Here is a 144,179-nt window from a genome sequence, read left to right on the forward strand (position 1 = left end):
TTACGCATTGACCGATGATCGTCTGAGTGCTTCATAAATGTCAACAAAGTGACCTCACGCTACCAAAAATAATAATGACTTTCGTACTGAAATCTTGACACAATGCAATATTAAATAATAAACGTAATTTAACTGGACTGAGAATGAATGAAACCAAAATTGAAGTGATTGATTTAACGGTGAAGGAAAGCATCGCGAGGGATCTACACGTCTTTCGTACTTAAAGTTCTCAAAGGTGTGTGATCTACCCATAGATTAGTAAAGACACTTCGCCGCCTTGAAATTGAATGAAGCCACAAACGGCTTATTAGTAAGTTCTTTTTTTGAATTCTTGACAAATAAAAACATTTTTAGAGAAAATTTACGAATATATAACTAATATTGCGTAATTCACATAATAAAAAAATAATTATTTCAAATATTTTAGGGACATTTTAGCACGGAGACGTGGCAAAACTTTTTTACGCAACTATTTCAATTCTCAAAACTAGGTACATTTTCTTGTTAGGAGTGAGTAATCTTTACTAATCTATGGATCTACCAATCAACCTTTCATCAGCGTGGTAAACTATGGCTTAAGCCCCAGTCATGGCAAGGAGACAGGACCACGGACATTTGAAGATGATAACAACTTGTGAAGTTGTAACATGTTCCATACCTAATCTAATCTGAGATATGGCATACTGCTGTGGGGAAATTCGGTAGATCATAACAAAGCTTTTATAGCTCAGAAACGCTGTATTCGTGCCTTATGTGGTGTCTCTCCAGAAACAAGCTGTAAGCCTCTTTTTAAAGACCTTAAAATCCTGACCTTAGCAAGTATGTACATTTATGAAGTCTGTATATTTGTAAAAACCCACATGCAACTATTTGATAAAAAGAAGGATAATTGTAATTTTTTAACGCGACATCCCGAAAAACTTTATCTGCCAATTAGTAGAACCGCTATGCGATCAAGGAACGCATACCACATGTGTGTAAAGATTTACAATAGACTCCCTGACGACTTAAAGAGATTACAATTGTTAAAATTCAAAAAACATGTTCATCACTGGCTATCAGGAAAATGTTTTTACTCAATAAAAGAATTTTTGGGATGAGATATCATTATTATTGTTATTAACTGACATAAATAGAATAAGATGATATTATATTTATATTTATTGACTCGTGTACCTAATGTAATCTGAAGCAAATTGACGTAAATATGTAACTTATATTAATACTTGTCGGAATAATGATATTAAATTATTGTAAATCTTAATGTAATTAATTATAACTAATAATAATTTGCACACCGAAAATGGTAAATGTGAGATTCGATATCTATAAAATCATTTCATCTTTTGTAACCACATTTAAGCAAATAAACGATTTGTATTTGTATTTGTATTTGTACCTCTCGAGTTTCTTAAGCCAATATGAAACAAAAAATGTAAGTAGCGTGTAATGACTAATGCTTACTTAATATTTTAAAGCGACCTTTTCTGTCGCATTATAATTCGTGTACATAACAGTTTGACACAAAAGTGTTGATTAATTAAAAAGTTCTTATTCATGTAGAAATGTTTTGCCCATCAACTGCCGTGTTATAACAATAAGACTTACCGTTAGAAAAAAATTATAAATTATTTTTTTCTATAAGTATGCGTAAATCTTGTAAACCGACAATTTTTCATCTCTACATCTTTCAACCATAGTAAGATAAAATTACTATCTAATTAATTCGTTCCAATGGTCGAGATGATAGTTTTAAACAGCTCTCCTAATATAGATTTCTAGGAACAAATGTATCATCGTTTTAAACAATCATACTTAGCTGTTTTATTAAATTAAATGTGGGTTGCGCTTCGTGTCAAAACTTAGTCATGCCTTTGACCTTCGTAAATGTGTAGATAGGGACATATTATATGATATCCCAATGTTAAATGAGAGGTGAGAGCTCAGTGTCACGAATTTTATCATCCCACGCGATAGATTCGGGTTCGATTCGCCTGCTGTCTACCTGATATTCAAGCGGTCTAACTGAAACCCGGTAAGTAGCTGCTGCCGCCCAAGGATATTTGTAATCAATCCCAGATAAGATTAGATTCCTGACGCCAACATATATGCGCCGCTACCCGTGAGGACTAAGCTGGAACGCCTGAAAAACTATGTCTGCCTTACCCTTCAAACCAGAACACAGCAGAGCTTGATATTGCTGTTATTAGGCAGAAATAAATGTGGTGGAATGATATAATGAATAAAATCTTTTATATCCACTGTGTAATGACTACTTACTAACAAGTAGCTATAATAGGTTACCTACTCGTTAAAGATCATAGAATAATTAACGCATTGCATATTAAAAAAAACACGGCCACGAGGTACTTTTTCTTAATTATGTAGCAATTTACGAAATATTGCAGGTTATTGCCCTGCAATCAGAATAGATTAAAATATCTCGCCTTTAATTATACTAATGTTGCAGTAAAAAAACCTAGTTTGAGGTAATTAAAATGCTTTTTGCACCTAAATAAAAGAACATTACTAGTGACTTCTTGTTAAGATTTTAATCTAAGTACGTTAATACTGATTTCTTACTATTTCATTTTAATTTTTATGATATATGGGCACAGTATTCCACGTGATCTTAATTCTACTTGATTATCACTTGAATAACTGGTAATTTTAGTGATCGTTGTAGTTAACAGTTACTATTTAGTAGCTTATGCATTCATCATCAACCCATTAATACTGTCCCACTGCTGGGCACGCGTCTCCTCTCATAATGAGAAGGATTAGGCCATAGTCCACCGCGCTGGCCAACTGCGTATTGGTAGACTTCACATACCTTTGAGATTTATAAAAACAATCACGATCCCTCACGATGTTTTCCTTCACCGTTTAAGCAAGTGATAATTAATTTCTAATATGCACATATATTTGAAAATCAGAGGTGCGTGCCTGGGATTTGAACCTCGGACCCCTCGATCGAGAGGCCGCGTTTCTTAACCACTAGGCTATCACTGCTACTTATGCATTAATGTATGTATAATGTCTGTTTTCAACTGTCCATGACGTGATAGTACCTAACCAATATGTGTTTAGTCTTACACATTAGAATGAAACCTCAAATAGACGAGAAGGAATGATTGACGAATTTCTCATATTACGGTATTGATTGAAAAAGTGAAGGAGAAAGCACGGTGATTTTAGCTTTTGGAAAAGACTAGGGCAGGCAAAGAGAGTCGGTAACTTTTACTATTTCAGAAACTGAAACCTTTACGACTTTCAAGGGGTTCAGTACTTACATACATAAGTATCTAACAGTTTTAATATCATCTTACAATGATTATCACATAATTATTGTATTTTAATATCATAATAATCAGTGATATAATAAGCAGCGATAGCCTAGTGGTTAAGAAACGCGGCCTCTCGATCGAGGGGTCTGAGGTTCAAATCCTAGGCACGCACCTCTGATTTTCAAAAATTATGTGCGTATTACAAATTAATTATCACTTGCTTAAACGGTGAAGGAAAACATCGTGAGGAAACCTGCATACCTGAGAGATTTATAAAAAAAAATCTCAAAGGTATGTGAAGTCTACCCATACGCACTTGGCCAGCGCGGTGGACTATGGCCTAATCCTTCTCATTGTGAGAGGAGACCCGTGCCCAGCAGTGGGACAGTAATGGGTTGATGATGAATATCATAATAATCTACAATTAACGCACGTTAAACGAAAACACGAGTCTTACCTAAAGTCAATTATAAATATAGATAATACTTTTTAAGTAGGTACATACCAAACAATATAAACTCTACAAGTCGTTAATGGTATTTTGATAGAATCTCAAACCGATACGACTAACGAAGCCTTGACAACAATAACTTACATTAACTTGTACTTCTGACTATGTGATATATTAAACCCATGACGCCATGCGAGTATAAATATGTCTATCAAACAGTAAACCATAACAAAACCTTCGAACTAGGTTTTCAATCATTAATAGGGCTAAGTTGTGCCTACCTTACATCTCCCGTGCATGTGAATGATGCTGAATTACCTTTTAAAGGAACAAACCAACCTACATAGTACCAAGTTATCTTTGCGCTTATAAACTTTTCTGTAGCCGATATACAACTTTAACTTATTGTTCTAAGGTTTATAATTAAAATACGGGTTGTGTATCTCAAGTTTGTGCCGAGACTAGACCCCGTCTTAGCTAAGATACTGTTTACATTAAAATTAACGACTGAATTAAATCGTTCTTACGACTTTTAACGTTGACAACAGGTGATAGGGGTCGGAATTGATCGATGGTTGCTACCAAAGTGTTTGTTTGTTGACGTGTACTTAATAAAGAATCGAGTAAAAATGCATAGTTTGTTAGAAGGTGAAGCCTAGTTAGTGCGTATTTTAACGATTGATGATTTAAGATAAGATAAAATTCGCGTGATAAGTATCTTGGAAGCTGATTTGCTGGATTCTTTCCAATCGAATAAGGCACTTAACACCTCATTGATCGTAAACGTTCATAATCTGTTTAGGGTTGAGCCACTTTTATACGAAATTTGTAAAATTGTTTTTTAATTTCTTTTTTTCATATTTATTTAATTAATTAATTCTTATACTCATTTGTTTGTTTTTTAGATTACTTGACGATATTTGCAAACACAATAGAAGCTCTCGCCAAAGACCCGTATAGCGGAGCGGTCACCATACCGATCTGTCGCGCAGAGGTTCTCGGATTCGATCCTCGGTCAGAAACATATTTAAATCATGAATTTAGATTTCTAATTCTTCTGTTAAGTATTTATTCATTTATCACTGTACGTGTCCGTGGAACCCACGTATGGTATCCTAGTTACAAATGTGTCAAAAAAACAGTTCTCATTAATCCTTTGAAATTTTAGTAATATGGTAATTATCACGATTCATTGCAATTTCATTCTTTGCTTTTTCAAAAAAATCAATATTTGAGATTATGTGTAAAACATTTCAATGCGGGTAACACTGCGAGGAGTAGCTTGTCTTGTATAAATTATTTTGTATAAAACATTGTCCAGGAAACGCAACAAAATCTTCTTTATTCGAAGAAAATACAGACCACACTAATTGGGTATTAGCAGACTCATGGGAAGTGATCGACTTAGACTTGGTAAACGAATCTTCTATTGAATTTCCACCGGGATACGATACAAATTGCCTTGGACAAAGCTAAATGTATCATTGTTAAAAATTGCCTTCAGGGGTATATGAGTAATTCAGAAAATCCTTGCAAAAACTGGACCCAATGGCGCTTAGAAGAGCACTATAGGCAATATATCATATTTTCTTGAGTTCTAATGATGTGATTAACTCAGAATACAGTTTATAATGCATTCTTGTACTGGATTCGCGCAGACATTGGGTTTTTGTACCACTACTGTTAATTAAGGTGGCACTGATTGATTCGAAACAGTCGGTCAACAAGTGTTTGTACCCGTGCCTTTGACTTAAATAAATGATGTGTTAAGTAATTGTATTAATTGAAAATACAGGACCGATGATAGTTTGGTTAAGGTAAAAATATCCTATTAAACTAAAGCATCGTAAATCCATCTTGATAGTATCTAAAAACGATATTGTACCCAATGTCTTGTATTAGTACCAAACATACTAATCTATGACCAAAAATTCTACTTTTTCAACTTCGCTAGACTTGTTGACAAAAAAAAATACATACAGCCAAACCATAGATTAGTAAAGATTACTCACTCCTAACAAGAAAATGTAACCAGTTTTGAAAATTGAAATTGTCCCTGTCATCTATTTTCGTGTTTGAAAAAAATTAAAAAAATGTAGTTTTTGGATCATTTACGAATGAAACGATATCCTTCGCCGATCTTCGCCCTTTTTCTTCGATTTCGTGTTTTTGCACCACCTAACTGCACATGTCGGCATTGTTCCGCGTAATTTACACCATGACAGCCATTAAATGGCTGACGCATTTGTCAGCCGTTTAAGCCATTTAATGGCTTCCTTCAATTACAAGGCGGTGAGATATCTATACTTATCTATGAGCCAAACACACTTCTCTTTACGAAATCAGTAGAAATCGTGGTAGAAATATTGTAATCCGTGGGAGATCAAGTGATACCTATACAAAAAAAAAATGCTGTAAAATTAAAGTGCACGCAAGACGGCGCCTGTAAGAATTATTAGGCATGTGTCTATGCGTGAAATAAATACTGCCAAAAATATGTTGTCTATTGGTTTTGTTTATATTATTAAGAAGTAGTATGCGATCATAGCAAAGTTTGATTTGAATTGGTCTTAACGTTCTTCTACAATGTACTTCTAGATTTCTGATAAAATCTTAATTATAAAAAAAATACTAAGGCTACTTTCCGGTGAACTTTGATAACGATTTCTTAAAAAGGACCTTGATAGTCAGAGATGGATATTGAGTATTTATTTTATCATCCAGACTCAAATGCCGTTCAATTCCCACGCTTATCTTGGCATCTCCCATTAGTTGATCTCAATTAAATAATTATAGTCGTATTACCGAACAGCCCGAGCTTTCCAATTTAGTCGTTAAAACTAATAGTTGAACTCTGTAAAACTAATTAACCCCATTCTTCAGCTTCCTTAGACCTCACTTTGGTGTGGCCTTATTTATCCTTCAATTTATGATTTAACATTTATTAATAATACGTGTGTGGCGACCTCCCGCTACTCGTCAAGAGATGGCGCCACGAGTATTCTGAATCACGCTATCGTAGTTTTCTAAATATCTGGTATATGTACAAGTTCCGAACTGAGACTGTCGGAGAACGGCCGCTCCCCGGGCATGATCACCTAGCCCGGCGGGAGATCTCCCTTTGCCAAACGTGTAAAACCCTCGAAGGTCAGTTTTTAAGTATACCTCCGCCGGTGTTGTGCCTCCGCCACACCCATTTCTAAGGTAAAGCAGTTTTCGCATTTCGGTGAAAAGATGTGGATGCCGACTAACTGACATACCTATTTTGTCGCAAACATCTTGTTTCTCAATGGTGGCGGCTTATCTATGATCGACTTCGAGAAAAACTCCGGTTGGATACCTATGGAGTTGATTACAATTGGCCATGGCCGGCGGTGACCATTTACTATCATAAGGATCGCATAGTCGTTTGCTGTTTCTATTGTTAAAAGACAAACATTTGTATTCCAGTCTTGCCATTGCCGAATCATCAAGCCATCAAGAATTCTAAATAGAAAATGTTAAAGACTTCATTAACTAGTTTTGTAGAAGTTTAATAATAGAGTAGATACTACTTATATACTAGGAACACCAACGTTGATAGGTAAGTACGCAACCATTGCGAAATCAATCAATTAAGTTAAGATTACAAGGCTTAATAAGAGGCCGATTTATTTTCTTAAATTTCTGAACGTTTCAACGAGAATAAAATTTATCGGAATTTCTAAACAAGTGACATGGCGCCAAAGCGTCGTGATGGCGTCATTTACCGCATAATTATCTGTGCAACACGACGAGGTACGCAATAATAACCCTTATTACAACGCAGAAAACGCGTCAATCACTTTGATAAATTATAATTTTAAGTGACTTGTCTCTGGGTGATTTAACGCGCCCGACAACATTAAAAAGCGAACTTTATGATAATATAGAGTAAAAATCAACCATATTTTAGAGGCTAATAAAAGAAAACAACACTTTTATGTTATCCTTAGTTTTAAAAATTACCTGTATCTATTTCAAAGTCTTGTAATCTAGCGGATCAAAGTTTTATGTAGGCAGTGATAGGCTAGTCGGCCTCTCGATCGAGGGGTCCGTGGTTCAAATCCCAGGCACGCCTATGATTTTTCAAAGTAGCATATTAGAAATTAATTATCACTTGCTAAACTGTGTAGGAAAACATCGTGAGGAAACCTGCATACCTGAGAGATTTATAAAAAAAATCTCAAAGGTATGTGAAGTCTACCAATACGCACTTAGCCAGCGCGGTGGACTATGGCCTAATCCTTCTCATTATGAGAGGAGACCCGTGCCCAGCAGTGGCACAGTAATGGGTTGATGATGATGATGAATCTCGCGGAAAGCTTTAAATAACAAAAATATAGACTCTTCCTTTCTGCTTTAACAACTTTTCTATAAATATGCTTCCCTAGTTACGCTCGTTATTAATATGCAATCTATCCAAATTTGGCCTACCCCAGATCAAAAATGGACATTTCCATGAAGTAATCAAATGTCGATAATTGGTAGGCAAAACATTGAATAGATTGAATATTAATAACGGGCATGACATAACTGTACGAGCTTCAATGAGAAGCTTCATCAAACATACTGGTTAATCATTAGAGCGAGCCTTACTTACAAACCGACGATGTTTTTTATAACCTTTCAGCCTCTATTTTACTCTTTAAGGGTTGGAGTTTCCAAAATTCCTTTCTCAACGCTCAATTGCAATATATAAAAGACTTATCATGGACCTATGTGTAAAATTTCAGGATTCTATGTTCAGCCATAGGCGGATATTTCGTCGATCTCTGCGCCACTCAATTACTCTATTCAGTTAGAAATCTATTAAAACTATTTCATTTTTATATTTATAATAATACCTAAGTTCTCATTTATATAGTCACTGGCTGGTACGATTGTAAGAGTTAGCATAAAAAAGAAGAAGAATTATCTTGACGTTTGAGTTGTATTTTGCGCGGGAATTAAAAAGTTGTAAGTTGGATCAAGAAATACTTTTATGTCTTTAATTCAGACACATATTTTGCATTCTCATCTTTTCGCAAATCCATCCTTGATATATGCGGGATAAATAACACGTAGCCTATCTACCTCGTCGCGTAAATGTTACGAAATTTTCGTACGGTTAGCCGTATTTTAAAAACACGTTTAATCATCAGTATCATATAATATTATTAAACTACTACAATTTAATGCGACATATAAAATTGTACAGCTGGAAATAAATAACAAAGTGGATTTACAAAGAATTCCCCAATATATTTAAGATTGATAACATTTTGAGAGAAAACCCTTTAAATAAGTATTAAGGGCACAGTGATAATGCCGAGAGGTGATGTTTCATGCGCGCAATCGATGGTAGCGCGCCGTCACTCATTCATTTCCCCGGATTACATCCCGACCACATCAAGTAGATGCCTACAGATGGTCATTATCATACTTTTCGGTGAAAGTTCTTAGTGTGATGGGCTAATGTAAGGTTGGACTTGAGGGGATCCAATGGTATACTCCCCTGCGCTATGGAGCCCTTACGAAAGCTATAGCTACGCTCATGTGTGGCCTATGTGTTACTATTAACTCCAGGTCTCTAAACACAGGGAGGCTTGAAGCATACGTTCACGTAGCTCCTGTGCGGATTAGTGGAGAAAGATGTAGCGCAGTGGCCAAACCTCATATAATGTTCTCATGTAATATTTTCAGCGTACCTACCTATTGTCAATCGCTGAATGTCACTCCAAAATGAAATGTATGTGAATAATATTGGTTCGGTTTGAACGAAGGTATGATCAGAAGAGAAGTAGGAAAGCGAAGCGCGTAACGAACGCTAAGGGCCAGCAAGTCTATCTCCAATGATAATAGCAATTGCTAAACAAAGTAGACAAGAGTTTCGAGGATTGTCGAATAAAATTAATGTAAGTAAAATCACAGCCTTATTATAAAACTGTATTCTATTTAGGCTAATAAGGCTGCAGCCTAGGGCGCGAAGATCGGGGGGCGCGCCAAAAAAGTTTATCTTCGGCACTATTAATTTCACGCTAGTAAAGAAAGTCAAATAGTACATTACGATACGCGTGGCCAAAGTAGCCTATTTTTGCACGGCGTGAAGTTAGTGCTAGTGCTAGTGCTAAACGCCGTGCACATAATCGAGATTCTACTGGAGTAGTATTATGGCTAATTTTGATAAATATTCCTAATTTAAATATCTCCTACTATGGTGTGTAGCGAAAATACACAGTCAAAACAAACAATAAAACTCGATAAAGCCCAACAGTTAGTCTTATAGTGATGCTATTGCTTAGTATATACACAATGGCAAAAACATTTATAAATACGTCCAAAATAAAATATTAGCATAATTATAGCTTTAAACAAAATACTCATTACTCACTTTTAATTTTTAAATGGCATTTAAAAGTATGAAACGTTCATAGCGATGTTAATTTTTACAACTGTGAGGGTAGTGCATTAATATTCGTACGGTGTAAAAATCGGCTACTTTGGACACAGAAATACGTGGCTAAAATGCGGGTTTAGGTCACAGAGTGCTATAAAGAAATATATTGACTTTTGAGGTCTATCGTTACGGTGGGGGCGCATCTTCGTAATTAGCCTAGGGCGGTCAGAACTCTTGATCCGTCGCTGTCTATTTGTGTAACATTGAAGCAATACAGGTACAGGCACGACATCTCCTATATTTATTTGATAGCAGTAATTGCAGCAGTGTGGTTTGGTTCAAGAGTAATAAGTATAGTAAGTATAGTTAGGAAAATAACTTATACTGATGTACCAACTTATACTCGATAGTAAGTAATAATAAATAAATAATCAATCGTATACATTTTAGTGTACCACAGTACGAAATTTTATTTCAAAATACTTTAATTGCTGTTATAGTAAGTTGTCGCTCTGTATTCCATACTTAATCATTTGTCCTGACCCCAGAGTGAATCATGCGACCTGGTGCAACAGAGCTCTGTATACTAAGAACTTGTCCCTTCATTCTACTTTTATTGTAAGTACAATAATTATTATCATTTCAGATACATACTTACCTTATTAGTACTTACAAATATCTGCGGAGGGGACTCTACCTGATACTTACCTACATATTTATATTCCTTTTAAACATTATTTTTTAAGCATTGAGTTTAGGAATTCGGCATCTCGTCTGGAGGTGTGAGATTAGAATCCCGAGCACATATCTCTGTCTTTTCAACGTCATATTATATGTCGCTGGAACTCTACATGTTTAAAAGTTATTTAAACAATCTCTAACTTGTTTAAGTTGTGTGATTTCTGTGAAATATATCAATCCAAACTAGGCCAATCTGGTATTCTATTTCATAAACCCCTTCACACTGAGAGGAGACCCGTTCCCAGTAGAAGGCCAATGATGATTTGTCACTCAGCGTGTTAAGTCCACAGTTTACCGAGGCCCGCCGACCAGATCCTCCGGCGCCAGCCAGTTACACACACAGATTTCATCTGCGCCGTCCGCCGGTTATTTTGGCGGCAACAATACGTGACTACCATATTTGGAAGCACTTTATGTTTTTTAACTTGCTTTTCACTTTAAAAATTCTTTATCTTATAATACAGTAACATTAATTGTCTTTTGTTTGACCAAATACGAACTGCCACAAAAAAGGCATTGTTATTAAGTTATGGAAGGTTGCTACCGTTTTCGGTAACAATTTTATCAGCATGCACTACTTAAATATGTATACCAAATGTATATTTATTTATTAACGGTAATAAACCTATATTGCAACTTACCCAAAATATGAAGTGTTAATAAAACCATTTATACTACTTAATAAATATTGTAACGCAATTTTATATTGCTTTTTTATTTAATTTGATCGAGTGTGAAAAGCCAATGTTTTTTGCCACGGTGTGTAATGTGGATGCGACCTACATATGAATACCTTATTCTTCGATACGTCCTGCAGCCCAAATGGCTTGACGGATTTTAACTCCGGTATTGTTGGATTCATCTAAATTCGTCTAAGCAGTTATTTAAAGTAATAGAGAAACTTTTAAATAACTACTTTTACTGTATATTCTTAGTAAAAACTGGTGGAATGAATTGTTCTGTACGAAAATAATTTTAATCAATTTTCTGATAACGTCAACGTTTTAGCCAATTATAAAAGTGTCTGCATGCTGCATCACACGACCTGGTAAAAATAGATGGATTAATATAGAAGATGCCTACATATAGGAGGACAACTCCTACTATCTATTATTACTTTCACCGTGTGTGGAAATGGTTCTGAAAATAAATCGTCGTGTGTATAGTCGTGGCTAAGAACGTGTCACACACATCAATGCAGTTTACAGGATATAAATATAGATTTACTTTAAGCACCTATATTTATGTAATCTATAAGTTTTGTTTATTAGTTGATTAACTCCATTTTAGTCGGAATTTACTACATATAAGAAATAACTAGTGAATGCAATCCCGACTCGAGATCGTCAAGTCGAGATCCCGCGGGATTAGAAATATCAATCCCGCGGGATCCCGAGATTTTCGGGATCTCGTCTAGTTAAAAAAAATACATCACTGTAAACTGCTTGTTGGTTATAGTGAAGTTAAATAAAACAAAATATTATTGAAAACAAAAGCCTTTATCCTTTAATTTAACTAAAGTAACGAAATAATTAACAGTTTGAATACTCTTTGAAAAATAATGTATATTTTTATATCGAACTCATGTACAAAGTGTAAGGACGCGTATAAATCAGGCGAAGTTGATTTGCCAGTCATTAAGTGTTAGCGGTTTATAAAGAAAGTAATCTCCAAAAGTACTGAACCAATTCATGAAAAGTTTGGACGTCAAAAAATTAATTACCCAGTCGCATTATTTTAAAATAATATTAGTGTACCTACTTTTTCTCAAACGAGGAAATATTTCAAAACCTGACAAAGCCCGCCAGCACAGCCAAATTAGAAGCACAACTTTTTCGTATAAATAATAAATATAATCGCAGTGTTGGTAATTGCAGGTGTAAATAATATTTTAAATTATCCCCTTGACTTGTTTTATCGACTATTGAAAGGAAAGTTGATTATTTACACAGTGTAATTATAATTTTACTCGGTGACAAAGATAAGTGATTATTACTTTAGAAATTATCATTGACAGGTGTAATAAAAAAAGTAAGTTGTGACGTTGGAAATCAAGTAGCTGGGTTAAAGGGTCATCGAGACGTTAATTATAACACCTTATTACCCGCCGACTAATTAACACTACGCATGTGCATACATCTACCACTTTACTACCTGCTAGGTACTTACATTTAAATTGAAATTTTACCCAGATTTATCCGTGAGATTGTGTACTTTATTCTGAGACTAGTTGTGTCTTATGGTTTCACTTACGTTACAAACAATATCATGCAAGCATAACATACAGTTATGTAATATCCAAACTTCTGAAACTTCCCACAGAATATTAAAAAAAAGTTGCAAAAAAAGTTAAGCTGTATCACCGCTTTTAAATTGCCGATTCATATAAACTATAGCCTAAAAGCTTCCTTAATAACTGTCCTAACAATCAAAAGACTTATTATATCCGACTGGGACTTTTTAAAATTAGCGATTTAACAAACAAACACTCTCTTCTACTATATTTGTTTAAAAGATGAAGATAAACGCAACATAGTTTATATTCTTATTAAATACGAATACTGTTAATCCGTACTAATTAACGGAATGTCGGTTAAAAAACAACACCTAAAGTTAAAATAACGGCGAACCATGTTACTTTAAATTAATTACAACATACTCGTAGACACGGCATACCTACATGACCAATTTACGCCTGAAGCTCAGCATCTCTCGTCCTTCCATATTGGGCTTCGGATGACCGGTCGTACCTTTTCGAGAAAGATTTTGGCTTTCGAAATCATTTGCAAGCAACGAGTACATCGCACGGTACTTATTATCGTGCTATACATATTATTGTACATACACACAATGCCTCTTGTGTAGCAACCCTTTGGAAGGTTTCTTCATTTTTGCGAATACATATTGAAAAATATTGGAGTTCAATACCTATAAAAATTAAATACCTATAAAATACTGTAATATATCTATTATATTAACACATTGAATGATTTAGCAAAATAAAATCAATTACAAACTTTATGTACTTACTAAGAAGACATGTATCAATGTATCTGTACAGACGGACATACAAATATAATAAATCTGATTTTTAAGTTTTAAACCTTGGTGATCCATCCTATTTGTAAATAGCAAAATTACCACTCGAGGTTCTAGTTTAAATCCTGAACTCTTGGTGAGTTATGCGTTTATTAGATTTTTATGTGAATTATTTGTTTATTAAATTAATTATTGGGGTCTAAATCATGAAGATATCGAGAGGTAAGTATATATTTTTATGCCTGCGTATTCTTCTTAATGTGTAGACACGTAGGTACGACTCGTTTCTATGAAGTTTGTAATCCAAAATGATTTTGCATGATTCCCATGCATACGTGTATTATATTATTTTATTATTATATGAAGGACTCCGAGATCTCCAAGCGGGAGAAGCAAATTGCGCTCCTCCCTCACCCTCTGATGTTTGTGACGGTATGCGGCCATACCATACATACTGGCATCCTTCCTGTTGACGATTTCGATGGCCGATGGCCGATACCTTGAGCGGCCACTGTTATACATAGTCTCAAAAATGTCGAATGTCTATCTATTTCGGTTCCAGAGATAGAGCCCCGTGATAAACGAAACGACAGTAGAGGCTTAGTAATGGAGTTCCGTTTTTACACTTTGGGTATAGAACCCTAATAGTGACTGATTAAAAAAAAACGCCACTTTTACCTGTAGAGAAAATTATCGGACTATAAATAAGTTATGCTGGCAACATGTACCTTTACTGTCAAAAGCAAACATCTAAACCTAGATGACAAATGTCAATGTCAATTAAATGAACATTTTCAAGTTGATATCAATTTTATAACATTGTAGGTTATTTATTGCTATAAAACGTGATATTAGCCAATTAATTGTCCGTTCAGTGAGACGAGCAGTTCAAAGCGTATCGTACCTTACTAGCGTTGAGTAATACTATATCTAAAAACCAAAATGAACCTACAATTTAGCTATGGGGAGTTGGAGGAGAATACCGACTTTGTAAACATATGCGACAATCTCAAGGAGGGTATTAATGAAATCCAGGAGATCTTGGACAAATTGCTGCCACTTAAAGCGCAATACAACAAGATGAGTCTTCCGGCGCAGATCGAGTTGGATCTCTTTCTCGCGTTTACTTTAAATTCTCTGCAGTGGGTCAATCTGCGAGTACAGGGTATGGATCCGACGACACACCCTGTGAAAGACGAGTTGCTGAGAATAAGAGCGGTAATGTCGAAGTGGCAGGAGTATAAAGATCGGGATAATCGCCCGACAGTGAACATCGATGCCGCGAAGAGGTTCATTCGTAGCGGTTTATACGACCGGTACCGCAGTGATGACGGTGAACCGCCCAACAAGAAAAAGATGTTGAGCAAAAGGGATTCGGCTGAAAGTTAGGCGTAGCGCATTGCTGGAGGGGCAAGATTTACAACCAGTTCCAACTACAACACAAATCTTCACAAAACTCCTTATTTAATCTACATATGTAGGTAAGATTTTAAGTATAATGAAACAATATTACAATCTTGATCATCAACCCATTACTGTCCCACTGCTGGACACGGGTCTCCTCTCAGAATGATCACAATCTAAAATCTAATAAATTCTGTACGCACAGAAATTACAATCTTAGATCGTGAATAGTATATTGTTTCTCTGTCAGATATTGTCATATTTGTGTTCATAACCATGTGTGCCTGTTTAAATTAGTGTTGAAAATACTTTACATGGACAAATATCTATAATATAAACACCAATTTTCATACAATCTTTTCCATGACATAGAAGTCCAAGAACCATATACATCAAAAACAAAATGAGTAGCATAAATATTTACTAGAAAACCACAGTGCCAACTTTCATAATGATCAGCTATTCTATCTGTACCCTAAGAGCACACAGGGTCCATGCCTAGGGCCTGAACTATTTGTTTACACAACATGCTAAAATTTACATTCATCATTTCTAAATTGAAATGTTGTTTATTTACCAACTTACTACTCCCTTCCCCTCTTAGGCTCAAATCTTTGTGTGCCCAGGCACCCCGGTATTCATTAAGACAGCTCTCAGTATCATTGAAATGGTGTATGAGTTTAAGCCTGGGCTTTAATATATTTTCTTAATATATTGGTCCAAATTAATTCTTACTTATAACTGAAATTAAATTTTGCCACAACAATATCAGGTGTAGGATCCAAAACCCTACCCTACTAGTACCTTATCTTTCAAGCTAAAACTAACATCAAACACCCAACTATTCTAGGATGAATCCAATTTGTCTATGCTCCCTCCCTCTTGCTATGTAATCAGGGGTAATTCTAAGTTTCATAAGACTGAGCTTCTTGATACAGCCATGTTCTTGGTAATTGTTATCCACAAGTGGAATCTACATATATGTAGTGTTTGTTATAATCTTATTGTGTTTAAGACCATAAATTTAGTGTTATAATGAAATATTTGTAAGGTACAAATTTCTGATCTGTATGTTATAATCGGTAACTTATTTCTGCATCTCTGCTGGGTACAAGTATCCTCTTGAAGTGAAAAGTTTAATTAAGCCTGTAAATTTCTGCTACTTTATAGTAAAAGTATATGTGGACCCAGTGGCTAGAAATATTGAATTGCAGTCAGTATTGTCACAGTAATATATCATTTATAAAAGTAAATTATGACATTATAAGAGACATCATGTTATCTTTGCTTTTATGAGTTAAACATTGTTTGTGATTTTTTTAAGATAGCAATGCATACATTTGCTAATCTTGTGCAAAACAATGATATTGACATTTTTATTTAATTTATACTTATTCAAATTATTTACTATATTTTTGTTCTGAATTTTGGCAGCAAACATTTTAAATTTCTGTTGTTGCATTAGATTTGTGGTATGTTTAGAGTAGATTGTAATATACTTCAAACCTCATGAAATAAGTAATAATAAAGTAATTATGTTATACAAGTAAAGTAATTATATAGCAGTCATTGAAAATGTAGAGATCCTTGACCCAACTAATTAAAAAAAATACACAGGAAATCTCACTGTAGTTTTTTTACCATACAAGAGCATGTATAAAATAATTGTATGTCACATTGTCTGAATAAATTAAATTTGTGTGAGATCAGTAATAAATAAAATCTGATTATAGATAAACAATAATCTATATTTATAATAAGATCTATATAGCTACTATATTTAGACCTAAGACTATAATAAAGGTAACTAGACAAGAAGTAATGAGTGATTATTGAATATTTTTACCCATAAATTAATCCATATTCATCCTGTCATGGGATGTAGATGTTTTGTTTTTAGACAGTCTTTTTGCCTGTTTTTAAGTGTCAACAATCAAAAAAACAGTAAAAAGTACAGGCTTTTGTTGGAGCTAAAAATTTCAGACCATGTCAATTACCTAAATAATATACTGCCAAAATATAATATAAATGTATGATATCATTTATATGTAAGGTTTCCTTTGGTTTAAGTGTTGTAATTTTAGGAGAATTTATTTTCTTGGTGCCACATTGTAGACCACCCTATTTTATTATATAGCACTTTTTTAGTCTTATTTAATTATTAGGAGCTTTTTCTTATAACCAAATCCCAGTTAATTTTGTAAGTTATAGAAATTAATTTACCTATGTTTTTTATGTTTAAATAATCATACACATTACAGATGTGAAATAATGTAAGACAATTTAATATATGTTGCATATTGAATAGTGTATAATTTATTTTTAGTTTAAACAAAACAAATGTAACTTTATGTTAACCTTGCATGTTTGATTATAAAAGTGTATCTTTGCATGTTATCTCTATAGAGTTATGTACAATGTATTATTATGTAAGAGATATCAAAGTCTCTTATTGTAGCCTTCTCATTCATAAATGTTTTATTCGATAATAATAATAATTATGCTTCCTCAAGTGAACTTTAACTTTTGACTATGTTAGAAATGGGCAAAGAATTAAATTGTAAATATTGTTATTAGGTAATTATGATTAAGGAGGAAGGTATAGTCCGCGCCAAACTTCTAGTCCGCGGTAAAGCTGTTGCGAGCAGTCATACAATTTGCTATGGCGACGCGATTCATTTCTATATTCAGAGTGGACTAGCAGTTTTACGCGAACTATATCTTACTAATAGTGTTCATGGTGCTACAAAGATAAATGTACTAGAACTCTATAAACTCTTAAGTTATTCGATAAACACTAATTGCTTGATAATACATTGTAATTGTGTAATGTGTTTGGTAAACAGAAAACTATTCTTTTCTCTGATTTAAATTGTTCTGTATGAAATGTATAAAGACACAAAAAGATACTGTATGATGTGTGATACTATTGGCCAATGTATGAATCATGTATTCAGATCTAAAATTTAAGAATAAAACATTTTAAGATGTACTTTTTTAGTTTCTACTGCACAGCGTGTCTGTTCACCTTGTTTATTTAGTACCTAATACTAACAAAATTATGTATAAACTATACAAATTCTGTAAATATAGGAGTATGACTAATATATATTTATCAATAAAACATGTTATAATACTATAAGACATTTTATTCAGACAAAAGTAAACAATAAACATTCGGTCAAATTTAAAACATTAATATTTCACAGATACAGGAATGTTCAGTTAAAAATAGATAGAGATTATATATTTTTATTAATACCTTAATATATATTTAATTTTTTAACAACAAAGATAATTTGAACAATTCATATAATATTTCACATAATATTGAACTTTTTTGAAATATGTGATGTAACATGCTATAGAAAATATACAACAATATCAATATTCTTGAGATTTATATTCAAAAAGTCACAGTAATTTGTTCATATATATTACAATTCTGGTAGATTCGTACAAATATTGCTTTTCAAGTGTTATGAACACTTTGATAGTGCATTTTATTAAAATACTTGATGTTGATATAGGCTTAAGATATTATTGCTTCACAATGGCACTATACACTTAAATAAATAGGCGTAATCAGTAGTCACCTTCAAAAAATGAAATATTTTATAAGTACATCATATATTTTATTTATAAGATTTGAGTAGCAAATAAGCTTGCAGTCCACCTAATGGTATGTGGATACTGTTACATGAAATTGATCAACAGTGTGTTGCCATTCCTGAGGACTATGATAGCAGCCTCATATGTAAGGTATCCGGCACCCAAATCCTTTCACCTAAACGCAAAAACTGTTTCACTCTAGAAATAAGTATAGTGAGACTACCTTCCCGATCATTCCATAATACTTCTATCACCTTTCAAAATATTCTATATTCTGTTTGTAATAATCAGAATATATTTAATACAACAGTCTCCATTTTAAACATTAACAGTAGCCTCATGGACATATGTAAAAGTAGAAAACTGACAAGGCAAGAATATCATTAAAAATACTAATCCAAAATATAAATAATAAATAATTATTAAGTGCATGTATATAATATCGTACATTATACATGCACATTCATTGTTCAAATGCAATATTTGACTTAGATTCATAGTTCAACTTGTAAAACTAATCCTGCCGCGGAAATATTGTCGCCCGCACCGGCTGTTAGTTGCGCTTCTGTGCAGATCAGCACTGGCGCGACGCAAAACTCTACATCCTCACCTTCTAACACCTCGTTCCAGCACGCCACTGGCTTAGTTGGCTCAAAGAATACTCTACTATTATTATCATTATCTGTGGTTGTTGAGAAACTATCATCGAGCAATAATTTAGCACGCTCCAGTTCGATGTTCTTACTGTCGCATACATATCTATATGCTGTTAATGAAGCTTTCGCAGCTGCAGCTTCAGTTCTTTTCCAATCGGAATTTTTGACTGTTAAAATAGCTTGATAAGCTAAAGTATGTACATGAATACGAGTGAGTTGTCTCTTACTTCCATGCTGTTTGTTCTTGTGCCTTATAAGCCGAAATACACTACGCATTTGATCCAATGCTGTAGCTATCCTTGGATTGGAATCTGCTACAACTACAACCTTGCCTTGTTCTAGAACACTGTTTAGGTTGGAGAGCTCCTGTTCGTTCATACCTACTGAGTCTACATAGGGTAAGACTTTAGTAGTAAGGTGCAGAAGTAGTTCTAAATCCACATAGCTTGCCATTTCGAAATGTGCTAAAGTGTGTTCGGGCAGTGATAAAATTTGTTCCTTCACCAAATCTAATCTTTCAGCTCTCAAATCTGAAATGAAACAATAATAATTTTACTTTAACAATTGTGATGAACAAAGTGCATTTATAATTTTTATCTTGAGTTTAATATGATGTAACTTTATAACATGCATGACAAATAGCTGATAACATAGAGTACACTTCACACTTCTAAAATGTTAATCCATAAACATACATTTATTGCTTAACATATTTTTTTGTAATATTACAAGACTTTGCTACAATACCTAAATAATTGTCGGTATAATGCTAGAATTCATGAATACTGGGAAATATTATGTAAAATTTAAATTTTTACTTTAGCCTGTCCATGAGTAAAATCCAGGATATCATCATAAAGCAATATTGTTATAATATTAATAACACATTGTTCTGATAAGACATATGTATCTAAGCTGTTCCAATAAGGCCTTGCTAGTCTCAGGGCTAGCAAGGCATTATTGGCCAACCTCATTTAGGTCTCTTAATCTTTCTAGGGTTAATTACAGATGTCCATAGCTGGTAGTGGCTACTTAACCACATGGGAGGGCTGTATGTTTGTTTATTATTTATAAATAACATAAAAATTGCTACAATATTAAACCTGTATTTACCTTTTCCATTCTGTTTAAATGGGAAATTATCCATCATCTGCAACCCACTAATGACTAGCAAGTGAGGGTTAAAGTTGTGCAGGTTTTCTCCGAGTTTCTCCAGTGAACTGAGCAAGGGGTTGTTCTCATCATTGTGCATTATATACCTGTTGGCTCTCGGTGCTTTGTACACCCCAAACTGTGCATCAGCCTTATACTCCAATATCATGTGGACGTCATCCCTTACATGTTCATTCATATCAACACCTACAATGTTTATCCCTTGAGGAAGTTCGCCTTTAAGTTTGTCACTCATCTTAGCTGCTAGGAGCACCTTCCAGCCCTCAGTGAAGAACCGTCTGGCCATCAGAGGGGCATTGCCTCCGATAGCCCATTTCGTGTCATCCAGATCTATGGCCTTTGCTACCAATTGATCATACAGTTCACTGTTGGACATGAATCGCCTGAAAATGAGAAATGTATATTGTTAGCAGTATACAAAATAAATTATTCCCTGGTATTAGAAAATCAGGACATTGTTCAATTATATTTTAAAATAGTATATAGTTTTTTAGTATTTGTTAGCATAGTAGCTATAGAAGAACATACATTTTAAAAGTTCAAAGAGTTTACCTATTACAATTCAATAAATTAAAACTGTTTGTTGTTATAACAGCTATAGTAATATGTACACTACTAAGTGTACCTAGTACAAGAGATATGAGAGCCATGTACTAGACACATTAAAAGAAATTGGAGACTAAATAAAATAATGGGATCCTTTGGGCACAGAACCCTAAAAAAAATAGTAAAAAAAGGAATTTAATATTGTGGTGACTTCAGCAACTAATTTAAATTAAAAGAAATATGCTAAAAATAGCAATGACTTGCATAATCAAAAGTTACTGTTTATTACAATGTCACCTATAATAAAATGTTGTCATTAGCATACGAATTTATGTGGTAGACGTTTAATAATTGAATATTTAAATTTATTGTAATTAATACTCACTCTGCCGCCGCCCCATGTTTGAAGAAATAAGCGAAACTTTTCAAAAACTCCTCCATACTGGTTATCTCGTTGAAATGTTCCGGGTTGCCTTTCAAATCCCGGTAGTCGAGGAGAGAGGTTGCATTCACGAATAAGTCCTGACAAGCGCCGTAGCCGAGCGCCACTCTAGGCTGCAGACTTCCCATACCCACTCTATTATCATTCTCCAGAAACAGCAGGTGGTCCTTCACTGATGAAAGTCTCACATCCCCTAACTCATTTTTACGATAATACATCGCGTAAAAAACTACGCAGAACGACAATATCGTACCTAACTTGACTGAACCGCTTGCCATTTTAATATTTTTAAATTATTATTAATTATGAATGAAAATAAATTGGAATGCATAGATGAATTTACGTCCTAAGAGATCCACGTCACCTCATTTTTATGTGTAAATAATAAGTTGGATTAACGTTGCCGAATAGCAAGCAGCCATTGACCGATAAAATGTCAAATTGTTATTGTCGGTGTCAAAGTCAAACTGACGTCGGTGACCCGTATTGACCTAACGTTCGGAAATGTATATAAAAATGAAATATTTCAATGTAAGATGGTTGGATTTGTAACATTTATTTATTACTATTAACTGTATACATGGGCTGTACCTATTTTTGTTTTATAAAAGTATTTAAATTGAATACTGTTTTATATTCGGAAAGAAAAACTACGAGGCATCCCATCTTTGTTTTCTAATATAGCAAAGCATCGATGCCGCTTTAAGTAAAAATAATCGTCTTCGAAATTGATAAAAATGTTCATAGACGGCATACGGGGCAACGGCCATCAGTTGGACTGCATGCTAGTCTATAGTTTAATAAGAAAATACATACCTACAGTAGAGACCTATTGCAAACAATTTATGTTAAAGAAGATATAGAAGTAAAACATCAATTTTATTATTGTAATTATTTATTACATAAAGAAACATTATAATTTCAAGTTAGTAATGTGTACTTCAACATTTAATTCTAGTTTCTTGATCAATACAATTAGTGATTCATAATGGTCCTAATGGCTACTGGGACATTTATGCAAATGTACATCAATCATCCAAGTATTCAAATGGTTCTGGGGGCTCCGGTTCCTTCTCCTCCTCAGTCTTCGGCCCAAAAGCAGCAACAGGCTCAACAAGAACCTGTTCATCTTCTCCAGAATGATTGAGCATCACTATGCCTCCAATAGTGATGTCTTTCAGAGGTGTAAAGCCAGCACAATCTGCAATGATGATGTTCTTCAGTTGTTGCCTCATTACCCTAGCAGGATTGCTGAGGGTTTCGAAGTTAGGTTCTGGTTCCTTCTTTTCCTTGATTTCTTTTTCACCTTCGCCTTCCTTGTCTTCCTTCTTACCGTCCTTAGATGATCCGGCATCTTTATCGGACTTTCCATGAACTGTAATGTTTGGATTAGGGGATTTCGATGGTTTCTTCTCGTCTTCATCGACATCCATTTTAGAAGTCAGTGCCGACAGTACGCTGCTCGCAGATCCATCGGTACCGTGCGCGCGCCTACGCGCTCTAGCCGCTGCGATACTCAATACGGCAGTAGTAACTCGCTCCCTCTCCTCGCGTTTTTTCTCTTCCAGCGGCGCCGGGTAAGCATACAGGGATGGCTTTGAATTAGACTTTATGTCTAGCTGTGGCATTTTCAAGTCAGAGTTCAGAGCTATGATGCAAGTTGGCGTGAAGGCAAGCGACAGACAGTGCGCGAGCGGGAACCAGTACCAGTATTGCGTAAATACCAACATGCCAACAACTGCAAGCATATTCATGTGCCCAGTTCTGTTTTGGAGGGAAACAGTCACATTCCGTCCACCAGCATCTATGATACCCTGCGCTAATATGGCTCCGAATTTCGCCATAACATCTTCATGCTTGTTCGAAATTACTTGGGCATATAGTTGACGGAAATATGTAACTTTAGGGCAAAGTGCTTCAGTTTGCTGAATCAAAATCATGGCAGAGGCGATAAGAGCTCCTTGTCTCACAAAGTTAACAGGGTCAAACTTGACCATTGGCTCCAAAAGGCCGATCGCTTCGCGGTTTCCTGTGCCAGCACAAGCGATACCGAGTGCCATAGCGGCACCGTAACGTACATGAGGATTGTACGATTCAGCCAATAGAGAAACCACACTCGGGCACTGTTCCGGTGTTCGGAACAACAAAAATCCGAGAGCGGTAACAGCCGCGCGACGCACGTCATCGTTCACGTCAGAAACGGCGACGTGAAGCAAAGTGCGAATAGAGTCATTGTTACCCGTACCGCAGTACGCTGTAGCAATAGTATAACAACCGGCGCGCCGCAACAAAGGATCCTTGTCTCTCAATAATTGCTGAACAAGCACATCGGCTTCTTCGAGTCTTCCGTACATCGTGAAAGCAATGCCGACGGCTAAACCTCGCAAGATTTTCTCGTGTTGAGTCTCTTGAGCGTACGCGACCATGTCTTCGATAGCGGCCGCGTGTCTTGATCCCAACATAACCATACCCATTGCAATGCCGGCCGCTTCGCCTGTAACAGCATCGTCTTGATACAAGTTGAATTTAAGCTGGTCGTATACATCTTGTCTGTGGCTACCCATAGCAGCCAAACCCAAGCCTAGACATCCGCCATGACGCACCATCTCATTTTGAGCATCTTTTAACTGTGTTAGAAGATAGTCAATGATGTTGGCGCCATGGTTCGCGTGGATTAGACCTAGGGCGTACAGGCCACCTCCTTCAGAGTAGCCCGACGATGGTCCCGCTTCCTTAGGCAAGTAAGATTGCATGAGAGCCAAGGATTCATTTTCGTGGCCCCTGTGTATGACGCCGAGTGAAGCTGTCACTGTTAATTTCGCCCAATTAGTCGCTCTCGCTAGCCATTCTAAATTGTCTCTTAAAAACTGATCACTAGTGGTTCCTGCATGCATAAACGCATTTGCAATTACTGTGGCAGTGTGGCATATGGAAACTCTAATAGCGTCCTTAGTATTTTTCAAAATAAGCATGTCTGCGTGGTTTGATCTAATTAAAAACTGTAGTTGTAAGCCTATTGAAACATCACCACCTAGGATTGATATTAACTTTTCCACCCTCTTTTGGTGTTCTTTCTCCTCATCATTAAGACTTTCAATATCTCTTTCAGGTTTCTTAGTTTCTTCTGGGCTACTTTGATCTACTTCCATGGAAGATTCAGGGAATGGTCCACCTTGAGGTTGTGGTTTACCGCCCAATGCACTTGGTATTGGTGCAGTTATCCTGAGGGCCTGTAAGATTCTACCTAAGAACTGTTGAGTAGCTGAATCATACAAGTCAAAGGCGATCTGATAAGCCATGAGTACAGATTCTTGTGGGCCATTTGTTAATTTATCAAGGATTTCTGCAACTGACAGTGGGTCTTCCAGGAATATCAGGCACTGACACATGTTTACATAATCTGGGATATTGAGTCCTCTGTAAAGACCCACCAAGGACCTCAGGACGGTGCTACGGAAACCGCGGTTTTGAAGAAGGCTCATTGCCACAGTGAAGGCATACTGAAGCATCCCTGAAATGGAGAAAATATTTATGTAAATACAAACGAGATTTCAAATTTGATTATGAAATAAAAGTAATACACATATTTATATACAAAGGCAGCATCTACACTTCTATTCCTGTGTAGGAACAGCGGCATTGTGGTGTTATAGTTTTAAGGGTGTGGTACAACCAGACAATAATATGACCTAAGTTTAATGACTAAAAATAGCTGAAACTAATTTTAAACTTTTTACATTTGTTTAAAATCTAGGGGCAGGACTATATATTAAAAATAAGTTCAGCCATAACACATGTAGCATATCTAGTCATCAATTCTTATTTGTTTTTATATCATTTACTAGAAAGGTGATTGAACCATTAAGGTATGCCCAGGTAAATACCAATGCCACACCTATTTATAGAACGAGCAACTAATATGCCAACTTACAAATAAAGTGACCATTATAATCTTAAGAGTGACGATGCATCTGTATTCATCTAAGTCTATATCAACACCTTCATCTACATCCATTGTTCAAAATTAAAATAGATGATTTTAGAAATTAATGATTTTAGAATTAATTAATTAGATTTTAGAGAGGAGACCCGTGCCCAGCAGTGGGACGTTAAAGGGTTGATGATGATGATGAAGATGATCAATTTAGAAATCTATGCAATAAAATGAATGGCATTTCATTAATATAACTTTATAATATTTATGACTTAATTCTGTTAATGAAAAATGACCCATCACATCAGTATTATAAACCTATTGAACTGTTGTAATGATAAAATCTTTTAAAGTAGATGTCAATTTACCTGTGTTGTTGATTTAGTATTGAATGTATAAAGGATGGCATATACAGACAATTTAAGTGTAGATTTACATAGAACCTAATGGACTGATATAATATCAATCAATTGTTTTGAATTAGAGGCAAATTTTATTAGTCATCAAATTAGTATACCTGGTATATCGTCGGATTTCATGATGGACTCCTCGAAGATGTCCATGCGGCGGGTCTCGAGCGCCAACCCCAGCGCCTGTCGGTACTGCCCGTCCTCCAGACATCGCTGGAACATCCGGTTCACGATAGCCTCCAAACGAGGGTCGATGGTTTCCGATGAATGGTCAATGAAGAGAGCCTTCCGCTTCTCAGTGTAAAAGTCGATAGCTTTCGCAATCGTCGTGTCGACATACTCGTTCCTGGCGTTCACGTCGAACAGGTCACCAGCTCCTAATGCGTACGTCAACGAGTCCTCAAACGCACCCAAGTGGTAGTACACCTTACTCGCAACCAAAGCGGCCAACTGGTGCTGCGAGAACACCTTATCTTCGTGCAAAATCTCAATCTTCTCGATGGATTCAGATATTTCTGGCCAGAACTGGTCTACGATGTTGTCTAGCCGCTTCAAAGCGAACTCCTTCACTTCGTGCATCGGCTCGTCCAGCAGGGATATTATCCCCGCGGCTGATGTGATATTCATTTTGCTGGTGTTAATGTTATTCTCAACGCAAATTAAGTATTCACCGTCGATTTAAAATCAGAAATCTTCTTTGTGGAACGAGTACAAAACGTACAATTCGGAGTTCACGATGATTTGACAATTTTGTTTTGTCCAATGCCAAGGAAAATGTCTGTGTGCTTCCTATACCTTATACACAACCTTGTTTAAAAGTCTTATCCAATAAGAACTAAGATGTGTACTGTGTACTCCTCAATGATTGGTTAAAATTTTAAAGTTGGAAACCATAGTTAACATCCGAAAACAAACTCAAGTCTTTAAACCATAAATACCGAGGTGTGCCTAGAAAACCAAAACTAATAAATTTCTTGTGCTTTAAATCATTTTTTGATTTATTTTAAAGGAATATTTATTACGTGATAATACTATAAGTATTTAAATACATATTAATTTATTATAAATAAAGTTTAACTTATAAATATATCATTTTATTATTTACTTTACAGAAACATTCGAAATATAACAAAAATGATGCAAGGATTTGAACGTCACGTGAACAGAGTTGAGAGTTGTGATGTGAAACTTCAAAAACTTATGAGTTGTCATTTTTGTGTCAAATAATAAGACAAGTTGGTAGCTACGTAGTAGGAAACTGCTGATTATTACCGTAGTTGATCGTTTTATTAAAATTTATCAAAATGTTGGATCTTTTTAGCATCTTCAGCAAAGGAGGGATTGTGTTGTGGTGCTTTCAAAGCACGAGCGAGATTTTTTCGCCGTCCGTGAACGCTTTGATACGAAGTGTTATTCTACAAGTAAGTTCATTGTCAGATTGGTGGCCTTTATAATTGGATTAAGGATAGCTAAACGTGGTAGGGTCATCCACGAGACCTCAACCTTGGGTTACTGCAGACAAACTTTTCTTAAAACCTCGAAACAATTCGAAAATCAAACTTAGGTATAGCCATATGTTATGCTGTTTTTTTTATTCCAGGAGCGTTCCGGGAACAATTCCTTCAACCACAACTCGCTGACGTTGCAGTACAAGCTAGACAATGAGTTCGAGCTGGTGTTTGTGGTCGCGTACCAGCGCATCCTGCAGCTATCTTACGTGGACAAGTTCCTCAACGACGTCCACTTGGAATTCCGGGATAAGTACAAGAACGAGCTGCAAAGCGGCCGGCATATCATGGACTTCGACTTCAAAACGTCATATGATAACATCCTGAGATTATGTGAACAATGGGGTGAGTGTTAGTTTGAAAACAATAATGATTAGTAGCTCAATTGTGTTTATTACAGTTACAACACAATTTAAATAGACTGTTTATTCACAATATTAATAAAAATAACATCTTTTTAGTATAATGATTATTAAAATAGTGTGTGTTATATTTAGAAAATGTTTCATATGTATTAATGATGAAGTTCCATAAGATAGCAGTTGACAATCGTTATAAAGAAATGTGTATAAGAATTTACTTGTAAATTATAGAAGTCATAACTAGTACTACTATTTTACATATAACATTGAGTGGAATAGATAAATGTTGTCCCTTTCATTTCTATTGAAATTCTTGTATTACTTTATCTGTCATACATTTACTATTCATTGTCAAGTGATATTCATTTTATGATCCTATTGCAGCACAAATGCATATTAAAACTATATACTACTGCACAAAGAAAAGGCATATTATATTATTAAATATAAGTCAAATATGTATTTGTCAAGAACATATTGGCTCTCTTGTAACAGAATAATGGAAAATTTCAATACACTTTAGTTTAGCAATATTAGTCATTGGTATTACAACAGGGATATACATTCATGCTTTGAATGTATGTTCATTAAAATTATTAGTAAATTATTAAAACATTATCATTACATTACATTTTATCCCTAAGGATTTATTTAAAGGATGTACACATATTTATATCTCCCTTACTATTATATTCAGACTAGAACCATAACTGAGTGCTATTGATATATTGCACTGCTCATAAACTGCTTATGTATACATGGTGATAATTGTTTTACCGATTTTCACCAAATTTTATATGCATATTCAGTAGGTCTGAGAATCGGCTACTATCTATTTTTCATACCCCTAAGTGATAAGGGTTGTTACCCTTAATTTTTTTTATTTATATGGCAACACAACGTTTGCCGGGCCATCTAGTAGTTATTATATAATTCAATATTTTATGAATAATTTTCAGCGAAGTCACAAGCAAAAATTCCAAAACAAATGAGGACATTTGAGGACTCCCTCAAGTCCAAAAAAACAGTAGCTTCTATGATTGAAAGGAAAGGAGAGGAAAAGAGTAAAAAGTCAGGTAAGCACTTTTACGAAATTTATAGAAGTACATCATTTTCTTTTTACATTGTAAAAGTATTACATAACACCTAAGTTAAGAATATTTCTGACAACCTATGTTGCAAATTGGTCACAATACCGGTCTGATGCACGAAGGGTTCCAGGTTCAGTCCCAGACAGACATATGAATGATGAATTTGGTTATCTGTTTTGGTTCTTTGTGTCAATGTCTTTATCTTCTGTATCACCTGCAACATAGGAAATCCTAGTGTGGGGCGTTGAGTGTAGAAAGTATCATATATTATTTTTTATCTTAATTTAAGTTAAATTTATTCAATCATATTCTCAATCTTAATCACCTATATCTCATTGTAGTGAAAATAGTGGAAACCAAGAATGTGCCTAATGGTGTGGAGGAGTATCCAGAGCCAGAGGATGACATGTACGCTGCAAACAGAGCCAAGCTTGCACAGAAAATAGCTTCCAAAGGCAAGAAAGAACCTAAGTATGTATTTATGTATTGCATGCTATTCTATAGTAATGGAAATTTTCCCATTTCAATTATCACTGATAGGACAAAAATTACCTAAAGTTTAAGTAATTTCCATAGTTTGTAAGTGAAGCAAAACTTGTAATTTGAATATGATTATTCAAGTCACTCACTTACTGTCATGTATCAACATGGAGGGACATTTATGTTTTTATAATATTTTTTTATATATTATGTAGTCAGTTCAAAAAGATGAACCTGTTAAGGTGTTAAAAATACATACACACCCAAGTATTTATAAGTACCTAAACAGCCTTAGCATCATAATTAAATGAAAATTGTAAAGCGTCAATATTAGAAGATCACTAGTGCATCGAAAGTAGCTCAACACCATATGTACAAAATGGCTAAGGTCACTAATATGATATGTCATTGTTCATCTACTTTGGACACTGTAGTGCTCATCTACTTTATAAACTTTACAAGACTCATGGTGCTAGTTGTGTTTAGCTACTTATGAATGCTTTAGTGTATAGGTATTTTTGAAACCTTAGTCGGTTCATCTACTATTGAAGACAACTGTACATATGATTATTGCAGTTGGGTTACTTGTTTTTCTAATGTTGACATCACTATATTAAAAACCTGACCTGTTTTGAGTATAGGAAGTCACCAAAGAGCCCGAAGGTGGTGGACCGCACCAAGAAGCCGCGCGTGTGGGAGCTGGGCGGTGGAACCCGGGACCTTCCGTCCTTAGACTTCGGAACTGATAAGGAGGGGGATGTGGAAGTTGCTCCGGACACTCAGGTATGTAATGCTCACTAAAATTGTCTTTGTTTTTACTGATTTTGTAGAGTACAAAAGATTGATCATAAAGTTTACAAGAATCATGCAATGAAATCATATTTCTTTATGATGGATTTATTTATATATTCTTAATACGATTTATTTAATTATTTCTCTCATAACAACAGCGTTAAGCGCTGCGGTGTTTTGCCTTGAAGGGTGTGGTAAGGGAGACATGCTTTTCCGGGGTGTTCCAGCTTAGTCCGCAGGGGTACCGGCGCATCTGTGGCCGACCTCAGGTAGGAATATCTAATCCTATGTGGGGTTGATTACAGAAGTCCATGGGCGGCAGTAGCCACTAACCATCAGGTGGATTGCATGCTCGTCTGTTACTCCTATACTAAAAAAATTCTCAATATAAGTGTTTCCTTAAAACTGTTAAAACACTTAGAAACACCTAAGGATTCTTATTGTGCCTTGAATTCAATCCCTGGTCCCAAATATAAAAGAACAAAACTACCTTGGCATAACACATTATTTTGTGGTAAACATATCTGATTATCTAATGTAGAATTATTAGTAACAAAGTTATTATTATAATTTACAGTTGATCGGGCAAATGACCGGAGCTATCAGGGATCTGGAGGTGGAGTCCGAGGAGAGCAGCAGCGAGGAGGAAACAGACCACAGCGCTGCGCCCAGCCCCAAGAAGACCGGCGGCATGTTTAGCATATTCAAAGGTTTGTGGTTACAGCACTATTTTACTATTCTGTATATATTTCTGTCATTAGGCAATGACAGCAATGTTAAGCGCTGCTGTCTTCTGGTGTAGTACAGAGGACATACTTTTCCAACGCATTACAGCTTAGTCCTCAGTGATAGTGGCGCATCTGTAGTCGGCCTCATGTAGGAATCTAATCTTATCTAGGGTTGATTACAGATGTCCATGGGTGGCAGTAGCTACTTACCATCAGGTGGTTGTTACTTCTACATTATAATAATAAGCAGGTGGTAGAACCTTAATAGTTTGATTTCAGTGGCATCACTACTAAAATAATATGTTTATACCATTTTTATAATACAGGAGTAGCAAATTAGCATCTAGTTCATCTGATGGTAACTATATATAATAGATAAGATAAGAGCTAGAACTAATTCACGCTAGAAATATTTGTGGCGTTGGTATCTGCCCGAACTATGTTGGCCCTAAAACCATTAAATTGACCCTTTGATTTGACCCTACAGGGCTGGTGGGTTCGAAGGCACTCAGTGAAGAGAGTATGCGGCCAGTGCTAGACCAGCTGAGGGACCATCTCATCGCGAAGAATGTGGCCGCTGATATCGCAAACAAGTTGTGTGAATCCGTCGCTACTAAACTTGATGGAAAGGTAAGCTTACTATTTCTTGGAACTTACATATTGGTATGCTTAACAAGGGAACGTTGTTACGATGGGAACCCACAGAGCCTTTTTCACCAGAACACTTGTAAAAATGTGAAAATATAAGAAAATGACGATGCACTGTTGTTTGCTGTTTCCTTTGTAACATTGGCCATCTCATTTCGATCACTTTCCGTCCAATTAAGTTACATAACCCTCCATAGGTTCTCTTGAGTGTCTTACATAATATTTTAGTATGACTTATTTTAATTAAAATTTTAATTTAAAATAGCAGAATTTTTTGATTGGTTATATAAAAAGGACTCATTTTATAGAATTCGTTGCACGATACAACGAATTCTGTAAAATGCGTCCAGTTCCATAGACACACATAATAATATACGAGTAACCCAAACAAAAATCTTAAATGAATTGACTTATTTAACTGAGATTTGACCGAGTATCGAACCTATTACTCTTCAGATCAGTATTATGAACCCAACGTAAAATATGATTCCAGGTGCTAGGAACATTCGACAGCGTAGCGAAGACAGTTCGAGCGACGTTGACGGAGTCGCTGGTGCAGATCCTGTCGCCGCGGCGCCGTGTGGACATCCTGAGGGACTGTCTGCACGCCAAACAACAGGGACGGCCCTACGTTATGACCTTCTGCGGTGTATGTACTAACTAAACCCTCACTATAAACGAATAATCATAACATTAAAAAAATAAAGTCACCTATAACTCTAGCCTCTGACTATTGCGCACGCGTTCTACGAGCTCAGTGGAACCATCTTGTGTGTATTTACCCTTTCTTTTCGACGTAAGAGATTTTGGTAAAACCTTGATGGTAGATCAAGAATTTGAAGGAGGCTCTTTGTTGCTGTATATGTGATAGGTGAAGCATTTGAAGACTCTATTATCTTTCGTTGTTATTGTTTGATTAGCCGTTACATTTTGGTAATGTCAATTTGAAAAAAAAAAAATTTCTTTAATAAGTTCAGCCAAAGAGTTCAATTCTCTATTTTGTTTATTTAAGGATATCATTATTTTATAGTATTATATAGGAAAAAAAATCCTTCAAAAATTTCTATAACGATTGTACTCGAATTTCGATAACTAGGTTAAAACTAGTTTTTGTAATAAAACGATATTTCCAGGTGAACGGAGTAGGCAAGTCGACGAACCTGGCCAAGATCTGTTTCTGGTTGATCGAGAACGACCTCTCAGTGTTAGTAGCGGCGTGTGACACCTTCCGAGCGGGTGCTGTGGAGCAACTGCGCACCCACGCTAGGAGGCTGGACGCCATGCATCCTCCATCAGCTCATGGGGGGAGGAAGATGGTGCATCTGTACGAGAAGGGTTATGGTGAGTTGATACTTTCTACTTTTGGAGGGAAAACTGTTGATCAATATTTGGAAAAAGAAAACATGGGTTCGCGTCACTAACATACTTTGACGCGTTGCGTTTGCCCAGTAATTATGATATTGATGGAAATATTAAAATAAAAGTTATGTTAAATATTAAGTTTGAAATTATTAAATTTACCTTCGACAGACTGATGTTTTTTTTTTTGAAATATTAATACGAAACCCAGCAAGCAGTCCAGATGGACCCTCAGATCTTTGCTAGGATATAAGTGGTCATTGCTATAGATACTTCAAATAAACTTAAAATCAAATTAGATTAAATTTCTACCTTAGATCAACTGTACACGTGTTTAACCCTAAAGACTAAGATAAAATGCATTGTATATATTATCTATTTCTAATTGTACGGGCTAATACCGTACATATAATAATTATTGTTTTGTCAGCATTGTAGGTCCGTACGCAAGCTCAGTACGCAATTAACTGTCTACCGCGACGCGTGTACTCAATCTATCTATATTGTATTGTCATAATCTCATTGAATGTGAATCAATAAATCATAGTAACTAGCCTTTTCATGATAGTAACTAGCTTTTTCATTAATTGCATAGTTCAATTGTTATGTACAATAATCGGAATATTACATGAGCCCTTTAGTACATCTTTATTTGTTTACAGGCAAGGACGCTGCCGGTATCGCAATGGAGGCGATCCGCTACGCTGCCGAGGCGAAGTTGGACGTGGTGTTGGTGGACACTGCTGGCCGTATGCAGGACAACGAGCCGCTTATGCGCGCTCTAGCTAAGCTTATTAAGGTAAGATTCAGAAGTTTGTTGAGGTAGGTCCGAGAAGTTTGTTGAGGTAGAACTGAGGTGCTAGTCGAGGTTAGATCGAGAAGGTAATTGGGATAGGACCGAGATGCTTTTCGAGGTAGGACCGAGATGCTTCTCGAAGAGAGACTAAGAAATTTAACAAGTGGAATTGAAATAAGATCGTTGAAGTAGGACCGAATAGTTCATTAGGGTAGACCTGAGATGCTCGTCAAGGTTCCTACCTTCCGAGGCAAGTTAATTGTTGTAGGACTGTGAAATTATTTTAGTTAGGGCTTATTGAGATAGTTAATAAAGGGAGAATGGAGACTCATGAACTACGTGTGTTCAAAGTGGAGGGAAAAAGGGTCCATTAAATTCCCATCAATTCTTTTTTATATAGAATGGGGTATTAAAAGAGAAAACATTTCTTTTTTTGTGGTGTCCCACTATCCACAATAAAATTGTCATGATTATTACCTTAACGCCAAATAATAATATCTAATATTGCAGGTCAACGAGCCCGACCTAGTTCTGTTCGTGGGTGAGGCGTTAGTCGGCAACGAGGCGGTGGACCAACTTGTCAAGTTCAACCAGGCGTTAGCTGACCACAGCTCCTCGACCAACCCTCACATGATCGACGGCATCGTGCTCACCAAGTTCGACACCATCGACGACAAGGTGGGCGCCGCCATATCGATGACGTACATCACCGGGCAGCCCATCGTGTTCGTGGGCACCGGACAGACCTACACCGACCTTAAGGCTCTCAACGCCAATGCCGTGGTCCATGCCCTCATGAAGTAGTCGCTGAACGAGGCTGAACGCTTTTCCCGTCCCTAACTCATCAATGTTAATAAAATTATACTGCGTAAGATAATGTGACGTCACAACGCTAAACACTTGGATTCCCGTCACAAAACTTTTAACGTGACGTAGCATAGAGTATAAAACAATGTGACGTCACAGTTGCTAATTAAACAGATGTCAATATATAACCATTTAACGTCACTTATCACAGTGTATAAAACAATGACGTCATATTCGCATATTAGACAGATATCAGTCCTTAATCCTTCAATGTAATTTATCATACTGTATAAAACTATGACGTCACACTTGCAAATCAAACGGATATCAATCTTCGTTACTGTAAACTGTTTTGTAACGACATTAAATTATTCAACTTATTCGAGCGACGAAAAAGATTTTATAAGTGATGGTTATCTATGTAAGGTCACAAATTTTAGTGCTTCAGTCTTCCCTTGAACGTCACTTTTCAGTAGTGACTATACGAATGTGACCTACGTATACCTTTACCAAAATTGCACATATTTCAACCAAATTCTAGCTGAAAGTTCCTCATCCAATCAGCTTCAATTCCCTCGCCTAACCCTATAACTTCACATATTGTGAAGATCCATATTGCGTCAGAACTTTGTTTTTTTTGTGGATGTCATCCGACTTTTAACTTAAAGAGGCAACCATCTTATTCCTCAAGAGTGGCAACTCATCTGTCATCAGCAGGTAGAACCTGGACATACTTACACATCGCTGCTTCAATTCAAAACTACCACAAATCAAAATAACACTTTACAGGAGAGCTAATTAAAAAAATACTTTTTGCCTTAATAAAATTAATGTATAACACGATTAGTTTTGGAGATGGCGCTTTTGTTAAAGAGACGTGCTTTCAGCTCGTTTGTTAAAGCCCAACTAACAATATGACGGTTTAGATTACATTTCGCGCGTTGAAAACGAAAATTCAAAAGTATATTGCGTGGGTTTTGTATCTCAGAATGCAAAACCAATGGGAGTATTTTTCATTGTGTTGCCATATAAATAAAAAAGATTAAGAACAACCCTTATCACTTAGGGGTATGAAAAATAGATAGTAGCCGATTTTCAAACCTACTGAATATGCATATAAAATTTGGTGAAAATCGGTAAAGCCGTTTCGAAGGAGTACGGTAACTAACATTGTGACACGAGAATTTTATATATAAGATGCGATAAAAACATTTTTCATATTTTTTTATTTGTAGTACTTTGGAATTGAAGCAGCGACATGTTGATTGCATGCAGTGACCACTTATCAGGTCCCATGCTCGCTTACTACAACAATCTTAAAAAATCACTTATACAATATTATGTACGTTAAAATATTATTCATAGAATATGAAAGGATATGGTAATGGTTATCTTAATTATTGTAAAGAGAATAAAACGTTTATTTTTATATATTTTTATTTTCTTATGCGTTCCAGGGGTTTTTTTGGTTGGGTTTCCCAATATGTAACCTGTGTCATTGAAGAATGTGAAACAAAATGGTGTTTATAACTTGTATCACGTTTATTTTTATATAAAAATATGTTTTTGACCGCAAAAATAGAGGTATAGTCAATATATGTACTTAAAATGTTTTCTTAACTTGGCATTTGTATGTAGAAGTGTTTTATATAATTCTTATTTCAAAATTTCTAACTAAATTGTCTAATTTTATTTCTTGCAATAGCAAACTCGTACAAAGCTAAAATACATTATGTAAAATGACGGAAACACTAAAATTATCTATTTTATTACTACTTACTATTTTTAGAGATGACACCATTTTGATCTCAATTCTTTATTGAGACAAGTTAGTATTGATTATGTTTTATTGGGCTGTAAATTTGTTTAGTATTGCCATATTATTTGTTAAAAAATAATAAATATTTTTTGTCTGTGTTTTTTTTTTCTTAAACTGTAATAACCTATTTTTACGTAAAATGTACTACATCTATCAACTATTAACTAAAAGTGTATCAATAGAATTTACTATATACATTTAGGCATCTATGTGTATTATCGACTTTAAACTTCAGGAAGATATATGGCCTCTTCCACAACGTCTGAGTAAGGATATCTTTTAGATTATTTCATACTTACATTTCTTTGCAACATGTAGATACACGGCGAACACAGACGAATACGCGCGATCACTGGAATGTAAACAATATAGTGGGGTTTATTCGATGTTCGCCACGAATATTTGTCTTTTCTCAGTAACGCTCTTTTGGAGCGAGACAAAATTATATGCATTTTTATTCGTGAGTGACGTTAAATTATTCGTCGGTATTCGACAAGTTGTTCGGCGGATTATTCGTGATAAGTTTTATTTAAAGAATTTTAAACTTAATTGAGTACATAGTCTCCAAGTAGCTTATTATTTATTTTATTCAGAAGTTGTGGAAAAGGCCTCTACTATATTATGTTATAAAACTTTTTCGCTCAAAAATAGTCATAGCACATCACTTACTATCACTTAGTTAAAGAAATTGTAACATTTTCACCTTGCACGCTATATTACAGTGTGATTGAGGCCTAATCGTGTATCTTTACGTCATCTTACTATATATTAAAAAATAATAGAAGTTGGTTAGCTTTTTTATATTGGAGTTAAATGGTCACTGCGGCCCATAGACGGCTTCAAATAGATTATCATCATATGTAGCATCTTATGAAATACATTGATGTAAGTTCAAATATTATGCTTTGGAGAAAAAAAGCATTTAAATCAGACTTGTTGATCTCGATTCCCTCTAAATCATACAAAGTACTTCCATCTAGCGGAAATTACGGTAATTACAAAAAGCTCAATGTTGCAAAAAGCACAGTTTGGTATTTATCGGCATGAAGTGTTTCTTGTACGTAAATCAATTTAAAGATTTTTTGCACTTACTATTTCTACACTTTGTATTGTACTATTTCTACACTTTGTATTTCTAAAGATGCACATACAAATAGAAGTACCTGTAATTTCAAAATAACGGCTTTTTTGTAGCCTAGTTTTATTTTTATTTACAATACTAAAACAAAACTTTTTATTTTCGTCTTTTTGCTAGTACAAGCTAATCTTGAAAACAATCTTGAGCTTTCGCTGAGAAATAAAAATTACTAGATTACATCTCCAAATCATTGTAAATTGAAAAACTGCCAATATTAGCTTCTTGCTAGTAAAATATTAATGGAATTAGCTTTAGTAATAATTTTCAGTGCCTTGTAGCGCGATGAGCTAACGCGCAAGAACCCAACACTGCCTGACGCCTGTAGGTTCCCATCGAGGGTTGTAGCATCCGATATAATGAACGCCTATATAAGAATATTAAATTAGAAAATAGCCGTGGAAAAATAGGAAATAAGGAAATAATCATGGTCACGAAATATTTAGCAAAAATCATGTTAAATCACTTATTGCATTTTTAAGTTGAATTATTATGTATGAAGTAGCGGATCACGTGGGTCAGTAAGGTGGACTTTTTAGAAAGTTCTGAAATAGAAGCATTGAAGCCTCAGCTAGATCAAGTCCCGACTATCTATAATCGTGGTCTATAAGTATGTGTTTTAAAGATATTTTTCAAATCATTGTGTTAATTTCGAAGCTCGCTATACAAAGAGAATTTCTTCTATTAATCTTTTTCTAATTACTGTCCCACTGCTGGGCCCAAGTCTCTTTTCAGAGTAAGTGGGATTTAGGCTATAATCCACGTCGCTGGCTTTAATTTTAGTATAAGGGCGTTTCGTTATAAGCCGGATGCTATAATCTATTTTAGATATACATTAAACCATTTTTAAAAATATATTAGATGAAGTTATTTCGATAAGTTTTCATTAAAAAGTCTGCGATGAAATAAAGAGTGTATTTAATCACTTTTTTGTAATATTCAATATAGAAAAATGTAATGTTATTATAATATTGTTGTTGATTTACATAATTATTTTAAATTATATGTATGAAAGGCTCAGACCAATTTTAATTGAAATATACAATATGTAATTTGCAGTAATTATTAGTTAGAATGAAGAAGTTATTATTAATTCTGAATCAAAAGTAAATAATATAATGTTTTTAGTAAATTTGTAATTGGATTAGAATTAATAATAAAATAGCACCATTTTGAATATAATTGATACTTTTGTTTCAATTAAGCCATTGAAATAAATTATATATAATTACTTGATTTTTTTTTATTTATGAATGAATTAATTGGTGTCATGTCATTGCAAAGGCTCTCGATCCGATTGATCGAGACCTCGATTGAAATATCATTTTAATGATATTGATTTTCTTAATTTAGTAAATTCTGAAGAAAGAAACTTAAATCATTTCAGTGATATCACGTTCAAATTCAAATGCTTTATTGCTCATGCTTATTAATCATAGGTCTTACAAATTAAATATAGTGCAAGCATGCACCCTGCTAGGGTATCGCAATATAATATTTACAATTTTATTTTTTAACACTGAAATATCTTTATCATTATTAAACAAACAAACAAACAAACGGCTCGTTTAAGTCTCTACCTTATAACTAAACTACACTTGACTAACTAAATAGTAAACAGCTTAACATTGGTGTTATATGTATATAGGTGTGCTTTTGCTGCAACAATGGAACCATGAACTCCTATTACTTTTATACACAAGCAGTAATACGATAGTGTCCAGTAACACTTAATAGACGAGTCATTACAAACGGCTAATAAAATTGTATATGACCTTTTCATTAAACTACTTCCTAATTAGGGCGAATAATTTTCACGTTTATTTTTGGGACAGCACTGGCGCCGTGCACACATTGTATGTAACTTTTTGAGAATTTTATTTAAATATGGATAGAAATATCGAGTTGTACGAATATGTGAAAAGAAGTGTCCTCAATTTTAAGTTTGATCGGTGTTGCTGTGTAGCTCCTATAAGAATAGGTTTGCTTGTGACTGGATATTTTAATATGTTTATGGCGGTAAGTTGTTTTTTATATGGATTTACTGACACAAAAATCTCTCGACTATAGCGCAGACTTACGAGCTGGAACTAAGCATACTTACATTTTTATAAGATTAAAGTCACCAAAACGCAAGAACTTAAAAGTAGAAATAGGTGTAGCGATGGTAGGTACCTTTCTCCTCGGTCGAACTTCACTGGTTCTACCATCTGTAGTCCATTATACCACCATCAATTTATATTTATTTTTTTAGACAGATATCAAATTTTCTTTGCGTATAACTTTATAATTTACCCAGCACAATAGCGATCATAATCTTTTAAAAAAAAATATGTGCCTAACCGGGGATTGAATCCGGTATAGGTGAGTAGGTATGGCGCATTGCATCTTGCGAATTTTTAAGACAGGCTTTGATTTTTAAAAAACCTTAAAGTGAAACAAGCTTATTTCTCGTAATTTCATTATTACATAGATAATACTAAGAAATAAGGCATATTTTCAGCTATTATTTATATTGGACGAGTCAGGCATATTGATGCCTCCATTAAAAGCTGCCCAGGCAACAATTAACGAGGAAGAAATTTCAAAACCACTTTGCATCCTGGCATACTCTACTGAGGTGGCGTTTAACACTTTGCTGTTATGTGGGATATATCGGGTGAGTTGTCCTTCAAATTAGTGAAACAATTACATTCTATTACACATTTTTTTATTGTAGAGTATGATTACATTATTATTACCAGCACTGCATCCAACATAAATGGTTCTTAAATGAATTCGTTGAAAAGCATTCCTTTACATAAATCACTGACAACAAATCGAAACAAACATGTAAAACAGTCCCTACTAAGTTCAGTATTTTCTTATGTTCTTATTGTTTTCTGGTGTTTCAACTTCAGTAAATAGGGACATTACATAAATCGTGTAAAAATTGGCTGACTGGTTGGCTGAAAATTTTAGTAATATTTAAAACGCGCCCACATTTCTTTATTACTTATTTAATTAATATGGAACCACTACCATGTAGTATCACTAGCATAATTGATATTTTGGTATGTAATAAGTAAATTATTTACAGAATGACATAGTATTGCTCCGTGTGTACATATACTTCCTGATGGCGTCAATCATATCCTCAGTGCTAGTCTACTCCATCGTCTTCGCGGTCATGTCGGCGCTCATCCAAATACTTATTGTGTGTAACTGGGGTAGGTACAGCATTTTCATGCAAGATGGAACCGGTGGTTTGTAGTCAGAGGCATCACTTACGTAGATAGAGTCTGCGCCAAACTTCTAGTCCGCTATGCATAAAAATAATGAGTCGCGTCGCAACAGTAAATTGTAGAAGACAGCTGAGGACCCCCCAGCACCTTCCGCTGTCCGCTCTCGCCCGCGGGTACATACCTAGCTGCGTTAGTGTGCCGTTTCTGTTGCTACGGAGTTTATGCTTGTTGCTGTGTTCGAACTCTGACTACATCTGCGCTCAACAACTTCACAGCCGAGAAGATTGGCGCGGACTATACCTAATTCTGTCCTATAACTACAGTGTTAAATGCTGTATTGTGTGTAAGTTTAAGTGATATGAGAAGACAGATACACTTATACGGGATATTCCAACTGTTTCCTCAGGTTAGCAACCCCTGTCTGTTTCTCTTAATTCTATCCGGGGTTGTGGTAGATTCTGAACAGCATAGGTAGTGTGTGACTGATATAATTATTTAACAATATTTATTTATGTATCAAATAGGTGTATATCTTAATATTGGTTTCAGTATTTCAATGCTACGTGATCGTTCTAGTAAGAAGTGTTATTGTGGAAATTAAAGAATCTCAGTCTTCAGAGAAAAACGGGCAAGTGACTCTCTATTCAGTCGTTCGAATGCCAGACGAGCTACCGACAGAGACGAAAGACAATCACGATGTCGAAGCTGCCGTCGAATCTGATGATTCTGATGAATCCGAAGATTCAAAAGACGAAACGCCACATCCTGAGCAGAAAAAAGATGAGCCACCTACGAAATTGGAGACGGTTCATGAAAACACGAAAGAGAATGTCGTGTGAATGATGTATTGAGTCACTTTGGCGTGGCGTGTTTAATTAAATTTAACTGCGCAAAGATACTCCCACTGTTTAATTATACACTAACTAATAAAATTATAATAAATGTAATGTTTTTTGTTTCCATATGTACAACACCATTAGTTACACTAAGTAGCAAATACCACCTCAGAAGGTGAAACAGAGCCACATTCGCTGATTATTTCTTACAACAGCAGAGTAAAGCGCCGTTGTGTTCTGGTTAGAAGGGAAAGACTAAAACGAGGTGTTTCTATTTATTACTCAACTGCAGCAAAACATCTGCGGCCGACCTCAAGTAGGACTCTAAAATTTAAGTTCCTTTTACACACAACTTTTAGCTTATTTGGCCACTCTCTAGTCATATCAGAATGCGATATCAACTTATTGGCACTCGAACGAAATTTTTTTTTCGATTTTAATAAGATATCTTCCAAAATAATGATTATGTATGTAACGATACTAAATCTTAAAAGTTACAAGCTCGAATATTTTCAAGTTCTAAACCAAAAGTAGGGGAAAGGCAATTCCTTATAAATGAAAAACACAAATGTACGAAATATGATATTTATTTGTCGAAGACATATAATAGACACCTAAATTATTTAAATTCAGACATTTACTTAACCTAAAGATAACTAATACTATTGTTTTGTCACTAAAGTAAGTTCACACGGCAATGTCCGTCAATATTATTTTGTCTGTCGCGGCTCGTGCCTGACACGCTTAATGCTTGTCGATATTAATGCGTGAACCCAGCTTAAGAATAATGCTTTCCATAAACTGCATGACTTGTATATAAAAATAATCGATATTGGAAAATTTATCTTTATTTAAGTCAGTATTTATTACTAGAATAAGTATTTTTTTTTATTTAATAATTACAAAATAACATAAAGAAACCTCTATAATCTTTTTTAAACAATCATTTATCTTTAAACTCTGAGATTATATCAATTTACAATAAAATCACAATAAATCTTATCTTGTACTTTTAAGTCGATCTTCTACTTATTGTTATATTGTAAACACATTAAATATGTCACCACTGGATCAATTGTTTCCCATTGCTCGATTGATTGGTGCTTAAACGGTGAAGGAAAACGTTGTGAGGACACCAGTATACCTGAGAAATCTTAAAAAATCGTTTTCCAAGGTATATGAAATCTACCAATTTGCACTTGGCCAGCACGGTGGGCTATGGCCTGACATAATGGGATGACGATGATCGATTGGTATGATGCTTTTGGTTGTACGACGGATATTCAGCGTCAAAACCACGATTAATCAATGATCGAAACATGATCGATCGATCATTGAATTTACCATAAATTACTATGCGCTAGTGACTGATTATGTATTTAGAAGAGGGCGTGATCCATTCTATCATCGATCGATGACATGGATCGATCGGTGTGGTAATAAATAACGATCGAAGTTGAATGACCTACTCTACCAGCGAACAACGATCGATCGAATGGTGTAAGCAACCTTATATTTGTTATTAATAATCGATCTGTCCAACTTTTGCCTACCAAATATCGAAATTGACAACACTGCCTACTATAATGGCCACAATTAGATCTTTGCCATAAATAGATAGTTTATTTATTAATAATGGATGATAGTTGTATGTCTTTGTTTTAGAAACAAAAGTAATAATGAACTTACAGATCGTCCGTAACTTTTCCTTGGATAAACCTAAGATCGATCACAGATGCGTTACTGTCCATGAGGACTAAGTCAGGACGCCTCAGTTTACTTTCTACCTTTCAGAAAATAGAAACTTTGCACCTAAGTTTATAAGTAAAAAACAGGGGCGGTTTCTTTAAAATGTGGGCGAAGCCGCGGGCACCACTAGTTTACTTATAAAATAGCTTGTTGGAATATGAAAATGCTTTCTTGTTACGACGGCAAAGTTAAAAGTTATAGCCGCTTGTGTCAGGCCTAAGGTGCGCCAGGGTGTCATTGCACACGGGCGCTACACGAGCTAGAGCCGCCCCTGGTAAAAAATAACACTTAAAAATAATAATAGTCATGGCCGCTTTAGAAATGACTCGGCAATGATGTTAACATTTTTTTTGTCAAATAGTTTGACAGTTTTTTTATAACAGTTTAGTTGGTAATTTTAAATCTAAGTAGATATTTTAATTCGGCAGATTTACCCAATTACCCAAAAAGTTTAAGGACTTTTAGGGTGCCTTACTGCTAGATATATACATGGTAGTTAAGGGTCAATATTTTTTTAATAAATGAGATTGAATTGGAACACACATCCAGCTTATATACTTGTCATATATCTGGGAAAAGTCCACGTAAAACAGTAATACGGGTCCTTCAAAGTATACTGGGCGAAATTTTTAGTTGGGCCTTCAGGGTCAAATCCGACTCGATAATCCGAATCCTAAACGAAGGAAACTACACATCAGTAGATAGTCAGGTAGTTGCGAAATTACTTATTCAACTTCAGTTTGTTGAAACTGCCCGCTAAGCCGCGTCCTGTAAATAAAATAACATTGTTATTATTAATCATTATTTATATTTTTATCTACACTAATATTATAAACAGGAAAACTTTGTTTGTTTGGTTGTAATGAATAGGCTCAAAAACTACTGGAACGATTTTAAAAATTCTTTCACCACTCGAAAGGTACATTATCCACGAGTAACATAGGCTATATTTTATATGAAATATATTTGATAAATAGATTTTGAGGCGGTACAAAGTTTGCTGGGTCAGCTAGTAGGCGATAGAGCAGTAAGTGTTTCTCTGGAGGAACCACCATTTATTTATGTCTATGTCTTATAACAGCAGTGCTAAATGCTACTGTGTTTTGGTTTGACAGGTGTAGTAAAAAACATACATAGGGTGACTTGGATGAAGCCTTCTAAGTTATAATTCTTATACAATAAAATAGTAAACCAGTTTCCTTTGCCTAATTTTATCAGATACATTAATCTCTATTTTGTGGAGTAGTACAATTTTTATGATAAACTTTTACCTCTGCCGTGACCAGCGCTCAGCGTAGGGAAGTTGGTCTCAGTCAATTCAGGAGCTTGACGCAACTTCAGAGAATCTGGAAATTACAAATAGTTGGCAGTTTGAAAAGAGAAAATACATAAATTAGAATGTTTCCTGGAATGAATGTTGAATAAATCATGAAATACATTCCCTTGGTGTATGTGTGTATTCTATGTATTTACTTATACTCAATATGTGTAGAGTATATTTCATTTATTAGCCCATAATCCACTGCGATGGCCAAGTGTGGATTAACAGAATTCAGACGTACTTGAGAACTATTTGTGTTTTATAATCTATAGAGCTATATAATAGTAAATGTTTGGTATCAATTTCTGAACTAAGTCACTTGACACTTACAATCAGTTTTCGGCATTCGTAGCGGAGTGTATGTCCTTTGCTCCTTCTTTATACCTGAGAAAAGAATTGGGAATTGTAAGTAAATTAAAAAATTAACAACATCAAAAACAAACAAATAAGGTTAAAAGTTGATAAATGCTGATTAGCACGTCTTGCATAAACAATTTCTAAGTAAGAAGGGATTCTATTAATATAATATTAATTTTTTTTATGTAGTCATCGCTTAATATATTACTATCCCACTACTGGCCATGATTTCCAATCAGCGTAAAATGGGTTTAGAATAGTTCACCGCGCTGATCAAGTGCGAATTTGGTAGAATTTACCCACCCATACAAACTTTTTTATTTTTTAAGAACTAACAGACGTCACAGGTGGGTTTAGTTTTAGATCTGGACGTTTGTGACAACTTACTATCCGATGTTGAATTGAGCGTCGACTGGTCGAAGAAACTGTCGCTAGCAATGGAGCTGCAAGCCACATCCTGTTTAAATCATATTAAATTAATGTAAAAAAAAATACTTGTGTTAAACAACTAAGTAGGGATTACAAAAATACAATATGTTCTTCCACAATCATCAACATTTACAATAATACATTTTTATCTACAGACAAATCAAATCAAAATTTTTTATTCAAAATAGGTTCTTTACAGATCACTTTTTGAATGTCAAAGCAACTACCACCACTTCACAAGGTGTTTCGTTATGGAGAAGAAGCGGCGAAAGAAACTCCATAACACACATCTTTTAAAAAAAATGTTTTTGACAATGTTAACTTAACGTAATGGTACATGTGGAGCTGGAGCTAATTCAGACCACACCGTTTTGTCAGTCAAATAATCACTTACTTTATAGAACGCTTTTTTACATAGCGTTAGTTTAACGACATGTTTAAACTTTTTTTCTGTGAGATTCAAAATGTGGTCGGGTATTTTATTGTAGTAGCGAATACAGTTGCCCACGAAAGATCTAGCCACCTTACATAATCTATGTTTAGGAATTACTAATTTATTTCTATTTCTGGTATTAAAGTTATGGTGGTTACTATTTTTTTCAAACATATCAGTGTGTTTTCTTACATACATAATATTTTCATAAATGTATTGACTATGCACCGTCAATATATTAATAGTGGGAAACAGTTCTCTTAGGGACTCACCACGCCGCAGACTATATATTGACCTTATTGCTCTTTTTTGAATAGTAAATATAGAGTCTATGTCAGCAGCACTGCCCCACAGTAGAATGCCATAAGACATAATGCTGTGAAAGTAACTGAAATAGACAAGTCTGGCAGTGGGTATGTCTGTTAACTGTCTAATTCTTCTGACTGCAAAAGCTGCAGTACTAAGTCTGCTGGACAAAGCAGAGATGTGGGGACCCCACTGGAGTTTAGAATCAATGGTAATCCCCAAGAAAACAGTTTCATTGACGAATTGCAAAGTCTCACCATTTAGAGCGACATTCAACTCCTTACATTTGGTAGCATAAATTTAATACATTTAGTTTTATTAGAATTTAAGAGTAGGTTGTTTGCATCAAACCAGTTCTGAATCAAGCAAAGAGTTTCATTAATATCGTTCGTATCCTGTGATTGTCGTTTTACTCTAAACACCAAGGAAGTGTCATCAGCAAACAAAACAACCTCAGATAAATCCTTTACTACATTTGGCAAATCATTTATATAAACTAAAAATAGAAACGGACCTAGGATGGAGCCCTGAGGTACACCTATTTTAATATTAGAACCTGCTGATAATGCTCCATTTACTTGCACTCGTTGGACTCTATTGTTTAAATAAGAATTTATCAACTTTAGAGAATTTCCCTGAATACCATAATATTGTAATTTTAACAATAAGGTTTTATGATCAACACAATCAAAAGCTTTAGACAAGTCACAAAAAATACCTATAGCATCATGTGCTTGTTCCCAACAATCAAAAATATGTCGCAGCAATTGAACACCAGCATCTGTGGTAGAACGGCCTTTAGTAAAGCCAAATTGCTTTTGATGTAAAAGATTATTTAGTTTAAAATGAAGCAACATTTGCTGTAAGAGGATCTTTTCAAAAATTTTACTTAGAACAGGCAGTACTGAGATGGGTCTATAATTGTTGGGATCTTTAGTATCACCTGCCTTAAACAATGGAATTATTTTGCTATGTTTCATTAAATCAGGGAAACAGCCCTGATCAACACACATATTAAAAATAGTGACTAAGTAGGGAGCTAAAGTTTTAATGATTGATATACAAACTTTTACTGACATTCCCCAAATGTCCTCTGTATTTTTAACAGTTAATTCTTTAAAAGCTTTTAATTAGGGGTGTGCGAATATCGTTCGAATCGAATATCAATATTCGATTCGAAATTCGAATCGAATAATTCGAATTTTCGAATTATTCGAAATTCTTCGAATAATTCGAAAAATTTCGAATAATCCGAAAAATTTCGAATAATTCGCAAAATTTCGAATAATTCGTAAAAATTTCGAATAATTCGAAAGTTTTCGAATAATTCGCGAATTAAGGGGGTATTATAGTCTAGAAGCATGAATTTCAGGTAATTTTTTGAAGTGCCGTAAAAAAAGGCAGTCAATATTTTTACCATCCATTTTTTTATAAGTTATTTATTAACATTACAAGAATAGGATCATCCCCAAATTAAAAAAAAAAAAACTATATTAATTGTTCTATTTGTGTAACTATATGGTTTAAATAAAATGTATATTGATTATTGACTGTTAAATTTTTATTCGAAAATTGAAAATAAGAAACCCTGAAAAAATTCGAATTATTCAAAAATTTTCGGATTATTCGAAAATTTTCGAATTATTCGAAAATTTTCGAATTATTCGAAATTTTTCGAATTATTCGGGAACTTTCGAATAATTCGAATTTTCGAATTATTCGATTCGAGTTTCGAATCGAATATTAATATTCGATTCGGAACGAATAATTCGTAAGTTCGAATTATTCGCACACCCCTACTTTTAATATGTCATTAATTAAAATATGTCTAAATTTAAATTTAATGTGACACTGACTTAAATTCTCTTTAAGGATGGTCACTGCTTTAATTGGGGATGATTTTAAAAATTTAGTAGTATTAAATGGTATATTCGAGAAAAAAGTTTCAAATGTAATTTTATCCCACTTCCGTTACAAAAGATATTGCAAAAATCAGATGACACTTCATAACTCAAAGCAAGAATGAATATTAGGATATAATGTATATTGTAAGGGTAAAAGTATAAAATCGTGCAAAGTAAGTTGAAGGTGGTAGAACTCTTTGTGGTTTGACTCTAGCAGCACCACCGCCACACCAATTTCTGTTATAACAGCAGTGTTAAGCACTGCTGTGTTCTAGTTTGAAGGGTGCTTACCACACCCTTCAAACTAGGAGACATACTTTTCCGAAGCGTTCCAGCTTAGTCCTCAGAGGTAGCCGCGCATCTATGGCCGACCGGATAGAATTAGATACGAATATCTAATTCTATCCGGAGTCGATTACAGATGTTCATGGGCGGCAGTAGCCACTTACCATCAGGTGGACTGCATGCTCGTCTGCTACTGCTCTATTATAAAAAACGTAAGAGTGTAACATTACCCTAGCATTTGCAACCGATGGCGCCAGTCTTCCACGTTTTTGCTCCTTATAGATGAGAATGCTCTGTAGATGAAAGACAATAAATTAACATAAAAACACTGTTTAGCCACGTCATTGTGTTTTTAGAAGACATTTTCTTGTTACCATCTAATACAAAAGTGGTAAAGGCCTTTTGTAGTTTGACTCCGGCGAAACCACTATTACACCTATTCTTGTCTAATAACAGCAGCGTTAAGCGCTGTTTTGTTCTGTTTTGAAGGGAGACATACTTTTCCGAGGCGCTCCAGTTTAGTCCTTAGGGCTAAAGGCGCATCTGTTGCCTACCTCAGGTCTTGAAGTCAGAAATCTGACCTTGTCTGAGGTGCAATTTTATCGTTGATCATAACTGCTCCGAAAATATTATGAAATTAATCGTCGTGCATATTGCTAAAATATCTCCTTAACTATTTTCACATGGATCACACATATATAGCAATTATGATCTGACATACAAAGGATTCCGGGTTTGATCCCTGGCCAAATAGATATCTAATTAACCCGCGTGGCGGAGCGGTCACCATGCCAGTCTGACGCGCAGAGGCTCTCGGGTTCAATCCCCGGCCAGACAGATTTCAAATGATGAATTTAAGTTTCTGTTTCTGGGATTGGGAGTTTGTGTATTTGTCTCTGTGTGTGTCCATAGCACACACGATACAGGGAATCCTAGTGTGGGGCTGTGAGTGTAGAAAGCATGTAGTGGGATGATTTCGCATCTGTTTTGGGTGTAGACATTGGTGTATTAATCTTATTTGACTATACACCATAGCACCCACGACACAAGGGAGTCCTAGTACGGGGCGGTGAGAGTACAAAGCGTATCTTATAAGTAAAGTTGATAACAATTACATAAAACCCCCCATACCTCCATATGGTAGTCAGCAGGCAAGTGCTTCCCGGGCTGAGGCTCGATGCCCACGACGGGGCAGCAGCTGTCCAGGATAGTGTATGCTTGCCGCTTCACCCGTGATGCTGTGCACTCTATCGCCTTGTCGGATTCTTCATGATGCTGGAAAGTAATGTTCGTTGTAATTTTGTGATTTTTGACGGTAACAATACACCATACCCAAAGGCTAAAAATGGAACCCTATTAAGCTTCCGTTTTCTATCTAAATGTCACAAGACTATATCTGTTGAAACGTTATAGGTAGACACTAGATTTTTTACAGAGTATGTTTATCAGAGGCAGCTATTGCAACATACTAAAAACAAAAAATAATAAGGATGTATGGAAATATAACTTCTAATGTATGTGATACACATCAAAAACATAAATGTGATTTGACACCGCTCCGCCACGCGGGTCGTCTTTCGGATATCTATTGACACAGTGTAATTTTTTTTTTTTTATTAAATCTTAAGATGATTTACAAAATAATAAGTAATATATACAGAACGATATGGAGTTGTAATCGATTTGTTGTAAAAATCGGTTTCTTTGGTTATCGATTTGTGTGGCACATGCTTAGTGCCGTAACGATGGCATGTATCAAAATGGGCCTATTAAATTGTGACGACCATAAACATAGTTATTGACTTCACCAAGTAAGAACTGAGATCTAAATGACTGTCAAATTCTGAAGATAATCCTGAAATTTGGTTATATAAATATTGTGTAACATACATTTAAATACAAATGATACCCACAGAGCATCCAACCCCCGGTGTATATTTGAACATATCCTTCTTCAGCTGTTGAATGGCAAGGGATTCCTTCGGGAAACCCTCATCCGGGCGAGTCTTGATCGCGTTGATCAGCGTAAAGAACAGCGAGTCCAGCCTGTACACTCTGAACAGAGCTATGTCTTCACCTGAGAAACATAAAATTGGTAACATAAATAAATTGCTAATAGGGTAGTCCAAAAATGGTGGAAAACCTCTACATCGAAGTCAGCAAATGTCCATAGGCAACCAACAAAATGTGATAAAATCATGCTAATAAGCCACTACAAATGATTAAAAAGAAAATCGTATGTAAATACCACGCTTTTATTATCTTGATCTAAATGACTTCATCTAGCTATGTAACAAAATCTTTGCAACTCAATTATTACCCACTTTGAACAGTCAGTTTAATTCAAAATTTATTTAGAACAATTAATTTACAATTATGTAGAACCGATGAAAATACACAATTTCAGTAATTTTGTCCCATTGTCCTCATCATGTTTGTCAGGATTAACAATATTCCTTATGCAATATTACTGTGGTCCTTAGTTTCCTAAATTATGATTGTTATTTTATCATATTCATTACTTTAAGGTTAGGTGTCAATCTCATAACCATATTGATCTACTATTCGACTCTATAACATACTCACTTTTACCCCTTATTAACCCACTGCTGGGCACGTGTCTCCTTTCAGAATGAGAAGGATTAGGCCATAGTCCACTTTTTGTTTAAAAACCTAACAGGTATGCAGGTTACCTCATGATTTCTTTTACCATTAAATCATTCATTTTTAAGTTATCATTACTTAATTAATTAATTTACCTGCTCGATAGCACATTTGCTGGATAAAGTCCTGTACAGGTAGAATTTTGTCCGGCATCACAAAGATAGGTGGCAGGATTTTGGAATTCCTGTCCTTCTTCTTCAGGTAATCAATGGTGTTTGCTAGAATCTGCATGTAGTTGCTTCGGCCAGACTCATCGGGCATGTCCAGACCTAACTCGTTGCTGAAGTATTTCACGTCTGATGCATAACCCACTGGTATGTAACCTAAAATGAGTTTTGATTATTATGAGTTACTGATTGTGCTGAAGAACTCTTTAAATTATTTTGGTTTTTTTTTTATAATATGAGAGTAGCAGACGAGCATGCTGTCCACCTGATGGTAAGTGGCTACTGCCGCCCATGGACATCTGTAATCAACCCCAGATAGGATTGGATATTCCTACCTGAGGTCGGCCACAGATGCGCCGCTACCCCTGAGGCCTAAGCTAGAACGCTTCGGAAAAGTCTGTCTCCCTTACCACACCCTTCAAACCGGAACACAGCAGTGCCTAGCACTGCTATTATTAGGTCGAAATAGGTGTGGCGAAAGGGTTCTACCACCTTCAAATATTATTATTGCATCATATATTATTATTACTTAAATCATGCAATCAATCACTGACTGTTAATACTAGATTAGAATTATATGCTTTATTTGACTTTAAAGAAGTAACAAATAGCTGGCTAACACTAAATCCTCAACAAAGTAAGCCCGATTTGTCAGTACTATAAACTGCATCTACATAATATATATATCTTGTACAATATCAGTGAAATAGATTTTATGTAAAGTTCAGTTTACAAATGTTACTGATGTTAATTTGTGTTGCAATAGTTTCACACCAAAAGGCCAAATTGCTAAAAACAGTAAGAGTAAGAGGCTTTAGTAGTCTTATAAACTTTAAACTTCTTCAATAAGCATATTATTTCATTACAACTTGTTCATGAAAGCTTACCAGGATTTACAATTTCATGATAGATTTCATGGATGCCGTCCTGTAGATTGAAACGTAAGATTGTGCTTTCACCAATGAGGTACCCAGAGCCCACCTTACAGTAGTAGTTCACATCCATAATGTAGAAATCTTCATTAATAATTTCTGAGAAAAAAAACCATATTTAACATATAACTTGGCATGTTTCTTCAATAAATAATAAATATATTTTTTCATAATGCCATGGACAAAAAAAAATGAGTACACAAACACCCAGACACACAGATATCTAAATTCCTCATTCACATATCTGTCTAACTGTGGATTGAACCCGGAACTCGCTGCGCATTAAACCGGTATAGTAACCGCTCCGACATGCGAGACGTCCACTAACAAATAAGCATGCAGTCCATCTGATAGAAAAAAGTTTTACAGTATGGATTCTCTGAGTAATCTACATACCACCATTAAAGCTCTTCAACTTGACTAGATTCTTGATATCCTTCAGCTCAGCCTCCACGGCTTCTCGCAGCTCCTTCTCCTGTCTTTCTATCTCAGACAATGGTATCCCGGTGGAAGTGTACTTCTTATCTGGTATATTATTTTTTTCCTTCTCTTGTTTGGCTATTTGCTCATACTTTGCTTTAATTGCAGGAGTTGCATCCTGTTGAAATGCAATCTTATATATAAAATTCTTGTGTCACAATATTAGTTACCGTACTCCTCCTAAACGGCTTTACCGATTTTCACCAAATTTTATATGCATATTCAGTAGGTCTGAGAATCGGCTACTATCTATTTTTCATACCCCTCAGTGATAAGGGTTGTTCACCCTTAACATTTTTTTATTTATATGGCAACACAGCTGCCGGGTTTGCCGGGTCAGCTAGTGAAATATAATTATTTTGTATAGGCCAATGGCGGCACTTGAAAACGTCTGTCTGTTACAAGAAATATAAAATTGAGTATGTTCATTTTTAGGGCTCTATACCTAAAGAGTAAAAATTGGACTCTATTATTAAAACTCCACTGAATTATGTATACTATAGATACTATAATAACAAGTACTAAAAATATAAGAAACAAGAATTTGGTGGTATTGAACTCTCTGTATGAGGAAAAAATCTTCCTATTCCAGTGAAATTTATTCCTGTATATTTAATTACAATTACAATTGATGTCTTTATTTTGTAAGGCCATGGGACTAACAAACTAAGTTGACTACAACCTAACTTACGATATTGTATCAACAAAAAAATAAATAATTTTGAGCAATTTTTGTCGATTGAAGATCTATAGAATCGGAACAGAGCCTGAACTAAACAAATGCGATAACAAACTAATATTAAGATTTTTTTATTTTGTTTCAAAATAATTTATGTTATCATTTTCATTTACCCTCCAAAATGGACCGGCGGCATCAGCCACCTCGTTCATTTTCCCGTAGTTGATGCCTTTCTTCCGCTGTTCCTCTCTGAAGTCCACCATAAAAAAATAGAATGCATTTTTCGGCGCTTTCTTCGGCATGTTTAAATGGTTATTGGTTATTAGATAAAGAACAATTTATACAGCACTATTAGTTTGTTTTCGCTTGTGTCATCAACTTTTTATCTCGGCGTATAGTTTTACTTTTATGTAAACTATTCTTTGGGGCCAACTTTTTCGAGCTAAAATTCTATAACTTTCAGTTCCACTTAAAAGTTTTTTTTAATGTGCTGATGCTGAGTATTATTTTAATTTTTCTGCAATGAAATTAGAATGTTATGAGAGATTAGAGAAATTGAGGATGAGATGAAGCCGATGAGGATTATGAGGAATATTGAGGAATAACTTTTTTAAATATTAATACAGATTCCGTAGAGTCACGTCAGTCGCGATTTTCCACAGTCTGCCACAGACTAAATATCTTATGACGAATCTAGACTTGGCTTTGCGTATTCATATATCTCTATCGCTGTGTTTGCCAAATATTTCGTGTACGTACTCTATTCAAAGTAAATGCGTAATAAATGTAATCGTACAAGCTAAGAAAATTCTAGTTACACCAATTTCATATTTAGAATACTTTATTAGAATTATTTAACTGGAGGGGAATGTTGGCGGTAATATTAGTTAATACGTACATTGATTGGCTATATTAATATTTCAAATCGCATAGTCGTAAAATCGTGTAAGTTATACCATTTATAACTGAAGAACAGCTAAACAGATTTTCACGATTTTGATTTGTTTGCGCCCGAAATAGTAAAGTAACTAATAAAACTTCAGGAAAATTAAAATTATGAAAAACAAACAATTAACAATGAAGGATTCTCCCAAGATCAATTGCACTTATGTTTGCAACATGTTACGCATGTTTACGAGGCAACAAAATAAAATAAAGAATATATCACAAGGTACTTCAATAAATATAATCGACACGAGTGCCATCGACACGGCAATTTGTTTAACAAAAAGTAGTGCAACAATCATATATACGCAAATCATTTGGGTTGCATTCAATAAAGCAAATGCTTTGATGTTTTTTTTTTTTATACAAAATCTTAATATTACTAATCTTAGTTATTAATAATTGAACACAGTACGGCAGTATGAAAAAACAGTAAAATCAAGAAACGTAAAACTGAGCCTCCGCTGTTTGCCTGTCTGTCACAGGGCTTATTTTACACGCTTTTTATTAGCTTCACCTGTATGTTTGTATGTTTGTTTGTATGTTTGTAACCGACTTCTTTGGGCGCGATTTTGACCCACTTTAAACGGCCAGATTTCGTTCAAACTTTGTAGATTTATTTCACAATTATACTATTTACTGTTCCTTAATTGATTCCTAGATTCATTTAGATTTTCTACTTTTTAGTTAATTTTATCATAAAAGCGTGTTTTTTAGTTTTTTGAACTATATTTATTTTATTTATTTATTTCTTAGGGATAACAACAGCGTCCGCCTATTACAGTTATCCACACATTAATATAGATGTAGTAAAATAGTCTAATATTAGATGACTATTACATTACCATTACCTACATACAATTGTTTTCATGTGGGTAGACAAAAAAGTAACTTCAAGACATAACTACGCAGTTATATAAAAATAAAAAAAGTCTATCAAATACAAATAATAATCAAAGTTTTCCATAAATAACAATAATAACGTATATAGGCTTAGTCTTAAATAGACCGAGACATGCAATTTATAATGTCTAGTATATGGATGGCCGCTATAACCTTACTGTACTCTTTGGCTACAACAAATAATAAAAAAGGTTGAAAATAAATGGAGATTGACATATAAAAAACCATATTTTATGGCGTTTTTATCTATTGAACTGTAAAAGGTAGAAAGTTCAAATTTACACAAAGCATTTACTATGGCTGCTATAATAGCAAATACTAAAAATAAAAGAAAATTTAACTGTACGCAATTCTCCGTGTGCGGTTCGTCTCACACTTGGCCAATTATTACTATTTATTACGTTACGTTACATATTGTCAAATACCGCCACGACTGGTATCGGCATCACAGATTATACTTTTAATTTTTAATACTCAGCTTGAGGATTGTCATGTCGCCTGTCGGCTTGTCGGTCGGTCCGTCAAGTTGTACGTGTGATGTGAACTGATGTGTAAGTGATTTATAGGCGCTTGTTATTTTCTTGTGTACCGTGTGTTTATAACGCCGTAGAATTGAGATTTTAGGATATTCATAAAAAGTTGTCGTCGCGTGTTCGTTTGATATTGTATTGAGAAAAAAATAATTAGTGCGAAAAAATTAAACTTGCGCCGTGAACTTAGCAAGAAATCACTCAAATCATTTGGGTAAGTTGATGGTTTTTTTAATAATCAAGTATGTTAATTGGCATTTTATTTAAGTATTTTTGGTGTATAAGTATTGTAGAGTTAACAAAAAAGGGATACATGTACTTGTGGTATAAAATTGTTCGAGCTTCTGATACTGGCTACAACTGAATGATCTGATTCAAATTAACTGTATCCGGATCATGATTTGATTTATATTGGCGTATTTGTGAACCCTTTTGAGGCTAGAACGTGCCTGTTAATACCGGTAATATTTTAAAAGTGACCCACAAAACATTAATCTATAAAGGAGTAGGCTTTTTTTTAACATTAATTTACAGTATACATTTGCTAGCAATTTACCGGCCTTATCTTACATTTAGTTGCATTTTTAACTAAAAATGAAATAGAAGGAAAACATTTTTCCTGGATCTTATTTAAGAAGAAATAGTTAGCACATTGCAAAATCAAAAATTCAAATTCAGCACAGCACACCTCTGATTTTTAAGTCATATTATCATGTTAGAAACCAAATGTGTGAAAGATTTTAATAATTTTTTTTGAAGGTGGTAGTCTATTTAACCAGTTAATTTTGAAATGGGTATAAAATATGCCCTTATCACACATAATGCTGTCTACAACATAAATACGTAATTATTTCAGTAAAACTCAATGAGTTTTCCTATATTACTTTGCTAACATGTCATGTTGGTTCCTATACAATAAATTAGTAGTATATAATTATTTTCTTTCAATAAATTTAATTCAATGGCATAACTCCTTTCTTCCTTTTTGCCAGTAGAACTTTTTATGACCTTTTTCTTTTTTGGCTACATATTTAAGAGCCAGATATTGTACAGGAAATTCTATTTTTTTCACTGACCTTTTGAGGCACTACAAAAAGATACACTTAAAAATGATACACGAATACTACACTTAAAAATGATACACGAAAAGTTTTCATAACCCCTGCTATAAAGTCTATTACTTGTTATTACTCCATGAAATTCTATACAACTTGTTGCAATGAGATCTCGGTTATTGTGAAGAATGCTTCACATAACTTAGCATAAAGCTTACAAACACCCTTTGAATGCTTGTGATTGAGTGTTTGTAATCAACACTGACGATATAGTCACTAATAAACTTCAGTCTAAGGTGTACTGTTTTGTATTATCGTTTTTTTTTTATAATTAAGGAGTAGCAGACGAGCATACAGTCCACCTGATGGTAAGTTGCTACTGCCGCCCATGGACATCTGTAATCAACCCCAGATAGGATTAGATATTCCCTCCTGAGGTCGGCCACAGATGCGCCGCTACCCCTGAGGACTAAGCTGGAACACCTCGAAAAAGACTGTCTCCCTTACCACCGGAACATAGCAGCGCCAAACACTGCTGTTATTAGGTAGAAATAGGTGTGGTTGTGGTGCCGCCGGAGTCGAACCACAGAGGGTTCTACCGCCTTCAAAATTATCTATATTAAATAAAGAATTATGTTAGGGGACATAATAGTGTCTAAACCCCTTCTATTATTTTTAAAAAATGTGTTCATTATAAATACAAAAAAGGATTGCATATATATTTTAAATCTTTAATATTTTAAATTAATAATATGTGATAATGAGTATGAATCGTCATGCAGTCCATAATTAACAATACACTTATACACAAAGCGCCCTGGGTGGGGGCTTTGTGTAAAAGTGTATTGTTATTATTTATCATTGTTTTTGTCATTTATGTATTTGTTGTATGTGTGAAAAGACAAACTTTATGTTGTTATGAGTGTCATGTGTCAATAGATTATAATATTTGTAACCTCATGGCCATATTATATGGTGTTAATAACTCATATTGCATGTCGCATGGCATGCATGTGATCTTTTGTGATAATACAATGTTATTATGTCTCTTGAGTGTGCATTTTCCTGTTTACAATTTGATTCATTAGTGGATATTGTTGTGTTAAATGTAAAATTAAACCAAAACTAAAAAATCTCAACAGTCTTAAATGAAAGGGAAAGTATGCAATTGTAGCATCACCTGGTTGGAAAATAATAATTGTCTTTTAAAATTCTTATAGTGACTTCTATAGATTAAGACACTCCTGAAATGAAGATTTCATTGATAATATAAGCTGCAAGGATAAACTTCAGTTTAGAACATACCTCCGATCGATGTGAATTTTGGTACACCTATGGATTTCGACCCGCAGATGAAGAATATCGTACTCAAAATACCCGCAAAAATATTTTCAAGGTCAAATTGCTCAAAAACGATTTTTTTTTTGCTGCTATATTTCTCTGAAACAACTGGGTCCACGCAAAAAACATATAGAACAAAAAATATGTATTTCTTTACGGTCTACAACTTTTGTTTGGAACGTTTTTCTCTAACGTTCATATTTATCGCAAAAAGCGCAAAAAACATCAAAAAAAAATCGTTTTTGAGCAATTTGACCTTGAAAATATTATTTGCGGGTATTTTGAGTACGATATAAATGTGCTCATGAATAAAGGTAAGGTCTGGATTGGACCCACCCGCTCGCAGGGCGCTACCGCGCCCTGTTCGCTTAGTTTTATATTGTCTTATATGTTCCAACCTAACCTAACCAATTCAATACGAAACACTATAGGCTAGGCTATACGCAATACTATATTATTGGCTAGGTTAGGTTGGGACAGGGAAAATTACATTACCGACTAAAGAAAACTCCGCACTATATAAATATAACGCGCGTGCAAAAATGCAATTTTCACAATTTAATTTCTCGGTAACTATGGGTATGCTCCAAAAATCCCTTTAGGGGTTGTCTTCGAACATCCAAAGGAAAGTCCGAGCCAAGTTTCAAATCGATCGGACGGGGGGGTTTTCGGAAGTGCACCACATTTTTCTCCCAAACAACTGGGTTTATGCGGAAAACATACAGAACAAAAAATGTTGATCTTTTTAGCGTCTACAACTTTTGTTTGAAACATTTTTCTCTAACGTTCATGTTTGCTGCAATATACGCGGAAAACCATTAAAAAAAAACAATTTTCAGCAATTTGACCTTGAAAATATAATTTGCGGGTATTTTGAGTATGATATTCTTAATTAGGGAGCCAAAATCCATATGTGTACCAAAATTCAGATCGATTGGAGGTATGTTCTAAACGGAAGTACACAGATATAATTTCATGTTCACTTTTCCGCCTATAATTATAAATTATGAACTATAATATGTTAATCGATATGCAGGTATATTGAGGACAAACAGAAAAGAAATAGATTTATTTAACAGTTGTACTTGGTTAGTCATGTGTTTGTCATTTGAGATAGGTTTGTAATAACTAATAATACATTGGCATTACAATTAAAATTATTTAAATAAGCATAATAATAATCCGTGTGACATTCATAGTATATAGGTAAAACATATAAATACAAACATAAATTATCATTATGGTTTTCAAATTGATTAAAAAGTATGAATTGGCATATCAAATAGATTTCTAATGGGTCATATTTTTGTGTAGCTAAGTCTAATCTATACTATGTCTATAGTCTACGGAGCAGAGGACCACATGCTTATTAGCTCAAACAACAAGCTATTATCTGAATAATAATGTGTGACTCACACATGAATTAGTATTATTTAATTGAACTAATATGTATCTGCATATTTAAACTATGTAGCAGACATTACATTTATAACATAGATATGGACATAACATTTTAAACTATGTAGCTTAAACTTGTGGTTCTAGATCTACCCCCTACATAGATATGCCCCTAAGGGGTTAAGTATTGTTTTAGCTAGGAAGTAGAATAATTTGCGTTAGAAGATATATTTGGTCATTGCAAGCAAAATAGTGTAAAATACTGGTTTGACATTAGATCTTAATAAGTATGCGTTATAGTGTATTTATTATGCTAAAATATTCAGTCGCACTAACGCTCCTAAGGACATCTTTGTGAATTAATATGAATAGATTTCCTTTCTATGGAAATATTCCTTTGATCTATTCGCTCTAGAGGAATATTCTATATTATTAATACACTTCATAGTGCAAAATTTATACCTATGTAGTATGTACGGTGTGTCGCAAATGTCAGCTGTTATTTGGTTTTTAAATTAAGTTTCAAAGCAATAATTCAATTGATTTGATTGCCTTTGCATCTATGCGCGGTTTTTTAAATAATTGATTATCGTTATAATGTCTTCGTTGTCAGGACATTTACAAGACCCTAGACTTCACTGTACCGTTTTTAAAAGCTGCAAATTGTAGACCAAAATAACAGCAATGACTGATACACTGCAATACTTGAATTTGAAAGAGACAGGAGTACGTCATTTCAAAGGAGTAAAAGGGACAACGAACCTAATTATGGTTTATAGGCTACTTCACACGAGCGTTTCTTTAGTAGACGTGCAAAGTAGGCGCAGCGCAACTCACGCATCTCGCCATAGCATTTGCAGCAAATGGTTCGGTTTTATCATTATTATCAAGCCGAGTAAATAATGTTGGTTTTGCTCATAAAAACAAGTATTAAAAAAAATAACAAAAATAAAAATAAAAAGCTAAGAAATCCAACATGGAATCTACTATCAATTGAAAGTGATTTGAATTTGGGCTATAAAGTAAACAATTTAAAAAACTTCGAATTGAAATTTTCAATACTAAAATCTATAATTAATGGATATAATACTAAGTTATTTCTGCAGTTTGGCGTCTGCGCTGCGTTTATGTCAACCGAACGCCTACGCTGGGAAAACGCAAGCGTGTAGGAGTCCTATTCGGGCGTGCTCTAATAGACACAATCAACTTGTAAAACAATTGAACGTTTTTCTTGTTTGATGTAATTCAATTGACACGGTTACGCGCATTACCGTTTGTTATGCTAGGTAATGATGAATAATAGTGAGTTATGTGTCATGCATTCGTGAATTTCGGTTTTTTCTTTTCATTAGAAGTTTTACAGGTATGGCGTTGCTAAAAGGTCCCCCATTTAGCATAGCATATAAGGGTAAAACCATCTGTGATTCCGGCGACACCACTGCTACACCTATTTCTGCCTAATGATCTAATTTGAAGGGTATGGGAAGGAAGACATACTAGCTTAGTCCTCAGGGGTAGTGGGGCATCTATGACTATGAATGTAATGTCTGGAATTGACTACAGGTGCACTGCATACTCGTCTGCTACTCCTATATTATGAAAAAAAAACTTTCCTTTTTTTCTCATAATATAGGAATCTCGCTTTTGCATTCCAGGACGCTTCTGTATTCCAGAATACTTCTCTGAAATATAGCCGAAAACAGGTTGTTGTATTTGAAAATTCTTACTCGCCTATTTAAACGAACTACATTTTACCCTTCTGAAAGAGTTCCATCACTCACGATGCAATGTCTTATGTAATGTAGACCTGGATCTAACTGTTAAATCTTTTTAAAATATGTATAGCCTGCTCCTTATTGCTTCGGCTCTGCCCTGAGTATGTTAACAATGTTAATAGTGTTAGTTTAATTATCGTCTAGTCCAACTTCTATGTCGGTATGCTTGCAATAACAGTTATGTGGAAAAAAGTGGTTTTTCCCCTATGTTTGATTATAACTGATATGAGTTCTACATAAAGTCGGTTGTAATCGTCAACCGATTGTGGTATTGATGGGTATAGGTCTCTTCTCAGAATCAGGGACTGGACCTTCGCGTTAGCATATATAACTTGTACTTGTACTTATACTAAAGGGAAATTTGCAAATTTGAAAAATTACGGTAAATTTGAGAATTAGGTTTGGGACAGCGCAGTCCATAATGGTAAAGCGAAATTTCGATTTTACACACTTAAAAAGAACGCTCAGCCTTCCTTCATTATAAAACCGTGTCACAATTAATTTCTACACGATTTTATTTAGGTGTATCTCCTTTGTTTCACTGTTTTGCATGTAAATACGACTAGTTGCATCACGTATTTAACTTTGAAAAATCAGAAATGTGGATTCGAACCTCTAGCCCACGCGTGACAAACTTAACTTTAATTGAATATATTTCTGTAAAGAGCCTATTATTTACATCCGTAACCATAAACATTATAGGAGTCGTAAACGTACAATTCAATACATAAGTTCAATTATATAAAAATGCATTTTTTAAATACAGATCCTCGTAAGCGACGCGTGACCAGCCCAGGATGCGCGCCTCATGATGAAGGGCTTCCCGAAGAGCCACACCGCTGTCGATGGCTGCTTCATGATGTACCTGACGAAGTGGAAGCGGGTCGCGGTGCTGCTGCTGTTGGTTTGGATCGTCGTCACCTATCTCGTGATATCGCCCTTACGGTAAGCATTTTTAACACGCTTTTATTAGCTTGACATGTAAGTATGTATGTAACGGAATCTTTGAACTCGATTTGTTCTTTTAACGGTCCGATTAATTTAAAACTTTAAATAATTAACAAGAACCGATGACAATACACGATTTTAATAATTTTGTCCCGTTCTCCTCATCGGAATCGTCAGGATTAACGGTTTTCCTTATGCGTTTTTGCACGGTTTTTTAAACTATAATTATTTTAATACAAAAATGGAAGTAGAAAAGGAGCGTATAGTGCACTTATTTTTTATTTGTTTATTCGGTTTGTCAATGGTTACATTACATCACATACAATAATAACATAACACATGTATCTTAAGCCAAAAGAAAATAAGTATGTGTACCTTTTAAGGCAAACATAGGACTTGAAGCTTATTATGTTTGGCAAATAAATTGTATCGAATATTTGTGACTAACTCTGTTAGAAGAGGGGTTCTACCTGTAACCGATCACAGATGCATGGCAGCTCGTGAGTACTAAAATTTGTCGCCTCATATTTTTTTTTATAATATAGGAGTAGCAGACGAGCATGCAGTCCACTTGATGGTAAGCGGCTACTGCCGCACATGGACATTTGTAAGCAACCCCACATAAGATTAGATCTTCCTACCTGAGGTCGGCCACAGATGCGCCGCTACCCCTGAGGACTAAGCTGGAACGCCTCAGAAAAGTTTGTCTCCCTTACCACACCCTTCAAACCGGAACACAGCAGCGCCTAACACTGCTGTTATAAGGTAGAAATAGGTGTGGCGGTGGTGCTGCCGGTACTCAGCCATGTACGGACATCTGCAATGAGCCCCAATTTGTATCGTAATTCTGAGGTTTACTTACGATGGGTTGCTAGTGTTGCTACCCCTGGGAACTAATTTGGAATGCCTCGTATAAGTATCTTTCCCTTACCAGAACACGGCAGCGCTACATCGCTTTTGGTATGGCACTTCGCCAGTTTAATATAGGCACACATACGCCTATTTAAACAATGTCTGGTAGGCAGAAATTGTTAAATTTCAATCTCAGGTACGGAAAACTTTGGATAGATAGATTATTAATAACTGGCGATAATGTGGAAATCTAAAGTAGACGTACTTTTAATTTACTTCCAAAAAAAGTAGGCTCATTTTTCAATGTTTTCAAAAGTTATTGTAAGTTATCAACAATGTAACTTAAAGTATGTACATAGTTTTTAGATACTATTATTATTATAAGGAAGTTAGGATAAGGATGTTTATAATATACTCGTATTTTAATACCAGCTTTGGCCAGCGACTTCGTACGTGTAAATCACAGAATAATACAGTACAAACTTTAAACCCTTATTTTACCTCCTTAGTGTGGATTTTCCAGAAATTGTGAGGTACTTAGGATTTTCATTATTTCTAACGACATACCCAAATAATAAGTTTCATATACCTTGCTTCACAAATGGCGGATAAGCAAACAAACTTGTAACCCCCTTAGGGGTAGAATATCAAAGTATCCTTGCTTTGTGCCTATGTCATGAAAGGAACCTAATGTTAAATTTCTCGCTTCTCGTTTCAGTAGTTAAAGCACTGCGAAGGTGTAGCAATCAGTAAGTCAGGACAAGTATTTTAAATACTCTTCTATTAAGGTTTTATCTATATATGTATGTAACGGAATCTTTCAGCTCAATTTTCACCGATTTCCACAATACTGATTAATTTCAAACATTGCACACTTATCAAGGACCGATGACAATGCAATAATTTGATAACAGTTTCCCATTATCCTTATTAGATTAATTAATTCCCCAACCGATGAGTTTGTTACAGACTAAATAAATATTATATGTATATGTTATAGTCAAAGTCCGATACACAGTCTCTTCGCGGAAGGACTGGTTTATCCTAGGTTTGGCCAAAGCCATCAGGCAATCCCCGAAATACATTTCAATTTCGCCCTTTGCCTGAAGTATTTTTAGTCAAACCCAGGAGCTCCTAACTTTTCAGTCAAACGTCGAAAGTAAATTATTCTGTTTCGGTTTTGGCCTAGTCAATCCTAGAAGCGACTGCAAAACTCGGTCAAACGTTGATCTGAACATGTTTAAACAGGTTCATAATGTCTCTCGCGGTGTTCCGACCGATTGTTTTGTCATTTCATGTTCGTTCATTGAGCGTGCGGGCGTGTAATTGTGTAAAATTGAAGATGAGTGAGGTTAGGTTAGGTTAGGTTAGGTTAGGTTTTTTTAAATTATTAAAACAATAAACATCAAAATTTTAAAAATGTTATTTTTTTATACCTAATCTTACAAACTAACCTCCGTATATTCCAAAGCATTTATTTATTTATTTTATACTTTATTGCACATCGTACAAAAGGTGGGCCTAATGCCACACGGCATTCTCTCAAAGCATCTCAAATATAAAAGTGAAAATCACGTAAGCTGCCCAATCAGGTGTCAGAACTGGCAGAGTTAAGCGGTTCTTAAGACTTGAAAGCTGCTTAAATGATAAAATGCTTCCAAATATACGAAGATAAGACACTTCATACCTATATCGGAGTTTGACTCGTCAAACCCCGATTTAATAAAATTGTGTTTTGACGTTGGCCTGACCAAATTAGTCTCTCCCAGGTTTGACGAAAATTGTTTAGTCAAAGGCCGAAAATTTACATTTGTTTCGGCTTTGACTAAGTCATTCAGTCTGACCTGAGGATTGACCAGTCCAACCTAGGAGCGCCGGAGCTTCGGAGTTTGCCTATAACATATAGATTTGGTACACAATTTCAAACTATTGAGTAATAGAGGAATCGATATCGGTAACGGGACCTTGTCGGGCCGATAAAATATTCACGCGAATAGTACTAACTCTGGATTGCGTAGTTATTATAGTTTTCTATGATAAGATACGAGTAAAAGGGTTGTGGTTTTCAATTATTATTGATCCAAATAAAAGGTATATATCTAAAGAACTATGAACAACTAATATAAGTATACTTGTAATAAATATTATGTTATTTATTTTACGTTGATAGTAAAGAATAATAATCTTATCTCAGTATTTTTTAGTAATATGAGCTGGCATTACAGAACATCTTTTTATATATTTCGAGGGAGCAGTAAGATAATTGTTGGTTATCATAGATATTTTACCATTGCGTGTCTGTTCTGTCAAAATTTGTTAAATCCTTTAAATATTACCCCGTAAAAAGACTTTTTAAACGAGCTGTTAATAAATATTTTGGTTGCGTGCACACAATCGTGCGAAATTACAAACTAAGTACCTTGAATCACACGTCAACTCCCTTTAAAATATTACCCCGTACACACACAAGTACCCTTTACAGTTTTTAAATAGTTGTAATTTTTTCGTTGTCTCTAAACAAACAAAACAAACAAATTACGAAGTATCATGAATCTCATTTCAATTTTATTTAAGTACTAGCTGACCCGCCAAACTATGTACCGCCTCAAAATCTATTTATTAAATATATTTCATATTAAATATAGCCTATGTTACTCGTGGATAATGTAGCCTATTCATTACAATCAAACAAATAAACAAAGTTTTCCGCTTTATAATATTAGTATAGAAATATAGATTTTTTAACAACATAGTCTACTTTTGAGATCTAGATAGATAAGTGTATCTAGATAGATGTGCCACGGGTTCTTATAGCTACTTGAACGGGTGCTTCACATGTCGCATCTCGTGTCGTGTCGCGGTTATCCGCAATAGAGTCTTTATCATATATCCACGTTGCATCGTCTTCACTCGTGTAAGCACCAACAAAGTTAAAGTATATGTACGTTTTTTATAATATAGGAAAATAGCAGACAAGCATGCAGACCATCTGATGGTAAGTGGCTACTACCGCCTATGCACATATGTTATCAACCCCAGATAAAATTGGCGTCCTATCTGGGGTCGGCCACAAATGTAAAGCTGGAATGCCTCGGAAAAGTATACCTAACGGAATCGAATCCGAGTAACAGCAGACAAGCATACTCAGAAACGCAGTCTCGAAAATAGTCTCTATTTTTCAAACATGTCTCGACGTCCACTATAATATGAAAATGGTATTAAACCTCAGGACAGGCAACATGTTTCAATACGCAGACACAAAGGATGCAATCTCGCTAAGATGCGGCGTGCATTCAACAATGCGTCGAGAGTTTTCAGACAAATAGTAGAGATAGGGATGCCAGTGAAAATATCGATATAAATGTCGATATTTCAAAATATGGATATACGGATAATTAGCAAATTTGGCGCGCTATTATTATTATTTTAGTTTCACAAAATATTATATGTAGGATTTCCCTTTTTCGTCGATTAACTTCAATGATTAATACGGGTAACTTAGATAAGTTTTTTGCGCCGACCTGCTTCTACGCAAAATGTTCAATATTGCTTTTTCAATGTTTATACGACTGCGGAGAGTAATGTTTTCTGAGCGTATGTGTGTCTCATTATTTGGCACGCCCTACAGACTAAACAGGTTTTTGGATTTTAACATAAGAGGTCTGATTGATTTCCTGTACATTGTGGAACTGACATAGGCTATATTTTAAACAGTGTTTTTATTTATTCTTATAATAATTCTGTAGTTTATATTCTTATTGATATATTGTATCGACGATAATTCAGTATGGGTAAAAATATCGGTATTGTAGAGGTCGATATTATCGAACTTTCGATATATCGTAACATCCCTAAGACTTGTTTATGCACTAGCACATAGTACCGCAATAGTGATGGCGGTATCTAAACAATATACATTTACATTGCAATAAGATAGTTCTCGGTAAATGTAAATAGAAAATAATATTTAGTTTGCATCGCTATTATTAATAGCAACATAAAAGATTTTCACAGTGCAATTTGAATAGTAAGGAAAACTTACTCGTGTTAGAAATAAGGAAAATATGAATTGAAAGAGAATACGCTCATTGATAAATAATCTACTCTTTTTTCGAAGTTGTGTAAAAACAGTGCTTGTATGAGTATCACTTAAATACATTATGTACTACACATACAATTACTGTTTCAATCACTTAAATAAATAATTTTTAGTAAATTATTTATTTAAGTATGTATTTGGAAAAGTGTTCTCTATCTTTAGTTCTACATATTAGTTAATATCAAAGGGATCTCAAAAAAATCCAAATGAGTCGCTTTTTATATATTATGTTCAAAAACAATTATAAATATTAACGCGAAAGTAATTATTTGTATTGCCCTTATAAAAGACACATATTATAAGCTATATCTTCAAATTACTGTCTACAGTGCCTATCACAACAGGCACATGACGAAGGCTGTATCTTCATACGATATAGTTCCTCGACTCTCGTCTCTCGGGACAAATGTGATCATAGCGCAAAGGCAACAACCAAAATCTAATTTTGCGTCGGATTACATTTCACTAACACTATTGCTATCCAATTTAGGGTCAAAGGCTTTCGTTACATCAAAGGATTGATTGTGTTTCGAGGTCTAGATGGTTCCGTAGATCTAATGATTTGTATTGCTATTTCCTAGTTAAATATTCCAATAGAATTAATTTAGTTTTATTTTGAGGATTTAAATACTAAAATAAAAAGTAAATTTTAATAACCCCTTTTAAATTCATAACTAAGCGAGTTTACTGATAAAATCAGTACAATATTAAACGCCATGATAGTAATACTCGTACAGTATACTTTATATTAATATCGGATATTATTTGGAATAGAGTTAATAAAAAGTTGTATAGTAGTCTCATCTACTCAAAATTTTATTACCATATATAATTATTAATAGGTAAGTACAATAAGTAAGAAGGAAATATAATCAACAGTAAGAAACAGTTTAAAACTAAATAAGATAGAAAAACAGAAGGGAGGGAGCGTAGCTGGAAAAAAAATAGGTAATAAAACTGGAAAAATAGCATCAGTAACATAACAATGTTTCCAGGTGTAGCGGCAACGCAGTGGATGAAGTGCTGGAGTTCCAGGACCGGCTGAAGACGGTGTCCGCGCAACTCGAGTCGCTCAAGCAACAGCACAGCAACCTCATTACTCAGATACGAAAATCTTCTGGGTGAGTAGTAATTAACCATCAAACATGTTTGTTTAAGTTATGCAAAAATGAAATTGGTACGTGTTCATTTGGTCAAACTGTGAAGATTTTTGGGAGAAAAGTATAAGTATAATTCACGAACATGAAATTATTCAAAATGGAGTCATATTACAAATTATCACCTAGTATTTAATTATTGCCACTTAAACGACGAAAGAAAACATTGTGACGAAATCGATACACCGGTGATCTCGTCTTTTCGTTAACGTTTTTAGTAGTTTTTAAATTAATTAACTTTTTTATTTTTGAATAATATGGGGTAATCACGGAAGGCTATAACTAAAACCTATCTCATTATATGGAGACCAGATTAACACGGTAAAATAATGTTGATAGAAAGTATAGGGCCAAGAGTAACTCCTTGCAAAACCTACAATTTATCACTTTCTTACAGCTTAAACCTAAAAGACATAGACACGGGCGCTTTGCTCCTGGAGTCAGGCCATGGTCCTACGGAAGAATACGAGAACCTCAGGAGACGGATATTCTCTAACACGAAGGAAATATGGTACTATGTCAACCACGAGTTGACAAAACTCCTGAAGGAGGAGATCAAACCGGAGAAGATACAGGCGATTTTAGATGAAGTTGGTGAAAGAAAAAGGTATCTATTTGATAGGTATATTATATAGTCATAGTAGCCAGGTTTTAATTTCGACCTTTGACGATAGACATCCGGAGTTCAACTCTCACATCTCTTTGTTTTCGAAGCTGTGTTAAAAGTTAATTGTTATTTTTATAACAGGTAGTAAACGTCTATACGTCATGCCGTCCATCTGATATTACGTTAGAAAACTTTTAGTAAGGTGCAAGTAAAATTTAAGTCCTATCTGAGCTGAATTAGCCCTGAGAATAAAGATGAAATGTTTCGCATAAGTGTCTGTCTATCTTATAACAACTTTTAAACGAGAATACATCAACGTTTAAACACTGCTGTTATGGCACAAAAAATAGAACGACACAAAAGTAGAACTATAATTCTACCATAAAATAATTATCATTATAATAATACTACAGTTAATTTCAGTGGGTCTTTAGGTGAAGTTTTTTACAGTATTTTTGTAATGCATTTCTAACCATAGCATCGTTTCCAGAACGATCCTATCAGACCAGCAGAAGCTGCCAGAGTTAGATGGGTACCACGAGTGGCGGCAGGCCGAGGCGGCAAACGTCAGCGATCTCATACAGAGGAGGCTGCGGTACTTGCAAAACCCACCTGACTGCAGAGAGGCCAGGAAGGTCATCTGCAACTTGAATAAGGTAAGACATTTTATTGTAAATTACGAATGTACTTGCTTGAATGTAATTGTACTTGCGAATTTGTTAAAATGAGTGAAATGTCGTTAACTAAAAAAATAGTAAAATGGTTACAAAATATATTGCATACTAAATGTTTTTTTTTTAATTTATTCATTCATTGCATCAAATATGGTACATTAGATGGTATATTTTGACAAAGTTCTACACATTTGGCCAATATCGGCATGCAACAATATAAAAGTAATGTCAAATAAACTAAACATAAATTAAAATACATCAATTAAAATTACACAATATGATAATTGCTGCTCAATGCTAACATCAATTATATGGGGTGATAACATTACAATACTTAAATTAAATGAAAAATATTACATAATTATTATTAAATTATCGCAGTGAAAAAAACTCTTCAACAGAGTAAAAACAATGTAGGATTAAAAATTCAAATAACATTGTTTTGAATTTGGTAAGTAGCATGTCCTTTAGAGAATCTGGTAAGTTATTAAAAATACGAACACACATATAATAACAATTTCTTTTGAAGAGACCAGTCTTCATTACACTTTGTATATGTAAAAGTTTATTGGGTTATTTAGTTTGTATATGTAAAAATTTATAATTTGTAAGTAACATTGCTTATCTAACTAAATAACTTATTTCACAAGTTGTTAATTACAAAACTCCTCGTGAGTTACATATTTGCTAGCTAAACTTCAATCTTACTCAGTTAGTAAATTATTGATTTAACTATGTTATTTACATAGATTAGTAAAGATTACTCACTCCTAACAAGAAAATATAACCAGTTTTGACAATTGAAATTGTCACTGTCATCTATTTTCGTGTTTGAAAAATATAAAAAAAATGTAGTTTTTAATTTACGAAGGAAACGATATTTCTCCGCGATTTTTCTTCGATTTCGTGTTTTTGCACCACTTAACTGCACATGTCGGCATTGTTTCGCGTATATTACACCGTGACAATTAAATGGCTAACAGAATTGTCGACCGCTTAATCCATTTAATGGCTTCCTTCAAATAGAAGGCGGTGACATATCCATACTTTATTATTTAGGAAGTATTTATATTGACACACAGAACACCGATTGGTATATAATAAAACGTTGGTATTCTCAGTCACGTGTAGGTAGTTGAATAAATAATCCTTGCTTTTATAGCCCTACGCCATTTTTTTTCTTCTGCGATGGATGTAATGGTCCATCCATCCATCCACTATAAATCTACATATATATATATAATTTAGATGTCTTTCTGGCCTGTATGATAACCCCTCCGACTCGCGGGTTGTTAATTAAAATAAATACGAGACTTTAAACTATACTAGGGAATTACGATAAAAATCCGAATGCTTAAAAATATAGCCCATGTATATACTCCCATGCCATCCGTACATACGCACATAAAACATTGCACTCCGCAGTGGGAAAGAATATTATGATATATACTAATATAATATAATAAATAGAACTTAGAAATGAGTTGCTTGGCTAGCTCAGCAGTATTATTATTATTACATATATAATAAAAAAACATTGTAACATACATTTATTAAATTGATTCGTAATAATACGAACATTAGCTGTTTTTTTAATCGTTCTGCCTCACACATAACTTCGTCGATAAGCATAAGTGTCTATAAAACCTAATTAATTCGCAGTTAATTCTAAACGTAAGTGGAATTAACGCGATAACGGTTGTGTCACAATATGAAACTTAGAGTTAGGTTAGCAATAGGTTGTCCCTGTAGTTCCGGGACTAGAATAGGGGTACGGTATCCCCTGCCTGTCGTAGGAGGCGACTAAAAGGGGGCTTCCGGGGTTGCGGGCGGCAAGAGTGGGAGCTCAAACCGTCCATCAAGTAACCCCGGGAAGGACGACGGCATGTGTGGTCGCATACCGTCGTAAACACTGCATGGTGTGGGAGGAGCGGAAACTGCTCCCCCAGGGTAGAGCCCGTTGGGCATCGCGCTTGGAGGGCTCCGGTGTTCCGTTGGAGATCCCGGGGTTTTAGTGCGGTAAAAATCCCACATAACTCGACTTCACTCCCACCACGTCGGGTACCTTCTGAAGGTTTCCACCTCGATAAAAAAAAAAAAAGGTTAGCAATAGGTGAGATTACTAATTGGCTAAGGTTGATGCTAGGGCGGCAGATTTTAGGGGCGGCAAATTTACTCGTATCTTGGGTTACCTTTTTTTCGCCCCCAATTGTGTTTGGTGGTGTTATTTTTACTGTTTTATTCCTAAAGGTGAGGGGAGGGGTGAAAAATAAATTATAACATAGGTATTTTTTTACGGCTCTCTATTTTCATGAGGATTTATTGATTTCATGTGATGATTTTATTTCTATTTATTTCGATCTTCTTGAAATTAAGGTATACAAGCGTAAAACTGTTAGTCCGCTCGGAATATAGAAATGAATCGTGTCGCCATAGTAAATTGTACGACTACACCTTTCTCGCAACAACTTCAGAGCGGACTAGCAGTTCAGCGCGGACTATACCGAATCGTAGAGGTCGGGGATGGCAAAATTTGAATTATATCGTCACTAGAAATGCTAAAAGTCTAATATGCTAAGCGGCCCTTTGCATGTTAGACTTTTAGCCTTTCCGGTGACGATATAGTTGTGTAAGACAAAGTATCATTGCAGTGATAGCCTAGTGGTTAAGAAACTCGGCCTCTCGATCGAGGGGCCCGAGGTTCAAATGCCAGACACGCACCTCTGATTTTCAAAATTATATGCGTATTACAAATTAATTATCACTTGCTTAAACGGTGAAGGAACACACAGTAAGGAAACCTGCATACCTGAGAGATTTATAAAAAAAAACTCAAAGGTATGTGAAGTCTACCGATACGCATTTAGCCAGCGCGGTGGACTATGGCCTAATCCTTCTCATTCTGAGAGGAGACCCGTGCCCAACAGTAGGACAGTAATGGGTTGATGATGAAGACAAAGTATCACCTAAGACCTTGTCGACATACAGTGTCTGTTAATATACCATTATTATTCACAAGATTTTCCTTTATGAAGCTATTAAGTTTCTAAGGTCAGTGTCAAGATGGTGTTAGTTAATTAGCTATAGAAAATTCAATTAAGTCTTAAGCCTTGTAGTATTGAGTGAACTTAATTCCGTCGATTTATAACTGATTAGTATTATTCGTTATCCGAAGTGTGATGTGCTTGCTGATGACTGGAAGCTGATCAGGTCTGTATGCTTGGAGTTCTGTGAGTTGTCTGTATGTTAGATCTGTCTAGTTAGTGTAAGTGGCCTCGGCCGTTCTAATTAGATCAATAAAATAAATAAATAACTTTAAGGTTGTAATTATAATGAGTTGTTGGATTCAAATCCCTTTATCAAAAGACAAGACAAATTTCATGTGTCTATCTATTAAGGTTATAGAGACCTGTGACAAACGGACAGATAGTATAGCTTAGTAATAGGGTTCAGTTTTAGGGTTCCGTATCAAAAGTGTAAAAACGGAACCCTATTACTAAGCCTCCATTGCCTGTCTGTGTGGAATCTCTGGAATCGTAATTAATAGACTTTTGAAATTTTCACAGAATATGTGTAATGTGAGCCGCTATAAAAATAAATAAAAAAAGTTAAAAAATAAATTGGAGTCGTCATACAAGAAACCACCCTTTTCGACATTTTTCGCTTTATCTATTAAACCGATAGGTAGACGATAGCAAAGTTTCGCAATGCATGTATTTTAATGGCTGCTATAATAACAAAGATATGGTAAGCAGTGATAGCCTAGTGGTTAAGAAACTCGGCCTCGGACCCCCCGGATCGTGGGGTTCGAGGTTCAAATCCCAGGCACGCACCTCTGATTTTTCAAAGTTATGTGCGTATTAGAAATTAATTATCACTTGCTAAACGGTGAAGGAAAACATCGTGAGGAAACCTGCATACCTGAGCGATTTATAAAAAAAAAATCTCAGAGGTATGTGAAGTCTACCAATACGCACTTGGCCAGCGCGGTGGACTATGGCCTAATCCTTCTCATTATGAGAGGAGACCCGTGCCCAGCAGTGGGACAGTAATGGGTTGTTGATGATGATGATGATAATAACAAATACTGAAATTAAAAAAATATGAATAATTTGGTGGTACGGAGGCCTCCGTGTGTGAATTCGACTCGCACGTGGCAAATTATTACGCCCTTTGAGTACGGAACCCGAAAACCATAATACCCACTTTATAAGACTGCTTACGCTTGAGTAGCGAAGCGCGGTGCTATAGAAATAACACCGTTTCCCTGATCGTAACATCTGAAGGCAATAAAATTCGTAATACCTATAAAATTTATTTCGACTGGTTGTAGATACTGTTGAAACAAGTTTTAAGTCGTTTTGAAGGCCATATAACTATTATTTTTATTGGTAATAAACAGTAATTACTTTTTAAACAAATTGTGGATGAAATCGAAGGAATAATTGAGCGTGTATGTCTAAGGTTATATGTACTTATTAAACGTAATATTGCTCTTTTAATGTTAATTTTTCTGTTAACTTAAAAATAAATATGCTAATTATTAAGTATATCCATTAAAATTAAAAATATTATATAACTATCGCTGTATGTATACTAAACAAACGCAACTTTTAACTTTTACACAATTCAGAAAAAACATTTTAAACGTATTTTTTTTTACAAAATTAAAAAAATATTTTAATCTCGATTTTCTCAACATTTGCAAAATGTTAGTTGTGCCTTCTGTAATTGCGACGGCAGTATAGATTAGTAAAGATTACTCACTCCTAACAAGATAATGTGACCAGTTTTGACAAATGAAATTGTCACTGTCATCTTTTTCCGTGTTTGACAGATATTAAAAAATGTAGTTTTTAGATAATTCACGAATAAAACTATATTTTTCCGCACCTTTTCTTCGATAACGTGTTTTTGCACCACTTAACTGCGCATCTCGGCATTGTTCCGCGTAAATTACACCATGACAGCCATTAAATTGCTGACAGAATTGTCAGCCGTGTAAGCCATTTAATGGCTTCCTTCAATTACAAGGCGGTGAGATATCTATACTTATCTATGATTACAAGATTAATTTACAGATGCGTTGCTCCTGAGGGCTAAGTAAGTTTTAAATCGAAAATACAGATGCATTACACTGCATTTAAGTTGAGGTCAATACCGGAATAGTTATACTCTGTTAATTTTTTTTGAAGTAAGACTGATTTCTTCCCTAATCCCACTTCGGAGAGAGCCACGCATCATTTATTTTTTTAATTATAATAATTAGTGTTTGGCGGTGCTACGTTTTGGTTGGGTTCTGAAGGAAGATAAGCAAGTGATTGATGGTCAGTGGTATTCCAATTATTGGATAGATTGATAATAAATAACGGGCATTAGTCCTCAGGGGTAGGAACACATTTATGAAGGACCATAGGAAGGACTTCCATTAGAAAAAATGTACATGATATGATTCTTTATTTATTTCATTTGTTACGAATCATTGCTATTATATGCAGATTCGAACAGCGAAAAAACTCCGGAAATAATGGATGCTCGGTCACAGCTGGTTCACGGTTAGATTACAGATTTTTAAAATAATGTCTGTTCGCACCACAGATCTCAGGTCACACAGAAATGATATGTTATCTGTGCACATACGTCACGATTATAAGCACGTGTCACCTCGCTATAAATAACAGATAAGAAATATTAAAAAAGTGTCTGGAATAGATATAATAATATGTTATATTGTTTATCTGTCATAGTACTCACATTTGTAGTGCAGTTGAATAGTATTCATTATCTGTTGTAATACTTGTACAGATAGACCGATAAACAAATATTTATTTATTAGTTTGTTTTCTTATTAGGTAACAACGATATTATCAATAAAATGCATGTTATTTTGAAGTAGTATAGATACACTACAATATTATTTAATATGTTTATTACAGTTAAGAACATAAAAGTGTCAATTACCTAATATTATATACTTATTGGTGATAATAATGACAGGTTACGGCTTAGTACTTATTACGTTAATTATATTGTTTTATTCCGTACTTCTTTTTATTATCTCCTCTATAGCAAATACTCCTTTAATTTTACTGCGAAGGAGGCGTGAGTAGGTTAATGTGTTTCGAGCGTATGTGAGTGTGCATGTATGTATGTATGTCTCATTCTTTGATATGTCTTGCAGCACAAACGGCTTGACGGATTTTTACACATGAGGTGTCGTTGAATTCGTCTAAATTATGGTAGTGAGATAGGCTATCTTTTTATCAGTGGCGTTTTTTGTTTGTTTTCACAATGATTCTGTTTTAATAATCACATACAAGATAATATTCGTTCTAAGAACATACAAATAAGCTGAAGAAGACTAATTAATGAAGAAATATAATTTTTATAATAAAGTTATTTCTGTGTCATATTAGCTCTGTGGTTTGTGGTTTAAATTGGATGCAATTGTGTATAATTATATCGCAAACGCGATTCAAGCATGTAATTACGGAAGCTTTTAGATGTGCCTGAGATAATGTCACGCTACACGCGTTTACACAATGTGACATAATGCCTATTAACAATATAATAATTGGGTATACATACTATATAGTGCCACCTATAAGGCACCAACCCAGGTGGTCCTTAAGTGTGTTGGCCCAGGCAGGCGCTTTTTTCATAATATAGGTAAGTGGCTACTGCCGCCCATGGACATCTGTAATCAACCCCAGATAGGATTAGATATTCCTACCTGAGTTTGGCCACAGATGTGCCGCTATCCTGAGGACTAAGCTGGAATGCTTCGGAAAAGTATGTCCCTTACCACACCCTGCAAACCAGAACACAGCAGCGCCAACAGGTTATTAGGCAGAAATAGGTGTGGCGGTGGTGTCGCTGGAATCGAACTGAAAGGATTGTATCACATTAAAAATTGTCTTTAAAATTGAAGGTACTGTTAAAAAATAGATGTTTCTAGGGCCATCTATCAGTTCCAAAAGTATCTATCAAACTGGCACCAAACATGAACCATTATACTCTAATAAAATTCAGTTGAAATTTGCTGAGCAGTTTTGCTTTTGGATTAGCATCTACACATGAAAACTGTGACACGTGATCCGTGTCGTAAGATTTTAAAGGAAAACACTGGAAAACTTTTTACTGATTTATAAGATTTTTTTTTATGTAATATTGAAATCCGAAATCGTAAATTTCCCACTTGTCTTAAAATTATAATGAAACTAAAAGAAAAAAAATAACTGTTAATACCTTACTTATTTGCCTTATATGATAATATGTATTTATGAAAATGTACGATTTCTTCCAATATTTTTTGTATCTTACTCCCGGAACACAATAATTATATTCTTGATAATTAACGATGTTTTATAAATGTTTACGCAAGAACTACGACCATTAAAATATAATATTAAATATCTGTAATTTAAAATGTGGTTATAATTAGATTTACTTCATATACATTGACGCAAACTCATTAGAGTTTTATTGAAATTTTCAACAAAGAAGTCATTATCTGTACGAAGTTTGTATTGAAGATAGGAACACTAATTAATCTCTCAATAAACAATCTCTTGTGTTGTATCAAAGCGTTTTTATCCACGAGGGGCCCGCTTACCGATGACGTCATAATTAGTAAAACAAACACAGGGGCACGATTGTCACACGCGGACAAACAAACTAGGGTCGATGACACCTTTCGACTGTGGATAGTATTAAATTTGTGTACGGTTTAAGGTATTTGTATAGTACATGGAGATGTGCAAATGAGTAGTGTCCACCTTATTGTAAGGGGTCAATGCTGCCTACGGATATGTAATGAACCCTAGATAGAATTGCGTACAGGAATGCATAAGCATGGATGCTAACACTATGGATAGTGTAATGGCCGAAATTGCCTTTATCGAGAGATTCGAGGATCAAAGCCCAGGTATAATTACGACCTCTGACTCCTCTTAATTGAGGGATCCGACGATCATATCCCAAGCCCACTTCTGAATTTTCATTTATTTTTATAGTTTAGATTTATCAAAATTTTAACTTACAAAATACGAGTTATTTTCCGCGTATAACTATATGAAAGTAAGAAGTACTTTATACACGTAAGCCAAAACTGTACATTGATGGTGTTAAATATAGAATAAAAGTATGTTTAGTACACTGGTGTTACGAGGTTATTTCGGTCCATTGACACCTCCAGATAACTTATTTTTATATCATCGAACAAGAAGCTTTAGACCCACTTGATCTTATGTGTTTTGTGTAGATTATAGTTTTTATGTAACAGATTTACCGAAGGGGTATGTAGTCCGCCTTATGTTATGGGTTAGTTAAATAAATCTATTCAGACAGACAGAGTCAGAAGAGTAAAAAATTACAATTTTCAATGTTTTTAAAGAGCAACATTTTTTTTCTCGAAAACAGTAAATATGTACTACTTGTATTAAGGAAGTTCTTTTACACAAAAAATCTAATCATTTCATTCATAAGAAAAGTATCTATTTATTCTAACATAATCAGTGCTCATTCACAACAAATTAGACATTATATATTATACATGATGTTATTATATAATCACTTTTTATTTAAGTAAGCAATTAAAACAATTTACCGTTTACTTACGACATTGACAATTGAGCAAACAAATTAAATGATCAACAAAGCCATAGCTTTGAATTTGAATAATCAAATAGAAAATTTCGACGTCACTAAACACTTGTACGAACGATTTTTTTTTATAAATCAAATCATATTAGCGCATGGAACTAAAGAGCCGCACATGAGCTTCACTTCGTAAAGAGCCCCATGTGGCCGCAGTTTGCCGACCCCTGCTATGGGCGACAGGGGCTACTTTCCATCAGGTGAATGCATGATCATTACAAATGGTTACAAATATTTCTTTACTTCCAGGGCTGTGGCTTCGGCTGTCAACTCCACCACATAGTCTACTGCTTGATATTCGCCTACGCGACAGAGAGGACCCTTATCCTCAACTCGAAGGGTTGGAGGTACAACAACAAAGGCTGGGAGTACGTGTTCCACCCCATCTCCGACAGCTGTGTCACGGCGTACGATGACAAAGTTCTGCAATGGCCTGGTGAGTTGGTTTCAGATGTATTTATGGTGATGTAATGAGAGTAATTGCCGAGAGTTGCCGTTGCCGGGTTTTTTGTCTACAGTGTCAATAATGAGGGGCGGCAAAATTGAAGAAAGGGCTTTTTTCACTGTTATAGATGTTCTTATAGAATTATATGTAGTTTTTTCATTGATTTATTCCCATAATGGGCAATAAAGTCAACATCGGCTTCGGACGGCATAAAATGGAGTTGAATATAGATGTCATAGGGCGGCCGCGACTTACTATCAGGTGGACCTGAAACTCTTTTGGTTCTTCGGTTTTATTACAAAACATTGAATTATTTGGACTCTCTACATGTGTAATTCTCTTAATTGTCTTTGTTGATTCCAGGCTCTTACGACGCGAAGGTGGTGTCACTACCCTTCATCGATTCCATCTCACAGAAACCCAAGTTCCTTCCATTGGCGATACCACAGGATCTGGCTCATAGGTATGTGTTCAATAAAAAATAGTCATTCTTCCCATACTTAAAGAGTCCAATTTTAAATGTGTCTAAAATTGTCCGTTGCAGAGAAAATAATAATATTGTATGTAGTGCATGTGGGTAGGTGGGTAATTTTTGTTGAGTGCATATGTCACTACTGTCATAAGGTGAGTGCCGGTTATGAGTCAGTCTGTGTGCGACCGTCGGCCCGAGCGGTCGTGTTGGTGTGTTAGCAAACTAAATAGTGTTGCTATCAGTGCTGGGGACATTACATTATGCAATGTCTGCGAAGTACTATAATGATAAATATAAAAACGTTACACGTAATAAAATATTATTTTTTCTGCCATGACTCAAGTTTAAGAAGTTTAAAGCCTGTAAATATATCGGAATTTTAAGCCAGATAATTATCCTAAAAACAAAATGTAACTGCTTAAAAATATACTTTAATAGAGACACAATTTAGACGAATCCAATGACATTACATATGACAAAATCTGCCGATTGGGCTGCAGGGTGTGCCAAAGATAACGAAAATATACATACCTATATTCATACACTCGAAAAACATAGGCCTTCGCAGTCGAGTAAAAAATGAATACTTATAATAAAAAGAATATCGTGAATGAACATAGTGTGAACTGTCCAGGATAGTTCGTTTCAACGGTGACCCGGCGTCGTGGTGGATCGGCCAGATGCTCAAGTACGTGTTGAGACCGCGCGCCGCGATGCAGAAGGCGATCAACGACACCATAGCGAAGATGAACTTCAAAACGCCGATAGTGGGGTGAGACGTTTGTGTAAACAGCGTGTGGTTTTTTATAAATTGAAAGTTTATACAGCGTGTTTGTTTTTTTAAGGTGTTACGAATTTAATGAATGTATTGAATGTACAATTTGCATGAATTGTATGAAATTATACCAATGAAAAATTACGTGAAATATATTTATGATTTTTTAGAATTTTTTCTACTTTTGATAAACTAAACTGTTTTTTTTAAATGAGAATCGTTTTGTATGTCAAGCGTATCAAAAGTTATAAAGCCTGTCATTTTCAAAGATTAATGTTTTTTTTTTAAAGAAACTTTTACGTACTGAACGAGCGCTAAAAATAGAATTGCTGCCATTTTGAATTAATATTTTTTCGAAATGATTTATATAATATCGTTATATCTGTCTCTACAGTGTACACATACGACGGACGGACAAAGTGGGCACAGAGGCGGCGTTTCACCATATCGACGAGTACATGGCGCACGTGCACGACTACTTCGCGCAGCTGCAGCGCACGCGCACGGTCAGCAAGCGCCGCGTCTACCTCGCCACGGACGACGCTAACGTGAGTGTGTGTCTGTGTGTCTGTGTGCTGCACACATCGCGAGCACATGGCGCACGTGCACGACTACTTCGCGCAGCTGCAGCGCACGCGCACGGTCAGCAAGCGCCGCGTCTACCTCGCCACGGACGACGCTAACGTGAGTGTGTGTCTGTGTGTCTGTGTGCTGCACACATCGCGAGCACATGGCGCACGTGCACGACTACTTCGCGCAGCTGCAGCGCACGCGCACGGTCAGCAAGCGCCGCGTCTACCTCGCCACGGACGACGCTAACGTGAGTGTGTGTCTGTGTGTCTGTGTGCTGCACACATCGCGAGCACATGGCGCACGTGCACGACTACTTCGCGCAGCTGCAGCGCACGCGCACGGTCAGCAAGCGCCGCGTCTACCTCGCCACGGACGACGCTAACGTGAGTGTGTGTCTGTGTGTCTGTGTGCTGCACACATCGCGAGCACATGGCGCACGTGCACGACTACTTCGCGCAGCTGCAGCGCACGCGCACGGTCAGCAAGCGCCGCGTCTACCTCGCCACGGACGACGCTAACGTGAGTGTGTGTCTGTGTGTCTGTGTGCTGCACACATCGCGAGCACATGGCGCACGTGCACGACTACTTCGCGCAGCTGCAGCGCACGCGCACGGTCAGCAAGCGCCGCGTCTACCTCGCCACGGACGACGCTAACGTGAGTGTGTGTCTGTGTGTCTGTGTGCTGCACACATCGCGAGCACATGGCGCACGTGCACGACTACTTCGCGCAGCTGCAGCGCACGCGCACGGTCAGCAAGCGCCGCGTCTACCTCGCCACGGACGACGCTAACGTGAGTGTGTGTCTGTGTGTCTGTGTGCTGCACACATCGCGAGCACATGGCGCACGTGCACGACTACTTCGCGCAGCTGCAGCGCACGCGCACGGTCAGCAAGCGCCGCGTCTACCTCGCCACGGACGACGCTAACGTGAGTGTGTGTCTGTGTGTCTGTGTGCTGCACACATCGCGAGCACATGGCGCACGTGCACGACTACTTCGCGCAGCTGCAGCGCACGTGCACAATTAATTCGCGCAGCTGCAGCGCACGTGCACAAATAATTTGCGCAGCTGCAACGCACGTGCACGACTACTTCGTGCAAGAAGGGTAGGGATGTCGGCTGATTTACATACGAGGAGAACATCTTAATATCAAGAATGGCTACGCATCAGTGATCAGCTTCAGGGCTAGAACCCCTATTCTTTTACAGGTTATATATATTCGTAAGCGAGCGAGCGGTTAGGCGTTAGGATATGTTATCTGAGGCGTTCCAAGTTAATTCTCAGAGGTAGCACCGCGTGACCAACCTTACCTCATATCCATGAGCTTTTTAGTAGCCTATCAGGTGGACTGCATGCTTGTTTGCCACTCCAGGCCTATAAAAACTTAACTAAATACATAGGTACTTTATTGATAAAAAAATTATATTTCATTGCCAGGTGCTACAAGACGCGAGGGATAAGTACCCGGATTACGAGTTCTTAGGGGATCCATCTATAGCGAAGACAGCGGCGACACACCGTCGCTACACACCACTGTCTCTTACCGGGCTATTGGTGGACTTGCACATGCTGTCCATGTGTGATTACCTCGTCTGTACGTTTAGTAGTCAGGTAAGAAAAATACATCATTTTTTTTTATTAATTAATGTTCACCCACTTACATAATACTAACGTATGTTAAACATGTCTGCGCTCCACACCACACACTGGTCGACATTCGATCACAAATATTATTGAAAATTTTATAAAAACAAATAAAAAATTTGGAAATATCATTTTTTTATGGAAACATTGAGGCGCATCAGTACCTACCAAACAAAGATATAAAAGAAAATTGTTTGAAAAACAATAAGATACAGAACTCTTTCTGCCATATATGTGTGGCATGGTATCATTTCAAATTGTAATTAATTTGTATTATGTTATGTACATCACTTAAAAATATCACAATTATTTGGCTTTTTATTTGACTTAAACCTGGATCATTAGCTTATCAGACGGAAAACAACTGGCCTCAACTACCATATTATAACAGGATATTATCCGTATTCTTTCCATTAAAATTTTCATTCATTCGTCATATTTTAAAACAAATAACCGGCCTCACCTATCATATTAGAGCATAACTAATTTCACCATATTATAAAATGACTAGCTGATCCGGCAACCATTGTATTGCCATATAAATAAAAAAAATGTTAACGGTGAACAACCCTTATCACTTACGGGGAAGGAAAATTAGATAGTAGCCGATTCTCAGACCTACTGAATATGCATATGAAATTTGGTGAAAATCGGTAAAGCCGTTTTGGAGGAGTACGGTAACTAACATTGTGACACGAGAATTTTATATATAAGATATCAACCGTACAATTTCCATTCATTCAATCGTTCACTCATCACGTTCTCATTCCCAGGTGGGTCGCGTGGCGTACGAGATGATGCAAACGAATCGCGTGGACGCGTCGGACAGTTTCTACTCGCTGGACGACATCTACTACTTCGGCGGACAGAACGCTCACAACCGCCGCGCCATAATGCCGCACACGTCACGCGGGAACCAGGAGATATCCTTCCAGGTATGATTGATAGATAGATAGATAGATTACAAGAACTTAAGTAACAACAACAATCTTTTAAATATATATAACTCAGAAGTGACTGACTAACATAGTGATCTATCAACGCACAGCCCAAACCACTGGACGGATCGGGCTGAAATTTGGCATGCAGGTACATGTTATGACGTAGGCATCCGCTAAGAAAGAATTTTGATTAATTCTACTCCAAAGGGGATAAAATAGGGGACGAAAGTTTATATAAATCTTCTTAGTTAATAATATTACTTTGTAACGCGAGCGAAGCCACGGGCAAAAGCTCGTACATAATAAATAATGAAATCCAAAAAACACAAACTTAATTATAAACTTATGAACTTGTTGACTAAATATTCCTAAGAAATAAATTTATACAAAATTTAATATTAGATATTATATAGATGATGGCTAGACGGTTAATATCTTCTTGGTTTAATAGTATTTTTTTGGAGTAAAGTAGTAAAAAAGAAGTGGACACTGCCACCCATGAATTGGCGACTCCTCTGATGTTACAAATGTCCATAGGCGGTGATGACAACTTTCCATCAGGTAGCACGATTGCTTAATTGTAAGGCTACACAACAAAAAATCTATGATATACATAAAATAGAACATGGTCGATTTGAAGAAGTGACGTATAGAATTACTGATCTTCAGATATTCAGATATTATCAATAAATATAATAAATAAAATAAACTGATAAATGAAATATCTTTTAAAATATTTGTAGGTGGGCGATCTAATAGGCGTAGCGGGCAATCACTGGAATGGCTACGGTCGGGGGACAAATAAACGAACCAATGTGGTAAGTTATTTATTATTTAATTTTATTGAAAAAGTAGCAAATACTAATATTATTTTGCGACAAATTTTAGAACCACTCTGAACCTTTAGTCGAAGTTTAGTGGTAAGAACATGTGTGACTGAAAACCTTGCCTATTAAGCATAAATATAACTTCATAAACGTAAAAAAATTATATGCGTATTGTAAAATAGTAAATGTATGGCAAAGTGGCTATAATAATTTCCTATTTCTTTATAATTTAAGTTTTATTATTATATTAATAAAGCATTTATTTATAATGGAATCTTAGCTTGTTATTCATCAAACAATTCACACTTCTGTTTTATGGCAAGTCTCGATGGGCACGAAAGAGTAGGATAGTAAAGTCCGCGCCAAACTTCTAGTCCGCTCTGAATATAGAAATGAGTCGCGTCGCAACAGCAAATTGTAGATATTAGTGGGACTACGATAGCACGGGACTCTCGCCCGCGGGGACATAGTGCAGTTAGTGTGCCCTTACGTTGCTACGGAGTATATGCTTGTAGTCGTATTAGACCGCATTGACAGTCAGAAAAACTGCACCTGTATGCAAAAACTTCAGAGCGGACTAGAAGTTTGCCTCGGACTATAATGGGTTGATCATCGTCAATTCAGTTTCATAATATATTGCTTTTGTTTCAGAACGGCCTAATACCCTGGTACAAAACAGCTGACCACCTGGTCTTATATCCCTTCCCTGAATACAAGCAGGTTCCCTTGTACGACACACGGCAAAAGGAGTTATAGGTATTTTTTCGAAATGTTTTAAAGTTTGGACTTTAAACAGAAGATATTCTAATTTCTACGTGAACTTTGGGTATAAATAAATATTTTGATTGTCAAATTGATATATGAATGTAAACAAAAAGTTATCGTTGTCGAATATAGCGGTAGGTTGAGGAAAATAATCTTTTATGGATTGATATAAAGTACTGCCGTATAAAAACATACTTACAAAAAATAAGCAATGTCTGATTGATATAAAAAATATTGGAACATTTTATTGCTTTGCTTATATATTTTCAGCTTTTTTAACCGTTTATCTGTTTGTTTTATTTATGTTTTTATTTTTGGACTAAATTTTAAATATAAGCAAGAATACTAAGGAGATAAATTAAATTTTAAATTATTATGACATTGATATCACTGTCCGTATTTGAAACAATGTTTATTTTTATGGATAATATTTTTTGTTTACATTTTGTATTTTGAATTAAAAAAATAGCAAGTTATTACGTATACGTTACTAGTTCATGCGGTAATAGTGTAAATATCGGAGTGTCGCACTAGATCAATATTAGTGTATCGTGTACTCTCATGAGACCGAATTATGTACAACATTAGCTTAAATAAAGTCTATGAATGTGTATGGTTTTAATATTGAACTTTTTGCTTTAGATTTTTTTTAGCAAATGGAATTTTAATAAATAGTTGATTACTTTTATATTCGCTATAAATAGAAGTTGTCCAAATTAAGTTTTGAACAAGTTATGACGTAACGCGTTATTGGCAAGAAATTCTGTGTTCTAGTGGATGAAGGCCCAGATAATATTTTTAGAGGGGGACAAAATGGCGCGTCTATATTGTGTAACACATATATTGCGCAAAGATGTAACACATAATTTATTTTGAAATTAATCGACGTTGTATCGAATAGTAAAAACAATTTTCCAAAAAAAAAAAATGAATCTCTTCAACAGAATATAATTTGAAATTTTATGTTTGGTGTGTATTTTTCAAAATCTCAACCTATTTCAAGTTAAGTTATTGTTAGATATTCCACATATGCATATTGTAAATATTGTTGGTATATAATATTATTAATAATTTTGTTTTAGTTTTAAATTTTCAATTTAAAGTTCGAAGCCCAAATGCAACTTTTATGAATAAAATCTGTTTCTTGGAAGTAAATTTATTTTAAATAAAAATAATTACAATTTAAATAATTGAAATCCTGTTTCAAACTAGAAGAAATACGCTCCTTGAGTTCTAAGCATTATAATTATTACAATAAAATATTCAATAACTACGTATACCACTAAACAATGAAACGAATCGTGGTATATTTACGAGTATCTTTTAGTTATGTTTCTATTAGAAAAATATTTTATTATAATGATGTTAATTAAATGGAATATAACTTGGATGATTATGCAATTGTAATTTCTTTTTTAGTTCTGATAGGAATGTTTTTAAAATTTTAGTTCAATTTTATTTATGAATTGAATATATTGTTTATAATTAATAATAATAATTAATAATACTTATTAATAAGTATGATTTATATTAACGATTATTTTAATGTTGTATAGTTTATAAAAAAACTGTGCAATCTTTATTTCTCTTATATAAAATTTTAATTTCGTTTGAATATAAATGATCTGACTTTTAATGAATGAGATTATTTTAATTTAAAGTTAGTTTGAAATTGTAAAAAAAATAATTGGTTTAAATAGTAAAAAAAACAACTTATGTTATAAAAAAGGATATTAATTTAAGGCAATTTGTGCAAAGATTGGAATGTTAATTTTCATAATAATTTGAAGTGAATTTTTACATGAATTTTATTTTAATTCAACGGTGCTGTGGCGGTTAATTTTGACATATGCGGGTAAAACAATAATATGTGTGAATCTGAGATATATATTTTTGAAATTATACTTCTTTTGGCACGTTTGGGAAAAATTAAAAGAGTTATTTTTTACGAAGCACGCATATAATCTTTAAAATCGATACCATAAATCTGGAGTCCACGCCATCTATTTTTGGAGTGTTAAGCTCATAAGGCACATTAGTAAGGAAGTTATGTGAGTGTTATGTGAGTCACGTGATGAACTGTGTGTTTTAATATTGTTAATATAGATGGCGGTGTTACTAGCAATTATTCATTTGACTTGATTTTATCGCTTTTCTTACACGAGGACGATTAATTGGTAATTAGAACAATTCCTTTCACTTTCCTATAGACATTCCAAACGAAACCCATCGGTACCCATTATCGTATTATATTAATTGCTATCTATGTCTCTACGCTTTTTTGGAACTTTGTACACTATATTATGTTTGTCGTACTCGTAATTACCCCGACATAATTACCTGTGTAATTGAAGAATATAGGTAATATGAAATGTATCTCCGTTTTATGTATCTATTTTTTTAATATTTTTATAGTATACCTACTTCAAGATTTGGGTTTTTACTGTTTTGGGTAAAATATAATAAAGTAGTATAATTATGATTCTGACATAAGGTATATAGTATAAAAAATGTATGAGGGATGGAATATCATACATAATATGCAGTAATTTTCCTTAAATATAATTATATTGAGTATTTGGCTTTCATTGATCCGGATGAAATTTAGTAGACACGTGCCATAAATCAATAAAATAAAATAACATACTTTTCATTTTGGTAAAATATGAAAAAAAAAAGAAATGATTTTTCAAAATTTAATTGTTATTTTTAAGGCCTAATTGTCTTGTGTAGTCCTTTGACTTTTATTGACCTGTCTGTATGTATCCACATTCCATTTTATATATACGTATTTATTTTTATATATCGATTTTTATCTCCAATACCAGATACCTGTAAGATCAGTTATTACTCAGTTGAAATTTAGTTAGTTCTTCGATAGTTTTAGTTAGAAATAATTCCAATTTTTAGTTGATTAATAGACATGTTGAATCAAATATGGTCTACTGACAATTATAGGCACAACATTTTAGAGGATTTTTAAAAAAATATTTAAAAATTTTGGTTCTAAGACTATAGTCTGATTCATAATTAGGTGTCCAAAATGTAAACAAAGGTGTTGACCTATCAAGAAAATACGTTTCAAATGGTAGTTTCTTATTTTTGACAATATTAAATTAAAACAACAATAATAAAATAATAATCTAAAAATATTAAGACCAATTCACATTTTCTAAAATTTATATTACTTCAATTTCGTTCCATACAGTAATAATAATAAAAAACAAGGTTTATGGTAGAAAATTAAAATGTGATAATGGTAACACAATCGGAACCCAGAACATTTCTTGTGCCGTCATTTTTAAGTTTAGTAGCTGATTTGTTTCTTGTTAATTTTGACAGTGACATTTGTTTGTTTACATTTTGGACACCTAATTATGAATCAGACTATAGTATGTTTTTTTTATCTTAAGATTTTTAATATTCGAATATGGAAAATAATATATTGTTTTGTCGCAGTTTGTTTATATTTCTTGTGTAGAAAAGTAAGTCTTTTTTATTTAATTTGACATTTCATATAAAAAAAATGTAGGTAAGTTTTAGGTAGTTGTTTTAAGTTTTTATACTATTCTATTGCCACTTTGTCTTACATTAAACATAAATTGTATTTTAGTGCGTAGTTCGGACAATTTTGAGTAATTTTTGTTACATAAATTGTTATTTTTAAACAAATTAGTTCAACAGTTTTTAAACAACAATAACAATTTTTACTCATTTGTGGACTCATTGTTATAGGTATTATACCATAATAAGCTTTTGCTGGAGGTTGCACTTTTAAAACGGACACTTAATCTGTAAAAAATCTACTTTTACATGGGAGTTTCTTCAAAATCGGTTCAGACGTTCTCAAGATAAGCTCTTTTTGATTTATGGTTTCATTTAGTTCATAGAAAAAGCAATTGGCAATGATGTAACACATATTTTTGTAAAGATTTGCTGCGAATATTTAAAATTTTAAAATAAAGGTTGTATGTTCACCTGTTTGCCTTTCTAGCGTGGATGTAATTCTAAAATTAACTGAAACTAGTTAGTTAATGTATATTTTGCACATTTGTAGTATACTATTATTAATTCCAAAAAATAGAGTTACTATAATTTGACATCTGATTAACAGTGAGAACGCACGGAGTGTTTTTTTTCCGTCTCCGCCGCGAAAACGGAATAGCTGTTTTGTTTTAAAACTCACGAGACCGCATTTTCGCGCGGTAAGTAACCGCCGATGTTATATAGTAGCTATATGACAGAAAAAGATCGATATATTTTGCCTACCGTAACAGGACAGCGGATATAAATCGCATCGTACAAAAGCAACTGTCATTTATCCACATTTTTTATAATCTTACGCGCATTGCGGTTCCGCGTTCTCATGCGGAAGCGGGAATAAATAAACTGATGAGATCTTAGTACTTCTTTCTTGAATTATTGTATTTGGAATAGTTTTTCGAGGGTTAGAAAAGTGGTTAAAAATTGCTACAAATGTGTCAAAATTGCCTTGTATCCAGTGTACCTATGTATATGTCTGAATCGCATTTAACATTGTTATAAATAAGTAACTATACTATAACAGTTATAATACTTGTTATAATGTAAAGTACTATAACAGTTATAATACTTGTTATAATGTAAATTGTAAGTATATTGTATGTGTTACATTTTTTTGGGATATGAGCTTCAAGCGTTCTTCTATCTTCTGAGTAAAAAACTAAAAATCCAGTATAAACTGCAGCGGTTTTCAAACAACAACAAACAATTTATAGAACACTAGTTTTTGCCCGCGGCTTCGCCCGCGTTTAAAAGAAAATAGTATAAACATTAAACATACATAAAACTGAAAATTCGTACCTTCAACTTTGCTAACGATCATCACTTGATCAAATGCATAGTTTATGATTCAATCCTTACTAATATTGATTAAAGTAATCGATGTTTTGGGTCCAAAAGATTGATTCTCCGATTAATCGATCTTAGATCGCCATCCCTAGTTCCCGTGGGATTTCCGGGATAAAAACTATCCTATGTCCTTTCTCGGGTCTCAGACTATCCTTGTACAAAATTTCATTAAAATCAGTTCAGTCAGTGGTTTGGGCGTGAAGAAGAGACAACCAGACGGACAGAGTTACTTTCGGATTTATAATATTAGTAAGGATTGGAGAAAAAGGCAGGCAAATTGACAGACAAATTACCCTACTGGAGTGTAATGTTTTTCGAGCGTATGTAATGGATGTATATCTTATTCTTTGTACGCCATGAAGTCCCAAACGGCTTGACAGATTTTAACATGTGAGGTATCGTTGGATTCTTCTAAATCGTGGGTAAAATAGGCTATATTTTTGAGCAGTCGGATTTTTCGTTTTCATATAATTCCCTAGTTTAGTTATTTCTATATTTTGGTGTCGTGTAAATAGGCATAGACAATTTAGTTCGTGTCATAGCTGTTGAAGTAGTTTTTTTATTTATATTTTTATGTATTATTATTATTATTTTATTTTTAAGTATATTATTGAAATTATAAAGTTTATTTCTTTTACAGTTGTAATTTGTATGCAACTGTTTTATTCAAAATTTACGTTTATTTTATTTTATTTTATTATTTGTATATGTATTGTTAAGTATAGATAATACTTTTCTATGGTGCTTAAAGGACTTAGTTTTTTTTTTGGAAATGTTGGAATTAGTTAATTCAAACCCAATTTTCTTCGAATCATGTTCAATTGTTCATATAATATTATGAGTTATGTAATGATTTATAAAAACGTAAGTATAGAACAGCCGCTATTTTCGATCACAGTATTTATTGAATCAAGTGGTAATGTTATCGCGAATAATATATTCCACCTTAGTTGAAAATGTATCGAGTGTATTAATTTTGGTATAACACGACCATATTATTCAGTCCCCTAATAAACTTATGTTAAAATTATGTAATGTGCACGTTTGAATTAGTAGGTTATAGAATTTATTTAGACACTGTATAATTGTTGTACTAAGAAGGTTTTAACCCAATGTTTTAAAATGTTAGTTTTTTTTGGTTTATTTATTTAATTATTCGTATTTATAATAGGAGTATAAATTCTCCAAGCGATTAATAATTTCGTTTGATACATTGATGACGACCCATGTGGTTGACGTGACCATACCAGTCTGACACGTAGCGGGTTCCGGGTTCGATCTCTGGTTAGGCAGACATTTAAATGTTGAATTTTAATTTCCGTTCTGGGTCTGGGTGTTTCTATATTTGTCTTTGTGTGTATCATGGCAACCATAACACAGTAAAAAACTTAGTGTGGGGCTGGCTATAGTGTACAAAACGTTATTATTTTTTTTTTTGGAGAAATATCTACATAATTGTTTTTGTTTTAATTCATTTAAAATATGTATTCAAACAATATGTTGGCCAGTTTTTGTGTGTATGTTTGAAGTATTTTATGTATAATTTCAGGTTCTATTAGTGTTAATCTGAGATAATAAAATAATATGCTGTAGATAATAATAACGACCAAAATCTGAATGTTACGTTCACATTATCCTTTCTTTCAGTTGATTGCATAACTTTTTTTATGTTTTTTAATATAAGATGGACAATGCACAAGCTGCGTAAAGTTAAGTCTAAGTTGACGTGATTGAAATCGTGCTACAAATTAAAATAAGGCCTAAAATACAGTTATTTACATAACAGATACAAGAAATACAGTCTGTGAAAAGTTTTTTTTATTAGATTTTTTTTGAAGTAATTTTTAATGTTTGTTATTAATGCATCCGTATATAATTGAGGGGTATAAAAGCAAGTTATTTATGATTTACTGTTATGGAGTAATGAAATAAAAAGAGTAATTTAATGTTATTTTGGTAAACCATTTTACCCTAAATTATGGTGTATAAGCACTTTAATTCAAGGTGGTTCGGGCTAGTCGACAAAAAAATAAGCCACTTACTAAAACGAGTGTTGTAGCTGTGCTTGGGAACAAATACTTTACGTGTTTAAATAATTGATTGATATTTCTTACACGTATAATGAATTTTAGTAAAACTTTATTTTGTTAGCACTACAAAAGAAAAATCATATAAATGTAAATGGAAGTTAAGTAGAGGTGGCCTATTTTTTTGTATGCTTTAGTTTAAAAATAATTTTGGTCTAAAGTGGTTTCGTTTTTGCACTCCTCAATTGTATTATTGCTATTAGCCTATGTATATGAGTGGTAGACTGTTGCACGTTAGGCCTAGGTTACACTTGCACAAGCAAGCATAATATTTATAATACTTTTTGCACATTTGTCATATACATTCACTTTTTGACACTACACCAAGAAAATATTCAAAAACGTGAATTAATTTTTATTATTGTTTTTTAGTTTTAATTTAGACGATAAATTTTATGACTATACTTATGAATATTATTTTCAATTTTCAAAAAATGATCTGTTATTTTATCTTGAACTATGATTTCGAATATTTTTAAAAAGTAATAATGCGTGATTATTAATGAAATGTAAAAGTAATTGTGTACAAATGTAACCACAGCCCTCAAATTTTAATCAGCTCTTGTTGTAAACATTTTATTGAACTTTATATTGTTCGGAGCTTGTAAGTAATGATAATGTAATATGGACCTAAACTGTGTGTATATAGCTTTATTATAGTGTAAATAAAAGGGAAAGTAATATAAATAAATATGTATTATGAATTATCTGAGTGATTTTATTTACTTTGAACACGCCTTTGTTAGCTTTATTTGTATCTTACAATAAAACTAGTTGACCCGGCAATCGTTGTGCTGCCATATAAATAAAAAAATGTTAAGGGTGAACAACCCTTATCACTTAGGGGTATGAAAAATAGATAGTAGCCGACTCTCAGACCTACTGAATATAAAATTTGGTGAAAATCGGTGAAGCCGTTTCGGAGGAGTACGATAACTAACAGTGTGACACGAGAATTTTATATATAAGATAACATCTTGAAAGTCAAATTATCATAAACTTCTAATTGTGGTATCGAAATGAAATATTGTTCGAGTGATAATACTATAATTTTAAAACAAAAATAATTGGGCATCTTGGAGCTGATCTGAGGATGGAGCCAGAAGAAAGACAAGATTATTCGATGGCTACCCTGGAGTTTAGGCTCACATGATTGTTTTGACGAGTCCAGTAAATTTATTTCTAAGTCGAAACCTCACTTGCGTAATAAGATAAATATAAAAAGATAATGCTGACAGTGTACTGAGCTGAAAAAATATAGTAACGTTAATAATCATATGAAAATGCCATAATATGCGATAATAATATGCTTTTCCTCCTATTTTCATTTCAATGCGTCTAATTAAACCGTTTATTCTCAATACTTATAAATATATATTCAAAATACATTTATTATACCTACTGTTGCGGAACCCTCACTTATGTAAAAATATAGATAGGAAAAGATAATGCTGAAAGTGTACTGAGCCGTAAAACTATAGTAACGTTTATAAAAAGTTTAAAAGTCCATAATAAGCGACAATTTGGTTTTCCTTCTATTTTCATCTGAATGCGTCTAATTAAACCGTTTATTCCCAATACTTATAAATATGTATTTCTAATAATTATACTGTTGTACAGAATTTTCCTGTAAAAAGTGTTACACTTAGGCTCTTAATAAACAATTCTCAGAATCCATGAAAGAAGCATAAAACCTCGTAAGTGGCACTGCAATAAAACTGCAAGGAATTACCCGGTTAATAAACGGCGCAGAATCATTTCTCTCGAAGACTGATCTGCTTGTGGGGCAATGTGGCCATAGAAACTGCGATAAAACGCGTATTTGGGCATTATTTTATATCTAAGATTTTTCAAATTCAAATTTTATTTTGTGTATTTTTGTAGATTATTAACTTATGGTGTAAGTAGCTTCATGTACATTAATGAAATACATGTACGTTCTATTATAATGCTTAGATAATGTTTTAACTTAATTCACAGTAGATATACATTGAGAAGTTATAGCCTAGAGGTTTGAAATTGTAACATTCGGGGTTCGAATCCTATTCACACATCTGTAACGGTGTAACATCGAAACCTATGTGTCCTAAAGTTTAATAAAAGGGTTGTCAAAGTGTGGAATGTTTACCAAAGTGTATTTGACTAACGAGGTGTACCGTAGAATAACCTTAAACTTTTCGTACATTGTAGTGTTGTGTCTATCAGTGGGACAGTTATGGGTTGATAATGATGAAATATGTTATTATGTGATGTCTATAATATCTATGTAGGTAGGTACTATGAGTACACTTTGACAACCCGGGTGAACCGCATAGGAAACAGTACGCACTTACAAAATCGTTACGAACAGATACCCATCCAAAGACCACATTGTTTTCAAACATGGAGACTGTTTGCGACATGCGACTCGCCAACAATATGTTACACAATATAAACCAACAAATTTCACTTTCACCGCTACTTCTATGGCTCTACAGCGCTCGCGGCGAAAGGAGCTCGATTCAAGTTCAATAACACAGCATAACAGTACTAGTTGGTTGCTAGCAGCACGCGGTACTAACCGTTAACCCTGCACTTGGTAGACTGCATTGATATTGGTCAAAAGATCCCGTAAATAACGTAAAATATTAGTGTTATTGGTAAATGGAGTAAGTGAGAATGAGGAACGTTGTATTCATTGTAGTCGTCTGTTGTGTGACACCAGTGGTACTGCCGGCGAGGTATCTCCCGAAATGGAAGAAGCAGGTGAGATTGCATGAGTTTTTTAACACACGCACATTTAAGGTAAATGTATTACGATTACACAGTAAATTCACCGGTACTCTATATTTAGCTAAGAAGAGTGTAATAATTTGTAACTTTCCTATTATGTAGGGATCAAAATTACTACATATTACATATTAAACACTATTTGATATCATGTGTTATATCGATATCACTGGTATATCGTGCAAAAGTTCTGGAGGAAAAGGGAATATTATGATTTTTTATTTTTTTTGTCTCTAATCTTTTACTTTGGTACTAGACTTTTTTGGAAATCCTATATGTGCTATGAGCGCCATCCTCGTTGTATAATACCTTAGGATTCAGTGAATCTAATAAAGATAGACTTGTTTTTAGGTATTTATTAAAGACTTAAAAAGAAGATTTTAGTAAGAAAATTGGAAGCCTTTCGTTTTATGTAGACTCCTCACTTATGTATGTAAAATATACTTATTTAACACTAGATGTTGTGTTAACCCTGCACTGCACGTAGCCGGTCTGATTGCTAATCTTCTCCTGTGTTGACGATAGCATTAAATGATTTTAAGTAGTTTTAGAAATAAACGTCAAAACTTGAGATAGCTTATGAAGTAGGTACATATTAACTAAAACCGTAAAAAATTGTTTGTTTATCACTTCATTAATAATAATGTTATCAAAGCATATTTAGACGTTTTATGTATTGTAGAAAATTTAAGTATCTAGTGTATTGTAGAAAATTTAAGTACCCTAACATTAGAGAATTTTATTGATTGGATAAATTGTTAAACTCGCTACATTCTCTGAATTGATATATTTATACTGGGACACTGTACCTATAGGTATTTATCATGAAATTAAACAGTACTTGTATAAAACCTATTTCTATATACAAAGTTATATCTTCCGAATTACCCTCAAACCCTCCCGAACGATCTACAAGTGAGGATGCAATGCCCAAATAAGTCACTGATTCCTGGCAGAAAGCAAATTCTGTTCAGCACAAAATCCCCACAGAAACAACCTGTCTCAAACAGGTTCTAAAACCAACCTGTTTATTGAACTGCAATACGTTGCAGCCTGACCTGCTGATTTATTAACCTTATTTTTACATTAATACCTTCTTAAAAGATTAAGCATAATTTTGAGAGCGGCCTGTTTTCTCCGCTGTTTTCATCACGGCACACTTTCTTGTTGCTTTCACGACTTGTTATTAGAAAGTTCCTTGTGACTCACTGCGGTATTTACGTCCTGTTAGGAAGAACTGATGTCCCGCTGTCCACATCTTCGAATCTGGCGATATATCTTAAGATAAAAGTGAAAAGAAATTCGTGAGCTTTCTTCGCTCCGTTCAATGATTCCTTTGTTTTCAAGTAGGTCGTAGTGAATGTCCTTTTCTACTTACAATGGCTTGTATTTGTAAGGTATTATTATCTGTTGTAAATTTATTATCACGGACCTATTGTTCAATAGTATAGTGAGAGGAAATAGTCGTGTAGAATCTGAAATGTGTTGGTGACAAAATGAAGATCCTCTATTTGATTTTTTTTCTCATCTTTGCCAAGGGATGGGGCGAGAAGGAGGATTTAGATGAATAAATATTCTTAGAAATTTGTCACAATTAGCCCGAGCTGCGGAAGGTGCGGATCTCCTTAGTCCTCGACTTATATACTCCCAACCCTCATAGAATTATATCATAGATTGACACATAAACTTAGATTTTTACTACGTTAGAAATCTAATAATAATATTATTAAGAAAAAGTATGATGCTATCGGATAGAAAACCACATGGCACGTATGAAGCATGTATTATTGTGTTCCGATATTAATTACTATGACTACAGAATAACTTTAATTCACATACATAGGTAATTTAACGAATTGTTACTCTGTGTGTTACGAATGTATTTTAAATATTGGCTAAACTTCTACACTTTTCATCGTGTGATCTTCTTCAAACACTTGATCAAATCATATGTAGATACACATTGCTACTTTAATCATGAAATAAAATGAAGTAAAAATAAAGAATAACCGGCATGTTCACAAAATGTTTTATTTATTCAAAATGTACATTGACAACACGAAATTCTTTCACATAATCTCCTAGTTTTCTTTACCTCAGTTTGCGTATTTTACTTCACTATATTTCAATTTAATGTCTTTGTTCTTTCTACCTTAATGTGTGTTACTTAACACTAACCTCGCACATCTCCTAACACTCTGTGCTAACCCTGCACCGCTCGCTGACCTGGTCTCTACCCGAAGAGTGTCCAGGCGTGCGAGCTGCCGGCCGTCCAGAGCGAGTACAGCCACTACGTGTGCGACGACAAGGGGGAGCCGAAGTGCCTGCCGGGGTGGCAGGGCGATCTCTGTGACGTGCCCATTTGCAAGAAGGGATGCGATCCACTGTTAGGTAAGTAAACTTCATCTCTTTATAAATCCTTACATTGAACATAAGCAGTCATAAGCAATTTGGCCTCTTAATCTGGCGAAGAAGTTTTAATCCCAGTTACACACCCAGTTGAAGGTGGTAGAACCCTTTGTGGTTCGACTCCGGCGGCACCACCGCCACACCTATTTCTACCTAATAACAGCAGTATTAGGCGCTGCTGTGTTCCGGTTTGAAGGGTGTGGTAAGGGAGACAGACTTTTCCTAGGCGTTCCAGCTTAGTCCTCAGGAGTAGCGGCGCATCTGTGGTCGACCTCAGGTAGGAATACTTAATCCTATCTGGGGTTGATTACAGATGTCCATGGGCGGTAGTAGCCACTTACCATCAGGTGGACTGTATGCTCGTCTGCTACTCTTATATTATAAAAAAAAACACATTTGATTTTTAAAATTATATGGATATTAGGAATCAATTATCACATGCTTTAACGGCAAAGAAAATATTGTGAGGAAACCTATACGAAAATTTTTCAAAGGTGTGTGAAGTCAACACGCCAACAAGCCAACACGCACTTTGCCATCGTGGTAGGCTTTTGACCTAAATCATCAGTGGAACATTTATGTATATCAATAAATAAACACATCATGGTAAAATTTCTCATCATGTCTTTATCAAGAGCTCCCAAAATATGTGTTTTTTGTTCTTACGAAGTTACGTTTATGTGTTAGGTAATTCATTTTTTTTGCAGGGTACTGTAAGCGTCCTGGAGAGTGTCGTTGCAAGCTAGGCTTCTACGGGGAGAAGTGCAACAAGTGTATCCCGTTGCCCGGCTGCCAGCATGGTTACTGCAACGTGTCCTTTGAGTGCATTTGTCGTGATGGATGGGACGGCATATTCTGTTCTGAACGTGAGTTTCTTTTAAATATGTTTTTTAGTGTTTAAGACCTCAGCGCCGTGACTTGCGACCGGTGTTCAAACGTTGCCGAGTGTAGCGTTTTTTCACTAGAGCTAAAGTGATGCTAAAAGTCTCTTGGGTCATTAATCTAGTATGACCTAGAAAGCAGCAAAAATCGAGCAGATCCGTTGTTTAAATTATCGCAATTTCTCAAATTGTAATGATTGCAACAAGTCCAAAATCGTCTACAATTTTGTTTAGCCCAAAAGACTAAAGTAATTTGGGCCAACATGATTTTTGACCATGTATTCATCCAATCCACAGCAATCTGCCGATCAGACTGTCACGCGACGCGTGGCTTCTGCGAGTCCCCTGGTGAGTGCAGATGCCGGCTGGGTTGGGCTGGACCCACGTGCCGCGCCTGTCAACCACTCCCTGGTTGCCAGCATGGTTACTGCGACAAACCGTTGGAATGCAAGTGCCTGCCTGGATACACTGGCCTGCTGTGCCAAACACGTGAGTATATTGTCGATATTGTTTTTAAAATAGACTTTAATAATAACTGTTTCTAGACGTTCCTTCATACAATGCGATAATGTTTTCGTGATATTGATGTCGTTGAAGAAACGAAGAGTTTGATAGCTAAACTTCTTTTGTGTCTTTTCGTCTTCGCTCTGCACTTTTATACTTTTATTTCCCTGATGAAATTGGTCTGTTAGGGTTCAGTATAATACTGTCAGTATTTAGTTTATATTGGGTTAGATTTGACTTATTTTTTTGGTAGATCGATATTTATACGCCTTCTGCATGTAAATATTTTACTAATAATCAACATAGCTACTAAACTCTATAAATTGCAAGTGTATTCTTGTTTATGAACACCGCTCCCCTTTTAACGTAAATAAATCTAGACAGCCCTTTATCTGATTTCTACGACTTATTTGCAAGTACCAGTAAGATAACAAATATTTTACAATAGGCTGCATTCTATTATATTGATCCGTTTTTGATAACCTGTGTGGCGTCTCCACAGCGATATGTTTAATTGTGATACGTTTTTGATAATCTGTGTTGTGTCCCCAGCGATATGCTCCCCCGGTTGCCACGGCGAGCGCGGCTACTGCCGGCGGCCGGGCGAGTGCCGCTGCAAGGTGGGGTGGACGGGCGCCACGTGCGCGCAGTGCCACCGCTACCCCGGCTGCGTGCACGGCACCTGCAACCGCCCCTGGGAGTGCCTGTGTAAGAAGGGCTGGGGCGGCATGCTGTGTGATGAAGGTGAGGAATTTGTTATCATTTTATTATTCTTTTTTATATGATGTAGAAGAAGCAATCGTACGTGCAGTTCATCTGATGGTATGGTCCATGGACATCTGCAATAAACCCCAGATAAGAGCCCTAAGTTGTTACCCCCGAAGACTTAGTTCATATAATTAACACACTTGTTAAAAGGCAGTATGCTCCTTTATATATTTCTTATGTAACTATGAATTGGTCAACTTATTGCTGACGTTACAATGTAGATGGTATCTGACTTTCTATATTTGTCTATCATTAAAAATAACCTGTGTGTGTAGTACTGATGGTATTTACTTTTTTAATAATGTCATTGATGCCGTTCCCATAAAGACGGCGAAATTTTACATTTGCAAGTCTTTTTACGAGTACATAATATATTATTGAAATACCTTATATTTCCCGATTGACCTCAGAATTCTTAACCTACTAAAAATAACTTATATAATCTGCTTGTTTCAGAGTTAAATTACTGTGAGAAGAACGAAGGCACATGCAAGAACGGTGGTAAATGCCAGTCTCTTGAGTCCGGCGACGGTCACTTCAGGTGCGACTGCCCGCCAGGGATCAGCGGGCGGCACTGCGACAACCTTCCTGACAGCATGACGTCCACCACCGCGAACACCACCCTCGAGAGCACCACTGAACCGGTTATTACCAGCTCGGAGGAGACAGTATCTACAGAAGAAACGACGAAGGAACCCAGTAATGGTGAAAATGAGACTGAATGATTTGATTTATTTATTGTTTAGTCTTAAGATTATAAAGACTAAGTGCTAGGCCACGGACTTGAGAGTAGCGACAAGAGAGGCGAGTTTTGGGTCTTAATTTGATCGCGATCCGCTGTCGCCTGTCTCTCATTCGTATAGCAAGCTTTATACATTTCTTTATATTTTTTGGTTAAAGCTTGTCGCTGTCGCTTATCGTGACGAGTCCGTGGCTTAGCGGTAAAGTTTACTTAATGACTAGTAGGTAAAATGACTAAAAGGAATTACAAGGAATCATTCGAAGACTGCAAATTTGGATGTAAAGTTTATGAGAACTACTCTAAATTAAGGACATTTTCAGTGAAATTTGCATGTATCACGCGAATGTGATTTCTCAAAGGCTCATTTTTATCGTTAAGTTTACTAATTTCTCCATTTTCTTACGTTTAAACAGCTACTAAATTTACATCTGCAATATTATCTGTAATGTATTATAATAAAGGTTCTATTATAAAGATAAAATGGTATGTATAACTTTTTAATCCACGCTATCAGGTAAATATATAGGCATTTCTAAAAACTCGAAATTAACAATATCTATAAATACCTATGTACTTTGCACTTTATTTCGCTTTTTTCTTGATTAAAATGAGCCTTTAGGACGAATTTGGGAACATTTAGTAAATAATTTATTTAAGTTATTTATTCTAGATTAAGTTTTTTATTGTAGTTAAAAATAGGGAAAGGTTCTTTGTTTTAATTTGATATTTTATAAATTTATAATAAAAAAATAAAATTGTTTAATTTTTGGAAATAATGAGCTCTATCCCTTACAAAAAGAATTATATAATTTAACTCCCGAATGGCAATTATATTGTTTATCATATAATATTCAGTTGTTAAAACAGAAAGCTTATGTAACAATGTTTTTAATTTGGTAAAAAACACATGGACAGCAGACATGCTGCTGACAATGTAAGCTGCATTTACGGCGATCGATGATTAACACCTGGTATTAATAGTCAATCTATCCAACTTTTCGCCACAAAACATCGAAGTTTGACAATGTTTTAGATGAAGAAATTGTCATAGCGTTTTTATTTAACCATATTAATTATATCCTTTCAAAAATTGCATACAACTTTGTCGAATTTTGAGTTGGCTACCAATGTCTAAGAAAAAAATGGTGGCTGCGAGACATTCGAAATTGGTTCGGGATAGCAAGCGCAGCTGAACTATTTCGCTTCTCAAAAAACCGTGAGGGATTTAGAAAGCTGATAGCCGACTTTCATTACTAGAGAGGCACCGCAAGAAGAAGAAGACCAATGTCTAAGTCCATTGAAACTTTAAATTAGATTGATGGGAATTTAATTTTCCACTCCACTATTTCCTTTTTCTTACTATTTACAAGATTTTTATAATTAGTTAACACGTGTAAACTTGTGCATTTTGTAATCATATTCGTGTCACATATGAAGCCGGCGTTATTGCAACCGGGAATGAGTTCAGTTTTTGCGTCAAAACGCGCAATCTTAACTGATACCTATCGTCCTACAGTTTACTTTTCAAATTCCGATAAATTAGATTAAATATTTCTTGGATATGTTATATAATAATTTTATCTCAAGGGAATAGAAAGAAATGTATTGCCGGTGTGGCGAGAATGTGACGTATCGGTTGATTGAATGATTTTTCAAAATAAGTCACAAAATTATATCTTTATTTAATAGGCAACGTGCTGGGGATTTCTTTGGTGTTAAAAATTTCTACAAAATCATCATTACCTTATTATCAGGTTCCTGGTTGCACCAGATACCCTTGTAGACTAACTGGAATGCTTGGTACCACATTTCTCAAACTACAACACATCAGCGCTGAATACTGCTGTTATTATTATTATTTTTATAATATAGAGGTAGCAGACGAGCATGCAGTCCACCCGATGGTAAGCGGGTACTGCCGCCCATGGACATCTGTAATCAACCACAGATAGGATTAGATATTACTACCTGAGGTCGGCCACAGAAGCGCCGCTACCCCTGAGGACTAAGCTGGAACGCCTCAGAAAAATCTGTCTCCCTTACCACACCCTTCAAAACGGAACACAGCAGCGCCTAACACTGCTGTTATTAGGCAGAAATAGGTGTGGCGGTGGTGCCGCCGGAGTCAAACCACAAAGGCTTCTACCACCTTCAAAAGCATTAAGCAGAAATAGGTGCCGCTGGTGTCCAACCATAAAGGTTCCTTCCGTTACCACATGTAAAGGGTGATTATGCTTTTTTGCGAGGGGTTTTGTTGCCACCGAAGTTAATTTACGGAGATAAACACTATTTTTAATCGAGTTCAAAAAAGGAGGAGGTTACTCAATTCGACCGTATATATGCTTTTTTTTGTTTTTTTAGCACTGTAATAAATGGGTTGAAGACACCTAACCAGCTGCAGTAGACCAGATGGCGTACATGACACTCACGTAAATCCAATAAAAAATATTGCATTTGGCACATACTACTTGCGTCATTATAAAATTGTTCGATTTATCCGGCATGTCAACTAATTTACTAAACTTTTTATGCTATGTATACAATTTTTACACAAAAAACATACCGTTGTAGATGGTGGCAATGTAGACATTTATCTAGAATGGTTGTATGTTACGTAACTTTGAGAGCTATTTGGGCGATACAATGTTTGCAATTACAAATATAAATGACCACGAACCACGGATAATTCTACCTTCATCTAGACTAGATATTTTTAGATAGATACTTAGATTTTTTGCGAATGTAGTGTACATACCCACATGGACTTGAACCTTAACCCTTTTCAATTTGAGAGTCTCGTATCCAGTAGTGGGATAGTAACAGATTCATGAAAACGACGTTTTTAACTAACCCAAAGCGTAATTCTCTATTGATCAGATCTAGCTATACCTACATCAATAGTCGACAGTGCATCGTGCTGTTAAGATTAATAAAAAGATGCCTATATATTAAAACCATAACGTTTATTAGGTACTATTCCACTTTTTCATATATATATGACATAAACCTTGAGAGTTTTCTACACGAGCCATGCCGGATTTTCATTCGAAAAATTTTATATTTCATCATTTATTTTTGAAGTAATCGAAGTAACTATATATCAATATCGGTTTTATAGTAATTTCCTTTGACTCTGAGCACGAGAGAATGTCAAATTTACAGCTGTTTATATAAAAAAAGGGACAGAACGGACATATAGATAGCTACAAGAACATTTTCTTGTTTGGTAATTCACTGCAGTTTCTATAAAAACGACCGTATATCATCTACACAAATATTCGTCCAACTCCCAATCTGATGAAATCGGCGCGGCATGTAAACGCCTGATAAGTGGAATTGGTCAAAAACTTGCCTCGATTCACAAAAACCGTGGCCATTTTTATGTCGGTCGTTCAAACGTGGAATGCTCGATTAATTTACCTATTCGAGGCTGCATTCGGAGGTAATTCCTGACATACCCTCTGTAAGGAATTGTACCCTAGTTAACTGATCCTAATGCATAATCAAAAGCTTAAGACTAGGCTCGCAGGCCAGCTCCGCCTAATATACAAGCGTGTTGGTGTTCCGTCGTCAAATGACAAAACCTTTACAATTTGATTCTATCTATCTGTCCGAATGTGTGTTCTACTGTCGGACTTTTTATATGTAACAGGCACTTAGAAATAATTAGGTTTTATTTTGGAAATAGAGGACGAATGTCATACATGAATATGAAACTCTGGGTGTAAAAACTAGCAAGTAATTAAAAATAACTCAAACTTATTTCATTCTCATATCGCGCAATCTTTAACAGTACAAACAGACATTTAATTTAATTACTTGTATATAGCGATTTACATACTGCATGTGTTAAGATCATTCTGATTTTGGTAAATGTAACTTGTAAAAGCCGCGTAAATTCTACTAGCGTTCTAGGTTTTAAAATTATAAGAAAAAACATCTTACTAGACAATTATTTAATGAGGAAAATAGAAACCGAAATAAAAACTAGATGCAACAAGTAGATCACATAGAATGGGCATAAAAGTGAAACAAAATTAACAAGGCCTAATTATGTAATAAAAAAGAATGAACGAATTAAGCCGCACAACAGTCGCGCCATAAAGAAAGAGCCAAGCCAGTAAGCCAAGAAGCCAAGAAGTAATGTCACTTGCGCTGCCTTAAAATCAAAGATGTTTGACGAAGTGGAATCCAACGAACCTTCATGTTCAAATTCATCCAGCCGTTTAGGCCACAAGAATGCCTAAAAAATAGACATACAAAACATACAGTCGATAAACATAAACCTCCTTCTATCAGTCCTTCTATATATAAAAGTAGATAATATTTTTGTCTATCCGGGCGCGTTACTATATATTACGTTACTATATTTACACATAATGGTACATGACTATCAAATTTTATGGGTCAGGCGTAGCTTAGTCACACATACATCTAGTCGGAACACATATCAATGTCTGCACAGAACCCGTTTATATGTGGGCCAGTCTGGATTTCGTAACTCAGGAATCAGATCGGTTACCTTTTACTATATTATGTTTCTGTGGGCCGTCGAACTAGCGAGGCGTCACCCACTTATTACGAGATGTGTAGATTTTGAAGTCCCTAGAAGTAACCTGTCCTTTAATGTTTAGTTATTATTAAGTTTGTAGACTACTTAATACTAATTTAATACTTATTGACGACAATGATAGCTTAGTGGTTGAATCTCGGGTAATTCGAGATTCAAATCCCAGACAAGCACCTTTGATTTTCATCATTACACTTGCTATAGGAAAACACCGGGAGGAAATCTACACGCCTTAGAATTCTAAAAAGTTCTGTCAATTATATCGATTTGCACTTGAACGCGGTGATGTGCCTTTAACCCCACTCACTCTGGCCCGTGAGAGGAGGCCCGTGCCCTGAAGTGGAACTGTAAAAGTTTGAAGGTAGAAGTAGAAAAATATTGTAGACTTTTATAAACCCGTGAATAACAACTTGAAGCATTTTAAACAACACTGCAGACTGATGTTGCCGTTGTAAGGAAGAAGTGGTGGCAGTGGTGCTGCAACCAATACATAAAAGGTTCTGTGATCCTAAGTATCTAATGACCATTTATAATAAAAGATATATTACAAACATGACCTACAAAAATACAGACGAGCTAAAACCATTGGTATTGCAACACAGGAAGTTGCCAATACCTAAGTCGTCCTTGCTGGCTGCTAAGTTTAGTGCACAGGTTGAAATTTCTATATAGATAAATGTGTGTTAAAGTGTACGTATATTGCTATGATAATAAAAAGAATGCTACGGTCGTGCCGCTTTTTTATTTTTTTTGTTCGACTTGCGGAAGCACTGCCGTGCCTCCAGATGAAAACAATTGATGCAGTATCGTACTTAAGTATATTTATGAGTTTTTATTAAATTGAATTACGACACGAACTTGAAGTACATCTTATGATAAGTAGACAATGCCTCTGATAGACATCAACAAATAATCGACCTTAAAAAGCAAATAGATTTATCTGAAGCCGCTCACAGATGCGTTGCTATTTTTGAGGACAAGTTGGAACGCGTCGTGTTCTCCAATATCATCTTTCAGCAGTCTATAAGAATATAGAAACTGCAATAGCAGTAGAAAGAGAGAGTGGATAATGCAAAAATAGGCGGTGGCACCTCAGTGACTAGGTGGGGAATTCGAAATATGACACAAGTCATTAAACTCTACCACATAATAAAACTCCGACAAATACATGCGCAGAATTTGGCGGAAGGCAAAACTATAATACCCAAAACATAGCTTAAAACACCAAGTTACCCAATTAATGTCTCATATTCATACTTTCTGCATTATTGCATGAAATCTTAAAGAAACTCGCGAGGAAAGCCACTATGCAATTAAAATATTTAGCATTCCGTACACATGTCCACTAATTTTGGTTACATGTGAAGGAAATTGCAGACATTACCGTAACGGGAAACTGGCTTTTCTTTCTGTCAAATTTAGACCCTAATCGGATATTTATGGGTGTTAAAAGATCTTGGCGTGGTTCGTGGGTTCGTCACACACTTTATTGGGATAACTAAGTCAGGCTTTGCTCTCGTTAATTTAATTAGCAGTTAAAGATCTATGTATCCTCGGGCGGTCTTTGGTATGTCATAATTATGGAGTGTTATTAAAATGTATAAGGGGCAAACATTTTGTAATGTAATGTTACGTATTATTAAATCGTAATTATACAAAATGTGTATTGGTTTATTATTGAATTACTGTAGAAACTAGTAATAAATTGTAAATGATGAAAAACAATGCATTTGGTTCATTGCTAAAGAATGTGTTTAGTAGGTTTACTTTTTTAGTCGGGTAGCAAAAAGGTCTAATTAAATAAAATAATTTATTTGCACAGACATAGGTACGGCTTTGGCAACAAATTTGTCCTCTATAATTCACCGCTAGACACTAGACTCTCGAATTTAAAATAAATAACGACAGTTTAATATAAAAATAATAATTTAGAAAAACTTTTTAATTTATTAGTCAAATACAAACTCAGCTTGTATGGGATGTTTCAACTTAAGTCAAGTATAAATTAAGGTAACTATTAATGTCCCGCTAATTGAGTATGGCAAAGCACCATAAAATATCAGAAATGTGACAAGCAGGAAACTGAATGGAGCGAATATGTGCCCGTATTCGAGAACAAACATAATTTATCCTTTCATTTCCTTGCTTGCAAAACCCATGGATTCCGATGGATTTTACTAGGGATGGCGATCATTCCCGAAAACGACGTCTGGGAAATCGATCCGCAAAAATATCTAAGACTAAAAGATCGATTTATTTGCTGATTTCGTAAGGTATGGACGAAGAAGGCATCACTCTTTTTTGTACTGTCTACAACTAAAGACGACCGAATAAAAAATCCAAAAAAACCTAGTAAATTGTTGTGTGATTGCCACAGAATGAAAATTAGATTTTTTTGGTATCTCAGATTTATTTTTAGTGTTAATTAACGCCTTATTAATGCCTTTATATTATTAATCAATCTATCCAATGTCTTCACAATGTCAATTCTGCATATTAGAATTGTCACACTTTGTTTCTTGGGTTTTAATAATTTAGTAATCAAGGGTGTAAATAAATCATGTTTTATACCAAAAAATCTATCACATTACTCGATCTTAGATCGCCATCCCTATTTAGCGCGCATGGCGTTTTGGCTGGCAAACTGGAGGCGTGCCTTATGATGCAATTGTCGTCACTAAAATTTTTGTGATACATAAGTATTTGAGAAAAGCAGACATGTTTTTATCGCATTATTTAGAATGTTAGAATTAAATGCATTAAGCGTTTTCTAAACTTTCCCACGGCTTTTTTTCATGGCTTATTTAATTATGCGTCAAAAAAGTTTATATTTAAAGAATACATTTAAATAATTTCAATTTTGCTTATGATTTTATAGGTATATTTATGATTTTATAAGTTGATGCATATCAGTAAGCATGAAGTATATTGAAATGTAATGTTCGTAAAACTGCATGGTTTGAGCTGCGACTAGCGCTACACCCAATGATACATATATCATTGGCTACATCTGTTTTTTTCATATAACACCTGATTTTATTTGAGTGTTTTGAAGGGCATATTTAGTCTTTTGTACTTCTGGAGCTTACACCATGGGATACATACAACCACCGCTGGGGTTTAAGTTATTATAAATCTCACATAACCCGATCGTCCCTCGCAGAAAGTCGGGTATCTTTAGAACCCTCCCCAATGCAAGAAAAGGAATGTCCTTTACATTTAGTTGCTAATCTTCGCTCCAGATCAATGGATTGCAAACAGGTTTGGTACTAAGTACTAAATAAAAATCGTATTCCGATTTATTAGCGCATATGAAGCTACTGATTAATGCTACGGTTAGGAGTGGCTCACTCAGTATGGATACAGGGCGTATTCATTCACCGATCCTAAATTGGGCATATTAATGTTATTGAAGAAACATTTTAAGTACTTCTCTATAGTCAGGGCGTAAGATATTTAATGAGCGTATGTAAGTTTGAGTTCAATTTAGGAATACCTTGACTAATATTAGGTGTGATAATTTGTGTTTTTTAGGCTAATTACTGACGTGATATTTCACTGACAAGAGATAGAGATAGCGGCATGTTTGATAATTTTTTAAATGGTGCGGTAATAGCTTTACAAATGAGTCTTACGAATGAGATTTGTAGACTTACGGCAATTGATTGACACCTGTCGACTAAGTTGGAGCAAATTTTCTCTGTCACATACAACGATTAAGACAGGACATAACAGAGTTTAATAACTGCTGTTCGTCATCATTCCTTTTTAACCCATTATTGTCCCACTGCTGAACTCGGGTTTCTTCTCCAAAAGAGAAGGTTTAGGCCAAAATCCACATCATTGGCCAAGCGTTGATAGGTAGATTTCACTCAACTTTTGAGAACTTTTCTTTTTATCAAATACAATTCTGTCGCTATCTTTACGATGTTACTTTCACTGTTAAAGCCACCCTATATTAATCTTTAATAAGCTCATGACTGATAAAATGTCAGTGCTGCATACTTGAAATTTCAATCGCGGACTCTCCAAGTTGCAGCCACTTTTTTGAACTTGTGGATCCTCTTCGAACCGCGGGAACCGAAAATCTTTTATTAACAGGATCATTGTTATAAGGCAAAAATAGTAGATGTATGTGTATTGTACTGTTTGTGTTTCACCTTATGTTAAAGTATCGGCTCACTGCTGTACACACCGCACGCACATCCATCTTACACCACAGCTTCCAGCAGAATGAGGGGGGGACCGTGCCCCGCTCACACCGTACCGTTGTTCGCGGCGTGTACACGTGAGACGACAGAACCTTCATATTACTTCTCATACACTACATCCCTCCTTTATTTTAATATTTTTTTATCTTTATTTATTTTAATAGCTCATCACCAACAACTCTAACGTATCTTCCGAGTTATAGTACCATCGGTTATTATATACTTCAATTTTTTAACCACTGCATTAATCAAAATTAGTAACTTCATATATTGACCAATAACACATTTCAATTTTTATAATAGAGTTGTAAACGACGCGTTATTGAAGTTGTTTGACTATTTATTCCTTTTTATATCATCTGTATTGTCTTATATTTCATCTGTGTTTGTTATTTTCTCATAATATTGAGTTGTCAAAGAGCCTTGTCATGATATATTTGGAGTCGCTAATAAATTCCTAAAATATTGCTTTCTATAATCTTTTCGTGGTTATAACCTAAGCATCGTTTGGTACACAGCAAGAGCCTTATTTAATTTCACTTCCAAATTGTTTATTGTTACATATTAAGTATCGTCAAGCTTCCTTCACATACATCTACTATTACTAATGATTATTTTCACCTTTTATAACTTTACTAGCTTTATCTAATCCTTGTTTCATATTATCGAATTTCGTCTAGCTTCCTTCACTTATTTAAATAACCAAACATTAGTTTTAGTTTACCTTGACATTTCTTTAATCACTTATTCCTCATCTATCTTCCACCATTACATATTTTATTTTCACTTTCTTTACTAGTTCCTCTAGTCCTTTCCTTCTCTATTTCTTCTTTCCATCTCATGTCGTTATAACTTTCCACTTCCCTTCTACCTTTTTCAATTGTATTATATTTCACCTTAATAATTCTACTTCATTTTCTAGTTCTACATCCATAATCAGTACATTAATCTTATTCATAACATTAACATAAACTTTTACTCCTGCTATTAGATCGCTACTTTATGCTTTTCGTCTTAGGTCTGCGTATTGTCTTCATTTTCCTTTCTGTCCTATGTCTTTATCTCAAGCTACGTCTTTGATCATCAGTAATTCATCTCTAATATTTATTAAATTTATTTATTTAATTCATCTCCAACATTTATTTAATTACCTCACATCGTCTGCCATTGCCTGCAACCATTGTTTCTTATTAGGACTTCTTTATACGTCATTCCATCTCTTATAGAAACAGTAACAGACTTGTCTTTTCTTTTCCTCTCTAATATGATGACATCTCTACTATTTGTCACAAATTTTCTAACGGGATCATACATACTATGCCTTTGATATTATTACAGTAATGTTTCTTTCATTTTATATTCCATTTAGCTCTTTTCTTTGGTATATGTTCCTTCACTGCACTCCCAAATATACGCAAGTTCGATATCTTCCCGGTCCACGCTTCATATGGAATATTTTCATTATCTAAAGCTACTGTTCATTTTTTAAACAAGCAGCTATATTGACAGCTCCTACCCAAACCTTCATTTTAATACCCGCTTCAAAAACTTACTTATTGCAATACTCACAACCGTTATCTGTTCGCAATATTTCAATCTTTTTATTCTGAAAATTATCTCTTAACTTTTTGCCTTCAGAGCTTTTGCCTTCAAATATCGAGCCTCACCCATGGACTTCCTTTCCATGGGTCCACAAATGTCTGAATGGACAATTTCTAGTGTTTCTATTGCACATGTACTTGTAGAAAATGGCAACCAGGACTGCTTGCCTTCACAAGACATTTCACAGCTCGACTTGCTTGTGTTAAATGTATCATTATATGACATTCCGTCCAATAAACCACACCTTTCATTTTCCTCGTATTATTGCTATTTATATGACCGAGCCTCCGGTGCCATGTCTCCCTCGGCTACATTTGTTGTCAATAAACAATCCTGTATTTCAGATTTAACTCTATATACTCCATTAATAAGGTCTGCAGCACCCAAGTCACCTAATTTATTTCTTATTAAGCACTTGTTGCGTTTAAATACGACACTGTTCCCATTCTTGATTAATTGATTGATTGAAAATAAGTTAGTCGTGAGGCTTGGAACACATAACAAATTATTCAAAGTTATGCTATAATTGTGACTTGTTGTTACTTCCACAGCACTAGAACACGGGAACTTTTGTCTTATTGGCAACGACATTCTTACCATACGATAATACATGAATTTTTCAACCACCTTTCATTCGCAGTCATGTGTATACCTGAATCGACATATTCACTTTTACTGAACTCTCTGCTGAGAAAAAAGTAACAAGCGTCACTCTGTCTTTTTCGCAGATTCTCGTTCAAAATTTATTACAATAATGACTGTCTTCTTTACAACAATAGCATTTTATTGATTTCATCATCCATCCATCAGCCTTTACTATTCCACTGCTGGACATAGGCCTCCCCTAGTCTGCGCCACTCCTACCGGTCTTGGGCCGTCTGCATCCAGCGGTTACCCGCCGTCCGCCTCAGGTCGTCAGTCCACCTGGTCGGGGGGCGTCCTGTACTCCTATTATTGATTTCGTGTTTTTCAAATTTGAATTTGACGTATTTAATTCGAATTCTGTCCACCGTGCTTGGTGGTGCTGCCATATTTTACTATTTTTTCCAAATTCTAAATGCTAATGCTGAATAACATTTCGTTTCATTGCATCGACTGATTCCATATCAAACAATTTTGTCTTGTAGAATCGACAGTAATATGAATTCCGGAATTTTCTATTGCCATGATCATAGGCATAAATCGTTCTAGTAAACCAGCCAATAACTAAAATTAAGTTTCCACAATTGAAGTCACATGTTCCGTCATCCTCTCATAAATTTCTTATAGAAATCTTATAGAAATTAAATCCTGAATCATCCAACATAGCTCGCAGTGTTATCCATAATTCCTTCGTGGACTTTATTTCTTTTATGAGCACAAATAATTAGGAGTCAATCGTCAAAATCACTTGGCTCGCGCTTTAATATCTGCCTATATCACTGCAGTCTCGGTTCCTCCTTGCATTCCTATCAGGAATGATATAAAATACTTCTTACAATTATGATCTACTACATCTCACTAAAAGTTTTAGTCACTTCTGTATTGGTGTAGTAACATCTGATGCTTCTAAAATAATATTCAACGTTCTTTTGCAGCACCTCTTATGGCATATATGACATATATGAATTAGTTTTTCTGGTGTGAAATTTGCCATTATTATCCGTAAAATCACCATAAACGTCTAGTCAAGAAACCAACATCATTTGATGACTTATTTCCATCATCGCGAATCCCAAATACATCTAAACACAAAACGGGCATCATCCGTTCAATAACTTACTTCAATTATTAATAATCCCAAATACATCTAATAACAAAACGGGCATCAACCGTGTCATAATTTACTTCATTCATCAAGAATTCCAAATACATTTAATCACGAAACGGGCATCATCCGTTCCATGACTTGCTTCAATATTCAAACATCCGAAATAAATCTAATCACGAAACGGGCGTCATCCGTTCCATGACTTGCTTCAATATTCAAGCATCCGAACTACATCTAATCACGAAACGGGCATCATGCGTTCCATGACTTGCTTCAAAATTCAAGCATCCAAATACATTCAATCATCATCATTTTACTCTACTAGTATTTCCCCAACGTCATCATCATCATCATCTACGGCACTACAGCCACGCGTGGGCCTTGACCTGGTCCACAATATTCCTCCAGTCTGGTCTATTCTTGGCTTTTTTCTCTCTATTTCTTCACGCCCATAGTTATCGGGTCCTGTTTAAGTCCGTCTAGCCACTTGAGCTTTGACCTTCCACAATTTATTCGCTTATCTGGATTACCATTTAGTAGACATTTTAGGTATCTGTTCCCAATTAGTCCAACCTTAATGACCTTGATAACGTCAGACTCGTCATACATATGATAGACCTCGTGGTTGTACCGAGTTCACCAAACCCGTTTTCTTGCACTGCACCGAAAACACGTCTTCGAATTTTTTCGTTCAAATACAAGTAATGAATCATCGTCCTTTTCGCTCAGTATCCAACATTCAGGTCCGTATATCAATATCGGTTTCGTTTCATGAAAGTATTTTTGAGCGAAAGTATCTTAGCATGCCGAATAGGACTTATTGGCCGCCATAATTGTCCTGATTATTTCAGAAGATACATCGTTTCGATCCGTTACTAATGAGCTAGGACACACGAATTCGTTGTCCATTATACCATTCAAAGGTATGACTGCCGATCGTTATATTAAACGGTAGTATATGCAGTTCTTTCGACGATCTTACAAATTTTGTTTGTGGTATAACTACGACGCAATTAAAACACGACGCAATTTCTTCGTATCGATTATTATTTTCTGTTTTATTGAAATATGAATATTTAATACTTTAATTTAAAATAAAAAATCGACAAGAATTGTTATTTTTAGATCTTTTTTATATTACATGGATAAATTACACTTATTTCCTTTGTTTCGTATTAAAATCAATTATTACGTCTTACTTATTATGGAACTTTTAAACTTGTATTAAACAACTTAATACTGATCGAACAATCCTATGGATCATATTATCTAAACAGTACTCACAGACTCGTCGCCAAAATATGTACTGTTTGTGTTTCACCTTATGTTAAAGTATCGGCTCACTGCTGTACACACCGCACGCACATCCATCTTACACCACAGCTTCCAGCAGAATGAGGGGGGGACCGTGCCCCGCTCACACCGTACCGTTGTTCGCGGCGTGTACACGTGAGACGACAGAACCTTCATATTACTTCTCATACACTACATGTATAATAGTAGATCAAGTTTGAACTTTATTATTTACTACCCAGTGGCCAGAGATTATACCACCTTCAATTCCTACTTTTACTGCTATTAAAAGAGTAGATAGATCATATACATTCGAAAAGTGGTACTTGATACACGAGTTAATTGTACCATGCAAACTATGTTTGTCTCTTTTTTGCGCATTCATTTAGACGAGCTATCCTATTTGCACCTCTGACACCTTCATAGTGTGCATTTCTCGCGATTCTAGTAGTATATCAATGTAGCGCACAAAATTTATATCAGCTGTAATGTGTATCGTTCCACCACATGGTGATGGAGTGGTCGCTTCCGTAACTCAACATGTTTGATTATGCACGATCTTCGATCAGAGGGCTTTATGTAACTTGAATTATGAATATCAGGTCTATTGCCGTATACAGGATGTGGATTTTGATGATGTTTTAGATTTTTTGTGGCGAGTTTAATATTGCGTTTTGTAGCTAGATTGTATCAAGGAATTTTCGGTGTAAAACGGCGGATAATTGTATGCCTTTCGCATCCGAGGTTTGGGTTTGAATCCCAGACGTAGTTGAAATTAATTATGTGCGTGATGGAAATAAATTACCACTTGTTCAATCGATGAAAGGAAACAAGAGGAAACCTATACGATTGTTTCTTTATAATATTTTCAGCTATGTAAAGTCGAGTAATTCGCACTTGGACAGCCTATGCCTTAAGCCCTAGGACTGATTTGTGTGGATTTGGTGTTTTAAGAAACCAAATATAAAGGCATTCAATGCTACGACGGCTACAAGATGCTACGAAGACAATATCTACATAATACGTAGAAGGTACGTATATTATGTAACCAGGTTATGCCTCTTATAGAACATTTATATATGAAACATTTGAAACAACAAATGTGCGTTTGAAGTCAACAATGAACATACTTCTTTATAACAAGTCAAGTTCTGGTTTTAAGTTTTATAAAGGCATTTCAATTTAGATGTCAGTGGTAGCAATACATCTATTGCCAACCTCTCGTAGTACTCTAACCATATCTGAGATTAGGTCTTATCATCAGATGGACTGCATTTTTGTTTGCTAATTCAATTTCATTTTAAATCTACTCGTAATAAAGTCCTTAGGTCAAAATAATCCAGATGTGAACATATTACAAAGTTGGGTAAAGTTAGATTAAGTAAAGCTATCCATTACTTCAATCTTGGTTAGCTTAGTTCCTGCTCACGTTAATAAGCATGAGGTACTTCTAACTTATAAGGCACCGCTAAAACTTTCGTTAGCACTTACGTTGATTGAAATATTGCCTAAGTAGTTTAACAACTTTTTACCTGTGGCTCCACCCATCTGCCGTCATGGTATGGTTTTTCGAGTGCTATGCAGGAACTCAAAAGATATACCTGTACCCTTAGTACCTATGAGTTTTTACTTTTTTACAAAAATGACTGTTTTTGTATTTGTTTACGTATTTGCAATACAAAAACAGTCATTTTTGTAACAACATAAAAACTCATACTAAGGGTACTGATTCAGTCGCTATAGGTACAACAAAATTGTTCCCTAAAATGTTATCCTTTAAGGTTAGCTGTTGTTATCGAATGTACAGCTAAAGTATTTATTTATTTATTGTTAATTAGAACGATAAATGAACCAATTAATTACACATCAAATTCAATGTGATAATTCAGAAGAATTAATTATTAAATATAATAAATTATTGATATAACAGTTGATAGTAAAATTGAAACATTTAAGAATTAAGAAGAAATAACAATAATTAAATAATCGATGTCAATAAGAAATTAAATATTACATAGAAAAGCAACTGGAATTGTAGGCGGTAAGAAATTATGTATGGAACGGGTTGTATATATTGGTATCGTGCTAAAAGCACACAAGTTAAGACAAGTGATTTTATTTTAAATCACAAGCAGACAATTCACTCTTTTTTTTATATAATATAAGAGTAGCAGACGAGCATGCAGTCCACCTGATGGTAAGTGGCTACTGCCGCCCATGGACATCTATAATAAACCCCAGATAGGATTAGATATTCCTACCTGAGGTCGGCCACAGATGCGCCGCTACCCCTGAGGACTAAACTGGAACGCCTCGAAAAAGTCTGTCTCCCTTACCACACCCTTCAAACCGGAACACAGCAGCGCTTAACACTGCTGTTATTAGGTAGAAATAGGTGTGGCGGTGGTGCCGCCGGAGTCGAACCACAAAGGGTTCTACCACCTTTTATTTATTTTATTGAAAAACTACTGTAATATATAATGAAGTCTGTAATGCTTAAAAGTTTTTATATGCATGTACTCATATATGTTACAGTCAAAACTCTTATTTAAAATATTTTTTGACCGTAGGCGTTCAACAATAGTACTTTTGAATGAAATACTTGTCCGATGTGGCGCTACCTAATGAATCTGTTTAAATTAGTTTTCACTGATTATATCAGTCAAATGGGAGAGCAGTGTGATTATAATTATCGAAATATTAAAATTATTCATGAATTGAATTCGCATATGCAGTCAAAAGTACTATTAATCAATTATTTTCAGACAAAACTTCTTTTCTCTGTGTTTTCAGTTAACGTACTTTTGAATGGTTCAGAATTTTCACTGTAACATACTACCTAAGTGTACTATCTAAAGTCCGATTCATAATTAGGGGTCCAAAATGTAAACAAAGGTGTTGACCTATCAAGAAAATATGTGTCAAATGGCAGTTTTTTATTTTTGACAATATTAAATTAAGACATCGATAATAAAATAATAATCTAAATAAATTAAAATCAATTCACATTTTCCAATATTTATATTAACTCAATTTCATTTCATACAGTAATAATAATAAAAAACAAGATTTATGATAAAAAATTAAATTGTGATAATGGTCACACAATCGGCATCCAAAACATTTTTTGTGCCGCCATTTTTAACTTTCGTAGTTGTCATAGTTGTCGTAGTTGATATTGTTCATTTTCGTGATCGTGATCGAACTCGAATTTTTTCTAGTTTTTATAGCGCGTTTTTTTAAATTGTGTGCAGTTATTAAGTTTTTGTGTTATGTTGAATTTTGTGAAAGTTTTCGTTTCTTGTTAATTTGTTAAGGTTTGCAATACCTGTCATCGAATTTTGACAATGACATTTCTTTGTTTACATTTTGGACACCTAATTATGAATCAGACTATATGTAAGTATCTTATTCCATTACGCGAAGTAGAGTTGATAAATTGTCTCTTATCTGTACAAGTCTATCGTCTTGCGTATAAGATTTGACACTTTGCTCCAAAATCTTACTTAAATTCTTACAATTAGCAATTTCTTTAGGACATGAATAGAAATGTATCCTACTTACGAGAATTCGTCGTGTTTTCGTGCTGTGACTTTTAAAATCTGTATGAAATAGTATGGTGACGAAGCTATACTACGTTACGCCTACCAGTCCCTATTATAACTGGAAATTACTAGCAGTATATTCAATTTCATTTAGGTCGTAGTAAGATAAAGATATTTTTATGAGTACTATACAACAAGAGCATGGCATAGGTAGGGTTACACCATTGCGCACCTTTAGGATGTGTATGGGTTTTTAGGTGGTAAAACGTTTTGTGGTTCAACTTGAAGGTATCACCGCTATGCCTATTTCTGCCTAATAACAGCTATGATAAGCACTGCTGTGTGCTGGTTTGATGGGTGTGTATCGAGTACCTCGGATAAGTATCCGCGGTGTTCCAACTTATACCATAGATGATTTTTCAAAATCTACATGATCTTGTGAAAATAAAAAATCATGGGCTTAGATTGTTGTTAACATTTTACTGAATTACAAAAAAGATTACTAAGAGTGCATATTCCCTTACCAGGAAAATATATACCTTGTGACATTGATAAATATGGAAGTAATTAGCTAAAATATTAATAGTGGAGTCAGTTTATATTTTTAAACACAGGTATATTTCGAAGGTGGTAGAACCCTTTGTGGTTCGCCTCCGGCGGCACCACCGCCACACCTATTTCTACCTAATAACAGCAGTGTAAGGCGCTGCCGTGTTCCGGTTTGAACGGTGTGGTAAGGGAGACAGACTTTTCCGAGGCGTTCCAGCTTAGTCCTCAGGGGTAGCGGCGCATCTGTGGCCGACCTCAGGTAGGAATATCTAATCCTATCTGGGGATGATTACAGATGTACATGGGCGGCAGTAGCCACTTACCATCAGGTGGACTGCATGTTCATCTGCTAGTCCTATATTATAAAAAAAAAACAATTATTTTAAAGAAATTTTGAAAAAAGTGTCCACACACTCACTCACTCACTCCACTAATTAGGCATTACTAATAAGGATCAATATAATTATTATTAGGAACAATATATTTAACATTGTACATAAATAATAACTAATATTATATTCTGTCAAACTTCATAATGTTACTTTTTAATCAGATTTGGGTAAGACAAGATGAGCACGTCAATAAAAAGAATACCAGCTTTCAACTGTATGATCCTATAATACTCGTAGGAGCGTCCTTTAATATATAAGGCTCATAAGTGTAACATTGTACAATGTACATTGTACATAAACAACTAATATTTATAATATTCGGTCAAACTTTTTGATCAAAACTTTTATATTATTCCTGCTGGTATTGATTTTCCAGCATATTTCATTCTTTTATTTGATTAAAATTACTTTATTATTACATTATAATTATAAATTATTGTATAATTTAATACAAATATTGTATTTCACATATTAATTATTATACATTTTCTATATTTAATAATATACTTAGCCTATATACAAGCTTTACTTATTATACATTGCCTGCATGCATTTATTTGCCATTATCCTTATTAATCTTCTATTTTTTATATGAAATTATTTTACTACATTTACTTAATTACTTTTTACGATTTGGGTGCTTACGTTCCAAGATTTGCATGTTCATGTCACTAAAAAGCATACCAGCTCTCGAGTGTAGGATCCTATGATAGCGTCTTATCCCCAGGTTCTATATAAGCCTCCGCTACACTCGCTGGCCACCAGATACACTCCACATATCAATACGATCGGGCGATATCGTCAATATATAGATTGGTACAAAGTAATGTGATTTTGCTGTGATATTTATTTAAGGAATTTAGTTTTTCAACATGGCTGCTGTCTACGTTTTGATGGTACGTATGTTTAAGATCTTAGATTTAAATCTAATGATATTTTTTTAGGTAGAGTAGTTTTTTTGTTAACACAAATTTTATTTAGTCCAGTATAAAATTTAAAATGATCTAGGATTGAAAAGTGCCCTTTAATAGAATAAATTGATTTAATAGCTATTATTACTTGCAACCCTTTTTGTGTTCCGCTACTGGGTATGGATTTTTTTCCACAAGTGGAGGGTGCTACGGTATGTTTATTAACAGTAAAATAAGTATTCATTAATGTGAGTAATTAGGATTAGTTACTCTGAATTTTTTTACTTAAATATGTAAATTTGTTCAGGTATCATATATTTAAAATTCAATAAAGTGGATCTCTACGCTCCTAGACTTAGTGTTCCATATTTTGGATTTCATGGACGTGTGTGAAATTTAAATTAATGTTTTATTGCCAACCGGGGATTGAACCTGGAACCTCTGAACCCGGTATAATGAATTGGTAGCCGCTCTACCAAACATGTCGTCATAATGGATGGTTGATAGACAACTTCAATTTAGAGCAGCGTCTTGTGATCTGAAATTGAGAAATCAAGAGGTCCTATGTTCGATTCCTAGACAATCACTATTTTTTTAACTTATATGTTGGCCCCACTCACTCTGACACGCGAATTGTGACCAACAGTAGGACAGCAAAGATTTCTTTGCATATAGATAATAACAAGTTATTAAAAAACTGGTTGACCATACTCTTACGCATAAGAACTGACCATCAATGTAACTTTTTATGTTACGTTACATTTGTAATGAGTTACGAGAATTACTTAAACCGTATCGAGCATGTCAGTCAGACGAATTCATGGTCTGGTGCATAGCCAATTGAGGCAAGTAAAGATCCCCGTGAAGTATACAATAGTTAAATAAGAATCTATGGCTAAGCCTAGTGGTTAAGAAACTCGGCCTCATGGTCAAGGGTTCAAATTCCAAGCAATCCAAATCTCTGATTTTCCAAAGTAATTTCTAATACGCACATAGCGTATTAGAAATTCATTATCACTTGCTTAGACACTGAACGAAAACATCGGGAGGAAACTTGCGAAAACTTACAAAAAAAAAAGAAAAAAGTTTTCAAAGGTATGTGAAGTCTACCAATTCGCATATGGCCAGCGCGGTGGACTATGGCCTAATCCTTCACATTTAGAGAGGAGACCCGTGCCCAGCAGTGGGACAGTAATGGGTTGATGATGAAACAAGAATTAGTGGTATATGTTAGCCCGGTGTTATTATATTTCTTACCCGACCACGGAGAATCAAAATGTATTTTTTGTGATAAGCACCTTATGTTTTATTTCTATTTTAATATATTAATTCCATTATTGTTTTTATCTTACCTAGGGTTGATTACATATGTCCATGGGCGGCTACAGCCACTTACCATCAGGTGGATTGCATGCTCCTTTGCTGTTTAAATAATATAAAAAATAGTCGTTGATCATTGTTTAATTAGCTAACAGCATTGTAAAGGCAAATTCACACTATAGTAGTATTGTAAACCTTAACAAATTTACAAGAAACGAAAATTTTCACAAAATTCAACATAAAACAAAAACTTAATAACTGCACACAATTAAAAACACGCGCTAAGAAAACTAGAAAAAAATCGAGTTCCATCACGATCACACAAATTAATAATATCAACTACGAAACTTAAAAATGGCGGCACAAAAAATGTGTTGGATGCCGATTGTGTGACCATTATCACAATTTAATTTTCTCTCATAAATCTTGTTTTTTATTATTATTACTGTATGAAATGAAATTGAGTTAATATAAATCTTGGAAAGTGTGAATTGATTTTAATTTATTTAGATTATTATTTTATTATCGATGTATTAATTTAATATTGTCAAAAATAAGAAACTGCTATTTGACACATATTTTCTTGATAGGTCAACACCTTTGCTTACATTTTGGACACCTAATTATGAATCAGACTATATACATATAGTCGTAGTTCAGTCGCTGGCCTAAAGTAGGTATAATAGTTAATTATGACGTGATAGAGTGCGTGAAAAGTATACATTAATATGGTATGATTGCAATCAATTCATTGGCTTTTTGTTGAGGTAATGATCCATTGCTCTATGCAACAGTGGTTTAGTTCTATAATCTTTTCAACGAGCTGATCAATTTTACTTTAGTATCTACAGGTTCTAACATTAAAGATAAGACTAAGTAATTTTATCATACAATTGACTAATAAAAAATATGTAAATAAAAAAATACTTGAATCAATATATTTTATCAAATTGTAAACGAAAAGAAAAAAATAAACAAAAAATCAAGGTATGTCTCATCGAGATATTTTCGGATGGAAGATTCATGATCTTGATTTTATGTATTTTTATCCGGTAAAGTAAATAATAAGTACCTATTGAAATTTCTTTATTGTGACGTTTAACACGGTGATTGTGTTTTTATTTACCAAGTACATTTGAATAAAACCACAGTGGTATAGTACTATAAGTATTATTGCGTTAACATAATGATGTACTTAATTCACATGAGAAGAAACACTTATAATATGAAAAGAAAAGTAGTGTAGTTTTCAAGTCGAAGTACAAAAATGTGTTATGTTTATAAATATCCTTAAAAGACAATCAAAAGAAAAAATGATAATGATGAAGAACAGGTTGTTAAAATTAATTAATGACCTTTTTTAGTTTATCTGTGGTATGTCAATGGAATATTATATTTTTATATTTATTTTGCCTTTGTTGGATCATATTTTAACATCGTATTGATTCAAATTTTGCAATATTCGGTTTAATACATATGTATATCAAATGTTGATTTCATGTAAGAAATAAAGTTTTCTACTTATTAAATACCAGTATATTTCAAAAGTTTTGGTGTACTATAAATAAGCAATTACTTAAATCCCCGTACCTTTTAAAACCTGTGCTAGAGTACGAATAAGCAATTATCCATAAAACTACTGCTTGAAAATATTTCTTTTACACCTATAAATATTTTTATGGTAAGAAAATATATTCAAAAATTCGTGGCGCGGCGAAGAAATGGCTATAAAAAGTTGGTATTAGCCTCTACATGCGCATTTTAGCCGAGTTTATTTAAAAGGGAATTTCCAACTCTACATGGCAATTTCGCTAAAGCTGAATATTTGACTTAACTCTATACTTGCCCCATATCCTGCCACAACGGATGTGACGTAAAGTTGGATGCATTAGATGATCGTGATATGTTTATGTATTTCTAGAATTATTTAATGAGATTATGAGAACATTTAGTGTGGGAAGATTAGTTTTTATCAGCAAGTACCTGACTTTTGCCAAAATTTTGCCTGAGGAAACCTGCACACCTGAAAGATTTACAAAAAGAAATCTCAAAGGTATGTAAGTCTACCAATACGCACTAAGCCAGCGCGGTGGACTATGGCCTAATCCTTCTCATTCTGAGAGGAGACCCGTGCCCAGCAGTGGGACAGTATGAAGTGAGAAAAATTTACTCGAGGCTTCTCAACTTAGTCCGCAGGAGTAATTCTCGTGTAACCGACTTTTGGTACTCTTATTCTATCTAAGGTTGACTAACGATGTTCAGGGGTTTATGATAAGCTTTTTACTTTTTCTTACGCTTTATGATGCTTTATGATACGATGGTGGGCAGCGTACTCGTTCGCTACTTCTATATTATTAAAAAGCATAACTTACTACAAAGCCTTTTCTCTTCAAATAGTTTGTTCTTTGGCACGCTAGAATGTTTATTATAAGCTAAAGTAAGGTATCAACATTACTCGTGGACAAATGTTCAAAATTCCTACAAAGTTTTGTATGTAATTGCCTACCTACAAGAACTACATGCCTTCTAAATTTGGCCCACTCGTATCGCCATAAATATAATTCAAATTTAAAGTCGCGCCCAGTTTTACTTCAGTAACTTGTATCATTACTAATGTATCTAGCGATCAACTTAGAAATATTATCGACTACTTTTTGCTAGCGACCCTGTTTTCGTTTTTAAAGCTGGTTTCAAAACTTAAAAAAAAACATAACATTTATGTGAGTGGTTTAACAAATGTTGCATATCGACTTTTTATGTTTTAATATGTAAGAAAACGAGCATGTAGTCCACCTGAAGGTAAGTGTCTATTGCAGCTCATGGACACCTGTAATCAATTTAAGATAGATTATTTAATAATAGCTTAGTCTTATAGCCAATTCTACTCATAAAAATGATTCGGCTTCTACCTTTAGGTTGCTACTTACCTTAGGTTTCTACCCTTTTTTATTCCAGTTTTCCTTATACGAACCTAAGGTGTTCCATATTATGTAATAATTTTTGAATTTTTTGAAATTTTGAATCAGCTATTTTTTTATTTTTTATTTGATTACAACATAACTATTATCGGGGTACGCCATAGGGTGTTGTATCTTTGGGTAATAAACTTTTGTTTAAAATTTGTCTACGAAACTCTTGATCAGGTATATTATTTTAATAGTTAAATAAGTTAGCAAATGACGCAACCCACATGTATAATGCAGTGTATACTTATGAGTGAATTAGACTAAACTAGAACATATTACACTGCAATAAATTGACAAGATAAATGGTTCCATGTTTTAATCTAGGCTTCAACTTCTACATTCGTTTCGTAATACGCGAATGCTTCTAAAATGACTAGAAACTAAAGTTTTCTACCTTTTAACGTAATGAAACGAAAAGTATTTGACTAATTGACTGTTTTAGGCATTATTTTTTGTGTTCATTTATTTAAATCTCAATTAATTACGTATTCATTTATTTAGTGTTAAACTGCTAGTGAGTTGATGATTAAAACATTGCGTCTTCATATGTCCATGTTTGTGGTTTCTACGAACCTGAGTAAGCGTAATTTATTGATGAATTAGATAGAGAGTATTGTGATTTTTTTCAAAATCCGAACTGGGGAATAGATTGTGTCGTTTGGATTGGAATCTGAAAATATCGTATGTGATTGAAATACATAGCTATAATCTATCATAAATGCAACATTATCTAAAACTGCATTATTATATTATTAGCTGACCCGGCAAACGTTGTGTTGCCATATAAATAAAAAATGTTAAGGGTGAACAACCCTTATCACTTAGGGGTATGAAAAATAGATAGTAGCCGAATCTTGACTACTCGATTCGACCTACTGAATATGTACATAAAATTTGGTGAAAATCGGTAGAGCCGTTTCGGAGGAGTACGGTAACTAACATTGTGATACGAGAATTTTATATAAACATATAAAATGCCGGTTATATGATCCACCAATCCATTATTTTGCTTGACACAGATCTATAAACTCTTACTTTACAAATTGTAAATAACTCTGAGGCTTAAGGCTTTTCAGTCTTTGTAGTTAAAATGAGAATTCGTTTTTAAATAGTAGTACATAGATACTCGTACATGACTGACACAAAATAAGAACATGTTTGATATTTAATCCTAAAGTTGTAAAATAAAAGCCTCGTTAAATAATACAACAAAAATAATTCACCACTAAGTCAAGATAATGTCGCATAGATTTACAACTTATGTCGCTAGATTGATATAGTTTTCACCCGGGCTATATCCGCTCGCCCTCGCCTTATTTCACCTTGACCGGTCTAGGCATTAGCCTAGAGCTTATAAGTATTTATTGCTAGACATAGGCTAACATAATAGGCATACCTGGCGGCAGGTGTTGTGTCAGCTTAATAAGGCCGCAATAGATTTGTAATGCTCTTTAATGACATTTTTAAAATTATATCGAACACGCCACGTTTGTAATCTACGAGTTAATATTTCTATGCGTGCTAGAGTTTAAATTGTTAGCAGTTGGTTTAAAATACTTAAAAGTAGACAGTATAAGAATTGCTATACGTCCAATGATGCGTCAGATCCTCTAATGTTATGTTCTGTAACTTTTATATTTATTTTTAGTAAGACAATACGGCAGCTTGGAGTTTATTTGATACATTGCTGTACAAGTTGCTGTAGCGAACAAAATCGCTTTGTATACTGTCTTTCTCTTACCCACCCTTCAAACCAAAATACAACTTTTTAATATTGCATCGGAGTTACGAAAGGTTCTACTAATTTTAAACAGAATTAAATTGTAATAGTATTTTAGGGGACTCGTATTGTTTACATTACTTTGTCATAAAATTTTGATATATATATCAAATTTTTCGTTCCATTTCACAATATAGACTCAGTAGCCAATTTATTATGTGGCTTATACAATTAACTTAATTCTTTAAAAGTAGATTTACCGTGATGCGTTTATTGAAAATGTTATTTCTTTTAATTTCAGACGCTGCTTATAGCGAGCAGTTTATCAAATGCAAAAGAGATTGAACAGAAACAGAAAATATCAGAACTGCTGGAGAATGGAATCAAAGACGAGCCTGTATCTGGTAAAGGAGTGAAGAGAGGGATTTTTTCAAATGGTCACGGATATGTGGGAGGCGGCTATGGAATAGCTTCCCATGGTGTGGGTTACGCTGCACCTAGTTTTGGATACGCTTCACATGGATTTGGATATGGCGGACCAGCAGTCGGCGTTGCTTCAGTCGGATTATCATCGCCTGGATTCGCCGTGTCTGGACCTGGCATCGCAGTGGGCGGTTCCGGAATTGGTATAGCGGCTGGTCCCGCTATCGCTGCGGGCCCAGGAGTGGCTATCGGTGCTGGTCCTGGAATTGCAGTCGGTGCCGCTCCCGCAGTGGCGGTCGGTGCTGCCCCCGCAGTAGCAGTCGCCGCTCCTCAAGTACAAACTTCAGTGTCTGTGGAGCCTAACCCCGTGATCCTTCGACAAGAAGTGCCAAGATTTATCACTAGGACAATCACGAGAGATGTCCAAGTGCCTGTTCAGGTGCCGGTTCCGGTGCCGGTCGACCGCCAAGTCCCGGTGCCCGTAAGAGTGCCTGTACCCGTGCCGGTAGACCGACCAGTCCCAGTCATCCACAAAGTCCCTGTAGAGGTGACGAGACAGGTCCCCGTGTACTACGAGAAGAGAGTGCCGTATCCAGTGAAAGTGCCAGTGTCGGTGCCTGTGCCATATCCCGTCACAGTGGAGAAGCAAGTGCCCGTTGACCGCCCCGTATACATCGATCGGCAAGTACCCGTCCCGCACCCAGTGTATGTGGACCGTCCAGTGAATGTCCCCGTGCCTGTCCATGTGGATAGGCCTGTGCCTGTGCCACAGCCTGTTGTAGTCGATAGACCAGTCGCCGTTCCCCACCCAGTCGTAGTGGAGAGGAGGGTACCAGTGCCAGCAGTGGCTGCTGTGGCTGCAGTGCCAGCCGTATCTGCAGGTTCAGCAGTCGGCGTATCATTGGGCGGAGGAATTGGAGGCGGAATCGGAGGAGGGTATGGAGGAGGATATGGAGGAGGCTACGGAGCAGGCTACGGAGGAGGCTATGGAGGAGGCTATGGAGGGGGCTATGGAGGAGGTTACGCCAGCTACGGCGGCCTCGCCAGCTACGGTGGCTACGGCGGCCACGCGATCGGCCACACTGGTTACACCAACCACTACTCCACGTACACTAGCCATTAAGTTTTGAAATGAAATACGTATGTACAAGTTGATTTGTAAATGCTTGATGTGGACTAATAAAGTGATTGAAACAATCGGTTGTAATAATATATGAAAACTGTATTTAAATTTTATTCACAAGCGTTCTGTAGAAAACAAATTGAGGAACAATAAAGGTGGAAAGAAATAAAATTAAGATTAATAAAATGTGCTAAAACACACTTGAATTACAAAATGTGAAATAAATGCACCACATTTAAATTATTCTTTTAAAGTAACACACTCCTACCATATTTACAATAACAACAAAACCTTACTATACACTACCTACTTTATAGACACGATGTCATTACAATACTTTCGCGGTTTCTTAGATTTGAGGCAGTAATTTACTAGTTAATATCCAAAATATAAACAAAAATAGTCCATTTACTAAATCAGATGGAAGTGAAATTACTTATTTCGTTAGCAATACATTACATAACTCAAAATAAGAACTAAACACAGTGAAATAGGTTTGGGTTTTTATTTACTATCTGTAAAGTAATACTTAGTTAACCATTTAAATGGACTTAAATCTTGAAATCTATTTATATACAGGGTGAATTTTTCAAATAGGCCTTCAGGGCCAAATTCAAAACTATAAGATGAGCCAAAAATGCTGAATATCTATTTTCTTAAAACAATCCTTCTCCTTGATTTGTCACATAACTTCTTTCCAGAATTTGATCCTTATAAGCGACAATAATAGATAGTTGAATAATAAAGAGGGTGTATTTTTTTCAAAATGAACTCGTTCGATTCCCAAAAGATATTTTAAAAACTAATGATGCAGTTTTAGTTTTCATCAAAATCGGCCTCGTAACTCCTCTCAGCATTTTTCGCTAATCCTTATAGTTTTAGATTTGGCCCTGAAGGACTATTTGAAAAATTCACCCTGTATATCTAGACATTGAATGTTAGACATGAGCCTTGGTTTACAAAATCATATTTTTATATTTAATTTTTCGACGGGCACTCCCTCTGTCTGCATTTGATTTTACGCTATAGATAATATTTTAATACTACTAATATTACTAAGTATTACGTATTTTTAATTAATACTTTTTGTCTGTCACGACACGTTTAGGATACGTTGTGTGTCTGTAGATGTAAATGAAGCCTTATTCATCATTTTGAAATTACATTAAACTTTATTGTCTTCACAATACAATATTGCAGCTTTAAGATAAAACCTTTAATACATCTCTTACTAAATAAAAAAAAAAATGATTTTCACAGTCAGGGCCTTCATAATTATTATCATGAAAATAATTTATTTATTACAAGTTCCAATCAATCCCACATTTCTTAAAATATTGTTATACCCATTTCTTATCAATTACAAAATTTACTAAACGTCTACCAAACGTAAATTACAATAGATAATACTGATAAATCTTAACTTTAACTGTATTTAGTAAACTGCAACCCACGCTGTTGGGTTAAATGAGGCTTATAATTCGTAGGCTTTTTTACGAGCATGCAGTCTACCTGATAGGAAGTGGTTGCCTCCGCCTATGGACATCTGTAATCAACCCAGATAAAATTGAAGTAATACTTGAGATCGGTCACAGATGCGATGCTAGTTCTAGGCAGAGAGTATGGCGGTAGTGCCTACGGTGTTGTACCACAATAGGTACTATCACCTTAAATAGATGTCTTCGAAGTTTATTTGTTTACTTTGTCCATTAGTATAGGAGAGGTTTCTTCAAAAAATAACGCATTTCTTTTCAGGGTTCATAGGGGAACCTGGAGGACATCTCCAGACCCTGGCGAAGTCCTCGCTGTTCTGAAGGGAACCCCGTGCTCGGAACTGTTGGGGCGAATGCTCATCTTCCAGATCAGCTTGCAAAGAATCCTTTGTTGACACACCACACCATAACTGATAAACGAAAATATTGTGAATTTTGGTCAATATTTCTATTAATTTATATTGCAATACTTTAAATCATTAAATGTGTGAAATATAATAAGCATACAACGACTAAGAAACAGTTGAAATAGACTGAGCAATGTTGTTAATATTCTGCTACACAATAAGTAGGTAATTGCATAATAGCACTGCGGTATTCTCTTTGAAGAGAATGCTAAAATAGAAAATACTAACAGTGGATACGTGTTCAAAATTGTTTAGAGATGATTTAATCATATTTAGCAATTGTATAAAGATGCATGATGAACTTCTATGATCCCATAGGAAGAGTATAACATATAAGACGAGATAGGATACATATTGTTTAAAGATGAAAATTGCGCAATTTCAAAAATCAAACAATGCATCATACATTTCCATAGGACAAGAAGAACAGTTGTTCAGAAGTTAGATGTTCGAAGCTGGGGAGCTTGGCTTCTGGGCCAACCTTCCTCAGATGTTCTTTCAGAGCTCCCAGCGCCTCCCGAAGACCTCCGTTGTCTGCGATATTCTCTCCTAGAGTCTTCTTACCATCTACCTGTGCATTATGATTATTTATGTTCCATGCTTCGTATGAAATTATTGTATGACTGACATATTTGACCAAATTTAAAAAAGAAACAAAATAATATTTAAAGACTGCAAAAACGAAAGACCCGACTGCTTAAAAAATTTACTTAAGTCACTTCCACAATAAAAAAATCTAACTACACTTCATACATTCAAATCCGATAAGCCGTTCGCACCCTATAAAGTAAAAATCCGTCAAGCTATTTTGCGATGCAAGCGTGCCAAAGCATGTGACATGCCAAATACATATCAAAACATTATTCTTCACAGTTGGATAAGAATGTTTTACTTGTATGTTGAAAAGTAAACTATAATGTTGTTACAGTTGATGGTCGAGTGTCCATTAAAAACGATCGCCGTCAAATAGTGGTTTCGGTAAAATAACACAAACATAACATGATATTACTTACATATTCGTCTAATTCGGGCACGTAATACGAAGAATATTGATCGACGAAACATTGTGTCATGTTTACAAATGACTCTATAGTTTCATTTGTCCACCAAGGTAACAAATTTCCATTTTTGTCGAATTGACGACCTAAAAGTAAAGAAAGTCCAACAGTAAAGCTACTATACTATAAGATAAACGCTAGAATAATAATTACAAATTAAATAAAATTTGGGGTATAACTTTAGCTCTTACCGAAGTTATCGAAGCCATGAGTGATCTCGTGGCCAAGGACGGTTCCGAGGGATCCATAGTTGAGAGAACTACAAATGGAAATATTATAAGTAAATACTGTCTATTTAGACGATATGATTTTTTGCCTGACTTATGTATAAATACTTACTCAAGTCCCAGATCAAAAAATGGATGTTGCAACATCACTAGAGGTACAGCTGCGTCCAACAATATTAAAAGTGTTTAAGTTATCTTTTACGTTTTCTAAACTACTCGAAGTTTTAGCGTACTTACTAATAGTGTTTTCTTGAAAAGTATGATATGCATTCACTTCAGTAGGGTCTGTGGCCCAAGTGAAGTTGTTTCCTTGTCTAAACCTATTGAGAGCTTTCTTAATTTTGGCTTGCACAATATTAATCATATTTTCCAAATGTGTTCCAGCATTTATTTCAAGGCCACTGTAGTACTGTTCTAATTTGCCTTCCTCTAGAAGCCAATCAGGGAATCCAACTAAGGTTTTCATCTGTATTATTTTTTGGTATGTCGCCAATTTTGTATTATCATCCATCCATTTAGCTTTGCCTACTAGCCGTGCTAAAGCGTTTTTCATTTCATCCAACATTGTGTGTATCTATGAAATGTAGTATAGATTTATTATCATAGTGAGCAAAATAATTGATTCCTGGACAAATAAAGCTTATAATTCCAACAATAGACTTTCTAATGATTGAAGACTTAGATTCTAATGATTCGATAAGGGTTGAAATGAGTAATCTAATAGCTTTAAATAGCTTTGAGTATTTGTTGTACACTAAAATAGTCGTAACATTGTTCTGTTTTATTGATTTACATTTATATAACCTATTCTGAAAACATTCAATACACAGAAATTGATTAAAAACAACATTTTATGCATTAAACTTTTGCGTGAGTTATGTAAATGCTGTTATTCAGATACTTAAGTTTTTTTAGATATAGGAGTAGCAGACGAGCATGAAGTCCATCTATGTATGGACTTACCAAAGATGGTAAGTGGCTACTGTCGACCATAGACATCTGTAATCAATCCCAGATAGGACTGGGTGTTCCGACCTAAGGTGGGCCACCACCCCTGAGGACTAAGCTGGAACGCCTCGGAAAAGTATACCTTCCTTACCACACCCTTCAAACAAGAACATAGCAGCGCTTAACATTGCTCTTATGGTGAGGCGGTGGTGTAGCCGGTGTTGAACCGCAAAGGGTTCTACCGCCCTAAAGTATAAACTATATTAGAAATTGTTATAACCTTAGGCTTCGTAACATTTATGAAATGTGGATCAGCTATAGCGTAAGATACCGCCATCCCGAGCATGTCGTTAACAGCACTTGCACATTGCAGGCTTCGAGCTGGCACTGGAGTAGCTTTGCCAACGTGCAGCTGTTCGTAAGCCCTTTGGAATAGAGCTCGCATTTCCGTCGTTGTATGGATTGCCATTACTTCTGACACCTTCAAATACATACATATGATTACTATATGATTCTTTGTTTAAAAAATAACAAAGCTAAGCTTTAAACATTCTAACCTTAATCCAAATATATAATTCAATAGTCACTGGCGGTATTTTAGACATAATCGCTGCCAAAAGAGACATGTATTTTAAATCAGGTTCGGAAACCATTATCTTGTCTTTTTCAAAATATATTGATACTTTGCTAATATTGAAAACGCCTTCTATATATTTTTTCCAAATTGGCATAGCCGTACCATTGTTACTCTCTACAATCATATCTGTATGGGCTTGTATTTCATCCACTGTGTAATCAGGTATATTCAGATAAAAGTCTTCTTCAGATTCAGTATTATTGCTGGTATCTATCTGAAAAAGTGTAAAATCATATTCGGGACTTTACACAAAACTATATAAGAATTTTATATTCTTTATTATACGCCAAAAATATAAATGTAGGTGTATATTATTTCAATTTTGAAAAGCTTTTACATTGATATGAAATCAGATAATTGTGTTCAGTTTAGTATTTAATAGGTTTTAGCTTGCTAGTCGTGTCCATTAAGAATGTCATACATTACAATTTCTAGATATAAATAAATAATTACCTCGAACAAATCATTGTCAACACTGTAATATTCATTCGCAGCTAAAAAAATGTTCTGGTCTAATTCAACTTCACTAAGTTTCGAGTCTTTTGTACCACCAGCTTCTAATACGAATAGTTTCATTAATTCTGCATAAAAAAGTTTATACACTTGAGCGGATTTTTCATCATCTGCATCAACGTCCTTATGTGCTTCATTTTGAGGGCTTAGTACTTTATTAAAAAGAAAATTGGATCGACGATTTAGAATTTGCATATTTTTGTGCCCTATGTGGCGTTTCTTTTCATTGTGCATACTGAAAAATAATAAGTAACTTAGGTATGGATATTTTTAACATTAACATTATTGTGGTCACTATGTCCAAATTATTACCTTGGGAAGGGATTTGTGGTTTCAGGTGACCCCATAACGAGCCTGTATATCGATGAATTCTTAGGATCAGTAAAAATGTCAAATCCAATTAACACGTCCATTCCTAACTGAATTTTGATCTGTATTACAACTTCTAGCCAATCGAACGTGTATGCGGAGTATTCGAATTTTTCAGAGACATTAATATAAGTTGGATAAGAAGGAAGACCTAGTGACTCTAATATTTTTAGAACAGGTCGCAATTCACGTTTATCCAGAGTTTCTGAAAAAGAAAATATATTGACAATTTTTATTTATTTATTTTCTACTTGCACCCATTCAATCAAACACTGGATTATTATTATACTTTCTATGTTCATAAGATTCTCTATGTGGCGAGTGCATACATAAATACCAATATACAAAAATACAGACACAGAAAAAATCGAAATAATTCATTTTGATGAATGGCTGGTCGGAATTGAACTAGGAATCCACAACATGGTAGATATGGTGACGGTTTGATCGTCAATAATTTGAGGTACGCGTGACTCGATATGATCTTTTGGTAGATAACAAAAGCACGAAAGAGAATCACGCTATGGAAGGTTAATGTATGTTATGCGTATCTAGGAATTTTAAACAAGTGTTAGAAGGCCAAACTTTGTATGTTCTTACTTATAATATGTAAGAAGATATTATGCACAGTCGTGCGTCTACATATGCATATACGAGTAGTTAAGAAGGATTTACTGTTTGGCGACTACCGACTGTAGCTTTCGCTATATACCATTTATGTTTTCGTTTGACGTAGAGCAGAATATACTAGTTAATAAGGTTATATTTCATCTTTATGTAAATGTAGTGACCGATCAACATAAAAGTAAGATTTTACAAATTGGACTTAGGGCGCATCATAATTACCAAAAAATCAAAAATTAAAAAAAATATTTATTATGCTCTACAAAATGAGTTATATAACACACAATTATTAGAGCCACCCTTTGAGCGGTTCATTGCTTGTCATGGGTTCCGCTCTTCCATATCATTTTAAAAATAGACCTTATAACATCACATTTATAATAGTACGTGTGTTTATGCGTACGTATGTGTGTGTGCATGTGTACGTGTGTGTGCGAACGTGAACTATACCGATGATTATCAAGAAAACTATCTCAGTTACCAGTATCCATACACGCAGTATACATGTCCTTCGCCTGCTGGACAGGGCGCGGCTGGTGCGAGGAGTTCCTGCTCAGGAAGTCCCGGACTACTGTGTACACCTTGCTCTGTTTGTCCCGGAACCAGTCGTATGAGCGGTACGCGTCTGGCCTGGGATGGTCTTCGGCCCAGTTACCGCATGCGTACTATATAGATTAGTAAGGGAAAAATAGAAAGAGTTCATTAGAGTAAAAGAGGAGAGAATATTTTAAGTCTTTTGTCCAATTGAATAGTAATCTTGATGGCAATTCTATTGCCGCCCATGGGTATTTGTAATCAAACGTAGATCAGATAAGAGTCCTACCTGAGGACGGCCACAGATACGTGCAACCCTTGAGGACTAATTTGGAATGGATAAGTATGTCATCCTTACCACACCCTTCAAAACGTAACACAGCAGCGCCGAATGCTGCTGTTATTAGAAATACGTGTAGCGGTGGTCCTCTGGGAGTTCAACCTTAAGGGTTCTACCACCTACAAATGAGTATCTTAGTATGAGCATATGTTTACCTGATAGAAATCTTTGCAAGGGTCTGCTGTCTTGTCCATAGATAATGCTAGATTTGCAGCAGATCGTAAGCACTCTCTGGTCTCACATATGTTAATGGGTCTGTTTCGTTTTTGTTTTATATCTAAAAAACGTCTTTAATATTGTGTAATTTGCATATAAGTGATTGTATTTTTTATAAAATATATGTTTACACGCAAAGTGAATCCAATGTTCAGTGCATAATTCAAGTCATAAGTACTACACATTGGAAACCAGAGCGTAGGAGCGTTTAACAATATAGTCGTAAGGCAGAAATAGGTGAGGTGATGATGCCTTCGGAGTCGTGCCAAGAAGGATTCTATCATTATAAAACAATTCGAAAATAAATTATGAGTAATACTTACACAATACTGTCATTGCTATAGCTAAGGCCAATAATACTAAGAATAATACTATTATGATGATTACAAATAATTTGGTTTTGTGTTTTCGTCGAAACCTGAAAACAATGATTTTAATCAACTATTGGGGTGAATGAAGCCTTAATAAAAATTAGATGTAGTATTCGTTAATGTACAATTGTATATATTAGTGAGAATAAAAATGAAATTGACTTGGGTACAGAAAATACTTCAAAACCGGCCATACTAGCCAATCCAACATTGGGCTTTCTTCATTGGAACGACAGCGGTACGTCTCCGACATCGACATCAGTTGAAACATGTGTAATTTTGTGAAATTACTGATGCCGACATAATGCGTCCAAGAAGAGTCCATTCATTTTGCATAATTTATTAACACAAACTTCCTCTAAAAGGAATTAGCGTCAATATCTAATTTAGAGGGAATCGAAGACGCATGTTCAGTTTATGGCATTTGCATTATTGTAATTACGTGATTGTAATTCTAACGGTACGATTTATAAGTAGTTATTTTAAAAGTACCTCGCTGTTCTGGAGCCAACAGCTATCAAATACCCGGATTCTCGTAATTCGTGGCCATTCTTCAGTGGAGGAGTAGGGGGCTTGTCACTGGTTGCACCTGGAAAATACTAAGCTTGAATATATGAAAGTGGACCTATCTGGACACATCTATTTCTGTTAATATGAGATTGACTTATTTTATGTAAAGTGTATGTAGTTTAGAGGTATGTATAACTAAAGCTCTTTGATAAGTAAAATAGAAAGATACTTGACCGTCTTTAAATTCAATGAAGCCACAAAAGGATGCTATTATCATTTATAGTTTGAATACTTGAAAAAAAAAAACGGTTTTAGCGACAATGTACGTATAGGTAAGTAAGTAGTACGTAATTTACGTAATAAATAAATAAATATTACAAACATTGTAGAACAGACACGTGGCAACACGCAACAATTTCAATTCTCAAAACTGTTACACTTTCTTGTTAGGAGCGATCAATCTATTATTTTACTCCTCTAACTAAAGTCAAACAATAATATCGCGATATTTTCTATCATCGTTATGGCAAGGGACAATTAATTTCTATTAAACGCACAACTTTGAAAAATCAGAGACGTTTGGGATTCATACCTTGAAATCCCGACTGGACAGGCCGAATTTCTGTTAGGCTATCACTATTCACTACTTTATGTATAAAATAATATGCATGTACATACTTTTGTAATGTACAAAAAGAATACATTCAAAATATAAATTGGTGGGAGCGAAATGCGACATATTGATTTTTTTGACCCTAAAGATAGGCCGCGCGATAACTAGAAGTATACTGTAGGTTGTAAATAAATCTGTTAGGACGGCGAAGTTTTTACAATCTAATGACTACACGTCGCCTTTTGATATGTTTACTATTTTGGTTTGGTTTTTATATGTTAGGAATAGGTGATAAGTTCGGTAAGTGTTATAATGATGGTACCTATTGCATAATTTTTTTTTGTTATTTTATCAAATGAAAGTAGTAAGTGAACAGGCAGTTCATTTCGAACAAAAATGGACTGCCGTCCATGGACGTAATTAATTCCAGATAGGATTGGTCCTAAGGTATCCTAAGTTTTCTATTTACCTATATCCCACTATTTTGTAAACAATTAAGATAATTTGCCGTTGTTATGTGTGTGTACAATGCATTACGCAATAAAGTTATTTCTTTCTTTCTATTTGAGGTCGGTCAAATATCCTCATGAGTCCTTTTTGAAAAGTTGCCTGATTACTATCACATATCTCTAGAATCAGCGTTGACTTGATAACGTAACGTATGAAATTGGGATAATATCACTACTAGTACAGATTGCCTGTCAGCGCCAGCTTATTTATTAGCTGCTATTGCAGCTTATTATTTAGTATTTGCAGCTTTGCAGCAATGCATGGCGAATTTCTACATGTTCCATAGGGAACATGTAGAAATTTTAATACCCGCCAACGCCGACATATAAATGTATTGTACGAAGAACTTTTAAGTTTTGAGAATATTGTAAAAGTAAGTTAAAAGTGCTATGATTTGAGATTTTTAATGAACAAAAAGTAAACCCAAAAACCAAACAACAAAATCTATTCGAATAAAAGTTGATTTCTAAACCAACATAGCCACGACTGCATCACAACGTTTTATCATGATAAATGGCCGGATATCCAGCTGAAAATGCGAACAGGCAACCTCAACTGTAGCTTAAACAAGGACTTTAGTGCAATTAGCATTTCTGATAACGGCTTTCTATGAAAGCTTCGTTTTGACTTTGTTTTACATTTTTATTTTGTTATTTATTTATTTATTACGCTCCGATTTAAAAATTAAAGTTGTTATACAGAAACTCAAGTTACTTACATACTCTGTAATAATTATGACAAGAGACAGTCTCACTATAATGTATTAAAATAGTAACAATGTGTGGAATAAAAAATTTTTTTCTTGTGGCTAGGACGAAAATAACTTAATTTAGTTTGATTGACCTTTAATAACCCTAGTCGTTGACCTTAAAAGGGCTAGACGAAGTTATTTTATTATTCCACGTAGAAATTTTGTTATTCGACTAAGATTGTTAAAATTATACGGATACTAGTATTACTCTAGCTCTAAGCTAATCATAAGCCAGGTTAAATTTGTAACTATATTTGCACGCCGAAATGGTAAAAATAAGATGATTATTGTATCTTAGGACAGATTTCACCAGAGTTTTGTACCTTATTTGGCAAATAAATAAAATGTTTTGATTTTTTTGAAGCTGGATCTAAAATTAGTGAAGATTAAAGACATAAAACAAATGTAAAAGGACACATTGGGTGTTCGGTATGTGTTAAATGTGTCAAAGTAGGTAGTGTTGTAATAGTAGAACATCCCTAATGATATAAATTTTTCCTTCTCCTAGATGGCGTGCCCGAGAGTTGAATTGCGAATACCATGGGTGTATCTTTGTTAAGGGGGATCCGAAGTAAATAATATCTAAAATAAGCCAGCGAAAAATAAAAAATGGTCCTCCAGTTTGAAAAATTGAAGACTAACTGTACCCTTATGTACAACGTCCAAGAGGAACGATTTCACTCGAACTGATCCTACGATTTTTATAAGTTTTGTCTGTATTAGAAATTATTTTTTTTTAATGACGAAACCAACGGTCTTAAGAATTTTCGTCCATAAAATAACCTCTCTTTGGGAAGTCAGTTAATAAAATTTTAAAAATGTATCGGGATGAGACGTTTATTAATCCATATTTTAGTATGGTGAACCTATACATTTGATGACCTGAACACTTCTACAGCTGTCCCGAATCCAGCTATGATGATTGTAGTTAGAGTATACTTACGAGTAACACTTGGTCCCATAACATCTTCATCCTCACCTGACCACGCGTTCATTTTGATTGAACTTCTTAATACTGCACTATGCAATAAGTATTGCCATTCTTAAATATTCAAGAAATCGTGGAATACCTTTAGTAAATACATTTTTTTCTTTTTCCTTAAGTACTTGTTACATTTTGTTTCTGACAAGAAGTAGTTTATTTTTATTGCCTTAAGTATTTATTTTATTGGTCATTTATTGTTATTACCATTTAAAACATTTATGAACTATAAATAATTAAATAGATTATATATTTCTACGGTTTCACTTTATCATTTGATCGATATCTCTCATTATCAGCCGATAAAACTAAATCATTATTTTACAGGTTGAACTATATTTTTTACGATTTGAACTAAAGTTAGTTTCACGGTACGTTCGGAGCGAAGGTATTGGAGCCACTGAAACTTTGTGGCGTACTGAAAAGCGTGTATAGTTTCGGTATAGTCACCATGAGTTGGCGTATTCCTGGATAGTCACGGTGTTTGACCTTGTCATGCTTTGTCTAGGGTAAATTGAACTTAACTTACTTAAATTAACTGTGTAGTTTTGATAATAATGTTGTGTAGGGCAGAGCCACCAGAATATTAAGAGTTGTATAAGTGTAGGTACTTTTATTTAAAAAAAATCAGACGTTTCATCCATTAAATGTTACATACAAACCGTTAGAGGAACTATCTGTTTCTTAGCATTGCGAGTAATGAAGGGTCATGATATTTACACTATTAATTTAAAAGTCACAAACATTTTAAATGGGACGATTACATACATTTGTTCATTAACGGTATTACCCAGTCGAAGTTGCTGTGATGTATGGAGGAATACTCGAGTGAAATCGCATATACAATGGACATAAATTCTAATTATATGGTGTTAGTTGTAAAGTTGGTTTCACTTTAAGTAAAAAGCTCATTTATTTTAAATAAATAAATATTTGATAATTATTTTTTTATAGAAAAAAGACAAACAAATATAAAGTCCCTGTTTATTCAAATTTTTGGTTACAACACTCCACTCAATTCATAGGATAGTGGTGGCCCGCGATGTGCGACACGCGATCTAGTGATGTGCCGCTATCGATTCAACAACATTAAATACAGATTTATGTCATTCCACTGTGTCGCGTTCCCGTGTCAAATTACGTTGTATGCAGGAAATGTGCAATTAAATGTTGTTTGTTGTTTGCAACTTTTACAATTAATGTTCTGACATTTCAAAATTAACTAATCGGGTAGGTATCGTGAAGTTAATTATGATAAAACAACGCAGCCAATAATTCAATGTATTCATTCTAAGGTTTTTGCTGCATTTTTGAGAGTACTGTACTGTATTTATGATTTCTTATTTTTATATAAATAATAGAATATGTAATATATAGATATCCTGTATTTTGGATACGAATACATACACAAATCCTTATATATATATTTCTTATGTGCGTGTGTATGTCACTGAACTCTAGACTAGACTATTTTTTATGAAATTTGTTGTGTGTGTTCAAGAGGACTTGAGAATGGTTAAGATTCACTAAAAAATACAACCGACTTCTATGTCACTACAAAGTAAAAAATAATTGAAATAAATGTTGGTTTAGTATATATTTCTGAAGTCGGCGCTCAATATATTTCGTTGGATAATGATGTAAACAGCGTATCTAATATAAGTTATAGCCCTTTCTATCGATACTTTTGATTATGAAGTAGGCTATTAAAGGCGCAACACTAATGCAAAATCGATAACTGTTAGATGAATATTTCATTGACTTGGTTATGGTTATTCGATTGTGTGTACAGAATGTTGACATAGTTAGAAATGTGTCGGTATATGGGCACCCCAATTAAATGTCATCATAAATTTTTGATTATTTATAAATAAGTGAAATGGAGACGTCGACCCGTAATTTGAATAACTGTCTACTGTCTGTAGCATCGTAGCTAACGGATGAACCAATTTTTGATATTTATGGTTTAAATGTGTCTGGAGCCAGCTTCTTAGCTATCACTAATTTACATGTTTTTTATAAAACTTATTGAAAAATCAGTAACCTACTCCATATTAGATATAAGTCGTACTTGAGGTCGGCCACAGATGCATTGGTACCCCTGAGGACTAAGTTGGAACGCCTCTGTTAAATATGTTCTGAGAGTGAGAGTGGTTTACGCCATAGTTCACTCCTCTGCCTAAGTGCATTTTTTTTAACTCTCAGGCATTTTGAATCTTCACTATCGTTTTTAATTATCGTTATAGCAAGTGTTATGTTTACTTTACGCAAATGTCTGAAAAATCAGAGGTGATTCCCCTCGACTGACGGGCTGAGTTTTAACCACTAGACTATCACTATTTAAGAACGCGTTACAGCCCAAAAATGTTAATAAATTACTCTAAATTTTACATTAAAAAATAAAAGTGTCAAAATAAAACAACATCTTCAATACTGATTAAATAATAATTTATTTGCACCACGCCGTAGAGCGGACATGACCTCAACGCGTAAACAATTGTAATAGAACCTTACTTACAATAACAATTACCAACCATGGCCATACGAGCCGTATGATCCGTATGATCCGAGCGACGGGTACGACGGGTACGACACGACCTTCTGGACCACTGGGGCAGCTTGCACCACTGGCTGCGCGATGACTGGGGCGGCGTGGACCACTGGTTGTGAGACCACTGGTGCTGCGTGTACGACATGTTGTGCTACTGAGACTGGGTGGACAATCTGAAAATAATATTTAGTATGATATAATTGAAGGTCGAATCTCTGTGGTTCGACAACAAAAGCACCAACGTCACATCATTATCCATAATAATAGTGTCAAACTCTGCTGTAAGGGGACACACTAACAAACTACACGAAGCGTTGGACCTTAATCTTCATGTATAGTAACGTATCTGTGAGCGAATTCAAGTAGGACTATAGGCTCATACAAGATTGATTAGTGATGTCCAAGTGTCCAATCACTACAGGTGGATATATAAACAAGAACAAAATAGCAATGAACACTGCTCTTATTAGGCAGAAACAATCGAAGAATAGAATATGATTTCGTCGGGATTCCTTTCGGCCATAAAGGTGTAGGATATGGAATGAATGTCAAGTTATTCACGGAGCACTATGCTATAGAGCTCTTTAAGCATGGTACAAGAAAAGTTATTTTTCAAAGCCAGCGATACATTGGCCACTTCATTCGAATGGTGAATGTCCACAAAAGGCCATGACTACTTTCTATCAAGAAGTTCATTTGCTTTGTGGCTAAGATAAGCATAAAGATTGTAACTCTACCTGTTGGAACGACGCGTAGCTGGTGGCTGGTTTAGCAACAGCCACTGGTGCAGCGTGGACGATGGGAGCAGCGTGGACCACCGGGGCCGCGTGGACCACGGGCGCGGCCTGCACCACCGGGGCCGCGTGGACCACTGGTTGAGCTACTGTGTATGTGGGCTGGGCTACTGCGACCGCGGGTTGGTGGAAAAACTGCGGAGAAGAGAAATTATTGTTATGGTAACGTAACTATACCCTTACCATGACTTTTTACGTTTTGAAAAATATGACTGTTTTGGTATTTGTTTACGTATTGGCCCATACGATTTCCTAGTTCTGACACAATCCGCTAGGGGCGCTGATTCGAATTTGTATGGGCAAATACGTAAACAAATATCAAAACAGTCATATTTGTCGAAACGTAAAAACTCCTGGTAAGGGTACTGTGTACTTAATACCTTTTTTCGTTAAAGAATTGGTTTAAGGCCTATTTTTTTTTCTTCTTATGGCGTGCCTAAAGAAGTAAGTATTTGAAAAATCAAAGTCAAGTCAAATTAGCTTTAAAAACACTAGTATTCTTAGTATTATTGTCGTTTTGAATAAGATATGAGAATTTGAATTTCGCGTGAAAAATACATAAGGACCTAAGAATTTTAAGGTATACTTACGTCACCGCCGCCATAGAAGCCGCCTGGCTTGGGTTTGGCGACCGCCACGGACAAAAGGGCGAAGAATACCTGAAAACAATGATAACATGTTTTAAAATATGAGTATCAGTTCATCATCATTAACCCGTTACTGTCCGAATACTAGGCATGGGACTAGTCTCGGAGTATCGAAATAGTCTTCTTATCGTGTTGGCCAAGTGCAGTTTATAGTAGGAGGTCCCACGATGCTAAATGTGTACTAACTCGAGCGTCATTGGAACCTATACGATTGTGTAGATTAGATGTTAGAATGAAGAAAAGGTTATATGATATTTTTCGATTCAGCGGGGGTTTTCTTATTCTGACGATTCGAAAAAAAATAGTATGAAAATGTGTGAAGAATAATGTATTTTCGTTAAAGTTTACGATTATTTCTTTAATGTATATTAAGTTATCTTTTGAAAGTTTTAAGAAGAGCGAGGTAAAAATTTTTAAAGAAGGTATCCGCTTTAAACTAGAAAATTTTGTGAGACACTTGTGAGAAATTTCAAGCCTTAGATTTGGAGACAAAACAGGAAGCCGCGACAAAAAAGGGATTTCTCCCTTCTTTAACCCACTAACCCCATTATATCGTCACCCCATAGCGATAGAGCTTTACTGCCCTACTTTGTACCACATGAGTAGCTTATGACGGGTTTTCCTCACCTTGTAAGTTTGTAGCATATCATGGTTTGTAGCATCGTGCCATGTGGCTGTTTCTTTAATAGTTCCTAGAACTAGATTGAGTTCGCAAATGAACTTGATTGAGCTCGCAAATTGGTGAATTAATGATTCGATTAATCCGATTGATTGGCCTGGTTTAATAATTGTTGGAAATATCTTAGGTCTTCATTTTTTGGTCGCACAATTAATTTTATTTATTTATTTATCGTTACATCTATCATTACAGGTATTCTTAACCTAAAGCGATAGAGTAGCCTAATTATAACGTTACATATAAGATATTAAATATACTGATACTTTTGCGAATTCACTCCAGTGACAACAAAAGACGTCACTTCTATTGTGGACCTCATTAAGAATCCGAACAGCTCTGGTGAGGGGACCCTTGGCCAGTAGCTTGGTCCTAGCTGCCGGAGGCGCCAACAGCGGCGGGCGATGCCGTCGCCACACATACCGATTTGGCACGCAAATATTTAATGGTTCTCACCCTTAACAATAGAAAATTTCTCGTGTATGGTAACAGTACCCACACACACATACACAGGTACACACACAAAAAACGATTACATCTTTTTGTAAAACTCGTTCCTTTTTATTTATTTTTGTGATTAATAAACTTTTGTTTATTAATCACGAAAATAAATAAAATGTTCGTAGATTGTCTATTCTATATGATTATATTTTTTTAGATCTTTAGAGTACCTCTATAACACCGTAGCCATTCTTTCGTAGCGCGTAGTATCTGAATTAGGGTTGTTACATACTAGGGCCTACTCGGTTTGTCCCTGTAGTTACGGGACCAGAATAGGGTTACGGTATCCTCGGGGTTGCGGGTGGCAAGAGTGGGAGATCGGACCACCTGGCCAGCGACCCCGGTAAGGACCAGCACAACACGGACCAACACCAGACGATATGGCGAGCGGCATGCTCACCTGGGCGGAGCCCGATGGGGCAACGCGCTGAGAGGACTCTGGTTGCGTTCTTTTGGAGATCCCGTAGTCCTTTATGTAGCGCCGAGTACGGCCACCCCGGTGGGGGGTGGGGGGGGGGGTTTAGTTCGGTAAGAATCCCACATAACTGTGTCGCTCCCACGGAACCGGGTACCTTTTAAAGGTTTCCCCCTCGAAAAGAAGAAAAATGGCCTACTCGATTATTTTTATGGTTTTGTACACAAACAGACTCTATTTCACCACAGATATTGGCTTCATGTGCGTAAATTGGAAAGTCTTGGATAAGTATGTCTCCCTTACCACACACAAAATGTTCATAGACTTCAAACAAGACAGTAAAACAATAATACACACATCTTTGATATTATGTGTATGCAATTATTAATAACATTACAAAATAAAAACCGGCCAAGTGTGAGTTAAGCTCTCGCTAAGTGTTACAAGTCTAGAACTGAATAAAATAATAAAGATTTTTTTTGATAATTATGTAAGAGAAAAATATCATGTCACATAGAATCCTTAATATATAATATTTAATAGTCTAGATAAGTTACTCGGGACTCGAATGCGACTATTGCTCAATATATCAAGCAAGAACTTGAAACATATGTCTGCAAATCGTTTTGCTATTACCTAAAGTAATTTGTGTTTATAGAACGAATTAAATAATTTCATATCTCAATTAATTTTCTTCTGAGATTTCCGTTTAATGTTTATAGGTTTAGCAATACCGCTAATTTTGGTTTGGATAAAGTCGTATCTCTTTTATGCCTGCCATACACACTACCTTGCACCGGAGAAGTCTACCTGTTCAGATATGCCTGCGTAGATACACCGGACTGTGTGTGGGAATAGATCAGTACCCTTACCATGAGTTTTTACGTTTTGACAAATATGACTGTTTCCTGTTACGATTTCTTAGTTCTGACACAATCCGCTAGGGGCGCTGATTGGAATTTGTATGGGCAAATACGTCAACAAATACCAAAGCAGTCATATTTGTCAAAACGTAAAATCTCATGGTAAGGGTACTGTGCAGTTTTTTAAACTGTGAAAGCGATCGACGCATGGCCAAAAATCTATTTTTTCGAATGGCGAATTTCTACATGTTCCATAGGGAACATGTAGAAATTTTAATACCCGCCAACGCCGACATATAAATGTATTGTACGAAGAACTTTTAAGTTTTGAGAATATTGTAAAAGTAAGTTAAAAGTGCTATGATTTGAGATTTTTAATGAACAAAAAGTAAACCCAAAAACCAAACAACAAAATCTATTCGAATAAAAGTTGATTTC

General features: G+C 34.9%; 11 protein-coding genes across 13 annotated transcripts; 6 read left to right on the forward strand and 5 right to left on the reverse strand.

Moving 5' to 3' along the window:
* Positions 1–14,857: 14,857 nt before the first annotated feature.
* Positions 14,858–15,304, forward strand: LOC140742227 (nuclear nucleic acid-binding protein C1D). Its single transcript, XM_073073067.1, has one exon. The coding sequence runs from the start codon at positions 14,858–14,860 to the stop codon at positions 15,302–15,304; it is 447 nt and encodes a 148-aa protein (XP_072929168.1).
* Positions 15,305–18,476: 3,172 nt separating this feature from the next.
* LOC140751776 (ADP-dependent glucokinase) lies at positions 18,477–22,040 on the reverse strand. The gene is made up of 3 exons (XM_073085854.1): positions 21,692–22,040; positions 20,701–21,143; positions 18,477–20,117 (listed from the first exon to the last, which is right to left on the reverse strand). The coding sequence occupies exons 1-3, from the start codon at positions 22,024–22,026 to the stop codon at positions 19,426–19,428; spliced, it is 1,470 nt and encodes a 489-aa protein (XP_072941955.1). The 5' UTR covers positions 22,027–22,040; the 3' UTR covers positions 18,477–19,425.
* A 585-nt stretch (positions 22,041–22,625) lies between these two features.
* Positions 22,626–26,865, reverse strand: Rpn2 (Regulatory particle non-ATPase 2). Its single transcript, XM_073085972.1, has 2 exons — positions 26,200–26,865; positions 22,626–25,259 (listed from the first exon to the last, which is right to left on the reverse strand). Exons 1-2 carry the CDS (start codon positions 26,717–26,719, stop codon positions 22,777–22,779), a joined length of 3,003 nt encoding a protein of 1,000 aa, XP_072942073.1. The 5' UTR covers positions 26,720–26,865; the 3' UTR covers positions 22,626–22,776.
* A 429-nt stretch (positions 26,866–27,294) lies between these two features.
* On the forward strand, positions 27,295–35,302 carry SrpRalpha (signal recognition particle receptor alpha). The gene is made up of 11 exons (XM_073086092.1): positions 27,295–27,513; positions 27,693–27,945; positions 28,922–29,038; positions 29,395–29,524; positions 30,175–30,316; positions 30,903–31,035; positions 31,541–31,683; positions 32,195–32,350; positions 32,835–33,042; positions 33,723–33,859; positions 34,367–35,302. The coding sequence occupies exons 1-11, from the start codon at positions 27,397–27,399 to the stop codon at positions 34,658–34,660; spliced, it is 1,830 nt and encodes a 609-aa protein (XP_072942193.1). The 5' UTR covers positions 27,295–27,396; the 3' UTR covers positions 34,661–35,302.
* A 4,153-nt stretch (positions 35,303–39,455) lies between these two features.
* Positions 39,456–41,745, forward strand: LOC140757551 (uncharacterized). Of its 2 annotated transcripts, none has more exons than XM_073093315.1 (4): positions 39,456–39,636; positions 40,121–40,276; positions 40,697–40,826; positions 41,391–41,745. In XM_073093315.1, exons 1-4 carry the CDS (start codon positions 39,505–39,507, stop codon positions 41,678–41,680), a joined length of 708 nt encoding a protein of 235 aa, XP_072949416.1. In that variant the 5' UTR covers positions 39,456–39,504; the 3' UTR covers positions 41,681–41,745. The 2 variants fall into 2 exon arrangements, with proteins under 2 accessions (XP_072949416.1, XP_072949424.1); XM_073093323.1 differs by lacking the exon at positions 39,456–39,636 and adding an exon at positions 39,772–39,981 and having other exon boundaries at positions 41,391–41,743.
* A 2,388-nt stretch (positions 41,746–44,133) lies between these two features.
* On the reverse strand, positions 44,134–53,963 carry mael (germ-plasm component protein maelstrom). Its single transcript, XM_073087286.1, has 11 exons — positions 53,557–53,963; positions 52,621–52,822; positions 52,180–52,323; positions 51,221–51,448; positions 50,375–50,538; positions 49,593–49,736; positions 48,692–48,754; positions 45,492–45,561; positions 45,078–45,131; positions 44,698–44,772; positions 44,134–44,194 (listed from the first exon to the last, which is right to left on the reverse strand). The coding sequence occupies exons 1-11, from the start codon at positions 53,683–53,685 to the stop codon at positions 44,148–44,150; spliced, it is 1,320 nt and encodes a 439-aa protein (XP_072943387.1). The 5' UTR covers positions 53,686–53,963; the 3' UTR covers positions 44,134–44,147.
* Positions 53,964–55,727: 1,764 nt separating this feature from the next.
* Positions 55,728–86,227, forward strand: FucT6 (alpha-(1,6)-fucosyltransferase 8). Its single transcript, XM_073086196.1, has 13 exons — positions 55,728–55,975; positions 62,097–62,275; positions 68,225–68,350; positions 68,784–68,993; positions 69,484–69,649; positions 78,575–78,761; positions 79,134–79,233; positions 79,877–80,014; positions 80,412–80,565; positions 82,027–82,200; positions 83,007–83,168; positions 83,918–83,992; positions 84,653–86,227. The coding sequence occupies exons 2-13, from the start codon at positions 62,139–62,141 to the stop codon at positions 84,755–84,757; spliced, it is 1,734 nt and encodes a 577-aa protein (XP_072942297.1). The 5' UTR covers positions 55,728–55,975; positions 62,097–62,138; the 3' UTR covers positions 84,758–86,227.
* A 7,971-nt stretch (positions 86,228–94,198) lies between these two features.
* LOC140752104 (uncharacterized) lies at positions 94,199–100,546 on the forward strand. Of its 2 annotated transcripts, none has more exons than XM_073086397.1 (6): positions 94,199–94,488; positions 96,765–96,903; positions 97,629–97,787; positions 98,100–98,291; positions 98,859–99,050; positions 99,531–100,546. In XM_073086397.1, exons 1-6 carry the CDS (start codon positions 94,402–94,404, stop codon positions 99,797–99,799), a joined length of 1,038 nt encoding a protein of 345 aa, XP_072942498.1. In that variant the 5' UTR covers positions 94,199–94,401; the 3' UTR covers positions 99,800–100,546. The 2 variants fall into 2 exon arrangements, with proteins under 2 accessions (XP_072942498.1, XP_072942415.1); XM_073086314.1 differs by having other exon boundaries at positions 94,210–94,488; positions 96,756–96,903; positions 99,531–100,545.
* Positions 100,547–118,468: 17,922 nt separating this feature from the next.
* LOC140752250 (uncharacterized) lies at positions 118,469–126,265 on the forward strand. Its single transcript, XM_073086510.1, has 2 exons — positions 118,469–118,624; positions 124,947–126,265. The coding sequence occupies exons 1-2, from the start codon at positions 118,601–118,603 to the stop codon at positions 126,189–126,191; spliced, it is 1,269 nt and encodes a 422-aa protein (XP_072942611.1). The 5' UTR covers positions 118,469–118,600; the 3' UTR covers positions 126,192–126,265.
* Positions 126,266–128,491: 2,226 nt separating this feature from the next.
* Positions 128,492–137,699, reverse strand: LOC140752332 (endothelin-converting enzyme homolog). The gene is made up of 14 exons (XM_073086631.1): positions 137,256–137,699; positions 134,421–134,517; positions 133,881–133,975; positions 133,497–133,618; positions 132,949–133,132; positions 131,787–132,048; positions 131,415–131,709; positions 130,882–131,175; positions 130,605–130,805; positions 129,614–129,950; positions 129,489–129,537; positions 129,341–129,408; positions 129,105–129,235; positions 128,492–128,662 (listed from the first exon to the last, which is right to left on the reverse strand). The coding sequence occupies exons 1-14, from the start codon at positions 137,305–137,307 to the stop codon at positions 128,492–128,494; spliced, it is 2,358 nt and encodes a 785-aa protein (XP_072942732.1). The 5' UTR covers positions 137,308–137,699.
* A 2,021-nt stretch (positions 137,700–139,720) lies between these two features.
* LOC140742232 (uncharacterized) lies at positions 139,721–141,948 on the reverse strand. Its single transcript, XM_073073079.1, has 4 exons — positions 141,914–141,948; positions 141,230–141,329; positions 140,583–140,774; positions 139,721–140,018 (listed from the first exon to the last, which is right to left on the reverse strand). Exons 1-4 carry the CDS (start codon positions 141,946–141,948, stop codon positions 139,821–139,823), a joined length of 525 nt encoding a protein of 174 aa, XP_072929180.1. The 3' UTR covers positions 139,721–139,820.
* Between the last annotated feature and the right edge of the window lie 2,231 nt (positions 141,949–144,179).

This window comes from Epargyreus clarus, unplaced genomic scaffold (genome assembly GCF_041222505.1).
Source record: "Epargyreus clarus isolate Ecla_fem2 unplaced genomic scaffold, WU_Ecla_fem_2.2 ptg000001l, whole genome shotgun sequence".
Taxonomy (NCBI): Eukaryota; Metazoa; Arthropoda; class Insecta; order Lepidoptera; family Hesperiidae; genus Epargyreus; species Epargyreus clarus.

Excerpts from the sequence above, each read along its gene's own strand:
- mael (XM_073087286.1), bottom strand. The coding sequence starts at position 53,685 with ATGCCGAAGAAAGCGCCGAAAAATGCATTCTATTTTTTTATGGTGGAC. Across the intron at positions 52,324-52,620 it reads GTTGAAGAGCTTTAATGGTG|AAATTATTAATGAAGATTTC; the intron begins GTATGTAGATTA and ends TTTTTTTCTCAG. Across the intron at positions 44,773-45,077 it reads ACGAATGCCGAAAACTGATT|ATTCTCTGAAGTTGCGTCAA; the intron begins GTAAGTGTCAAG and ends TGTAATTTCCAG.
- SrpRalpha (XM_073086092.1), top strand. The coding sequence starts at position 27,397 with ATGTTGGATCTTTTTAGCATCTTCAGCAAAGGAGGGATTGTGTTGTGG. Across the intron at positions 27,946-28,921 it reads GAGATTATGTGAACAATGGG|CGAAGTCACAAGCAAAAATT; the intron begins GTGAGTGTTAGT and ends AATAATTTTCAG. Across the intron at positions 30,317-30,902 it reads AAGTTGCTCCGGACACTCAG|TTGATCGGGCAAATGACCGG; the intron begins GTATGTAATGCT and ends TATAATTTACAG.
- LOC140742227 (XM_073073067.1), top strand. The coding sequence starts at position 14,858 with ATGAACCTACAATTTAGCTATGGGGAGTTGGAGGAGAATACCGACTTT.
- FucT6 (XM_073086196.1), top strand. The coding sequence starts at position 62,139 with ATGATGAAGGGCTTCCCGAAGAGCCACACCGCTGTCGATGGCTGCTTC. Across the intron at positions 68,351-68,783 it reads CAGATACGAAAATCTTCTGG|CTTAAACCTAAAAGACATAG; the intron begins GTGAGTAGTAAT and ends ACTTTCTTACAG. Across the intron at positions 69,650-78,574 it reads TCATCTGCAACTTGAATAAG|GGCTGTGGCTTCGGCTGTCA; the intron begins GTAAGACATTTT and ends CTTTACTTCCAG.
- LOC140742232 (XM_073073079.1), bottom strand. The coding sequence starts at position 141,948 with ATGCTACAAACCATGATATGCTACAAACTTACAAG. Across the intron at positions 140,775-141,229 it reads GCTTCTATGGCGGCGGTGAC|TTTTTCCACCAACCCGCGGT; the intron begins GTAAGTATACCT and ends TCTTCTCCGCAG. Across the intron at positions 140,019-140,582 it reads GCTACGCGTCGTTCCAACAG|ATTGTCCACCCAGTCTCAGT; the intron begins GTAGAGTTACAA and ends TATTATTTTCAG.
- Rpn2 (XM_073085972.1), bottom strand. The coding sequence starts at position 26,719 with ATGAATATCACATCAGCCGCGGGGATAATATCCCTGCTGGACGAGCCG. Across the intron at positions 25,260-26,199 it reads GAAATCCGACGATATACCAG|GGATGCTTCAGTATGCCTTC; the intron begins GTATACTAATTT and ends TCTCCATTTCAG.
- LOC140751776 (XM_073085854.1), bottom strand. The coding sequence starts at position 22,026 with ATGGCAAGCGGTTCAGTCAAGTTAGGTACGATATTGTCGTTCTGCGTA. Across the intron at positions 21,144-21,691 it reads AAACATGGGGCGGCGGCAGA|GCGATTCATGTCCAACAGTG; the intron begins GTGAGTATTAAT and ends TCTCATTTTCAG. Across the intron at positions 20,118-20,700 it reads ATTTAAACAGAATGGAAAAG|ATTTGAGAGCTGAAAGATTA; the intron begins GTAAATACAGGT and ends GTTTCATTTCAG.
- LOC140757551 (XM_073093315.1), top strand. The coding sequence starts at position 39,505 with ATGGATAGAAATATCGAGTTGTACGAATATGTGAAAAGAAGTGTCCTC. Across the intron at positions 40,277-40,696 it reads TGTTATGTGGGATATATCGG|AATGACATAGTATTGCTCCG; the intron begins GTGAGTTGTCCT and ends AATTATTTACAG. Across the intron at positions 40,827-41,390 it reads ACTTATTGTGTGTAACTGGG|TATTTCAATGCTACGTGATC; the intron begins GTAGGTACAGCA and ends TATTGGTTTCAG.
- LOC140752332 (XM_073086631.1), bottom strand. The coding sequence starts at position 137,307 with ATGAACGCGTGGTCAGGTGAGGATGAAGATGTTATGGGACCAAGTGTT. Across the intron at positions 133,619-133,880 it reads TATAGCAATGACAGTATTGT|ATATAAAACAAAAACGAAAC; the intron begins GTAAGTATTACT and ends GACGTTTTTTAG. Across the intron at positions 129,236-129,340 it reads TCATGGCTTCGATAACTTCG|GTCGTCAATTCGACAAAAAT; the intron begins GTAAGAGCTAAA and ends CTTTACTTTTAG.
- LOC140752104 (XM_073086314.1), top strand. The coding sequence starts at position 94,402 with ATGAGGAACGTTGTATTCATTGTAGTCGTCTGTTGTGTGACACCAGTG. Across the intron at positions 97,788-98,099 it reads CGGCATATTCTGTTCTGAAC|CAATCTGCCGATCAGACTGT; the intron begins GTGAGTTTCTTT and ends TCCAATCCACAG. Across the intron at positions 99,051-99,530 it reads CGGCATGCTGTGTGATGAAG|AGTTAAATTACTGTGAGAAG; the intron begins GTGAGGAATTTG and ends TGCTTGTTTCAG.
- LOC140752250 (XM_073086510.1), top strand. The coding sequence starts at position 118,601 with ATGGCTGCTGTCTACGTTTTGATG. Across the intron at positions 118,625-124,946 it reads CTGCTGTCTACGTTTTGATG|ACGCTGCTTATAGCGAGCAG; the intron begins GTACGTATGTTT and ends TTTTAATTTCAG.